The following is a 144,179-nucleotide window of genomic DNA, read 5'->3' on the forward strand; positions in this document are numbered from 1 at the left end:
ATTGAAACAACATTTGCGACTATACATCAATGGAGCTCCGTCAAGAACGATGAAAAGACATCTAAAATTATCTTGGAGCAGTTCAGAAGCAATGTCATTAGTTAGGGGTATTTAATTTTTGTATTGAGAATTTAGATCTCTTAAGGGATGATTGTAAGTGCCAATGACTATTATTATTTAATGAAATCACCCCTCCCTATTCCATTCAAAAAAAAGTTAGAATTCATACGATACGCAATTTATGTAAAATCTATTTTTAAAATTAATACATTTAAAAATTGAATAAATATAAATAAAAATTATTCACCATGTACAAAAATATCTAAAGCTTTTAAATTTTAGATTTTCATTATCAAAATTATGATACATTACCTATACAATATCGCCTAATACATATTTAATGTAGAAGTACATTTATTAGTGTGCTATTTACCACTATTTATTTTTTAAGGATAAATTGATATGCCATAAACATATTGAGTTATGGGTTGTAAACGACTCGGTCATAATGGCTTAGGGTCATAAACAATATGGTCTCAACGGGTTACGGGTCGTAAACGGTTCGGTTAAACGTGTTATGGGTTGGAAATGGTTCGGTCGCAACGGGTCACGGGTTATAAATGGTTCAGCCACAATGGGTTTCGGACTGGAACGAATTAGGTTTATCGGATATTTGTCAGGTTTAAAAGTTTTAGGTTTAAAATGGGTCAAGTTACTATCGAGTCCAAACATAATCGGTTTAGATTGTTTTCAGTTTTAGGTTGTAACAGTTTGGCTTGACGAGTTGGGTTAGTAACGGTTAGCACGAATTTGGTTTAGTTCAGTTTCGGGTTGGAAAAAATTAGGTCAAATCGATTTTCGATTTCCTAAAAACGAATTTTAACGGTTCAGTTCCTTTTCGAAACAGTCGGATGTACTGTGCAGTGCACCCAAGTGTACAAAAGGCTCTCCTTACGCTAGCCTTTAAGCTGACGTTGCAATGTAAAAGCTTCTAAAATTCAAATTTCAAACTTGTAAATATAATAGCTCCAAAAAAAATGACATCTTTGTATTTAGAGGGAAAAAATTTTATTATAAGAATTACATGTAAACAATAATGACATCAGCAACATTTAGTATACTTAATAGATTTTAGTCTCCGTCCATGTTCTCCTCGTCTTTGGTATTGTGTGTACGTGATGGTTGAAGTTTAAGGTTTAATACACATGTCTCAAGTTTTAAGTCATAGATGGAGTCTCGAGTTCAAGCCATTGCAAAGCTTAGCCACTTCCTGTGGCGAATGAGCAAGGGGTGTGTGGCTATCTACTAGGAGCTTTTCTGTAGGCATACAGCAAGGGATGATTAATGCGAGGCATATATGATTCAGTTGAATCTATCACTCATGATTTCTTATTGTTATGTTGCAAAAGATGTTTGGAATAGTAGTCACTTTCACTCTATTTTGAGCAATTCGTAACTAACGAGAGGAATACTTGATTAACACTCACTTCGTTAAGATTTTACTAAAATACCTCAGTTTAATCCAGTATATCATTTGAATGTAGCATCACTGAGAGGTTCCCCCTGTTAGACAGGGACTCAGATCCACTACACCTCACTTAATTGGATTTGATCTTTATTGGCTAAAAGTTTTAAAAGATCAAAACATTTCACACAAAATAATAATTTCATTTGAACTCAGATTATTATACAGCTTTTTCTGTCAAGAGTATTCTGAAGCAGAACTGGCATTAAGCTGATTACTTTAATTCAGGGGTAGCCTCCAGTAGTAATCAGAAATAACATTTAAATCCAAATTATACGTCAAAAACCTCAATTACGAGAATACGAATCATTTGCTCATTCAAACAAATGAGTAACAATAGTTTTTGCTCATACTCAGGTATACGTTAAACCCGGACAAAAAGTGCGCATCTAAACAATTAACAATTCAATTTACAATTTAGTTTTAACTTAGATTAAAATGAGTACCGTATATAATTTCAATTCAAGGGTAGTCTACAATAATCTATTTCTCCAATTTAAAATCATTACGGTTCAATGAAAGCCAGTAGCATTCAAAAATAACATTTAAATCTAACGTCAAAAACCTCAATTAAGGGTCTGTTCTCTTAAGTTGAAATTCAGTTCAGTTCAGCTCAATTTAGTTCTTAATTTCCTTTGCTTATAAAATATTCAGTTCAGCTCGGTTAAATTCAATTTGAATTCAGTTCAAATTAGTTCAGTCGATGAGAAGTTGAGAACAAGCCCTAAATCCGATAATTTCAACTCCGTTACAGCTCAATTTAATTGAAAATTTTTATCACATAATTTAAGTATGTGAGAATTGTTTATTAGATTAGGATGCGGTTGTATTTTTTGATAAAATGTAGTGCTGTTATTTAACTCCAGTCCCGTAATATCCGAAGGAAGAAGCTGATGACAACACTCGATTTCTGAGTTTTTCCAGGCTCTTTACCCACTTTTATAGGTAATAAAGAGTATAGTTAAAACTCACTAATTTAGTTATCAAATTAATTATTTAATTTACTCTTTTAATTAAAACTAACCTCAGTTAAATCCAGTAATATCATATGAATGTAGTTTCACCGAGAGGTTCCCCCTGTTAAACAGGGACTCAGATCCACTACACCTCATTTAATTGGATTTTATCATCATTGGCTTAATTTTTACATTACATCAACATTATTTCACAAAATTATTTTTACAAAAATTAATTTGTTCCAACATTATTTTCACGAAAATATTTTTTATAAAATTAATTTGGAAAAAGGTTTCAGATATTCGATTGATGATATCATTTTTAGGTGTAGCGCTTCAAAGTGGGATTCGAAGTCGAAACTACATCTTCAACCAAGTGAAATTACCCATCATAAACCCTAATTTAACTAAAGTTAGAAAAATACAACCGATTTAAATAATTGAAATGAATTTCATTTAAGCTCAGATTATTATACAGCTTTTTCGATCAAGAATTTTCTGAAGCAGAACTGGCATTAAGCTGATTATTTCAATCATCACAGCATACAAAAATCATTAAAAATTAAAAAAAAATGAATGGAAAAATCGGCTCATATCAAGAAATTCAACCATTTTAATCCATATACTTCACCGAGTTATCTCAGAAGCGCGGATAATTTTGAAATCATAGCCAATAATTTCTCAGATTTCAATTTTGATAAAAAAAAATAATAAAAATAATAATTCAAAAAATATAGCGGATAATTTTAGAGGCATAACAAAGGTATTAACCTCCACGTTAACATCGCCGAATCTGTGTATGCCTCCATGACTAGACTTTAATTGAATCGAATTTAACAAGCAAGCCTAAAGGTGTTTTGAGGCAAAAATTAAAAGAAAAAAAAAAGTTTAAAAATGAAAAATAGAGGAGAGAGAAAATGAGATGTAGCCGTTACTTAGACACAGGAAAGCCGTGAAGAAGCGGCAGAACTGCAACACGAACGGCGGAAACTGTAGCACCGGCTTTGGGGCTTTAACATCTTCAGATTGAAAGTTTTTCAGAGAAGCCCGGGGTAAGCTAGTGCGTATGATTTTCATTGATTTTGCGAAATCGCCATTGATTTGGAGAAGATGAAGATTGAGGTTTTAGAGTGAGAAAGAGGGAGAGGTAAGAGAGGAGAGGTGATTGAGAAATGTTTTAGGGTTGAGAATTTATATAGGAGAGAGATAGAATGGGGGTTGAACGGCTGGTTAAACCCTAATTTGAGATGACATCAGACTATCAGAGTGAATAAAAGGCTGGCCCAGATTGAGAAGGGTCTACCTCTTTCTTGGATTTGAATGTGTTGCAAATTTACTCTTCGTTTTTTTCTTTTTTTTGTCACTTTTTCAATATTTTTTTTTTTAGTTTGTGTATCTGGATCGAACCTGGGTTGCACACCATAGCTTATGGTGGGTGACAGTGTGAGTCTCCCAACAAGACAAAATTAGCATGGATAATATAACTGACTTTGGCATTGTGTGCAATATCACCTTTAACTAGTTGTCAAAACAATACCTACTTTTGCAATAGGTGCAATGGGTGTCATAAATGATATTGATGACCTTATACATAGGCATAGAGCAATTCTCATCCTCAACTGTTGAGGCATGAGTGACTCAACTAAGGGCAAATGTGGAATTCCACATTTTGCCTTAGAAAAGCTTCTGGAAAGTGTGTGGTCCCCCACTCCTAGCACACGTTATGTTTATTAAATTAAAAAAAAATTCCAAAAATTTTGAAAATAAAACCTGTAACAGAGGAGAGAGAAAACCAGTTCTAAAAATTAAAAAACCCATTGAAGGATTGAGAGTGGGAGGCGAAAAAAACCGCTAAGTTGGAAGGGTTGAAGTTCTGAATTTGTTCCGAATTAAGCGTCGATTTGGGTTTCAATTGAAGAAAAAATAGGAGCATTCATCTGTGGGTTTGTGTAGCAGTTTGATTTTGTCTCTTTCTAATGTAAGTATGAACCCTAGTTTAATAATTTTCGAATGATATGTTGTTTTTGTTTGATATTTGTATGAAATGTTGTTTTTTGTTTGATATTTGGACTAATGTAGTAGTAATATGTGCTTAAATTTTTGGGATGATTTTGTAAAAAGTTAGGGTTTGAATTTGTGTCCAATTTTTCAAATTTTATGGTTTTACTTGAAATGATGGCCCTTATTTGTATAAAATTGTGGTGGTTGTTTGAAATTGTTGCGGTGTTGTTTGAAATTGTTGAATTGTATGTGAAATTTACATTTCGAAAATTGTTTTGGGTTGTTTGAAATTGTTGTGGTTGTTGAATTGTATGTGAAATTTACATGTTTGAAATTTACATGTTGTGAAATTTGTGAAATCTATGTACTATGGCATTTATATTGTTGTGTTTGATGGGTAAAGGTTTTTGCTATTTTGGGTTGGGGAAGTTACATGCAGTTCAATTGATTTACGCATAAGTATGTTGGTTGATATCATAAGTATGCATTTCAACTGATTTACTCAGGATAAGTATGTGTATGTTTGCTTGAAGTTTAAGAATTTGTTGAATTCCTCTTATAATGTATTAGAAATTGGTTGAAATTGGTTGAAGATGAAGTATTTGTAGTAGTACCAAAAGTTTAAATGTTTGATACCATTATGAATAGACTTGAGATACCATGTTGTTCCTTGTTGGTAGTACTTATTTGGACGCATGTACGATTTTGAAGCATATTGATACTATTGAACTTCTAGGTTTTGGTATTCATGATGAATTAGTTTGGTATGTAGCTACAGACAGAAAAAGACTTTTTTTCCTCCAAAGTAGTACATTGATTCAGGTTTTTTTGTTTGCATGTGGTGTAATGTAGTTAGTGATGTCGGAGCAGTTGAATGAGACTTCTGTAGGATGCAGAAGTAATTGGGGGGTATGTAGTTAGCCTGTGGTTAATTTCAATTTAAGTAGTATATATGTAGAAGAAAAAAATGTATATAACTGGCTGTGTGTTGTATGAATTTTGCAGTGTACTCTGAAGCAAATTATGAGGACTAGAAGTGGTATGCCTGCTGCTTCATCTAGTAACACAAGCAGAAGAACAAGTGGAAAGCAAGAAAAGGAAGCTTAAAGCGCCTGTTGTCGAAGATGTCGATGATGAAGGAAATGACTACGACGAAGTATTCAGTGGTGGGGATGATGATTCGGAGGATGCAGACTATGAGATGGATGCTGAGGAACAACAGTACGCTGAGGATGACCTGTTTGGTGGTGACTATGAGGTGGAGTCACAGTACTTTGTTACCGAGCACACTGATAAGAAGCGAAAAATCGTTTCACAGAGACCCTCTCAGAGAACCCCTCAGAGACCCCCACAGAGACCATAGAGACCCCTACCACCGCCTTAGCCTAGAGTTGTGAGAAGAGTGCAGAGGCCTTTAGTGATTGAAGAACAAGATGCTACGATGGATGAGGTACTAGAAGAGTTATCATGTAAATGCATTGTCCTGTTACTGTTACTTGGGTTGTCAAGTTGGTTACTTTGTTTATTTTTTTGTTTGTGTTTATTTGTAGTTTGTTGTTGGAGGACAAACGGGGCAGACGTTAGGTGAGACTGCCCAGAAAAGAGGGCTGTTAGTTGCAACACAGCTGAGGAATTGCAGCTAGAAGGTAAAGTTTATGAACCATATAATCTGTTATTTATTTTTATATGCAAGAATTGTGGTTGTTGACTTACAAATCTGCATCTCATTCATGTTTTGATACCAGTCACTAACTTCTCACAAAACCAAACTTCAATTTTGATACTAGTCTCCATTACATCGAAGAGAGACTGGTTTCTATTAATTTGCCTGTATTACATGCAAGAGAATAGAAAGGAATAATGTCTGTCCTTGTTTGATATGACATAATGGCATCCTAATGATTATTGAAATTAAAAGTAGATAAGTAAATGAGATATGAAATATGTGGTTACTGTTTCACGAATATCATTGCAATGGATTAAATTGGGATATATCATTGTGGCAGAATGACATGCTCACTTACCTAGCATTTTGCCTCCTGGTTACTTAATGTGTATCTATTTTTTTTGCCTAGTCTTCAATGGGTTGGATGTGGTGGGGGTTGGATTTTGAAAGTGGTATATGTGCTCTTTCAGAAAACTTAGGTTTGTAAGGTGTTTCCTTTGCTAGAATGTGGATTGCATGAATTATGTGTGCAAATTTATTATACCTTTAAAATACAGGAAATGAAGCTTTACTTTTTGTTTGAATAATTGATTTTGCCTCTCCAAACCTTTGCAAATGTCTAGTTTTACTTTGTTAGAATGATAGTACAGTTCTGATTCCTGACATTTTACTAGTACTGATTTACTAAATGCAATCAATGCATGGTTTTGATTCTTTGTCAATGTTATATGCATTTAGGGGGCTGCATTTAAGTGCTGCTATATTTGTTGAACTTTGTATGTTGCTGCCGTGTTGTGTATCCTTAGCCTTTTGAAAGTGTACTTTTTAAAATTGTTGCAGCCAGCAAACTTCAATTGTCGAGTGAGTGCCTTTGTTGATCTTATCAAGTCACTGAAAATAGATGAGAAGAAAATAGATTTGTTGGAGGATTGTGGGTTTGGGACCTTGGTGAAGCTGCCTTCAACCAAGATTGATCGGAGGTTCTGTTACTGGCTTATGGGAAGGATTGATCCCGAGAAGAAGGTTCTCACTGCGGGAGATGGAAGGGAGCTACCGTTGTGCCCTGAACAATGGAGGTGCATTTTTGGGCTTCCTCGCGGAACAAACCAAGTTCCTGTTAAAGTAACAAATGCTGTCATGCAATCGAGGGTTGACGCGATAGTTCAGCACTATGGTGAGGTGAAGACAGATGGTTCATGTCACATTAAGATCCAACAGGCAGTTGATGAGCTGCCTTTAATGTCGATTAACACTGAGCATGAGAAGGATGAGTTCATGAAGGCGTTCTTGGTAGCGATGTTGGGACTACTGATATGTCAGACAACCAATGGTCAGAGCCTAGCTACATCATTACTGCCCGCTGTTTCAATAGGTGATGGTGCGCAGTATTTTGATTGGTGTGCATGTGCACACAGTTGGTTGATGACTTGTGTAAGAGATTTTAGGAGGAGGCTTAACAAGAGAGGATTTTCTGCTGGTGGTGGTGGATGTGTGTTATTCCTCCAGGTATTATGGTATATAAGTTAATTGTAAAACCTCCCTTGTTGTTATATTGTTGTTTAATGTGCATATTTTTGTTGTGGATTTTTTACTTAGACCGCCTTGCGTTGCCTCCTTTGAGTTGGGGGCATTTTCCTAGATCGGAGGTGTGGACTGAGAAGAAGTTTTCACCAACCAATGAGGAAAGGCTTCCAAATGCAATCGAGTCTTAGCGCAAAATATGGAACCTTCAATGTACCCTTTAATATTATTGGTCTAAAATAAGATTTCCTTTAATCATTTACAAATATTAAGAGTCAATGTTAGATGTACCACATGGTACCGTTATGTGTTCCACATGGTACCGTTGTATGTTCAACAAGGTACCATCTAGGCCGTTGATTGTAACCCTTTGAATACTATGTTGATGTAAGATGGTATTGTATTATGTGTATGTTTGAGCATCTCCTTACATTGTATGTGTAATTGTTATAATCTGTAACTAATTTCAACTATTAATTATCACTACTACCCCATTAAATAAAATACAAAACCTAGTGAATACTCTAAGACTTCATTAATTGTAAGTATTCCTCACTTCTTTAATGCAATAGTCCGTGATGGGAATAACATCATTACACATCTAGTCTTTCTTTCACCTACATTTAATGGAAGGAAAAAACTAAGTAATCCTATTAAATGAAGGCTGAAACTTAATAAGTATATGTCAACAACATATGCCGTGTGTTTCGAGATTTCTTTACGAATATTAACTCCACTGTCAACGATGGTATAATGTAGTGTTTAGTTGGTCTCATGCCAATCCCACCCTAACTGTTGTTGGTACAGGAATTGTTAGTGCTGACTTGATATCCGTACCTTTGTATTAATTGGATTTTACTGAACAAAAGTTTACATACATTAATGCCCTCTACCTAAGAACCGTACTTTACATAAACAGCAAGGGTTTTTATGAGAATTGCCTTTGGGATTTATTCTAAATAAAGAACAAAGCTTCTACTCTACATATTTTGATTTTATTAACCTACGTATTCCAACAACATGGAAAACCAAAACAAAAACCCAAATAACAAACAAGGTTCATCATCCTCTTCAAACTCAACACCAATGACCGTCGGTATACTTATGCTGAGAAGGGAAAGGCGAAAATGGAAGACTTTGATATATGCAAGGAACTTGAAGAACCGGGAGAAAGGGATGTGAAGAATACCATCGGCTCAATTGTTCTCGAGAATCGGTCAAACATTCTAATCCGGCCATTTCAACTTGCCGTTTATAGTGGTAAAGGATCGGGTGCTATATATGGTATAAGATTTCATCCCGATTACCCTTACTTAACACCACTACAACTAGGGCCACCTAGAGAGTTCAAAAAAAATGCATATTGTTTCTTGTTTTACTTACTTGATGTGTACAATATTGCTTTTATTTTTGATGTGGTGAAATTGAAAAAAATCCTACCAAAATGCATGCAAGACAAACGTGCATATAAATGGCTAGTTAAGTTCTTTGGCTTGTTTAAGCCAATAGAAGGTTGGTTGGAAGACGTTGTTGAACATATGGAGAAAAATGTGCCACAGTCCGGTAAGTGGGGTATGATTATCTTGAAGCCGACCTTGAAGCCGACGAAGAGAACTTCCTCACGTTCAAAAACATGATGATGGAGGCCAATGGGATAGATGTCATGGAAAACATGGATATTCTACTAACTAATCCTTACATCACCGATCTACATCCTCAAGATTACAAGAACCAAATGGATTTGGCTGTGAAGAAGCTTGCGGATCGGCTTTTTTGGGATATGGATTTGAGTTCGGATTCGGACTACACAACCACAGACAGTGACACGGACGGGAGTGAAGAGATATGAAGACGTAATTCGCTGGTGTTACGTTTACCCCCCAAATGTAGGCAGTCCACACCATCAGCTAATAAGATGGTATAGACTACAATGCAAACGTACTACCATGCGATGCAATAGTATCAATACTTTTGTATAAGTTCTTTAGGTTTTAAGGTTTTATGCCTAACTTTTTAGTATTTCCTTGTAGTTCTCTTTAAGTTGAAGTAGAAGATCATTCTCTTAAAAGAAAAAACAAAGAAGTGATCATATCTACTAAACCGTTCTGGTATTATGTTTAAGCATTAGTGGTACTAATATCTATTTGGAAATTCATGTTTCGTTTTAAATTGTGTATGTATCACGTCTCCTATCAAATGAACAATCATGTTTCGTTTTAAATTGTGTATGTATCACGTCTCCTATTTTGTTTCATAAAATTAATTAATGTGTAACAATCATACCCCCATTATCTATTAATGTTATTGTAACATTAATTAATATTGTATACTTCATACCATCCTGATGAAAAATGGAGTGGATCAATTCAATGATCCTACCATCTGAGCCTGTAATAGTATAATAACCGCTTATCAAACCACGTGTCAGTCACAAACATATTAACTAATGACCTACACCTACATTTGTACTTGCCATAACATTCACTTACTGACTCATTTATATAAATGTGTACTTGCAACACCCATTCATTTACTATCTCACTTAAAACACTTAAAGCACTGCAAACATGGAAAATAAGAAGGGAAAGGCAAAGATGAACGACTTTGACAAGGAAAAAAACAAGGGAAATTCTCAGTGGTAACATCCTATTTTTTTTATTTCTCTTTGGTAAAGGGCTGAAAAAGATTTTATCATCGGTAATCAACAATTAATTAAACTAAGCTAATGGTGACATTGATTAATATATTAACCATGGTTTAGCTATTTTAATCAAAACAGAAAAGGAAATGACAGAAATAACCTTATTAATTTCCCTCCCAACCAAATGTGTCTAATCAGACTTTAAGAGTCAAACCCTTTTCATCTTCCATCACCATTATTCACGAACTCAGTTATTTCATCCGAGATCAAAAAATTGCGAAGGAAATCAAGAACACAAAATTATCACTTTGATTGTGAGTGAGTTCTCGAGTGAATTAGATTAGTATTTGGGTGAATTTACGGGAATTATCTGTTGCGTGTTGGAGGTTTTTTTGGGGGTTTTTGCGTGAAGAAGTGTTGCAGAATTTCGTTGATTTTGCTCATTAATTGTGACATTGGGCATTAAAGATCAAGTCTTTCATCCATTTCTGGAGTGTAGGAAGCTATTTAGTTCGAAGCGAGCAAGGTATGTGATGTGTTTGGTACTGATGCGTTTTATGCTCTGTTTTTTTCGCATTTTAGTGTATTATTCTTCCCTGGCTGTGTTGTTGTGTTTGTTGGGTTGTTATGTGATTTTTGGTTTGTTTGTGTAATTTTCTTGCAGAATGGATGATAAAATTGTGTTGCAATTACAGTATAATGGTAAAGATGTTACAATTGTAGTTGATGATACTGATAAGGCTAATATGATTGACATAATTGTTGAATATTGGGAAAAGGCAAAGGAATTGAATTTAGAAACTCCCCAAAACCCCACCTTTAGCTATGTTTTTAAGATGAAACATGTTGAACTAAAGAGTGATGCAGATTTAATGAAAATGTTTGCTAATTTACCTGACAAGAAGGAGATATATATATGGATTGGTGATGGGTTGAAGGATATTGGGGTAGTGGCAGCTGCTAGGTCATTGATGTTAGGTAAACAACAACCAAGTGTACCTGTCCCTGAGAGTGATGTCCCTGAGAGTAGTAAGAGAAAGAAACTTACACCTAGGAAGAACAAGAACAAAGAACCATTAGTTGAAGCTGAGGTTATTACTGAGGAAGAATTTGAGAGACATGTTCAAGCTATTGGTAGGAGGAATGAAACCCCCAATAATGACCCTGTAATTGAGTTCTTTTTACCTCCACACACAGACATAGATGCAACATGGACAGATGTTATTGCTGAGCAAGAGTTGAGTGGGAGAGGGAGAGGGACAGGAAGGGGAAGAGGAAGAGGGAGAGGGAGAGGTGTGATTGAGGGAGAGGTTGGTGAGAAAGCAAATAATGAAGTGATTCCAAGAGGGAGAGGGAGAGGGAGAGGTAGAGGAGCTGGGAGAGGGAGGGGAACTGGAAGAGGTAGAGGGAGAGGGAATGCTTTAGAAAACTGGTTTAATATTTCCCCAACCCCATGGCAGCCTGAACAACCTATTTCTGCACAAATTCCTACCTCTGATATTGAATCTGATTACCAACCCCAACCTCAACCCTAAACCCAACCTCAACCCTCAACCCAGTCTGTTATACCTCCTATGGTGAATGTTGGGGAGCACGGAGTTGGACAGACTTCAAATTCCTCAAAATCTGACATGGGGTCAGTCTTCTTTAGGAGAAGAGTGCCTAGGACTACATCAAAAAGGAAAGGGATGGTAGTAAGCTTGAGTACAAGTGAGAGTGACCAACATAATGAATCTGGGGTAGGAAGTAGGGCCTTAAGTGTGTCAGTGGGATTAAATGGGAGTGAGAGTTTGTCTGTACATGATGAGCAAGATGATGATGAAGCTGGTGAGCAAGAATGTGAGGTCTATGAGCCATATGACAGTGATGAGGATACAATTGAGAGTGTGGATACAGAAGATCCATTAACTGATGATGAATATGGTCCAAAGATCGAAGATTCATGGGATCCTTTTGAGGAACAGGTGTTTGAGTGTGAGAGAGATGAAGACAACTACTTAGCAAAGCTGTACAACAATGGATCTGTCTTCAAAGATGAAGGTTTTGGGAGAATTGTTCTGAAAGAGTGGCAACTATTCACTGACAAACAACATCTAAAAGATGTTGTCAGAGACTACTGCATTCAATGTGGTTTTGCAGTAATTGTGGATTATGCCAGCAACACTAGATACTCTGTGAGATGCTCAGATGCTCATTATGAATGGAGATTGCATGGTTCTGTCCTGCCTGATGGTATTACTTGGGCAATCAAGCTAATTCAGAACTCTGAGCACGGACTAGGTTCTAGGAACAGCATGGTGAATGTGAAGTGGGCCAAAAGGGTGTTGCTTGATGATATTAGAGCAAACAATGACATTCCTTCTAAGTCATTGAATCAATTGTTATGGCAAAGATATGGAATGGAAATGGCACTGTCTACATTGTATAGGGTTAGAACTAAGGCTTTGATTGAAATTCATGGGGGTCATGATGAGTCATACAGCCTGTTGCCTAGGTATTGTGATGTACTTAAAAGCTTGAACCCTAACTTAGTTGCTCATCCTGTTTGGAATCCCCCAAATCACCCAGAGAGCTCTTTATCATTTAGTAGCATATTTATTTGCTTCAAAGCTGCTCTAGATGGGTTAGTTGATGGTTGCAGAAGCCTAATAGGTGTTGATGGAGCCCACCTAAAAGGGAATTATGGGGGTTGCTTACTGTCAGCTGTGGCATTAGATGCCAATAATGAAATTTTTCCAGTTGCATGGGCTATTGTAAGGGGGGAGAACAGTGAGACCTGGAAATTCTTCATATGGCACTTGAAGAATGCATTAAAAGACAGTGGCAGAGGTGATGAGTGGTGTATTTTGTCTGACAGACAAAAGGTAACCTTTTACAGCTTAGTGTCTGGTATTTTTTAACTATGTATCATCAATTTCACAAACTAATATGTCCTGCTAATTGTTTTGTGAAGGGTATTGATGTGGAAATCACTGAGTTATGGCCTAAAGTGGGAAGGAGATATTGCTGCAAGCATCTTGTGAAGAATTTTAAACCTCAGTTCCCAGGCTTGCTTATGTTCTAACTGTCTGGAAGGCAGCTGGAGCTTATAACCCTTTCATATTCAGAAAGGCAATGGAAACTCTGCAAAAAGCTAATCCTTTAGCTTTGGAATGGCTGTCAAAATTAGGTCCACAATCAGTTTGGTCCAAGCATGCCTTCAACCCTGCTATCAAGTCTGATGTGAACAAGTCTAATTTTGTAGAAAGTTTCAATGCCACATTGGGCATTGATAGATGCAGACCTGTTCTTACTTTGCTTGAAGGTAATGTACCTAAATTAATATGCTTTATGATCATGTACACACATGAGTACATTGTTAACTTGTATGGTTCTTTTATGATACAAGTGTTAGAAGACTTACAGTGGTAAGAATGGCAACAAGAAAGGAACAATGTGAGAGCTGGAGAGATGATCTATGTCCAAATATCATCAAGAGACTTCAGGTCATTAACAAAGAGTCTAGATCTTGCAAATGCTTACTGTCTGGAGATGGTGAGTTTGAGGTGTTGGATTGGAAGTCTGTTCTTCCAGTGAACTTAAGGGAGAAGACTTGTGCTTTTAATGCATGGAAGATATCTGGTTTGCCATGTAAACATGCAATGAGGGCCATTTATCACTCTAATGATGATCCTCACAAGTATGTGAGTGAATGGTACTCAGTTAGGAGATACAAGCTCACTTACAAGAATAGTATTAAGGCCATTCCTGATGTTGAACAGTGGGCAGATAACACCTACCCAGAAATTCAGCCCCCACCTATGCAAAGAGGAATTGGGAGGCCAGCAAGAAATAGGAGAAGGGAGGAAGGTGAGCAAGCAAAAGGGAAGAGATCTAAGACTATTAGATGCAGCAAGTATGGCAACTTTGGTCATAACAAGGTGACATGTCAAGGAGGATTAACTGGTAAAGAGAAAGCAAGCATGGCAGCAGGACAACAGAAGACTAAGCAACCTCCTAAGCCTAAGAAAGGTGTTTCTCTGTCTCAACCTGACCCAACTACAGTTGCTTCTACATCACAGCCAACAAGAACTTCAAAGAGGGCTAGAAAGGGTATATCTGCCTCCCAACCAACTTGATGTATCATCAGAACATCAGTCTTTTTGAACTTATTCAGTGCTACTAGCTTTTTGGAGTAGAAATTGAACAATGATGTGATTTTAGTGTATTCAGGACAAGTTTTTTGGAACTAATTTAGTGGTATTTGAACAGTATTATATTGTGACATGATGTGAATTTGCTTAGACAAAATTTCAGTCCTGATTTATGTAAGTCATGATGGTTTTGAAGGCCAAATTTGCTGTAAAATAGTACTGTAATGTATTGCAGCCACAATTGAAAGCTTTTCATAAAAATTTGGTAATTTTATTCATCTTCAAAGATCATTGTTTACATTCTTAAGGCGTAATGCCAAATACAAACATCACTTACTAATTCTTACTAACAACAAACAACAACACAAAATACAGAATGAGTGCCATTTTGACAACAACTTTGATAAAATTGGCTAGTTCGACTACTTTTTCCCTCACATCTCCATTTGGACCTTGTTCAACTTCCAATTCTTCGCCAACCCTGACAATATCTTCTTCCCTGAGCCAAGCAAAATAATTGCAAGCCCTGCATTTAAAGAACAATCTTCTTGGATTTTTCGTGGTTTTAGAAATCTTCACAGCAGTGACCTTAGGAGGTGTACAATTGCAGGAAACGTGCTTTACCCAAGCGATCTTGTCTTCCATTGTGACAGGCCGCATTGATACAGACGAAGACCCAGACCTAGCCATGAAAACAGAGAAAGAGAGAGAGGTGCGAAATTCAGAGGTTGAAGATGAAAACAGGGAAGAAATTAGGGTTTAAAAAAGGGGGAAATCGAAATGAGGGAAAATTGGGAGGAATTTGGGAAATCAATCCCTTAAGTAAGGGTATTAGTGTAAAACATGACCATTTAACCAAGGTTAACCATAGTTAGTCTTTTAAATGAATTAAATTATCAATTAAGTCACCGTTAGCTTAGTTTAATTAATTGTTGATTATCGATGATAAAATCTTTTTAAGCCCTTTACCAAAGAGAAATAAAAAAAATAGGATGATGTTACCACTGAGAATTTCCCAAAAAACAAAATCAACAAAGAAGGGAAATCTCCACAAAGAATGCAAACAAGGTCCATGTCTCGACGCTACACATACGCTGAAAAGGGAAAGGCAAAGATGAACGACTTTGACATTTGTGAAGAAATGGGTGAATCCGGTGAAAGGGATGTGAAGGACACCATAGGCTCCCTAGCTCTTGAAATGAGATCAAAGAGTTTAATTATCTCATTTCAGCAAGTCGTTAAGAGTGGAAAGGGGTCGGAAGCCATTCATGGGATACGTTGGCATCCGACGTACCCTTACCTGACACTACTTGAACTTGGCCCACCAAACCAGTTCAAAAGGGAGGCATACTGCTTAATGTTTTACCTCTTGGACGTGTACAAGATGGCTTTCATCTTTGACATGGTAAAGTTGAAGGAAACCCTAATTAAATGCAAGATATACAAGCGTCGGTACAAATGGCTTAAACAATTCTTCTGCATGTTTAAGCCATTAGAGGCATGGTGGGAGGATGTTGTTGGACATCTTGAGGGGAATGTAGCCCAGTCTGGCCAATGGGGTATGATTATTTTAGGCCGGAAGTTTTCCGGTGAAAGTGGTATAGGAGTTCATGTAGCCGACAAGATAAGCATCACATATGACTGGGTGAATTTCTCTAAAACCAATCTTAGACTTGATTTTCAGTGGCAGGTGGAAGATAACAAATTCCTCAAATTCACGAACATGATGATGGAGGCTAACGGTGTGGATGTTATGAGCAACATGGAAATCCTACTTACAAACCCGTACTTAATAACTTTACACCCCGAAGAGTACAAGATTCATATGGATTGTGCTGTGGCTAAATTGCTTGAGCGTGATTTCTGTGACACAGATTCGAGCTCAGACACAAGCTTCTGCACCACCGACTCAGATGGGAGTAAATAATTATACCATTACTTAACTAGATGGTATGGCTTCACTCTTCATGGTGTGTATTCACTCTAGATGGTATGTCTAACGTATATCATGTTTTTATTACATCTGTATGATGATCAGTAAGTACTAGTACTCCAACCATCATTTAATGTACTCCCTCTGTCCCAGTTTACTTGCAACATTTTGACTGGACACGCTTGTCGATGCTTATGTTTGACCGTCGATATCTTTTATTATATATTTATAAAAGCTATAAAAAGTTTATATTAAGAAACTATTTATTATAATAGAGCCAACAATATCTTACATGATTACATTGGCTTTTATATAATAGCTAAAAAAAGATGGTCAAAGTGAGATGTGTGAATAGTGCAAAAAGTCAAAACGTTGCGAGTAATTTGGGACGGAGGGAGTATGTTAATTGATCAATTTATTGAGTGTTTTTATGTTTTAATGATTCTTATAAATAAATAAAACAATAATGTACTTCACATTACTATAAACGTTGTTGTGGTACACACTAATACCATTTACACCACCAAAATACCATCATCTACTACTATCCTGATACCATCTAATACCATCCTAATACAATCGTATACCCCTCTAATAGCATCATCTACTACTATCCTATTACCATCTAATACCATCTTACACCACACTAATACCATCCTAATCACAGTCAAGACCCTTTAAAAACTACACTATGAACACTATCATTCAAGAGGCCAAGCCCTCACTTGTAATACTGAAAGGACATCGCCGGCCTTGCAATGAGTTATTTGTGCTCTTTAAGACCATCCATTCTCGGTACCAAGCTTTGTTTTTGCTGTCGTATTGGTTGGAGATAAACATCTTGTTTGTAATCATACTTTCCCACGAAGTGCCAAGCGAGGCCTTTATCTGTCGGCCAGAACTGTATGTGCTTACGGTGGCTGCTACGCAACCAGGGTGGTTGTCGAATACATCAATAACCTCGTTCACCACGATAAACGAGAGATTATAATTGCTTGCTATTTCTTTCATTTTCCTTGCTACTGCCTGTAACGTGCGTTTACGCTCCATAAAGCCTTCATATGTGTTGTCGTGCTCATGCCTGAACAAATATGCAATCGAATCAAGAACAACAACCCTAGTATGCTTGCATCCTTCATGGGATTTAAGAACCATCAACTCAACTTGGTTCAGAACTAGAAATATTTGTTCAGCGTTATCAATTTTTTTGACATGCACCAAGCTAAGTGGATTTTCATCAATTGACTGGGGAGGACACAAATGCACACTAAGATTGTGTAGTCGTTGAGCCGGGAAAACTGGACATGCTTGTATATATATGGATGATCCATAGAGACCGCCATCCCCCGGATACAAAAGACACGTCAATAGCATTTGGAGACATAAGCATCAAATCTATTCTTTGACATTTGGTTCGACATTTTTGTTTCATTTTTGCATAACCTTGTGGTCTTGTGGAATGAGGTATACAATATTTATAAGATGAATGTGAGGTGGATATGTAAAAAGAATCTATTGGATTACATTATCCACACAGTACAACTTTTTTGGATTGCAATATATCAGGAGAAATGCTATCAGTCCGTGACATTAAAGACATAAAGGCACCTTATATGTTATATACATAAAGTACAAAATCATTGAAACCATTTAACAGTTAGTGGGATTTTAAAGAAACACAGATGGTACCATTTTAACAATTAGTGGGATTTTAAAGAAACACAGATGGTACCTTTACACTACCAACACCTGAGTGTAATGGTCTTAATTTAGGATACCCTCCCAATTACAAATGGTATCTGTCATAGCACAGTTATCCAAATATGTAAAATTCAAACAATTGTATTAAATTAATTATTATACAAATCAATTAATTATTGAATGATTAGAATCCTGTTGCAAATGATGAATGGACATATTGGTGGGAAACCCATTGTTGTTGTACACAAAGGCTTGAGGGGGAGGGAAATGTTGTTGGCCATGGTACGCGTTGTTGGTGAAGTGCCTAACTGCATCACTGTGCTCGTTCATGTGAATTCCACCTGCTAAAATCCTTCCACCACCAAACGCTGACGGCCCACTACAATTACTTCCAACTCCATATTTCCCCTAGTGGAAGCAAAAACAACAAACACTGTAACGAGGACTACTTGCTGGCACAAATAGGAACATATGGATCGCCAAGTATGTGAAAAAAAACGTTACCTACTGCTGCTGGAACACTTGTTGTTGAAGATATGGACCTCCAAACATAGTAGGAAAAGGAACCTACACATGATCGCCCCAATAAGCAAGCATACTTTACATAATCATTACAAACTTAAACCAAACACACAACACTTACCTCGTTCTGCAAGCTGAAGGTCTGTTGAGACCCATTATCCACACCAGTCTCTTGTCCTGTCATCTGTTTCTTCTTACCGCCACCTGTCTTCGCCTGCTTATACGAAGCCCCTTTCTCTGCAGCTGATACAAATCGAGAAGTTCTTGGTCTGCCCTTTTTTTTAATCCGAGGTTCAGGATCTTTGACATTGGAATTTGGTGAATCTTCTGGTTGTACATTGCTCCCTTTGTTGACTGAGCTAGGAGTTTTTGGAGTTGGAGCAATGGCCTGTTGCACCATTTCTATTTCACCAGGCCTGTCATCGCCACCGAAGCCTTGACCTGACCCCTGTGCCTTCACCTGAAGTTCATCAACCTTTATGCTCATACACTGAATCATATCCATCAACACTTCAACAGCTTCTTCAGAAGATGAAGCTCGCATAACAACAGGTTCAAGAGCTAACATCAACTTATCATATCTCATCATATCTTCCGTTTTGGACGCATCATGGTAAGCAACTTTAATCAGGGTATATTTCCTAGTAATATCCTTTCTCCACCTATCTAGGATATACATAGGAGGGACCTCAGTCACACCATTGATGTCTAATACCTTGATTATGTGTCTGCACACAATTCCATGACATTCAAAGTGCCGACAATCACAATACGCCTCTTTCTTCTCTGTGTTATACAATACAGTGTACTCCTTCATCCTATTTTGACCCTTATTTTGCAAGGGCACTTCTCTCCTCCTTTTCTTGCAATATATCCAAATACGATCTGAAAAAACATGCTCTTCTTTGGTTGGTGACACCATCTTCTTTGGCCCAAGGGGTCATATATGCCACTCGGTTGCACTGATTTTGTACCTCAACAAACTTTGCATCCGTATACACTTTTTGAAATTTGCGTTCCAATCTGAATTCCGATAGCAAAGGCCTTACATAACGGGCTGAGTTTGCATCTGCCTCCTGCTCATCAGTTGCACGGCTTTCCATGGCCTTGTAATAATTTGGGGCAAATTCAGAAAGCCGAGTGTGCCTGTGAATATAGCCATCAAAAAAACTATTGATCACTACTAGAAAATAGCTGAATTCCGACGGACTGCTTCCGACGGACCCAATATTCCGTCGGAAAAGGGAAATTTACGACGGATTTTTTATTCGTCGAAATTTCCGATGAATTCATCAATTCCGTCGAAAATCCGTCGGAAATTTCCGACGAAATAAAATCCGTCGGAATTTTTGTATTTTCCGACGGAATTTTCCGTCGGAAATCACCTTTTCCGACGAAATATTCCGTCGGAACATAATTTCTTTTTTAAAAAAAACATTTTTGCTACAAAACCCTAGATAAACTTGAGAAGCCAACCCGCCTCTTTTCTCTTCTCCTCTACACTCCTCTCGTTCTCCTCTCTCTTCTCCCTCTATATTCTTTTCTCTCTCTCCCCTCTGCTTCTATCTCCTCTCGTTCTCCTCTTTCTTCTCCCTCTATCTTTTTCTCTTGATCTCCACTCCTCCTCTCTCTGTCTTTCCTCTTCTCTTTGTTCTCTCTCCTCTCGTTCCCTGTACTTCCCCTCTTTCGACCACCACACCACGGCATCAACAACAACACCACCGTCATCAACAACACACCAACGACATCAACAGCAACTAACCACCGACATCAACAACAACAAAGGTTAACTAATTGAAAGGTTTTTTAGGCCAAATTCGGCCATGAAAAGCCTAGATCTAGACTTTTCATGGACGAATTTGGCCTTGTTAAACCGTTTCCGTGGTGAAATTCGAAGCATATTTCAATTTAAGGTATGTTTTATGTTTTAATTTTTGATTTTTTTTTCGATTATTTTTTTTACATATGGATTTCGGTGGTGGTGGTGGTTTGTAGTGGCTGTGAGATCTGGGCTTAGGTGGGGTCGGGTTCGGTCGGATCTGGGTTAGGGTTTGGGTGTTTAGGTGGGTGGATCTGTGTATGGGTGAGGATGGGGTTTTGATTAGTGTTCGGTCAGGGTGAGGGTAAGGTAGTGGTGGTGCTGTGGATAGGTTAGGGTGGTTGTGGTGGTGGTGATGTGGATCTAGGTATGGGTGGGGATGGTGCTGTGGATAGGTTAGGGTTCGGAAGTGATTGTGGTTGGGGTTGACAGGGGTGTTTTGGGTGGTTGGAGGTGGTGATACGCCGTGCCGGTGGTGGCGCGGTGTATTTTATTTTAATTTCTTGAAATTGTTTTACGACGGAATTTCCGTGGGAAATTTCCGACCGAATTCTAAATTCTGTCGGAAATTTCCGACGGACTTTGCCTGTGCCAGAACCTGTCTCACGACGGAAAATTCCGTCGGAATAGTATTTTCGACGGAAATTTCGTCGGAAAAGGTCATTTTTCCTACGAACGCTTTTCCGACAACCATTTACGACGGAATTCCGTCGGAAACACCTTTTCCGACGGATTTCAAGGTGTTTTCGACGGAATTTTTCCGTCGGAAATGGGCCTATTTCTAATAGTGGATGCTCTCAACCCTTTGAGTTATCTGCATTCCCACCCAAAACACATCCTTCACATAGCATGGAATCCACATCTCTCTTTCCTCAAACAGGCCTACAAACAGAACAACACACAGGTCGAATTTTAGTTAAACAACACTGACACTTATATTATGTCTCATGTGATGGTATTAACTTAGGAACCATCCAAACCCCTTATGGTTTTATCTTAGGTACGGACCATAGCTCTGATGGTATCATGAAGTATTATCAGTATTAGCTTGGGTACCAACTATAGACCTGATGGTATCATGACCTACCATCAGGGCTATGACTCCACATGAGGCAGAAACATGCAGGACAGAACACAGAAACAGGAAACAAAATGAAAATAACATTAGTACTCATTAGTTATAGGACTCACCTTCCAGCCATTCATAGCAATCATACTGTTCGAGCTCGTACTTTTTGATCACTTCCCACCAGGACTCAACAAACTCGTCCGGGATAATGCTATTGTAGATCACATTTTGCAAATCCTCTTTCACATCTTTATAGTTAGCCAAATTGCCAAGTTTCAACCCAAACTTCTTCATGATATGCCACATACACCAACAATGGCGTGTATGAGGCATGGGAAAGACTTCAACAATCGCCTTCCTCATCGCCGCACACTGATCTGTCATGATCGCTGCCGGGGCCTTGCCTCTCATGCATGACATCCAAGTCTTGAATAACCATTCAAAGGTCTCAGTAGTTTCATGAGAAACCAAGGCACAACCAAGAAGGATAGTCTGCCCATGGTGATTCACACCAACAAAATTCGAAAATGTAAGTGCATACCGATTTGTTAGGTATGTCGAATCAAAGCATACCACATCCCCAAAATAATTATAGGCCTCCCTACTCCGAGCATCAACCCACAATATGTCTTTCAACCTTCCCCTATCATCAACACGGTGCATATGAAAAAAATTGGGTTATCCGCAGCCATCCGATCAAAATAATCCAACATAGCAGAGGCATCTCCATTTTTCAACTTCAACCTCCTCTTTCTGTTCACCAAGTTGTGCATATCTTTTTTAGTGAATCCCATATTCCCAACTCCATGTCTTTGAGTTGCCATATTGTTGAAAATCTTACCAATTGGAGCGCCAGAACCATGATCATTTTCAATCCTATACTCCAAGTGTTTTGTAATATTCTCCTTCCTATATATAGCTATGTGTTTGGATATATCAGGACTCACTACATGATTGTGCTCATTCACAACCTTCTTCACAATCCACCCACCTTCATCATTACCTTGCCCATACAACATAACGGGACAATCACATTTTTTTGTCTTCTTCACAACTGGTTCTTCCTTAACCAAAACCCTCTTACCATTCACCTTCCTCCTGTATGTTACCTTCCCATAGCACCCACACTTCCATACATAAGTGCGATATGAAGTTGACTTCCCCGCATTTTTCGAGGAAGGCTTCCCATCACCTATACATACAACACCAAACCCTTCTTGCCTCCCATAACCACGATAAAACTTATTCATCTCATCCCAGGTGCTGAACACCATTCCCACTTCTGGTTAAGGTAATACACTACCTGTACAGCTATCTAACTCCCTCTCTACACCATCATTACAGTCTTCATTTAAATCAATAAAGTCACTGTCCCTATTCATAAATAAAGAATGAACACCCTCAGATGGAGGCTCCTTATTCAGGTCAATGATGGGAAGGAGAACGGAAGGTCGTTGGGCTACCACCCCACCCAATCAAACAAAATTTGTAACTTAACACACCCTTATTTAGTGTAGTGGTAAGTCAAGGTCGTACCCAAAGGAATGGAGGTCGAATGCACAATGCCTAAGTCAAGCTATTTCGAAGTCATGTAAAAGGGGTTTATAAAGGAAACTAGAGCTAGAGCTAAATGATGCAAGAACTTATATGAAATCAATCTAAAGACACTAGGGCAATGGATCCACATGTGATTGTAATGGAAAATGGTAATTTGGGAGGTCAAACCGACTAAGTCAAGTGATATGAAGGAAGATCATCATGTATCCAAAAGAGCATACCAAGATGGTTCACCTAGAGGTCTAACTAGCGTCAACTACGCTAAACACTACCTAGGGAACGTCACAAAGCACCTCAATCGTGAAATTGCAAGTTACTAATCAATGGTCCGTATCATAGCAAGCTCACAATGAAATCTAGTGCAATAATCAAAGATGGCCAAACCTCAATTAATCACACACATGCACATGAATTATCAACCAAATTTAATCATATCATCAACTCCATAAATTATCCCCAAATTACTCTAATCCATTATTCAAACATGCTTCACCATTTCCCTAGCTAGAGAACTACTCACTAGCCATAGGAATCAAGATCAAAACTACAACAATCATCAATTTCATCATCAACATAATTGAAATCAAAGATTAAACCAACAATCAATCAAAATCAATCAAAATTCAATTAAACTACAATCAATCATCAATAACATGGAAAACAAATGAAATCAACTAGAATCAAACTTGTATTGAAATCAAGAAGAAGATCCTTACAAAACTTTGATCTAAAGATCAAATACAATGAGGAATTCTTGAGCAATCATCAAAAATCATGAGTTTCTCTCTCTAAAGTTCTTGAGTTTCTCTCTCTAAAATTCTCCCAAAAACTAACTATCCAAAATCAATCTAAAAAACTTCTTACTAAAAATAGGTAGAAATAACTATATATACAAAGATGAGGTCGGTATTGACGCCCAAAAATAGACCCTCGTAGGTGCGGGCGCTCGGAGGAGGGAGAATGGTGCGCACGGGGCACACCCAGATTGGTGCGCCCGCACGCACCAGGTGTGTGGCCGCACACCACCTTGGTGCGCCCGCACATATCTGGGTCTTTCCGCCTTCTTCTCTTCGTCCTAGCTCAAGCGGTGCACACGTCCTAGATGATGATGATGGAGGACAAAGTAGGCAGAAACTTTCTTGAATCTCTTGAAAAGTATAAGCCATGAAGAAGGCATATACAAAGCCTTGAAGCTTGCCTCTTGGATCCACCCTTGACTTGAAGCTTCTTGCACCATCTCTAGGCATGAAAACAATGAAAGCTCATAGAGAGGAAGCTCGGGAATTCTTGGACAATCAATTACCACCTACAAATAAATGATAAAAAGCAAGTAAAAGAGAAAAATAACAAGTAAACTAGAAAAAACATGAAATAGAGAAACTAACTACAAAAAGCATAAAATGAAGAAAACAAGAATAAAACTAAGGAAAACTAAAGAAAAGAGAGATAAAATGAAATAGAAATCATCCAAAAAGGAACCAAATGAGTGCCATAAATGTCACTCATCAGTCAAAAGCCTCCCACCCATCATCGTTCACAACATTATTAGGATTTTCATCACTGTCTGAGCTATCTGAACTACTATCTGAGCTATCACAGTTATTCTGCTTAATAACATAACAACATCAATTAGGGAGGGGAATGACAAGAACAACACATGAAGAGAACCTAACAAATACAATTTCACCACAATTTAAAACACAAAATTTCAACAATACAAATTTCCAAACAACAATTTACAACACACAATTTCACCAATATAGATTCCCAAACTACAATTCACATACTACACAATTTCATTTATTGACAAGTTAACCTAACTACTACAAATCTTATTCAATAATTTCAATTTTAGAATTATAATCAATAAACACTATCATATAAATTAGCTAAACAACTTTAAAAAACCTGAATTCATACACTAAACTATCTAAATTACTGAAAAACTTACCTCAATTATTTCAATTTCTCTATTCACACAATCACCATCATAATCCATTTCCTCGAAAACCTAATAAGCTCGCGGCTCGCCACCCACCTCGTTTCTATCAGCTCAGCAATCAGGTTCACTTCACTCCCGCAATCAGCTCCAAAACTTTAATTAACACTCATCGGCAATTATTAAATTTGGGAAAAAATTGGATTTTGTCTTAATTCTTTGGACAAATTTGGGAAAATTGCAATCAGTGTAAATAAATGGTGTTATGAATGAAGAAAATTATTCTGGAGTAAATGGGGAAAGAATAAGGAATTACATTATTAATTTTCAGTGTAAAAAATTGGGAGGGAAAATTATTGTTCACATTTTGGGGGAAAAAATTTGGGGAAAAATATTTGGAGAAAACTCCCCGCCATTAATTTGGGTGTGGTGGAGTCTTGGTTTCTTCAGAAAATTACAAAAAGATTCCTTCTTTTGCTGACTATCTTTACTAGTGGGAGCCACTTGTACTCACCTCTTTATTGATTTCAGAAAAAAAAAATTTCTTTTTTTTTGAGAAATTCTCAATGGTAGCAATGTAAAATTCCACATTCTCAATGTTAACAATTTTTTTTACAAATTCTCACAAATAACATAACTTTTGTTAAGTTTCTCTAACATGACAATACTTTTTGTAAATAACAACTAATTAACTTAATTAAACAAAAAATAACATAATAATTAACAAATTTTTTTTTTAAAAAAAAAAAATACTAGCCACCCAACCCAAATACCCAAGCTAAGCCACCCTGAAAATGTCAGCCTTAACACTCCAAAATCATGGGCTTCTCTAATGGGAAATTATTCCCTATTTCGCACTATCATCAACCATTCATCATCACCATCCCTATTTCGCATCATCTGGTATTAAATTGGAGCATTAATTGAAGTCCTTTCTGCGATTGGTGGCCGAAATTGTTGTAATTGATGGTCGGATTGTGGTTGTCAATGGCGAATTGGAGCAATCGAAGTTGGTAGCCAAGTGAGGGAGAATTAAATTTTGTTGGGTTGCGGCTTGATTGATTTCGTTGTGGTGCTATGTTGTTGGTGCGATGATGGAGTGTGGAATGGTGGTTGTAGCGTGTGTGGGTGCGTGGCTGGTGCTATGTTGTTGGTGCGATATTGGAGTGTGGGGCTGTTGATAAATGTGCAAAGTGTAGGGGTTGATGGTGGCTGTTGGCAGCGCTGCCGGTCGGTGTTTTCAGATGTGTGGTGCTGAGTAATGTTTTCAGGTGTCAAGTTTAGGGGTAATACGCGCCGGCAGGGGTGGCCGAGGTGGGGAGCAGGGTGGCGGGGGTGGGGGCAGGGTGGCTGGGGTCTTGGGTGGGGTGGCTGGTTTGCTTTGTTAATTTTATTATCTTAATTTTTGTTTAATTAAGCTAATTAGTTGTTAATTACAAAAATGTTGTCATGTTAGAGAAACTTAACAAAAGTAATGCTATTTGTTTCGGGGTTTTTTGTGATCTCCTCGGATACTGGTCACGCTCTGCTGACAATGAGACTCGGACACCTGCAAAACAACGAATATTCCGGTGATCGGAATATTCGCCTCCGACGATCAAGTTAGTGATCGGAAACCGGAAAAGCTAGAGAGAGAAAGTAGAGAGAAGTTGGAGCTTTTTGTTCTCTATATTTATGTTATGTCCCAATCCACCCCTCCCATCATAAATGATTGGGGTATTTATAGGGGTGAGAACATGTGCCCCTCTAGGGTTTATACCCTAGAATTTCGTGACGTGATTAGCTGCGCAATCAGAGGTCGCCACATGTCATAGGGGGCGCCGTTTTACGGCTTTCAAGTGTTTCTCGGGATTTGGGCCTGATGTAATCAGGGCCTTTTTCTCTTTCTGATGTTGTATTTGGGTATCTAAAGATAGCTGACATATGTCATCCTGTCAAGTGAACACGTGTCACATTCTCATAGGGCCACGTGTCGCCTTCTTATTGGGCCACGTGTCACTATGAGATTGGGCCACATACCTGGGGTATTTTTACCCTAAACATTTGCCCCTCAGAGGGGGTGGCTCGTACACTTACTGGCCGCCTCCTCTGATCTTGCATTCTGGACGTCCTGGTACTCTGGGTTGGGTTTACCCCCCATCTGCCCTGGACGTCCATATACTTTGGATTCAAGGCTCTTTTTGCTGCCTGGACGTCCATATATTTTGCTCTGGACGTCCTCTTAGTCTGGAATGAGCTTGTCTTCTTCCTCACTTGGACGTCCATACTTTGTACTGGACGTTCTCGTACTTTGAGAGAGGCTTAACCCCTGGCTCATTTGGACGTCCACATACTTTGGACTGGACGTCCTCATACTCTGGGAGGAGCTTATCTCCTAGCTCACCGGGACGTCCACATATTTTGGACTGGACGTCCTCATACTCTGGGAGGAGCTTATCTCCTAACTACCCAGAGCGGCCACATCATTGAAAAATGAACATCCTTGCTTTTTAGTCTGGACGCTCTCGTACTCTGGGAGGAGCTTATCTCCTTGCTACCCAGAGCGGCCACGACAGTGGGTCTGGACGTTCTGATACTCTAGGAGGAGCTTATCTCCTAACTACCCAGAGCGTCCACATATTTTTGAGATGGATTGGGCTTCCATGATTTCAGGCGTACTCTCTGGTTCTTTCATCATGCTGCGTACGTCTGAACTTTTCCCTTTAGACTAAACGTCTGAGAACTGGGCGGACGCATTTTCCCCTTAGATATTTTCAAGTTTTGGAGACTAAGTGTTGAAGGTGTAAAACTCTTGAATTTGTGACTTAACTCATTTCAACTCACTTTGACGTGCCGTCAATTGTCCGTCTGATTTTTTCACAAGTTTAACAGAACCCTAACGTCATTCTGTCCCTTTCTTCGAGTAATTTCTCAAAAAATTACCGTTTGAATGTTTAGGCGGGAAAGATGATTTTACCATTTTGCCCCCATAAGTTCATTCTATAAATATGGGAAGTGAATTCTCATTTTCACACTTTACCCAATTGTGAATTCTAGAGAGAAGTCAGAGCGTTCTAGTGAGAGAAAGTAATTTTTTCCTTAATCTTCAAGAGCGCCGCCGTGAGTTTGAGTTTTCCGGGCATTTTTTGAGTTTTCCGGTCAATCTTCAAGGACTTCACCACCACCTTCAAAGTTTTCAGAACGTACAAAGTGACGTGGGAAAATTAGGTCGTTGGACTAATCCTCCTAAGCCAAACAAAATTTATAAACACTCAACAAACCTAAATACAAGTATAGAGGTAAGTCAAGGGTCGAACCCAAAGGAACGGTAATGTCTAAGTGCTTCCAATTATGTGCCTAAGCTAGGTCGAAGACAAAGGGTAAAAGAGGACACTAACAACTACTAAGACAAAGAAACCAAACAAGTAAAATGCTAGGGATTAGGATTCACTTATAATAGCAATGAACAATGCAAATTGGTTTAGGAAGTTGACTAAGTCAAGCAATGTGAGGGAAGATCAATTATGCAACCAAAAGAGCAAATCAAGCTATTCTCCTAGAGGTCTAACTAGCGTCAACTACGATAAACTCTAGCTAGGAAACATCACAAGACACCTCAATCGTGTAAATGCAAGCCACAAATCAATGGTCCGTATCAATGTGAACTTACAATGCAATCTAGTGTGAATAACTAGGGTGATCAAGCCTAAATCAAACACACACATGCACATAATCAATTAACCAATTTAATCACATCATCAACTCCATCAAAATCCCCAATCTACATCAATCCATTACATAATACAAGCTTCACCAAATCCCTAACCAAACAACTAATCTAGCAACATCATCAATTCAACAAACAACTAAAGTAATCAACAATCAACAATCAAAGAATCTACAATTAAAGAAGAACAATTACTCTAATCAAACATCAATCATCAAATCATCAAAATCTAATCAAAATCAAACAATCTAAACATGAATACTAAACAAAACAATAAATGAGATAGAGTTTAGAAATGCTCATTAATAATAGAGTAGATCTCCAATACAATTGTCACCATTGGATCTTCAATCTCTCAATCACCATTGAAATTCTTCACTTTCTCTCTCTAAAATCTACTCTTAAAACTAACCCCTAAATCTAGAGAGAGAAGCTCTCAACTAAGCTAAGAATATGATCTAATTCTATTATCAAACTTCTTACAAAAATTGGGTTCAAATAGGTATAAGAAGAGAGAGAAAATCGTCGAAATCCGATCGGAAAAGACCCACGTCGGTGCGGCCGCACAACAGAGGATGTGCGCCCGCACCACCATGATGTGCGCCCGCACCACCATGGTGTGCGGCCGCACATCCTTCGTGTGCGCCCGCACCTTCTGCGCGTGCGGCCGCACTCAACTGGTTTTCTTCGAATCTTCAACTCTTCAAGCTCAAGGGGTGCACACATGATTTATGATGGTGATGGGCACTAGGAGTGGCAGTAGCTAAGGCTTAATATTGAGGGCACACACTTCCTTTGAAAGGAGCACAAGAGAAGAGCCAAGACTTGGAACTTCCACTTCTTTGCATCTTGAGCTTCCCAAATTCCATGAACTTGATCCAAAAGCTTCTTCCACCATAGTGGATAACCAAAATCAAGACCCGAACCTCGTCCAATACCTACAACCACGAAAATAGAGCAAATAAAGAAGAAATGGCTAGAAAACCAACGAAATGCACAAAAGCTACAAAATAAGAGAAGAAACGTAAAACTAAGCAACAAAGCATAAAACTAAGCACTTATTAAGCATGAAAGCTATGAAAAGAGAATAGAAAGGACCTAAATGCTCGTCAAATGTGTGCCATTTATGACACACATCACAAAGGTAGGCCGTCTACATCTTTCTCTTTTACTTTTACTTGTGTTTTCTTTTTCTTTACTTCAATTCTGGATCCATACTCGGCTTCGTCCGACTCTCCTCATGAGGCCGGCCGTTCGCCTGGGACTGAGGAGTCTAGAGTGGACGGAGAAGAGTTGTCTCCTCCTTGGAGTGAGTCTATGTCTGATGCATACATACTCACCCCCACTTATTCTTCTCTGTCCCCACAGGCAATGGCAAGAACAATGCGTACGCGGGAGCGTCATGCGGCCAGGAACCCAGACGGCAGTCTGGTTCACCCTAGGGTCCCCTATGACCCTAGTAACCCAAGTACAATGGAGGTGGAGACTACCTCCACCACCCAAACAACGACCGCCTCCACTGGCTCTCATCACTTGCCCGTGGAGGTCACTTCTTCCTTCGAGGAACGCCTACAAGCTGAAGGCGCCTCGTCCACTCTTGCTCCGGAACTTAGGTTCCCTCAATTCGCCAGTTCAGTCATGGATGGGGCCGAACTGGTAGCCTGCAAAGACCATCCTACCGATCTTGGGGCGGACGCTGCTTGTTCGTCCGTCCCCTCTTCCTCTCAACCTCTGCTTCAACTGGGCGGGGCAGACAGACCTTTGACGGGAATCTCAATCAGGGAACCGTCCGACCTGCCTATTCGCAACGCCCCTCCTTCGGGAAATCAGGCGGACGCTACCAAGGACAAAGGCAAGCGTCCATTAGTTGAGGAGGGCGTTCCTTCTTCCATGGGCGTACATAGCTCAAGAGGCCGAAGCTCGGCCGAGGCAGCAAACCTGGACAGGGTGCTGTCTTCAGAGTTTGGGAGTGCCCCTTCTCACCAAATGGAAGAAGAAGAAGTTGAGAAAGAGGTTGTGGGTGAGACGGCCGAAGGTGAGGCGGCGACCGAAGAAAACGTCGCCAACATTGACAACTTCAGGGACCCGTACGCCTGTACGGTTGGAGAGACGACCCTGAAGTTCTTGAAAAAGGATTTTGAGAAGTACAAGGAGTCCCTCCATTTGGGGGAGGGATTCGAAATACAAGTCCCCAGGAAAGCCATTGTTGTGGCTACCTGGGATGAGGAAAAGCCGCGCAAACGGGCGTTTTGCGTTTACAGGGCCGCCTTGGATGTAGGCCTTCGCTTCCCTCTTCATCCATTCGTCCGGACAGTTCTGGACGAATACAACATTGGCCTTTTCCAACTGACGCCAAACAGTTGGTTAAATATTTTTGGGTATTTGGTGACGTGCATCTGCAAGGGTTTCACGCCAGACTTTGCGGTCTTCTGTGAGATGCACTCACTTACTCGGCTGGAGAAGGATACGCATGGTTGGCTCGTCTTGAGCGCGACCAGGGATTACATGGTTGTGGTCGACCGTGTCAGCAAATGGAAGGACTGGAAGCACCGATTCTACCGCATCAAAACCCAAGATGCGGAGTTCAACCTCCGCATGAACAGGTGCCGTCCGGAACCCATTCAGCTCGGACGCGGGGACCATAAACCTGACAAGCCGCCCATCCATCCAAGCCACGAGCACCAACTGGAATATTTCATGGTCAACCGGGTCAAGCGGGGTAACAAAACCGAACGTGTCCCTCGCCATTGGGTTCCTCTTGCCAATTGGCTTAGGGACACTACCTTCATGTCTGCATACGGCCTGTACCAGAACATGCCCCAAGGTGGACACTTAGATACACTTTTTGTACACACGTAGTGTTTTTAGAAAAATATTCTAACACTTTTCTTTTTTCTCTTTGCAGCGGAGGCGTACGCTATGCTTGACCAGGCTCAGAAGGGAGAGGTGGAGATGTCCGAGGTGGACTTGGCTCGTTACAAGGCTCGTTTCAAGATGTACGAGCAGCTCAAGGAGGTAAACAGTTAGTTTATTTTTCAAGTTTTTCTTTCCTCATTGTCCGTTCTGCTATATTGGGAGGAGCCTGCTTCCCGAGTTTGCACAGACGCATTTCGTCCGTTCAGGCATGCTGGAAGGGAGCTCCTTCCCCAATTCATACGGACGCTAACACATTCTTTGTCTTGTAAAATTTTTCTAACTTTGATTGTGTTTTTGCAGTCCTCCTCTACTCCGAAGGCGAGGAGGAAGCAGCCGGCCACGTCCACTCCTGATGCGAACGCATCTAAAAGGAGGAAGACGGTTGCAACCAAGACGCCTTCAAAATCCGCGGCCAAGGCGAAGTCGCAGACTGCTACGACGCAGTCTCAAGGAGAACAGCCCTGGCTGACACAAAGCGGGGTCTCCAAGCCCGTGGAACCTGTTGTTGATCAGGTCCACGATGCGTCCGTCCCTTTGGACGGTGGGGATAAGTCAACCCCAGAGAAAATGACCGGCTCCCTCTCGATTCCGGGAATCGAGATAGTCAAAAAATCTGACTGGCTAAATGCCAGTCAGTCGGCCAGTGATGCTGATGCTGGTCGTACAAAAAACGAAGGGGAGGCCTCTGTGCCACTCCCTCCCATCAATCTCTCTCCTCCAAGCTTTTTCACTGGTTAGCCTTTCTTCCTTATTCTTGTACATTTAGATTTGTACTTGTAAATTTAAGCTAATTCTTTTTGAACGGCCGTCCGCAGATATCTCAGAGGAGATGCAACTGAGGATGCCCGGCCAGTCACTGACTGGTGCGGACAGGAAGGCCATGCGCGAGATCATGGTTCGCGCGGTCCCCCAAGCGCAGCGTGACAAGCTGCGGGGGATCAATGAGGGCTTCCTCGGCCCCATGCTCAATTGTAGTGCTGAGGTACGTTTTATTTGCCTTATGCTTTTTCTTTCCAACACTTAGCAAATTTTTTCTATATTTGACTAAGTTTCCTCTTTTGTCCGCAGCTCTTCCTCCGCCTGAACGCCTTCCTTGACTGGAAGGACAAAGAGAACGAGCGGTTGAAGCAGGCTTGGCTCGAAATCCGGAAGGCCGAGGATGCTGTAACTGGGACGGCCGCCGTCCAAAGGGTGCACTTCGAGACCCAAATAACTGCGCTGTCCGACAAGGCGGCGCGGCAAACAGAGGACCTTGTCAAACTGGGCAAGGGTCTTGAACAAGAGTCCGTGGCTAGGGAGGCCATGAGGGTAGAAAGGGACGAGGCCGTCCTGGAGAAGGAGAAGTGGAGGTTGGGCTTCGAGGCGTCTGAGGCCTTGAAGAGTGAGCTGAAGTTGGCCCAAGCCAACCTTAAGTCTGCTTTGGACGAAGCGGACGCGCTGAAGGTCGAGGTTGAGACCTTGAAGAAGTCCATTGCGGACTATGAGGAGCAACTTAAAACTCCTCGGCCACCCAGCGCGGAAGAAATCGTCCGCATAGAGCAAAACGCTGAAGACAGACTTAAGGCATACTTCTTCGATGCCTTCGACCTGATGGTGGATGAGGGTGAAGCCGCCTATTATGAGGAACGCTTCAAGAAGCGGCTGAACTACGTCTACCTTAGAGAAGAGGCAAAGAAGGCCGGCCAGCCTCCTCCCGACCTGGTAGTTACTTCTCCCGAGTCCGGAGAGGACGAGGAAGAAGAAGGTGAGGATGAGGAGGCGGACAACAAGGCTGCCCCGGTCGCGGACGCCAAAAGTGCGGAGGAGCCTGCCAAAGATAATATGGCTAAGTAGAGCTCAGGTCCTCCAGCAGCCGTCTGCTCAGCTTTCAAGCTTTCCTTCTTTTTTTCAACTTTACTTAGCTTTTGTTGTAACTTTTCTTTTTTGTTTTTAATTTGAAGCCGCCTGTTAGAGCGGTATTGTAAACATTTCGGCCGCCTTTGCGCGGTCTAATCAATGCAAAATTTGTCCGCCTTTTGAGCGGTTCTTCACCTCAGTTTTATACTTAGCAATTTTATTTTTGCAATTTTTGAATGTTTTTCGTACGTCTCAATAATATGCCTTTTCGTACGTTCCTAGGGGTATGCCCCTTCATTCGGTGTTCGCCTAGTCCATTCTGTAAGTGGTTTGATTAACTTGGTAGTTTTTATGCCTCAAAGGGTATGACGACTAGCAAGTTAATCAAATCATAGTAATGATTGCCCTTGGACTAGGTGAAGCACCGAATCAATTTAATCGGCCGTTCGGCTATCTTTGTACGAGTAGTCCGTTGAATCTATCGCTCGGACGTACCCTAGAAATCCCAAGTATTATCTCAACTTAGAGATTCCTGGCTCGGCCGGGCTAAACGCCTAGGTATGCCCTTGCCCTAATTGTAAAGGACACTTGCTTTCTACACAAGTTCGGAGTACCTTGCCTCAATCGCTCGCCTTGAATGGGGCGGACGCATTGTTCTCTGAATTAAATCAGTTTTTTTTTTTTTTTTTTTTTTTTTTTTTTTTGTGTGTGTGTGTGTGTGTGTGTGTGTGTGTGTGGCCGAATTGCTATATTGGGAGCAAACTTGCTTCCTTTTCACTTCGGCCATTCAGTAAGACTGATAAGCCGTGTTGCTATATTGGAAGCAACTTAGTAAATCATTTCATTCGGCCTTTAATCACAAATCATGACATGCAAATAAATACAAATAAAACAGTAAATAGTTCAACAATGCCTGACTTTTCATTAATTTTGTCAAAAGTACATTGTTGTGGCCGTATGGCTTTAATTACAAGGCTCGGTCAGTAGACCTAGCTGTATACACAGCTTTTTGGCTAAGTACTTAAAGAAGTAAAAACTTAAACATGATATTTCTTCAGATTGTCAGTGTTCCATGTCCGTGGGATCTGACGGCCATCAATTGCCTCAAGGCGATATGTGCCGTCTCGGACTTCTTCCCTGATTCGGTACGGCCCCTCCCAGTTTGGGGTCAACTTGCCGTCCTCATTGGCACGGCCAACAGCTTCCATTTTTCTCAACACTAGATCCCCCATTTTGAGCGGCCGCTTAGATACTCGGCGGTTATATGCCCTTGTCATCCTTAAGCGATAAATTTCATGCCTAAGCGCCGCATTGCCCCTAGCTTTTCGAAGAAAGTCTAGAGCGGTCTTCATGGCCTCCCAATTGGCCGATTCATCATAAAGCATTACCCGCAAAGTGGGCTCGTACATTTCAATTGGGAGTACAGCCTCAGCTCCATAGACCAAAAAGAATGGAGTCTCCCCTGTAGAACTCTTTGTTGTTGTCCGTATGGACCATAGCACATTAACCAACTCGTCTGCCCATAGGCCGCCTGCCTTTTCAAGCTTGCGCTTGATCCCATTTGAAATCAACTTGTTATAGGCCTTAACTTGACCATTGGCTTGTGGTCGGCCGACTGAGGCAAAACAATGAGTTATGCCTTGGTCTCCCAACCATTCCTTGAGTTGGCGCGTCTCAAACTGAGGTCCATTGTCGAACACCATTGACTGAGGTACCCCATACCGAGTGATTATGCTCTTCCAAATGAAGGCTGACACATCCGTCCATTTGATGCCCCGGACGGCCTCAGCTTCAACCCATTTAGTGAAGTAGTCTACTGCCACTAGTACATATCGTCTCTGGCCGGATGCAGGAGTATACGGCCCCAAAATGTCCATGCCCCATTTAGCAAAAGGAAGCGAACTACTGATGGCTGATAGACTATTTGCTGGACGATGAATAAGGGTTGAAAACCTCTGGCACTTGTCACATTTTTTCACCATTTGCATGGCGTCCGAATTCAAGCTCGGCCAGTAATAACCCAAATGTGTCGCTTTTTTAGCTAAGGCTCGTCCTCCAATATGTGAGCCACAATGTCCCTGATGAAGGTCGTCCAACACATCATGCCCTCTTTCAGGAGTTATACACTTAAGGTAAGGCTTCACAAAGGCTTTTTTGAATAACTCCCCATCCTTCATCTCGAACCAGGCCGCTCTCCTCTTCATTAGCCAACTCTCTTTTGGATCGTCCGAAAGTATTCCATCCCTTAAGTAGGAAATAATTCTGTCCATCCAGGTTGAACTTCTATCTATTATCTGAACGGGCTCGGCATCAATGCTCCTTTTCTCCTTTACTTCCCAAAACACTGATCTTGGAGTATCACATGATGCCGAGGAAGCCAATTTGGAGAGCGCTTCCGCTTGATGATTTTCTGAACGAGGAACTTGTTTGAGAGAGAAATGTTCTAGGCCCTCGGCCTCATCCTTTACTAGCTGCATGTACTTCATCATGGCCGGCTCCCTGGCTTCGAAGCCACCATTGACTTGGTGAACTATTAGCCGGGAGTCCGAGCATACTTCAACTATGGTTGCCCCGGCCGCTTTACACATCCTTAGGCCGGCCAACAATGCTTCGTACTCAGCTTCATTGTTTGACGCTTGGAACTGAAATCTCAATGCGTACTCATACTTGTCTCCCTCAAGAGATTCACATATAATACCAGCGCCACACCCGGTTGTTGTTGCACTACCATCCACAAACACTTTCCAGACTTGGCCCCCGGCCGGCTGAAGATCAGGCCGTGTCATTTCAGCCAAAAAATCCGCAAAAGCTTGCTCCTTGATTGCCTTCCTTGGTTCAAACACAAGGTCAAAACCTCTAAGTTCCAAGGCCCACTTGAGCATGCGGCCACTTGCCTCCAATGTTGAGAACGGCTTCTTCAAGGGTTGGTCTGTGTAGACCACAATTGAATGTGCCAAAAAGTATGGCCGCAGCTTCTTTGATGCCATGTACAAGGCCATGCCAAATTTCTCAATTGGGGGGTACTTAAGCTCAGCGTTGTGAAGTACATGGCTGATAAAACACTGGGACCTGATGGCCGTCCCTCTCAGCAAGAAGGACGGCACTTAGAGAATGTTCAGAGATGGCAAGATAGATATATAGCTTCTCATTCCTGAGCGGACTGACGAGGCGAGGCAATGTATGCAAGTGACTTTTCAACTGTACGAATGCTTCCTCGGCCTTCTCTGTCCACTCGAACATGGCTTTCTTCTTGATAGTTTGAAAAAAGTAACGGCACTTATCCCCTGACCTTGACAAAAATCTTCCAAGGGCTGCTAAACAGCCGGTCAGTTTTTGAACCTCCTTAATTGTTCTAGGAGACTTCATGTCAAGGACGGCTTGAATTTTTTCAGGGTTGGCCTCAATTCCACGTTGATCAATAAAAAATCCGAGAAACTTGCCGGACTCAACACCAAATACACACTTCTTTGGATTTAACATCATCTTATGCCGCATGAGTTCGGTGAACGTTTCTCGTAGATCCTTGAGATGGTCGGCCGGCTCTTTCGACTTAACAATCATGTCATCAATGTACGCCTCCATGTTCCAGCCGAGCTGGTCTCTAAAGACTGTGTTAACAAGCCTTTGAAATGTAGCAGGGGCATTCTTGAGGCCGAATGGCATAACTTTGTAACAGTACAACCCCTGCTCGGTCACAAACGCTGTCTTTTCTTGATCTTCTTCCCACAAAGGGATTTGATGGAATCCGGAGTATGCGTCCATAAAACTCATTAGGGCGTGTCCGGCCGTAGAGTCAACCAAACGGTCAATCTTAGGCAAGGGGAAGCTATCCTTAGGACACGCCTTGTTCAAGTCCGTGTAATCCACGCACATCCTCCAAGTCCCATTCGGCTTTTTCACAAGAACTACATTGGCCACCCAATCTGGGCAGAAACATTGCCGAATGAAACCGGCGTCCAGCAGCTTTTTCACCTCTGCTGCGGCCGCCTGATTCCTCTCTTCTCCGTGATTCCTCTTCTTCTGACGGACAGGCTTTATCAAAGGGTTCACGGCCAACTTGTGCACGGCCAGGTTAGGGCTTATTCCTGGCATTTCACCAACTTCAAATGCAAACACATCTTTGAATTCTCTTAACAGCTAAACTAACTCATCCCCAAGCAATCCCAAGGCTATAGTGCCAACACTAACTGTCCGTTCTGGGTGGTTGGAGTCAAGCACTACATCCTGGTGGCTGCCGGCCGGCTGGGGCCTCAACTCATCTGGCCGGCCGACAGTCAATAATTGCTAGGCTTCTTATGCCCTGGCCGCCTTACGCTTCTGGCCGACCTGGTATGGTGGGAGTGAGGTTCCTTCTTCCTTAGGCTCGAACAATTTTGGGCCGCGCGCTGTTGGCTTCACGGCCAGCTGATTACATTCCTTAGCCATTTTCTGACTTCCTTAAATTGTTCCAATTTTTCCGTCCGACCTTTCAAACTTCAACAACATTAAATGGGGAACTATGACCGCCTTGGCTGCATTCAGAGTGGGGCGGCCAAGGATGACATTGTACCCGGTCAATTCTTTGACAACAAGGAAGCGGACGACCATGTCTCTTCCCTCTCCCTTTTGCCCGAAACAGATTGGAAGATCGATCCGTCCAACCGGATGAATGATATTCCCCCCAAATCGTACCAAGGGGTGAGTGATATCCTGGAGAGCATCTTCTGGGAAACTTAAATTCCTTAAGGCAGACAGGCTGATGATATCGGCCGAACTTCCCGTATCAATCAATATCCGTCCCACCTTCAAATTTGCTATCTTCATGACAAAAACCATGGGATCATTGTGCAAAGCCCTGACCTCTCCACGGTCAGCCTCACTTATGATCACTTTAGAAAATGGCTCGGCCTTAACGGCGTCCGTTTGCATCACATTTGACAGATTTCGAGCGTCCTGCTTGATTCCTTTCATGGTAGGGCCGCCTGAAGCAAAGCCTCCTGATATCACGGCCACAAAACCTGAATCAGTGCTATTCCCATCATCTTCCTTGTCATTTTTCTTATCACTTTGTTGCTTTTTCTCGGACGTGTTGTCTGTCCGTTTGAAGGTGAATTTGGACTTGGTCACATAGGGTTTCAGCAGACCCTTGTCGGCCAACTTATCCAATAGCCTCTTCAGATTGATACACTCGTTCGTGTCATGACCTACATCCTTGTGGTAATGACAATACTTGTTCTTGTTTCTGTACTGGGCCGAGCCTCTCAAGGGCTGAGGCTTCTCAAACTCAAACTTATCTTTTATCTCCATAAAAATGGAGTAGCCATCCTTGTTGAACTCATACTGAGGCTCGTACGTCTTGCTTTTCTTTGACTTGGGTTGCTTGTCATCAGCCACCCAGATTTCTTTTCTTTTGTTTCCTTCTCTCTTTCGGCCGGCCGAGTCTTGCTGAGAAGATTGCTTCTTCTCAGCCCCCTTGGCCAGCTGTTCTGATTTGGTGAGCGAACAAAAGTCCGCGGCCTCAATATAGGCTTCGGCTTCCCGCAATACGCCTGCGTATGACCGAATCTTTTTCCTTACCAGATCGAACTTAAAACCATTATGCCTTATTCCCCGGAGAAATTCTTAGTATGCCATTTCATCCGGAAGATTATGAATTTGGGCTTTGTCTTGGTTAAATCTTTGGACGTACGAGCGTAGTCCTTCATTCTTTCCTTGGACAATTGTCGCCAAGTTGAGACTTGTCTTTCTTGGTGGGATGTTGTATGAGAAGTTTCCCACAAACAACAAACTGAGGGTAGTAAAACAATTTATGCATCCGGCTGGAAGGCTGTTAAACCAATCCTAGGCCACCCCTTTGAGAGTGGCCGGGAAGCATCTGCACCATCTAGCATCATCTACACTTTGCAAGTACATCAAGTTCCTGTACGAGGTAATATGCTCCTCTGGGTTGCCCGTACCATCATAGGCACCCACTAGTACACTCTTCACCTTTTCTGGTTGAGGGGATGCCAGTATGTCTTGCGAAAACGGAGGCGGCTTGTCTCCCAAATTCAACAAACGCATTTGCCAATCAATGGGCTAAGGCTGAGCGGACGTTCCAGCCAGGTAGGGAGCCTGGCCGAACATCTGGCCATACGGTCCATATTGCCCAAAGACTTGGGGAGTTGGCTGTATCAACCCATTGAGTACTTGAGGGGGCTGATATTGTGATGGCTGAACTGAAACGGGGGTAATAGTATGAGCAGCTTGACTTCTGCTGGAAACGGCCGTGTTGGTGTATTGAGAGAAAGATTGGTTGGAGACTTCATCCGGCATGGTTGGGGTAGAGGCCGTGTTAGAGTATGCGGCCCTCTCCCTATGCTTGTGCCGAATGTAATCCCTTGCGTCCTTGAAACGCTGTGACGGCTTAGTCTCAACTCTTTTCGGGTGTCTGCCCCTCCCCCCAGCCGACTGTGTTTTCGTCAACAGACTAGAAGTTGGTCAGTGGGACTCGGGGAGACCTTCCGTGCGGACGACGGAATGGGGTGTTACCAGCATCAGTAGCATTTTGTTGTTGGCTTTCTTGGAAGTACCTCCTCCCCCCTTTTGCTGGGTAGCGGCCAACTCTTTGCGGAGCTTAGTCAGCTCGGCCATTAGGGTAGCTGGGGTAACAGGAGGTTGTTCGGCCTCTTCAAATGAGGCAGTCAAAGGATTGCTTGAATGTATGGTAGTACGTATGTCTTCGACATATCCGTCCTCACCTGGACGAGGACCAGTATTAGGTGTCTGACCATCTATTGCCATAACGGACGAGTATCCCCACAGACGGCGCCAAATGTTTCGGGGTTTTTTGTGATCTCCTCGGATACTGGTCACGCGCTGCTGACAATGAGAATCAGACACCTGCAAAACAACGAATATTCCGGTGATCGGAATATTCGCCTCCGACGATCAAGTTAGTGATCGGAAACCGGAAAAGCTAGAGAGAGAAAGTAGAGAGAAGTTGGAGCTTTTTGTGCTCTATATTTATGTTATGTCCCAATCCACCCCTCCCATCATAAATGATTGGGGTATTTATAGGGGTGGGAACATGTGCCCCTCTAGGGTTTATACCCTAGAATTTCGTGACGTGATTGGCTGCGCAATCAGAGGTCGCCACGTGTCATGGGGGGCGCCGTTTTAACGCTTTCAAGGGTTTCTCGGGATTTGGGTCTGATGTAATCAGGGCCTTTTTCTCTTTCTGATGTTGTATTTGGGTATCTAAAGATAGCTGACATATGTCATCCTGTCAAGTGGACACGTGTCACATTCTCATAGGGCCACGTGTCGCCTTCTTATTGGGCCACGTGTCACTATGAGATTGGGACACATACCTGGGGTATTTTTACCCTAAACACTATTTGTGAGAATTTATAAAAAAAAAAATGTTACCATTGAGAATGTGCAATTATATATTGCTACCATTGAGAATTTCCCTTTTTTTTCATTTAGTTGAGTCACTCATGCCTCAACTTAGTTGAGGATGAGCATTTCTCATAGGCATAGGTGTCTAATTGGTGTCATTTTTTCTACTAGTCATTTGTGCACCCATTTTAAAAGTTGATGCTATTATAGCTACCAGTCAAAGGTGGTGTTATTCACTACACTCACACTATAGTAATATAGTTGGTGTTGTTGAGAACAATTTTTTGCCAAAATATAATGTAACCAATATTTTTTTAATAAACAAACTTAGTAGATAATTAAATCGTTTCTCTTTAAGGTTTCTTCCTTGGAACAGTTTTATAACCTCTATCGCTAGTGGTTTTTTTTTTTAAGTGAAAGTTTTATTCAATCTTCTCTCCTTCATTCATCTCTTTTCTTCTTGGTCTCAAGTGTGAATCTTTTTAAGGGGTTTAATAGTGTTTTTACTAGTGGTAAATCCCAAATACTTTTTATTGTTTTCGATCATTAGATCCCATCTTTGGAGATGGTGTTTTTTCAATTGTGTTTAGGGTCTGTTCACATTTACAGAACTGAGCTGAACTGAACAGAACTTATTAGAGCTGAATTGAAATTGAACTAAACTGATTGGAGTTGAATTGAACTAAATTGAATAGAGCTGACATGAATATTTTATGAGAGAAGGAAATTAAATTAGGAGTTGAACTGAACTGAACTGATTGGAGCTGAGCTGAACTGAACTGATTGGAGCTAAATTGAACTGAACTGAAATTAAGCTGAACTGAACATGCCCTTAATTTCTTTGTTTGTTTGTTTGTCCGACAACGATCTAAACTAGAGATTTTATAATCATTGTAAGAATTAAAACGGCCGCATAAGTATATTCACCTAAATAACTATGCTTCACTAGATTTCAAGCTGAATCATTGCAAACTCACGTATTGTATTGCTTTAGATGATTTTTTTTTTATTAAGATGAATGTTTGTCAAATCTTCGATGTAGTTAATTCTAAGGTGTTATGTGCTCCCTCTGTGTTATAGTTTGATCAAACACGCATGCCGAGACACGACTTTGACCATTAGCTTATCTAAATATATGTTAATAAAATTATAGAAAAATTGATATTATAAAAGTGTACATTATAATGAATCCAACAATGTAACATACAATAACATTTGTTTTTTTTTATTTATTAGTAAATTAATCAAGTCAAAACCATTATGTGAATAGTGAAAAAAGTCAAAATGTAACACTTATTAAAACACAGAGGGAGTACTTGTGTTGGTTTTTTTTAAAAAAAAATATTAGGAATTGTTTATAAATGTCATTTGACTATCTTTCACATGAAATCATTTTCTTATTGTCTTCCCTACCTTTTAAAAAGCATGAGAAAACATTTATGAAAAGTGTGAAGACAATTTTATCTTTAAAAATGTTTGATTACCTATATGCCCCTATTAATATGATGTTAATTGCCTCTAAGCTTTTTTCTGGTGTGATTTAATGATTTAACTCTTATTAATAGTGTTTGGTCAATTATACCCTCTAAAATATTTATTTACCATAAACGTTTATTGTCTTTTTAAAAACTTTAAAGAATAGTGTATGGACCTTTAATTTACGCCCTTCAAAATATTTGTTTATACATTTTTCCTCATTATGTTACCAAGAACTTAAACACTTCCGAAATAGCGAATTATGACGCGTGCGTTAACCAACCTAGTAAAAATAAAAATAAAAAATAAACATGATAAAGGTGATAATAGTACTACCCTTTGGATTGGCTGGATAGTTCTTAGGTTTTTGCATTTTGAATTGGAGATTTGCGTTCTAGAAGAGATTTGAAGTGTTGTATACCAGTGAAAAATGAAATGGATCATATGAAGTACATTGTATACTACGAGTATGTATCTATAGTATGACATCTACTTCCTCCGTTTCTATTTAGTTGACGCGTTTGATTTACGCACAGATATTAAGGAGAGGAGAGAGAGTGAGAGAGAATGAAAAAGTAAGTGGAGTAGCTTGTAAATGCAAGGTAAAAGTTTTACCCCAAAAGGAAACGTGTCAACTTCCTAAAAAGAAATGCGTGTCAACTAAAAAGAAACGGAGGTAGTATCTCTTTAAATTAGAATAACAAACACATACTGTACCAATAGATCATAAAGTATTATGTTAAGGTTCCATGGGTCCATGCTCTTTCAATGAAGAAATTTTATAACCATGATTATTTTCTTCTTCCAAATTGTTGGGCTATCATTTTTAATTCTGTCTGGAGGGAACTCATATCATACAAGCCCATCTAACAAACTACAGTATTTTCGTAAAAAGTTGCTACAAAATTGCCAAGTACAAGCTACAATGTAAACATTTACATCCGTAATATAGCCCAAAGGAATGATCAAGGCTGTATTACGAAAATGACAACCAATATTCGGACAGCTCAATGAAGCACATAAAGTTGCAGAGCCAAGATCACAAAATTTTCTTCTAGTAAGCTCAAGAGCTTGAAATTTTCTCCACGTTAACTACAGAACCATCTGCTGTCAAAAAAAAAACTACACAATCATCCATGTCAAATGGCGATAGCCAGCCCACTTAGCAGCAACACGAATTCCAATGGCTAATGCGACACCCAACAAAGGAAATGGAACTTTTCCCCTGGAGGAAGTAACTTCAGCTACTTCATTTCCTTCTGCAAGGTTTTTAGAATGGTGATGAATAGCCAATGCTGTAAAGGATATTATCGCTAAAACTCTAACCCATGGCTCACCAACAGAGGCCAATACAGTTGCTACAGGTAATGCAGAAGAAACATTATCCCTGTTTTTAAATAATCGGGAGAAGCTGAAGAGACCAGCAAGCATCAACCAGAAGACTGGTTCAATGATGAAACCTCTCACTGCTCCATAACCAATAATCCCAGCTGCAGTAAGAAGGTAGGGTTGGCACTTTACTGAGTTTGGAGAAGCTACTTCTCCAATTGCAAGTACAATAGAAGCAAGCATAATGATAGAGGTTAATTCTGGTATTGGAGCAGATGTCACTATGCTGGAGTAAAAGGAACGTACTGCATGAACTGCAGTCTCAAATAAGAGAATTGTGTAGGAGATTGGGTCACCTATGAAATGGAATATGAGAGCCAAGACAAGTTTTGATAGGTATCCAATTAAATGGAAAATATTCGCTACGAGCTTTTTCCAATTGGAAAGTTCCCACAAGACTGATCTCCAAGCATAGATGAGAAATGCTAGCGCTGCATGTATCATAAGCAAAGTCAGAAAAAGCAAGGTCAATTAGTTGCACTAACATGGAAAGATCCCTCAGTAGTTTAGTAAATAGAATGTATTTCCTCATAATAAAACTCAATAAGGCCAGTACAGAAGAGGCAGGCTTCAAGGGCAAGAAACAGTTCGTTCTAATAGTATGCATACTTGCAAGTTACTGCGTACAACATATCATCAACCAGTTAAATGCTGGGCATGGACACAAGTTGAGCAGCACCATAGAGTTCAATACAGCAAAACTGATTCAGGTATGGGACAATAAAGGTCTTTCTATTATCTTTTATGCCCATAGTAGCAGCCATGATACCCTCACTCACGTCTTTCAATCTTAATCCCCTGGAAAACTGGCTATACAATTAATCCAAAAAAAGGATTTTTTCACATTTGCTACCACCTAAAACGCCCAGCTTGAGATTTGCTACCGTTTTAAAAAATTTTTTTACTTTGCCACCACCTAAATTAGAGTTTGTTAGATATCACTACCACTTAACGGAATCCGTTAGGATTTCCGTTAAGTTTCTTAAAAAAAAAAAAAAAAGAAAAGAAAAAAAACCCAGCCACCCCACTGCCACCGACCCCCATCCCCTTAACTGCCAGTCTGCCACCCTCCCCCCTGCCGGCGGGCCGGCGCCAAAATACTCGGCCGGCGGCGACCTCACCCCCTCCCTTTACCCCACCCACTAAGCCAACCCCCCTCCCTATCCCTCACCCACGCCACCACCCACGAAGCCAACCCCATCACCCACGAAGCCGTCCCCCACCGAAATCCGCCCCCTCCCCTTTACCCCACCGGAATCGAACCCTAAACCCGAAGCCACCCCTAACCCTAAACCTTAAGCCACCCAAATGAATTGAGGGTTTTGTGAATTAAGGGTTTGTGAATTTGGTGGTTTAGGGTTTGTGAATTGGGGGTTTGCGAATTTGGTGGCTGTGGTTGTGTTGCAAAATGGTGCGAATTGAGGAGGCCAGGACTGCGAAATTGGTGGCGGAGCTGGTGTTGGGGTGGGTGCGAATTGGTGGTTGCTGGAGGTAACGGGGAGAGGGCTGAATTTGGTGGTGGTTGGCTTCGGAGGGTGGGGGAAAGGGAGTGGGGGTGGGCTTCGTGGTGGGGGAAAGGGAGGGGGGGTTAGCTTCGTGGGTGGGGGAAAGGGAGGGGGTGGGGTCGCCGGCGTCGACCGTTGTTTTGGGCAGCGGCTGCAGGCGGAGGGGGAGGGGGAGGGGTGGCAGTTGAAGGGAGGGGGTGGTAGTTGGGTGGCTGGACGGGGCTGACGGAAATGGTGACGGTGTAAGGCATGGGGTAGTGATATCTAACAAATTCTAATTTAGGTGGTAGCAAAGTAAAAAAAAATTTTAAAACGGTAGCAAATCTGAAGCTAGGCATTTTAGGTGGTAGCAAATGTGAAAAAATCCCCAAAAAAATTATCTACAAAATCAAGACGGCAACATCAGACGCATATAGGTGACCAGAAAATGCAGCACCTACAAAATTAGAGCCTTAGAGGTTCAAATAAAGTACAAATAGTTATTCCTCTTCATCAGAATGAAGTACTCATTCTAGAAGATCTCATGCTTCTAAATTTATCATGTACAATCCAAATACTTTGAGGCTCACAGTACTCTTCAATATCAATATTCCTTAGTGCATTACAAATCAAACACCCACAATCTACTTTAGGCATCTTTGTATGTCCCATGTAACACACACACACACACTCAGCTCTAAGAAAATCTGATTTGAATAACCTAGCTAGTGTTTGTAAACAGCACCAAAAAGTTAAGAATTTAAAGTCATTGCAAGACTGTAACTTAACTCTCTTGTATAGAATCTGTTAGTAAGGGTTGAAAGGTACATAAAAGTGATTTGTCCTTGAACAAAGGAAAAGCAATCAGTAGAAAGTTAAAATCAACAGGAGAGATGATAGAAAAATTACTTATTCAGGGTCCTCACCACCCCCCCTCCCCCCCAAAAATAATAGAAAAAAATGAGGGGTCATGATATCGTGATGAAAAACAACCCCAACATTCCCTCCAACCTCTATTATTTTCATTTTCTTGGCCTACTATAATTTGTTTAGAAGAGGCAGGCAAGGAGGTGAGGAGCACATAAAGAAAGGCTAAACAGGGACGACTCCTTAACTTTGAAGCTTACAAGCAAACTTCTCTTAAACACCTCCAACCATTTTTTTATTTTATTTAGGAGGAGACAGGAGGGAAGAGGGTTGTTTTGGAAGGCAGTTTGGTTACAAACTTAAATCAAGTCCCAAATATCCTAATTCTATTTCAATACACAAGAGAATTGAAAGAAGACTTCAAAACAACAGAGAGGGAAAGAGGTCAGGAGGGGGGGGGGGTGTTCTTCCTTCCTCCACACTCCTTATCGTCTTTTCATTTTTAATGCTGCAATCACCCTAAAGAAGGACTAGCAAGCAACATTCATAGAATGTTATTTTTACAGTATTTCTTTTCATTACCCTTCCCTAAAACACTCCCTAGAGTTAGTAACGACAAACGAACACTAATGAAGCTTTAAGTAGAAACACACACACTTACAACCGGAGAAACAATACCATGAACACCATCAACTGTCATGAAACTCCCCTTGCAAAATTCATATAAACTCATTGCCATTACCATCAATCAAAACCACTTACCAAACTTGTCGTAAGAGTATGCATACAGAAATCCGATATCAAACAGCTATCGATTAACCATTTCATACAATCTCATTGCCATAACCACCAATCAAAATGTCTACCAAACAAGCCATAAGGGTATGCTATGCATACATAAATTGGATATTAGCGAGCTATCTATCTAAAACCAGCACTAACCCATTTTACTGAATTTCTTCATGTTCCATTTTTAACAGCCCTGTTACTAACTAACACATCTTCCACTTAACTTCTATCAATCAATTTCAATTTCAATTTCCCCAAATTTGTAAGCAAACTCAAAATCAAAATATCAACAAACAAGAAATGGAAAGAAAAAAAAAAAAACTCAATTATATTAACCCATTTTACTGAATTTCCTCTTGACCCATTTTTAAATTTAACAGCCCTGTTTCTAACACATTTTCCACTTTAATTTTTATCACTCAATTTCAATTTGAATTTCTCCAAACTCAAAATCAAAATATCAACAAACAAGAAATGAAGATAAATTCCCAATAACATTCATTCTTAAAAGGGAAGACAAAATTTACAAAAACAGATAAAAAAACATGAAATCAAAAGAAAAGGAGGAAAAAAGATACCTACAAACCAAGGCCAACGAAGAGGAGGAGAAGGAACTTCCTTAGTCAAGTACCTAAATCTATCAGGCATAGTGCTTTTTCCCCTCAATTCTTCCAATTCTTCATCCTCAATTTCTTGCTCACTTCTCTTTCTCTCTCCTCCACCATTCTCAGCTCGAACGCAAAATCCCAATTTAGCCCCAGAAATGTGAAGCCCAAATCGTTGGGTGAACGAAGAATCTGGTGTAGAGGAGTTGAATTGAAGGGTTTGATTAGTGTTGCTGCTGCTCCCATGGCGGAAAAATGTGGCACGGGCCGTGAGTTTGGGAGTTGGGTGACGGTAGTTTCGCCAAGAAAGCGGTGAGCAGGTGCTAGAAATTGATATTGACATGGTTGAGAGGCTGATGCTCAAAAATGGTTCACCATATTTGAGTTGTTTTTAGAATGCATAGGTTTATCACCCAGATGAAAACATGACATTTTTATAAATAAAAAAATTATTGATTTTATTTAAAATAATATCATGTGATAAAATAAATTGTTTTGTTATAAAATATGTTAATTATGGATGGTCATTATAACTTATAAGTAGTTGTAACTATCTCTTTTATAACTATCTTAAATATGGTTGTAATAGCATCCTTGTAATCTTCTTTTGTCATTAGTTCACATTAACCCTTTCATGGACTCTTATTTGTCCATATAGGTTACAATGTTCTATCATGTATCTATATAGGTGACTCATGAAATGGATGAACGAAACTATTACATTGATCACTCTGTAAGTATACTAGCCAAGAAAAAAGTCATAGTTATTCATTTTATAACATTAATTAACACGTATCAAATATTGATGCTAGGAATTATATTGTCCGTATGTATGCTAGCAAATGTTTTATATTAACACCCATAGGAATTGTTTTCTGACATGTATCATATGATGCTAGGAATTGGAGTTAAGTGCACACTAGGGTACTCAACTTTAGTAAAAGTTGCAGTTAGAGTACCCTAGTTACAAAAGTTACAAAGAGGGTACTAAAAAGTAACACCGTTAAAGTTCCGTCACTTTTCTTCATTTGGCCCAATATATACAACTCCCAAGTTAAGTCATGAAGGTCGTCAAAAAAAAAAAAAAAAAAAGTTAAGTCATGAAGGATACAGTGATATACTTTGTTGCCGCCTTTTCATTTTTCCTTTCAACGAACTCCCTAATTAATCTTTTTCCTTCAGTCACTTTTCTTCAATCACACATTTACACCATTTTCACCGTTTATTTTTTATTTTTCACTCCATTATCATGATTGAAGAGAATAATCCATGGCTTGGACCACACTTGTCTCCGCCAAATATATGCATAATGTAATTTTCACTTTTTTACTTCTTTTTTGTAATTCGTGTAATTTCATTTGTTTAATACTTGTTGTTGATAAAATATAGTTATAATTATGTTTAATTAGGGTTGTGATTATGTGGCTAGTAATTTTTTATTTTGGGGTTTAGGGTTTTAATCTGTTTTAATTTTCTTCGCATTTCAATTTTTTTGGTACGAGTTTTTGTTTAAAGTATGAATTAACAATTCTAATTGAACAATATAATTCAACAGTATATGTGCTTGAATATTGATAAAATTTCAATTTTTTTAAATTTGAAGTTGATGTTATGAATAAATTTTAATAAATGAAATGATTTTTTTTTTTTCTAATTATCACTCTTATTTGTTTTTTTGTATGTTGTTACAGATTTTTCAATTTAATCCTTGTTTGATAGTGCACCATGGTGGATTTTGGTCAGTTTACACTTGACAGTGGACTAGTGTATAATGGTGGGAAAGTTGATGTATTTGAGGACATCCCTAATGGTGTTTTTGTTTAAAGTATGAAGACCTTTTGATTTAATTTTTTTTTTTTTAAACTTTGGACAAAACTGTTTTTTTTTTCTTCATTTTTGTGTGAAGAATGCTACCTAGAGATGTTGGTGTTGATAAGGATTAATTTTTTTGACGGTTGGGAAGTGATGAAAAGTTGGTTTTGCAACTATGGCAGCTAATTTGATTTTTTTTTTTTTTAGATTTAGTTAACAACATACTTAACAGAATGTGTTTAGAGTATCCTAACTGCAACTTTTGCAACTAGGGTACCTAAACTGCAACAATCATGAAAGTTTAGTACTCATATATGACTGCACTTAACTCCTAGGAATTGTTTTATATCATGATGTCATTGTCTTTGATAAAGTTTATGATTATTAGCTCTATACTTCTTATATGTCAGTAGTATATAGTGTTTACTCTTGTTATACCGCATAGAAATTGACAACTATTTTCATGACTTTGGGTGTTTTAAGCATTTAATTTTCGTATCATGATTACTTTTCTAATAATTCGGATCATATTATTTTAGTTTGATAACTATTTTGCTTAGACTACTAAAATGTCTCGTAAATATGTTAAGAATTGTATAACTCATGATAGCCCCTTCATATGTGATTAAATCATTAACAGTATTATTATTGTTTTTATATAGTATATTTTTATTGTATGCTATTTAATCTTGTCTTGTTATTTTGTATAGTGAAAATGTCGAACTTGCCAAGCTTGAATTTGTGGCCCTTGATATTACCGGAAAGAATTATTTATCATGGGTGTTAGATGCTGAAATACACCTAGACGCTAAAGGGCTTGGTGAAACAATTAAGGAGGGTAATAAAACAACACCCCAAGATAAGGCAAAGGCCATGATATTCCTTCGCCATCACCTCCATGAAGGACTTAAAAAATGAATATTTAACTGTGAAAGACCCACAAATCCTTTGGAGTAGAGCTCGTTATGAATGGTTGAATTTGTGATTGCAAGATTTTAAATCTGTTAGTGAATATAACTCAGCTATGTTTAAAATAACTTCTCAATTGAAATTATGTGGAGAAAATATTACTGATGCAGAAATGCTTGAAAAGACATACTCCACTTTCCATGCTAATAATATTGTCTTGCAGACACAATATAGAGAAAAAGGTTTATTTATTTTATCATCATTATTTTTATGCTTAATATTGTGACATGTATTTTATTTCGTGAAGAATATGGATATTACTCAAGTTCAGTTTGCTATGAATGGTGAAGAATTATGTCTTGGTGATAGTGCAACTGCTCATACAATACTTAGAAATAAAAAATATTTCTCTAAATTGATGATGAAAAGGATTAATGTGAGTACCATATTGGGTAGTACAAATATCATTGAGGGATCCTGAAGAGCCACTATAAAATTACCTTGGGGAACTGAAATTTAAATAATTGATGCTTTATACTCCCCATTGTCTCAAAGAAATTTATTAAGTTTTAAGGATATTCGCAACAATGGGTATCATATTGAGACAATCATTGAAGAAAATAACGAATTCCTTCAAATCACAAATATAACTCAAGGCCATGTTTTGGAGAAACTCCCTACATTCTCCAGTGGTTTGTACTGTACAAAAAATCAATACTATTGAAACTCATGCTATAGTAACCCAGAAGTTTACTGATAATTTTGTTGTTTGGCATGACCGGTTAGGCCATTTCGGTTCAATAATGATGCAAAAAATAATTACAAATTCATGTGGACATTCTTTGAAGAGCCAACAGATTCTTCATAATGATGTTTGGAAATTTTGCGAAGAACTACCATTTAAATGATGAATTTTGGAAACAACTACCATTTAAATTTTTTTTTTGAAACAACTACCACAAAAACAAAAAAAAGTTGGAGTAGCACTACCTTGAAAACTATTCCGACTAGAATCTCTGGCATTGGGCCCCACGAATTACACTTTCCCTCCTAAAATCCCACCTGAATTGACACATGTACTCTAGATTGGATAATAAAAGATTAATTGCCCCCAAAACCCTCAATTTTAGAAATCCCCAATTTCAATTTATTCTCCAAGAACCCTAATTTGAAGATTCAATTGAGAAATTATGTCAATTAAAATGGGTAATGAGACATACATTACCTTGACTTGAGTTCGCCTACCAATTTACCTTCATCTCTTGCTTGGAATTGAAAGCAATCAAGATATTAGGGTTTTAAATTTTTTAAACAAAGGCAAAAGGGGGCAAACGAAGTTTATCAGTTCAATATAGAGGAGGTAGAAAGAATTTTAGGAGGAAAAGTGTAATTCGTGGGGCCCACTGCTGGAGATTCTCGCCGGAATAATTGTCAAGTTAGTGCTACTCAAACTTTTTTATATTTTTGTGGTAGTTGTTTCAAATTTTTTTTTAAATGGTAGTTGTTTCCAAAAACCGTCATTCAAATGGTAGTTCTTTGCAAAATTACCATAATTTTTCATGTGATGCTTGCTCAGAAGGCAAGTTAATAATTTGCCCATCACGAGCTAAAATTAATTTTGAATCAATTAGTTTTCTGGAACGTATACAAGGAGATATTTATGGGCCCATACATCCCCCATGTGGACCATTTAGATATTTTATGGTTTTAATTGATGCATCAACTAGATGGTCACATGTGTCTTTGTTATCAACTCGTAACCTGGTGTTTGCGAGATTACTAGCCCAATTGATTAAGTTACGGGCACATTTTCCGGATACTCCCATTAAGACTATTCGGCTTGATAATGCTGGTGACTCTACATCTCAAGCTTTCAATGATTATTGCATGTCCATTGGGATAAATGTTGAACATCCTGTAGCTCATGTTCATACCCAAAACGGTCTGGCAGAGTCATTAATTAAACGTATTTAGTTAATTGCTAGACCATTGCTTATGAAATCCAATCTCCCAATTTCTACTTGGGGACATGCTATATAACATGCACCAGCACTAATTCGCATTAGGCTAACTAGTTATCACAAGTTCTCCCCATTACAATTGGTTTATGGTCAGGAACCAAATATTTCCCATCTAAGAATTTTTGGATGTGCGGTTTATGTCCCAATAGCTCCACCACAACGCTCTAAGATGGGTCCTCAAAGGAGGTTGGGAATATATGTTGGGTTTGAATCCCCGTCAATAATTAAATATCTTGAGCCTACGCAACGGGGGATTTATTTACGGCTCGTTTTGCATATTGTCATTTTAACGAGTCATTTTTCCCAACATTAGGGGGAGAAAAGAGAGAGCTGGAAAAGGAAATTAAATGGATTGAATTATCATTATCCTATCTTGATCCTCGAACTAAACAATGTGAACTGGAAGTTCAAAAGATAATTCATTTACGAAGTTTAGCAAATAATCAATTGCCAGACTCATTTGCTGACCTAAAAAGAGTGACCAAGTCACATATTCTAGCTGTAAATGCTCCATTTAAAATAAATGTCCCGGAAGGACAGACTAAATTTGCTAATGAGTCTAAACCACGTCAAAAACGTGGAAGACCAATGGTTCCAAAGATAAGAATCCTTGGAAAAGAAAAGGAGCATTGATTGATGATGGTCAAATTGAAGAAACAATTTCCGAAGGATCTCCAGAAGAGAATTTAGACATGATACAAGAAGAAATTCAGGTACCTGATAATGAAGAAATTTCAACAAATTATATCATGTCTGTAATTACATGGAACCGAAATCTAATTGACGTCGATGATGTTTTTGCATGCAATGTAGCACTAAATGTTATGGATAATAATGAGGATCATGAACCAAAATCCATTGAAGAATGTAGACAAAGAAATGATTTGCCAAAATGAAAAAAAGCAATTGAAGCATAATTAAAATCTCTTGGAAAAAGAGAAGTATTCGAACCTGTAGTTCGTACACTTGAAGGTGCAAAGCCAGTGGGATATAAATGGGTCTTTGTGTGAAAGAGAAATGAAAAGGGTGAAGTTGTAAGATATAAGGCACGATTTGTTGCACAGGGATTCTCACAAAGACCTGGTATTGATTATGAGGAGACATATTCTCCTGTGGTGGATGCAACTACTTTTAGATTTTTAATTAGTCTGGCAATAAGAGAAGGACTTGACTTACGTTTGATGGATGTAGTCACAACTTATTTATATGGCCCACTGGATAATGACATTTACACGAAGCTCCCAGAAGCAGCAGAATCTAGTTCTCGAGAACATTTCTGTATTAAATTGAACAAATCTCTTTATGGATTGAAACAATCTGGGCGTATGTGGTATAACCGTCTAAGTGAGTATTTGTTAAAAGAAGGTTATAAGAATGATCCTATCAGCCCATGTATTTTTATAAAGAAATTTGGATCGAGATTTGTTATAATTGCAGTGTATGTTGATGATTTTAATATCAGTGGAACTCTTGAAGAGATTTCAGTGACTGTCAATTATTTAAAGAAAGAGTTCAAAATGAAAGATCTTGGAAAGACAAAATTCTGCTTGGGGTTACAAATAGAGCACCTAGAGAATGGAATCCTTGTACATCAATCAACATACATAGAAAAAGGTTCTTAAAAGATTTTCTATGGATACAACACATCCATTGAGAAGCCCTATGGTTGTAAGATCACTTGACGTAGAGAAAGATCCATTCCGACCTCGGGAAAATGATGAAAAATTCTTGGTCCTGAAGTACCATATCTTAGTGCAATTGGAGCACTAATGTACCTTGCAAGTCATACACGACCCGACATATCATTTTCAGTTAATTTATTAGCAAGGTTTAGTTCATATCCAACCTAAAGGCATTGGAATGGGATTAACATTTACTTCGTTACCTTCAAGGTACGAAGGATATAGGTTTATTTTTCCCAAAGTTGTCCAAAGAAAATTTGATTTGTTTTGCAGATTCAGGTTATTTATCTTATATAATCCTCATAATGGTCAATCGCAAACTAGATATGTATTCACACATGGTGGTACTGCCATTTCTTGGCGTTCCATGAAACAAACCATTGCAGCTACTTCTTCCAATCATTCTGAGATTTTAGCAATTCACGAGGCTAGCCGTGAATGTGTATGGTTAAGGTCGGTAATTCAACATATAAAATTAGTTTGTGGTTTATCATCTGGGAAAGAGGCACCGACAACTCTATATGAGGATAATGCAGCTTGTATTGCTCAGCTTAAGGAAGGATACATCAAAGGCGACTGAACAAAGCACATCTTACCCAAATTTTTCTTCACTCATGATCTTCAGAAGAATGGAGATATAAAATATGTTAATTATGGATGGTCATTATAGCTTGTAACTATCTCTTTTATGACTATCTTAAGTAGGGTTGTAATAACATCCTTGTAATCCTCCTTTGTCATTAGTTCACATTAACCCTCTCATGAATGGACTCTTCATTGTCCATATAGGCTACAATGTTCTATCATGTATCTATATAGGTGACTCATGTAATGGATGAAGATAGACAACACAATTGCATATCTATATCTCTCTCTTTCTCTCTCTCTCTCTTGTATTCTGCCTTTCCCCTTATTTTATAATGTGTTTTGTATTTTCTAACAATTTTTGGGCTTCAATATAGATTTTTGAAGTGTGGGTAGTTAGGATTTTTTTTTTTTATAATATCTATAATTAAACAATGAAAGGCAAGTGGTTTAATTTGGGTTGGGTAATTTATTACATGTTCATATCGTTCAGTTCATCTTAGGTTAGGTCTTTTTCGGATATATTGGTCGATAATCTTATTTAAATAAATATAATTACTATTGGAAACATTAATTGTCAAATCGGATTCGGTTAGGTTGGATATGAGAACGATGATTTTTAATAGAGTTTATGTCTTGAGTTGGGTGATCAGTTATTGATCAAATTTGTCAAGTCTAGTGAAAGAATGGGGTTGTGCTTAGGGATGGCAATGGGTCGGGTCTGGGTCGGGTCCACTGAGACCCAGACCCAGATCCGGATTTTCAAAGGTGGACCCAGATTTGACCCAGACCCACAGGGTCTAAAAAAATCAGATCCAAACCTAGATCCATTGGGTCTAGCGGGTCTCGGGTCTAACTATAATTTTTATTATTTTTTATAATTTTGTATATATATTATAAATTCATATTTTTTTTTTGACAACCAATTTATAATTATACTACTAGTTCAAAATAATAAAAAAACGCATTAAAAAAATGTGTTCATATTTTTGACACACAAATAATCTATACTATATATTAAAAGGCGTTCTTAAGAACGTCCATGTGCCACGCAATCCCTTTTTGTTGCGCCACGTCATCTTCCCAACATCTCATGACGCCACATCATATCATCACTCAAACAATGCCACATCACCCAAGCAACCAACATTACTCCACATAAAAATGTAAGGATAAGGAGAATCGAACCCTCAACCTTTTATAACAAGAGTAATTATTTCACCATCTAAGCTAATTATCAAGTGTGTTATTAATATGTAAGAAAAAATCATATAAGTGCAAACTACAAGTTTCTATTAAAAAAATATAATTAAAAAAACTCAATTTTAGTTTGACAATGATAATTACAATTTTAAAAAGTCTTTTAAAAAATTTATCAATTGCACGTCTACAACAGTAGCAACTCGGGGCAACGCCCGGGCTACTCATTAGTTTATTTCATTAAAAAGTAAAGACAATGCAAGAAAAAAATACCGTACTGCGCAAAAACTTAATTTCTTGGTTGTTTGTGGTTTTATTTGCTCACTTTCATTAAAGTCTATCTTCTCAACCTTTAATTATGTAGTATGTTAAGTGATTTTTTAAAAATTTATTACTAATATATATTTTTTATTTATAAAAAATAAAAAAAATTAAATATGGGTCTATGGGTCGGATCTGGGTCTACAATTTTTGGACCTAGATCCAGACCCGACCTATTAATCTTAGACCCAGATCCGACCCAGACCCATCGGGTCTAAAATTTAAGGACCCAGACCCTAAAATATGGGTCGGGTCCAACCGGGTCCGGGTCGGATCCAGGACCCATTGCCATAAATACTTCTAAAAGAAACCAACAAAAAGAAAAATAAAAAGTAGATTAAGCAAAATATTAAGCTTCCACTGTTGGAATAGTTCTTGCACATTGGATTGCCTCGATCATGTCAAACTTAGGAAAACGAATTCCAAACCAATACCATATTTAGCTAAACAGACAACTATTCGATCGATAACCTCTCTATAACAATGGAAAATCGTAATCTCTTGATGTTGATGGATCAAACTCTTACACTTCTTGCCTCCCTCTTATCTCTTTTCTCTCTTCTCACTTTAAGGTTTTTAATTTATTGGCCGAAAATTGTTTAATTTCCAACCCTTTTTCTTTGGTTTAATTCACTTATTTGTTTTGCTTTGTTTTGTTCTCTCGTTTGTGAGTGTCTGTCCCAATTTTTTGGGTTTTTCTCAATTTTCTGGGATTTTAATTCTCATCTATGGATGAGAATCTTATTAGGGTTATAATAATAATTGAGAAGGGGATTTGGATTCATATGGGTTTAGGGTTTGTCATTAACTCAACGATTGAAACATTAGTGCAGATTGCAAAGGTCTCTACTTGGAAAGATGCGAAGACATCGAATATACTGCTCGCGTCAATTTTGAAGAGATGGAAGTGAGCTATGTCCGATATGCAAAATAGTTATGATCTTGATTGTAAAAGTTATGTATTTTCTCTAAATCCGTGGTATACAAATTTTTATTCTTATTGTAGATGCCATATGACTATTTATTAATGATAATACTCTTCTTTTTGTCCAAATTAAAAAAAAAAAAAAAAACTCTTGCACTTCTTAATAATGTCATTTTAAAGAGAATGATGAGTTGATATCCTCCAAAAACAATCGGATTAATTACTAAATCTGAATTTACGTACCATGAGTAAGCTCCATGCCAAAGCAAAACCCTCGAGTCTGTCTTGGTACAAACTAAGATAAAATATCACAATTCAATATTTCATGAACTTCTCCTATATGACCTCGTATAAAAATATCGCTATAGCACTGTCTTTTGAAATCACGTATGTGTTGAGTCACATAATTCTCTTGAATAACTCACATAGCCTCTACATCACACTTTTCTCCCATAAAGTCAAGTATTTGATTGCGATATCCACCACTCTTAATTTCAAGCAAAGTTGTTTCACCATTTCTATACTGCCAAAAAGTTGTCATAAAGACAATTGGCCAATCCATGCATTGATATTATGGTCGTCTATGTTTAAAAGACTTTCCGAGTCATAAATCTTCATATATGCATAGGATATCTCTTTAAGCTAGCTAGGGTAGCCATAGGGCAATGACAAAAGAATATGGTGCCCATCTTCCTCCATTGCACCACATAGTAAGCAATGACGAGGTTTCTAGTGAGATGTCTTGTGAATTAGACATTAGCTAGCCTAATCTACAAAACAAGCTAAAGGAAAATTTTACTATGTTTTTAAACCAGGCTAACAATTTTCAAACTTAATCACATATTTCAATCATTTTCATTCTTACTCTCCTCAAATAATTTATCGGACCATTTTTTTTTATTATTTTTTTTTTATAAATTCCCATAATAGAGACTTACTTCAAAAGTATTTTATCAACCTCATCTTCATCATCTTACAACTCAAATGAATCAATGTGCTGTAAAGGATTTCCCAACAACAAATTATCAGCATTTATATGTTCTACCCATCGTTGGGATTCCACATATCATGTACCATACAGTACTACTCATGGTGCAAGATGAAATTTTTTTACTATTTCCAATTGCCATATCCCCACACTTTGACGACGGACATTTGAGGCTTTATTCTTATGTTTGAACACATACATCTAGGTAATAATGACTATTGCAATATTTACTTTAAAGGACACAAGATTGACCAAAGAGTTTATGGTTCAGCAAGCAATTACCACTAGAAGCTTTATTAGAAAAGATGCATTGGTTGTCTCAATCCATCATCACTTTAAGCATAATAATTTCCAAGACAAAAGATGTAGCTAGGTATTATTGCGACTCTTCGTTCCCACCCCATAAGAATCTTTTAGAGGTTTTAATCTGTATCATCACATGTCGATTGAGGCAACTTCATTGTTTGCATAACATATCACAACATTAATAAATTTAAGGAAGATTTTACTCAGATTACCCTACTAGTTCACTTTCGACTTCCAACTTAGCTACTAGTTTATCATTAATTTGCCCACCGCATGTATATATCGGTATTCTTCCTTTGAGGTTCCACAACTTCAACCATTAATTGTTGGTACACCCAAATATGTCCTTAGATCATCCATTTATTCCTTTTGAAGTTAACACAAATACTACCACAAAATACAACCTCATTTAAATTCCTAGAAAAAACACTACTCTTGACTTTGACAGGCATACTATACTACAGATGTCTTGCAATTGGTCTTAACATGCGTGAAGTAATTATTGTCAAGACAATTTGTTAAAAATGTATTTTTATAATCACTTTTTGTGAGAAAATGACCTTAAAAAGTGGCACAAAAGTACCTTACAATCCACTTTTTTTGTAAAGAGAGAGGGACCTTGTGGCCAGAAGGTATTGACCACCATTCTCTTCAAACATGCAATGGAAGAAATCTTCGCGAATCAAGCGAAAAGAACCCTGGCCTCTCAAATAGAACCCTCACGTTGATCGACATGTGATGTTCCCATTATTGAAATTCTCAATTTTCGAGTAAAAAAAATTCGCTTAAGGTTTTTCGGGTCATTTTGATTTTAAGGGGTCCAATAGAAAGTCTAAAATTACTAGAATTCTTCTTGTTTTGCTTGCCAAGAGATACACAAGTTAGCATGCTATTATTTTCAAGCTGAATTTTAATTTGATGCGATTAGAAAAAAATAAATTAAATCAACCGTATCAAACGAACTGAACATAAGCTTAGATAAGATTTGGCTTTAGGCTAGCTATAGACTTATTCGAATTTGTATTAGCTGATCATGTTTCAGGTCACAAATAACCAGATAAAGTCAAATTATATATTGATATCGAATCAAGTTGAGTCAGTTTAATATTACCATTTTCTCATTTTAAAATTGACTAGTTCAAGATCGGTTTAACTTTTAACCCGATCACCCAACTAGGTCTTTTTTTTTTTTTTTTTAACGAGAAATTATTGATGTAGTTATGTCTTAACTTCTTTTTATTAATTTTATTACTACGCATTTAATAATTCTATATTTTGATGGCTGTTAAAAAGTCAGTTTTAGAAAAATTGAAAATGGGGGCGAATGAATGCAAAGACATGACTACCGACGGCTAAGCTAAGTTATCATGCATGTGAGCGCAAAGAGAGAGCTCTGCCAATCACTATAATGTGATCAGCTGCAATATTTCACAACATTAATATTCAAAAGATCTACCCTTTTCTTCTTCAATTCTATTACAAACCCTCTTTCAATTCCAAAATTCAATCTGTTCTTCAATTCAATTATTAAATTGCCTTTTCATTTCTGAGATCTTTGACTTCTTTATGCTTTAATCTTACTACCCTTTTACATCACATTCCTAAATTTTCTGCTTGCCCCATCAAATTAGTAATTCAGTGAAACATTTTTTCACTAGATTTTCTCAAAATTCCCAACTTTTTATTTAGTGTAATTAGATAATGAGGCGGAGAAACACCAGCTTTGGGCGGCAGAATAGGCGGCGGTACTCAAATCTCATATGGTTGGTGTTGTGTGGATTGGTTGTTTTGTTGTTTTTCATTGTTCTTCTCAGCAAAGATAATCAACCCATGTCAAAACCTGCTTTGGCAAAGGTAAATTTTCTTAATTAATTGGGTTTTTTTTTTGTTAATTTTTCTTGGTGGGTTTGATTTTGCTGATAATTTGGAGTTCTTAGAATTCTGGGTTTTGTATTGTTTCAATTGTTGATCTAATTAATCTCTATTATTGTATAGTATACCTGGGTATTCTATGAAATGATTTGAATTGTGGAGTTTTTATATGGGTGTAATGATTTGTTGGTTTTGTTGGACTGTAGAATGTACCTTTCTTGGTGGGTGTACAGAGAACAAATGACAGTGATGTAGATGGATTTCGATCCCGGATTTTGGGTAATAACTGTCAAGACTTTACCAACTAAGTTAGGGGCATTTGTTATTAATGGTGATGATTGGAAGAATGTTTGTTAGGTTAAACAAAGTTGAGTGTGTGACAGGATTAGTTGGTTTTGGAAGTACTGTATTAGTGTATATCATTTTGGGATGCTGGGAATGGGTTCAGCCGTTCAGGGCTTTGTGAGGAAGTTGAGGAAGTAGTGTATGACAGGATTACTTACTTGAATGTATTAATCGGAACACTAAAAATTTTGCTCTGAAGTTGGTTTAGATCTGCTTATTTTGTGCTGGACATTAATATGTTTGCTCAGAAGTGGGAGTGGATCTTCATCATCTATAAAGTAGATCTATCTTCTTTTGTTTCTATGAACTGATCTGAGCTCAGTAGTGGGCATTTAATGGTAGTAGTAGGAAATGGTTAAAGGACAGTTGTTAAAGTCGGGTGTACTTGTATAACATATGGTCCCTTTTACGTGATACATTTGATTCCGGGGTTATTTTGTATGGGTAGCAAATGTAGAGGTATCTATTGTAGTCTTTCATTCATTGATTTTCTTGGAGTGCTGCAACCTTATGATTTATTTATGGACGATTAAAACAAACAAGTTTATTGCACCTTTGGATTTCCATAATGGATACTGTCATCTTGCTTGTTATGGTTGGACATTGTGGTTTGAGTCTTTGAGGCTTTGTGGATGTATGCAACTAATGCATGAAAAGTAATATTGTTACTTTGTTCTTTTATCATCTGGCATTGGAGGTTAAGTATTTTATCTTACCACAAGTCCGCAAGTGCTTAAATTGGTTTATTATTAGCAGACTTGTTTAGTACCAAATAATTGCAAACTAAGATTTCAAGTTGAGACCAATCTCACTAGGGTTTATAAATCAATCAATCAATCAAAGCCTTAATCCCAAAAGTGGGGTCGGCTAACATGAATCAGATATGATTATTCCGTGTAGTCATCAACATAAATCTTTCTCCTCCATCCCTTACGATCTAAAACATCATCTGCATGTAAATCCATGCACTTCATATCCTTCCTAACTCCTTCCAACCAAGTCATTTTTGGTCTCCCTCTCCCTTGTTTAATACGTCCATGGTCCCACTCTTCCACTCTTCGCACCGGTGCACCCTCGGGTCTCCGTCTTACATGTCCAAACCAACGCAGACGATTTTCCCTTAGTTTGTCTGCAATGCTTGCCACACCTACTTTCTTGCGAGTAACCAATCTCACTAGGGTTTATAAACAAAGTAAATAATTGAAACCTAAAAAAATAAGCAAATGTGGCTATTGGAATTCATAGATCTGAATGACAAAAAAATTTAAAAATATATAAATGGAAGTACAAGTAATTAAAGCAATCACCAAGTGAATAACCATGCCATTGAATCAAAACCTTGGATTCAAGCAATGGCCACATTGTTTAATTATTGATAAATACTTAACCAAATCTAGTTTTTGTTGTAACTTTGGAGGATCTGATCCAATTTTAACCTCTAGGCCTCTTTCAGAGTCTTAAAAGTGTATTTAGCTCAATTGCATGTAAGTTTGAATTGGCCAATAAGATCTTTGCATAGTGCAATTGAATCCTGTGAACTTTTTTCCTAGTTTTATTACCAAAGTTCCTTATATCTTATTTCGTAACTTCATCTCTTGACTTTCTTACCTTCATCAAGCAATCCAAGTTCATACTTAAACTGCATCAAATTTATAATCAAAACACATATCTGCATCAAATAAATAATCAAAACACATATCTGTAAGCATGCATCAAATTAATAATCATAACAAGGGTACCAACATAAATAAAACTATTAAGCATACTTAAACTGCATCAAATTAATTTTTTAAACACATATTTGTAATTTTATTCAAGTATACCCTATAGTTACTCTTGTAGAGGTCTAGCAATTGAATTTGATCATGACCTACATCATTTTCATCTTAATCCTCTGAAAGAAAATCAATAACGAAGTTGAATAAAGAATCAATTGAACCTTTCCTGAGTAGTTGAAATCTATTTTACTTGACTATTTAATTACACTTTAATTACTCATGTCTAATTCTCTACACTTCGACACTGAACACTTGGACAATTCATTTGGGTCAAAAACATTGATTAATGTTTCCACAAAACAGCCAAGTTGAAGACTTGGACATGCACCCGAGTCGGGGCACGGGTACCTAAGTCAGAGCAACATAGGTTGAATTCTCCTAACTTTAGTGCCAAAATCCTTAAAAATAATCTCAGTAGTTTTCCTCTCTTTGTCTTTCTTAAACCTACTTTGTTTGACTAAAATCTTCATTGTTGTTTTGTGAGTTGCTTGGTTTGTAATCACTGACATAACCAACTCAAAAACTTAAAAACAATTACAGAGGTACAACCATGCAAAAGTGCACTTGTAGGTCATAGTTTGAAGCTTTGAACATTGAAATTTTGAATATGGTTGTGATAACAGTCGTGAAATGACTTTCACCTGCAAATCTGCAATTTAGATAGTTTGTGGCTATCCCAGTCTAATATCATGGTGTATAAAGTAAAAGAAACTCTACAATTCGATGGTGATGTGGCCAAGATATAATACCATGATGTATGCTGTACACTTTAATGCGAATATAGGGCTAAATAAGGAGTTTGAGAAGGCTGGTAGGGCACATATGTAAGTTAAATTTTAAATGATCTTAGCCCTATCCATACTAATCATAAAAAACGAGAACAATTGTTAGAGAGCTAAAATTTATGTCTCATAGTAGAATCTTCTTCTATTGATATGTAGTTTTTGATCTGTAACTCACTTCATCTTGTCTCCTTTTCTCCGCTATTTATTTTATTATTTTTTCTCCATGAAAGTTGCTATAAAAAAAAAAAAAAAAAGAAGAAAAAAAAAAACTGGAAAATAGTGATACCTGGTCTATAAAACAAGCTAAATATCCATAAAAAGTTCCAAAATGATTCTCAATCAGTGTCTAAGACTCAAAATAGTGGCTAAAGTTATGGAAATAACGTTGGTGAGAGAGCAAACCAGAAAAATGAGGTGAAAATCATATATATCCATGTATATGGAATTCTAGAAAATTGGGGATTGCAATTTCTTTTAGGCTTCTTATGATGAGCTATTTCACTCAAACACGGGTCGCATAGGAGCAAGGATATTGTTCCAAAATTGGATAGTAGTGGCTGCATATATGTAAATTTTTTTTGCTTTTATTTTATTTTTTCAAATATAATATAAATAGACTTTTGTACAAATTTCAAAGTGACTTGTTATCAAGGCGGCAAGGCCTAGCTAGGATTCTAATTTCAAGCCCATCTATAGCATATATCATATATAAGTCATTAAGTCTCTCTTCCATTTCCTTTTAAATTTATATATTTCGCAACAACAAATTGAAGAATTGTGTAGAGATTTCATATATGTGCGACTCATGAAGAAAAGATGGATCATAGATTTGTAAATTGAATATCATGTTTGTTGAGGCTAGCTCAACACTATGGCTATAATGCTCACTTTTTTTGGCAGAATGTTTTCCTGATTAAGAGTCCAGATCCATCTCCTCTTTAGTTCTTGACTTCTTGTCCTGCCTTTTTTTTCGATATTGTACCTGAATCCTATGGTTTTAGTATCAGCCAAAAAGACTTGCGCAACATTCCCATTATTTTGTTTGAATAGATAGTCATGCAAATTATGAGATGATTAATTGTCTTTTTGAAATTATGTTGTATATCGTCAAACCAGATTTTTCATATATGAATTTGCTGAAGTGCTCATCTGGTGGTGGCGCTAGTTTTGGGGAAAAAGTTTATACTGCTTGAGAGTTATAAAAGTGGATGTTTTTTTTTTTGTTCCTTCTTTCCTCCCCTTTAATTTCTGTTCAAGTGTGGAGTAAAAGCTGCTGCTAAAATCTTTAATCATTACTTAGTTTAGAAATTAGAACATTTAGAATGTTGGTTAGGGTCAGATAAAGAGGCTACTCTAGCTACCTGTCAGGACTCAGGAATCCTATACCATACTGTGGTTTTTTCTCTAAATTTTATACGTGGCTAATCATAGTAAGTTTATCTTTGCTCTTATTGTTTTTCACATACTGGACACTCTTCGTCTATGGAATTTCAAATGTTTTATTAAATTTGCATCTGCTGTTAAGTCATCTATGTTCCATCAGTGACTTGACCATTGTTTGTGAATTGTGATTCTGGCATCCAACTGAAGGTATATCAAGTTATTCAGGGTAATTTGTGTTAACTTGGTCACTGTTCTTATATATGTCTGTAGTTGGTTTGTAACTCGAGTCCTATCATCGGGATTGGTATATGTGGAAAGAGAATGATGCAGAAAAAAAAAAAATTCAGAATATTCTCAAATTATACTCTATTGTTAAAACACACTGAGTAATTTACTGAGTTTTACCCAAGTTCTGCTGTCCCAAGTCAGCAGTGGCATTCCTTATAACATATGGTTTTAGTTCCTCTCTATTTTTTACCACTTTCTAACTTATATTGGTGGAAATACTTGACTCATCAGAAGGGCCCGACATAGATTTGTCAGGTATTCTTATATTCTGCTGTTTGTTTGAGGTTCACACACAAGATTTTTGTCCATTGATTGTTCTGATGTTGAATAAATGTTATTTATTAGAAATATTCCAAGGGTCATGAGATACCATGAGTGATAGGGTTTGTTTTGATGTTGAATAAATGTTATTGTTTGTACTGGGAATCTGTGGCACAATATAGCTTATAGTAATGTCATGAGATACCATGGGTATTTTATAGTCCTGAGCTTGGTTAGTTTATTTAATAAGGATATTATACAAAAACCCAGATTTCCCCATCTCCATTTTAAGGTCTTTCTTTTGGAGTTCTCTCTATCTCTAAGAGGATGGGGATTGTTGCCCAAGTAATTAAGTATTCCTAGGTATCTCCTGCTCCAAGACAATAAAATTTCTTGTTTTTGGATAATGTTAAGCTGTCTTGCCTTTATCAAGGGGAATATATAACTCATGGTCTATGTCTGTGCTTGAACTTGTGCCTGCACATTGAAATTGAAAAAAAAAGGACTGTAAAGGTTTATACAAATATGCTGAGGAAGCTTTTATAATCTTTGTAGTTTTATTCTCTTACAATTGAGGTGTTCAACACTTGCTTTTTAGTGTTCGCTAGTTATATAACCTGTGATTGGAATCAATGCACTCAGCCTTGCTTTGTGAATATATCAAAGCTGCAATGAGCACTTTTGGATGCAGGTTGATTAGCCAACTGTTCTTGATTGATGCAGTAGTTAGCTTATTTGAGTTGTCAATATGTCCTGTATTGTCCTAAAATTTGTTATATACACCCGGGTGCACCGTACACCCAACTAACCCAAGGTTAGTTTTTTGTTCTTCATTTGATGATTAAATGAAAAACAATCATCAAAATGAGAACAAAATATTCTTGGGTGTAAAGTGGGTGTATATAACAATTTCTCGTTTTGTCCTCCCTCTATTGTATGCTTTGTTTGTACCTTCTATAATGCAATAAATTGATGTAAGATATTTGTACAAATAAAGAAGGTTTGAGAGAGGAACATCATCACTAATCTGTCCAACAACATCATCAGATAAACGCAAGCATTCGAGAGGCTTGCATTCTCTCAAATACGAAATAAAAAGAGAAGAAAGTTCTTATCAATATTCCTCATAAATTTCCTTTCCCTAATTTTTTCTATTAGTAAAAATTTTTCACTAACCCTAACTTATTCCTCAAGCTACCCTTAATTAACTTACAAAGGTACTGCTTAAAGTGCCCCTTCCCCTTACATCAATTCATTGCATGTTTCTCATATTCTGCGGATGTCTTGTGAAAATCAACTATTTAATGGTTTATGGACTACTTGGCCAGTTGGCCTATTGCCCTATTGGTTTGTGTTTTATGTCCATTTTTATTATCCTTCTATTGCTGGCTTTGCTTGTACCTTCTGCTTCTTCTATTCCTCTCTGTAGCTGTCTCATTTGAAATTCAAGCTACTTTAATGTTTTTCTGATTTTTTTTTTTCTGTGTTGTGCAGAGGTCTTTCAGGCAAGATAGAATTCTAGAAGGCCTTAACGTTACGGAGGAGATGTTGAGTCCAACTTCATTGACAAGACAGCTTAGTGATCAAATTGCTTTAGCTAAATCTCTTGTTGTGATAGCTAAGGAAAGCAACAACCTTCAATTCGCCTGGGAGCTGAGTGCTCAGATTCGCAACTCACAGATCCTACTTTCTAATGCTGCCACAAGACGAAGCCCGTTGACAATAAGGGAGTCAGAAACTGCAATTAAGGACATGGCACTTCTGCTTTATCAAGCTCAGCAACTTCATTATGACAGTGCTACCATGATTATGAGATTAAAGGCCAAAATCCAGTCTCTTGAAGAACAAATGAGTACTGTCAGTGATAAAAGTTCGAAATATGGGCAAATAGCTGCTGAGGAAGTCCCAAAAAGCCTTTATTGTCTTGGTGTTAGGCTTGCAAGTGAATGGTTTAGAAATCAGAATGCATTGAGAAGGCTTGCTGAAAAAAAATTAAGTGCCTTGAAACTTGAAGATACCAGCCTTTATCATTTCTGTATCTTCTCTGACAACATCCTTGCAACATCAGTTGTTATAAACTCCACTGCTTTGAACTCAGAACATCCGGAAAAGGTTGTTTTCCACCTTGTAACTGATGAGGTTAACTATGCACCTATGAACGCTTGGTTTACGATGAACGAATTCCGTGGAGTAACCGTTGAGGTTCAAAAGATTGAGGATTTCAGTTGGCTTAATGCTTCCTATGTGCCAGTCCTTAAGCAGCTCCAGGATTCAGACACTAAAAACTACTACTTTTCAGGCAACAATGATGACAACAAAACGCCAATAAAGTTCCGGAACCCTAAGTATCTTTCAATGCTGAATCATCTTAGATTTTATATCCCAGAAGTTTATCCAGCATTGAAGAAGGTCGTTTTCCTTGATGATGATGTTGTTGTCCAAAAGGATCTCTCTCCTCTATTCTCCATTGATCTGAATGGTAATGTGAATGGGGCAGTCGAAACATGTATGGAAACATTTCATCGGTATCACAAGTACTTGAATTATTCTCATCCTCTGATACGATCACATTTTGACCCTGATGCATGTGGGTGGGCATTTGGCATGAACATCTTTGACTTGGTAGAATGGAGGAATAGAAATGTCACAGGAATCTATCACTATTGGCAGGAAAAGAACATAGACCGCACTCTGTGGAAACTGGGCACTCTTCCACCTGGGTTGCTGACTTTCTATGGGTTGACGGAGCCATTAGATCCCTCATGGCATGTTTTGGGATTGGGATACACGACTGTGGACCCAAAGTTGATTTCAAAGGGGGCTGTACTGCACTACAACGGGAACTCAAAGCCGTGGTTGAAGATTGGAATTGAAAAGTACAAACCGCTTTGGGAAAAATATGTTAATTACGATCATCCTATACTCCAACATTGTAATGTTCACTGATCTGGAAATAAGGTGGTGGTTTTCTTGATCTCCCTTCATACTCCAGCCTCAGATGTACACGAGCCTCGAGATTTTGTAAACAGGAGGTGCTTGCTAGGTTCCATTCTCATTAGCGGGCTGAGTTGTTCTAGTAGCGACGACCATCTAGTCCATTGTTCTTGTAGCATCTAGCATTGGCTATTCATGTATACACATTTTTTGGACAGTATAACTCTTAGACATTGTTTTTTAAGCCTCAGGCTAAATTATGTAACTACTTCGTCTTCTTGTATTTGTACTTCAGTCTAGATTTCGTGCATTATTTCTCGCTTGTTTTAATTTTTTTTTTTTTGCTGATGTTGTTCACCTTGTGGGCAATTGTGTGTGTTTTCATACCTCATTTGTAGCTATTTTCTTCAAAATTATTAGATTACTCACATTCTCTTGAAATACATAGTACGTAAAATATGAAAATAAATATGACCATTGAAAAAAAGGATTAAAAGTAATCTATGAAAATAAATATGACCATAAACAATAAAAAGAAAAATAAAAAAGGATTAAATAATGTTCAAGTCTAAATGAATTTTTTTAGATATACTTGGGTGCAGAATCTAAAGGCTTTTTGAAAAAAAAAAAAAAAAAAAATTGAAAAGTATGTTTTTGTACGTAGTAATATTGTTCGTTTAAATTTTTTTTTTTTTTTTTTAAGTAAGTAAACAAAATGTGAACCGAGTTAAAATCTAATCTAATATATATAACTAAAGTAGGCATTTTTGGAGAGCATTCGGCGCGCCACATAAGAAAAGGTATTATTTTGACCAATGAAATTTTAGATTAATAATTTGTTTTAGAATTAAAAAATTCACTCGCCACCTAAGAAAAAGTGACGAATAAGATTTAAGAATTTTGCCACCTAGGTAAAAATAACGAATAGTGAACAATTAAAATTTAAATTATTTAAAAAACTAATAATTATCTTTTTTACATATATGGATGTAAATCATTGATCATAAATATCTTTAATCTCCCTAGCAAATATTTTAAAAATTAGATATTAATAATGTACTCATCGAAACGAATAAAACTAAATCTCATATCACTATGTTTTTCCTTAGAGAAATTTAGAAGATTCCCCCAAATTTTTTTAATAGTTAAAAGATTCTAGATGAGACTAATATTTTTGAAACAGAACAAGTATATAAAAAAGCGCATTTGCAAATGACTTATTTTAACCAATAAATAAAATGATTTGCCATATATTTTTTTTAAAAAAATTAGATTGTCACTGCAAAATTAAAGAATGAGGTTTGAGATTTTAAATTCAAGCGCCACGTAAAATAAATAAACCTACGAAAGATAACTTTAGTGTTAAAATTAAAAAAAAAAAGAATTATCTTATGATATTAGTAATTTTATCCAAATATCCAATGAATGATCTTCATATAAAAAAAATCTTAAATTAATAAAAAGATTTACTAGAATCGTGCATCGCACGGGCTTATATCTAGTAAAAATTTAAAATGCAACATGAACGGAGAGTTGAACAAAAAGGGGTATTACGGTGTACATGCACAGATGCACTTGGGATTTAGGAAATTGCAGTTTTATTTTTTAAATTTTCAAGTTTAAATAACCAAATACTATAAACTAATTAAACAGCAGAGTCGTTGTAGTATAGTGGTAAGTATTCCCGCCTGTCACGCGGGTGACCCGGGTTCGATCCCCGGCAACGGCGATTTTTTTAATGTAAGTTATTTTTCACTCCCCCCAATAAAAGTGGATGGCGGCTGCTAATTTTTAACATAAGATTACGTTCTCATTTTCGTGTTAATTTTTTTTTTTTTTTTTTTTGAGGGATTCGTGTTATGAATGTGTTTTGGGATTCGTGTTGTATTTTTTTTTTCTTTTTTTTTTTCAGGGATTCTTGTTATGAAATTTCAACTAAAGATAATTACAAATTAAGGTCAAATTTATACCTTAACAAATATAAAAGTCAAAATTATGACGATAACAAAGGAAGTATATGATACAATATCAAATCACACTTCTCAAAATGTAGTTCATGGGAGATTAGCAATTTAGGTAGCACTAAAGTAACAACAATATCACAAAACCACACATCAAATTTCATGTCTAATCTTAATTAACTAGATCTAGACTCATTATGGAGGTAAGACATAAACTAGGTCCATTTGACTTTTTGTAGATAACAATTTGATACATATACAAAGACGAGTGATTGCATCCATGATTTGTCATGTGAATTATTTTTATTACAATTGATAGGAGACTTGGAATCATGTCGCATTTTTGGTAGAGCATAACCCCAAAATATTATATTTAGACTCACCATTGTTATCAAAGAGTGCTTCCCATGTCTCCCTTAGATTTATCAGCTAATATTTTCTTAGTTGATATCACATTGTCAATTTGGTAGGTGACATTTGAAGATCATGAATTCCAAATCAAATTGAACACTGTGATCTCAAAGCAAAAATATAAACTGAAAAATAAACTGAAAAATTAATAGTGGCGGCAATTAGATTGTTTGGGATAATGTGACAATCTGAGTCAGCTGTTCAGGTAAAACTTGTTCAGGTTGTCTTAGGGTTTGAATCGAAATATGCTTATTTAAATAAAATAATGACTATTATAAACATTGATTATCAAGTCGAGTTGGCTCGGATTAAATCGGTCAATTGATTTTAGGTTTTGAGTTTGGTATTTTAAACCGGATAATCAGTTACGAAGTATGACTTATGAGATAGTTTTGCCGACTCCACAAATTAGTATAATTTTCAAACTTTATAAGTAAAGCTCAAAAATTAATTGAAAAAAAAAAAAACAAATGTCAACATTCTTACCATGATTGAAATCTCATATAAAATTTTCAAATTTTTTTTTTAAAAAAATACTAATGATAAACAAATTAAGGGAGTCAATAATGCGCATAATTTATGATCGAAATATACAATGACGGAGTCAAATGAATTAATATGTTAGTATTTTTAGAGAATATGTTTCCATGATTATTTGATTCTACAAAGTAGTAGAAAAGATGACTCCCCATTAACTTTTTTAGTGCTTAAATGGTACATACAAGTGCTGGAGTTAACGTTTGTTTTGTTGTCATACCAAAAATTAAGTAATTGAAGAAGAAATCAGAAGATTATAGTGAATAACATAGATAAGCTAAGATGAATGACTTGTTTTCGAATTCATTTAAGAGGTACGCGAATCTGAAGGATCAAGCACAGCGCGATGATTTGGAAATGGGGAATCAGACATCAGCCAACCTCGACAAGTTTTTTGAGGATGTGGATGGTGTCAAGGGGGACATGGGAAACGTGGACAAGCTCTACAAGAGGCTACAAGAGGCGAATGAGGAGTGCAAGATCGCGACTAATGCAAAGGCGGTCAAGGACTTAAGGGCTCGAATGGATGCTGATGTAGAGAATGTTTTGAAGAGAGTCAAGGTTATCAAGGGAAAGTTGGAAGCACTTGATAGATCTAATGTAGCCCACAGGAACCTGCCAGGGTGTGGGCCGGGTTCCTCAACTGACCGGACACGCACCTCTGTGGTTAGCGGCCTAGGAAAGAAGCTCAAGGACATGATGGACAACTTCCAAACACTGAGAGCAAAAATGTCAGCTGAGTATAAAGAGACAGTAGAAAGGCGGTACTTTACAATAACAGGGGAAAAGGCAGAGGAAGAGACTATAGAGCAGTTGATCGATAGTGGAGAGAGTGAGTCGTTCCTTCAAAAGGCTATTCAGGAACAGGGAAGAGGACAGATAATGGATACAGTGAAGGAAATACAAGAGAGGCATGACGCGATCAAAGAGATAGAAAAGAATCTGCTCGAGTTACATCAAGTTTTCTTGGACATGGCTGCTCTAGTAGAAGCTCAAGGCCAGCAGCTTAATGATATTGCTAGCAATGTGAATCGCGCTAGCTCGTTTGTAAGCCATGGGGCAACTGAGCTGGTTGTTGCTAAGGAACATCAAAAGAATAGTCGGAAATGGACTTGCATTGCTATTATTCTTGGCATTATCCTTGTTTTAGTTATCTTGTTTCCAATCTTGTATACTACTCTTCTTGTGCCTCGTTTTAGTTAGTTATATTTGTGTTTAACTACTTGGAGTAGGAGATCCTCTACACAATTCCTTCATTTTTTTTTTATTGTTTTATTTCTTTTTTTAAATTATACCAAATGATTTATGTGTATTATCTGTTGATTCTAGATAAGTTTGATGTAATTCTTTTGCATTGCAATTTCATGATGAATTTTGCAATGTCCATGAAATCTAGTTTATGCAAGGTCAATTAGGTTGGAAAGTACACTTTTGTACCTTCGTGACTATATATTATACGTACTAAGCTTTTTAATGAGTTTGAGATCCGACTTTTAAAAAAAAAAAAGAGTAAAAACTATAGTTGTTCTACAATGGTCGTTAAAAATTCATTTAGAAGAAGAAATACATTCTTGAAGAAGTTGAATCAGTTCTTATTTGTCTTGAAGAAGTTAAAGTAGGAAAAATTCTTATCCTTCGAAGGAAAAGAACACTTGCTTAAAATCTTTATAACATGTGGGACAAGTTATATGCAACAAATGTGTCCAAGAGCTCTACATAGAGGAAGGAAACACTAAAGACCCAATATATGTATATATAGTGAAGGTGGCCTACAAGAAATGATGATCTCTTTAAAAATGATGATGGAAGACTAAACCTGACAAATAGCAAATTGGGCATCTTTCACTACTGTAGCCATGCATTAAATTTTTATTGTTTGCTTTGTAAAAGTATCTTTGATAAAAGGAATGACTGAGAGCATGGGCAATAACATCTTCATCCTCATCCTCTAATATACTCTATCTTTTATTCTTGTTTTGACACCTCATTTTCTCTTTCATATACCCTACTTTCCAGTTTCCACTAACTTCATCCTTTTAACTATTTTTCATCCTCTATTTCCCCCACATCAATTAAGGATCCTTGATTTGCCAAGTGTCCAATAATATTTGGTGCATGTTTATGGTTTTTTTTAAAAAAAAACTAATTCTCTTATCTCTCCTCACGTGGCACCCACCCACACAATTCCATCCAAAAGTAGGCTCTTGAGCCAATGCTTCTTTATTCTCCATCTATAGAGGATTTACCTTCATCCTCTTTAATTGAGGATCCTTATAAAAGCTTCCACAACAATCCTCATCCTCTAACTTCACAAAAAAACATAATAAGGATGAGGATTGTAGTTCCCATTGTGGGTGCTCTTATATCCGTTTGTTTAGTCATGCTTTGCTGAGTCATAAACCAGGCCATAATAGAGTGTCGGGAAGGTGTGTGAGTCCTTTTCTATATAAAGGATTGTAGGCAACAAGGGAAAGGTAGAGTTGAAGAGAGTTTGCTAAGGTTTTCATATAATCTTAGATAGTCCTCTAGAAAAGAAACTTGCAATGACTGATTTTTATCTCTCTTGATGTATAATAAAACTCTAGTTCAGTTCATGTCTGATCTATTTAATCATTGTACTTGTAATACTTAATTAATTATGTTATGTTAAACTTAAATAAGATCGATATTGTTATTGTGCTTCTAATAAGTACTGTATTAATAAGGGAACAATGCATTATTTTCAAAAATAGAAATCCTTGTTAATATAATATTTAATTTTGATAATATTGATAGTATTAAAGGGAAAAAAACAATTGCAATTGATGCCCACAACAACAATGAACAAGCAAGAAATCAATCAAGAACAACCATTGAAGATATTAAGCAAGTAAAGGGAGACAAAGTTACCATGGGAAAACCCGAAAATTGAGAGAAAAACCCACCTTGCACTATGAAGTAGTATTGATGATAGATGAAAAATGAGATTACAAGCTTGAATTGTATGGAATTCAAAAGCTCCTCACAAACTCTCTAAACCCTCTTTCAAGTTTTTACAATTTGTGAATAATGAGTAAAGATGACGACTCCACAGGGCCGTCCCAACTATTATGGAGGCCCTGTGTGGTTGAGATAAAATTAGGCCTTTTTTTTAATGAAATGTATAAAACTCCCGTATTTTTTAATAAGTGCTATGATCCACTTGATTTTCACGAAGGCTTAGAACAAAGAAATAAATGTATTAAATTGATATTCGATAGAAACATGTTGAAAATAAATTTTATGAAAGTATTAACAGTTAGTTATTGTAGAGAAGTGAGAGAGAATGAATAATATTTTTTTTAAATGAAAATGATTCCGACATCGAGGTAAAAAAGTATTAAATTATTATTACAATCTTCCAAAAAATAGGCATGCTTATTCAAAAAATGGCCAAAAAAATAGAGTACATATTTAAAGATAGAGGGAGTATCTAAATGAAAAGTAGAGCACTTTTTTTTTTATTTTATATTTTTTGAATGGAGCACATTTTAAAATAGAAGGAGTATCTACACCTTGAAAAGAAAAAAAATATCAATAGGAATCAAACCACGTACCTATGTGGTCAAAGTCATCCAAAATAGTCAATACCATTGAGCCACAATTACATTTACTCCACAACAATATGTATATATTGAATAATTTGGGCCCTAAAAAATATTGGGCCCTGAGCGGTTGCGCAGGCCGCAGGCCCGGCCGCACACCCTAAGGGCGGGCCTGCGGCTACATCATAAATACCCCGAGCATTAAACAACAGCCAAAAGAAGAAAGCGTGGCAACATCTTGGCGAAGGACCACCTTGCACGGACGCGCTATAGTTACTGGTTGAAAAATAATCGGAACAACAAACACAAACAATGGATCGATCTAGGCGTGTACGAAGAACACTTTCCTAAAAACATTATTCGCCCCACTGTATTAACGAGATTATAATAATGAACACGTTTTTGGGATATAAAGATTTATACACTCAAGAGCGTTTAGCACTAACGATCATGGGTTCAAAGAGTTTTTGGGGAAAACAGAGAAAATGGATAAATACTAAATGTACATTCATTCAACCAAAATTGAGTTTTTATAGATCAATAATGACGATTATTATGAAAGGATAAGAACGCACAATTACTAACGATAACTGTTGAACAATATTTAATTAAATTATCGTATTAGGCTTTTATTTTTCGCGTCCATGTTAAGTGGCCGATGTTAAGTGCTAATGGCCTGTTCTCTTATGTTGAAATTCAGTTCAGCTCAGTTCAGTTTAGTTAAGTTCAGCTCCTAATTTCATTCTCTTATAAAAATATATAAGCCACTTAGCCCACTTGTGCAAAACACAACAAAGGCCCATTTCATAATTCATATCCAATTGCTTAGAATATAAACAATACATTACCTTCTTATTTTTTCCATGTGGAATAACCTCCCACACTTAACATTATTATAGGAAATACTCCGACAATAGTAAAGATGTGCGGACGCGCAAAGTCTTCTGCCTCCCCTTCATTTTTGCATTTCTAGAACCCTTTTGCGCGGACGCGCTTCCTCAGCTTGTACAGAAGTGGAACATGGCATATTGACATATTTTCTTAAAACAGTCATAAGTTCATTGTTTCTTATGCAAAACAAGCTCATGACCAGTCGTTGGATATCTATTGAGACAAGATATTACCTCCAATTTGAATCATCTCAACAGAATCTCTAGATTTTGAGATATACTGTACTTATTTGAAGTCAACCCTTTGCCTTACTTGATTGATCTAACTCCACATCAATCCTAACAAGAATGACAAGTAATATGATAATTGCTTAGTGACTAACATGTTAAAATTTAAACTTAAGATTGTAGGTTCAAATCTTAGAGCACCATATGACTCTTGAACTTGTTTAGGAACGAGATATTCTGATATGGTCCATTTCTACCGTATCCGTTTTGTATCCGTACCCAAGCCATTTTTTACCCGAACTCGAGCTAGTTGAGCTAATGAGCTCCCACTTTGACGCTAGAACCAGAACTACCGTAAATCTCACTTCCCTTCTAGGCTTCTACCACCACTCTCATTTCTCTCTCTTCTCTTTCTCTCTCTTCAACAATGGCATCTCGTATTGTGGCGGCTGCCCGTCAAGCTTCATCAATCACCCGGATCTCCTCATCTCAACAACCCCTTCCTCGCCTTGTTCAACGCCGTGGCCTCGCTGGTGCCGCCGGTAATTTTTCGATTTATGAATCGTGATTTTCCTTTCAATTTGTTTGTATTCGATCTTTCTTAAAACTACGCATTATATGGTTCGGAATTTGTATTTTGAATGATTTCTGTAATCTTGGAATAAAAAAGTCAATCCCTCTTTATATATCTGATATTGATGAGAATTTGAGTTCAATATGAATGTGTGTTCGTGATTCAATTTGATTTTTTTCAGGGCGTTTGACTAAGTATTTGAAATCAAAGTGATAATTGGAATACAAATGGTAACTGATTAATTGCATATTTAATGTAGTTTACATTTTGTATGATTTTCAATTGCGTTAGGTATTTTTAGGGTTTAGAGAGAGTCCTTGCAAAGGGGAGATCTACTCATGATTCAATCCCAAGTTGGGTACGAACTCGGTGTAACGAATTAAATTGGAATCCACATTGTATTTAGATGTTGATTATATTAGGCTACGATGCATGTAAAAATGTAAAATCAAGCTTGCTGATGAAATGAATTCATTTATTAGGGTTTTTTGTATTATTAGCTGTTGCCTCTTAATGGGCTAGTATTTTGATTTTTCAACTTCAGAAATAGCAGACTCGCTAAATAATTTAAAAGATTTAGTGGCAAAGTAAAATTCATTATATGTAATTATAACTCTTCGATTTAAACGGCCCTTTAGTTTATAAGCTGATATTCCTGTCATTGTAAGTGTCATATTTTAAGTTGTAGAACGGTTATTGCCACAAATGACTGCCTATCTTCATATGTTCCATGTCAAGGAAATTAGAAAATACGTTGTGGTGTGGACTGTTGAATTTTGCTACAATGTGTGCTTAGCGCTGTACATTTTCTTGAAATTTTTTATTTCCATTTTGAATCGCAAACTTCTTGGCATATATTTTTATCGCATCTGTTGTGGTTGAGATGCAATGAGAATCTGATTTCCTTGCCAAACTTCGATGTGGATTGTCTTTGGCTTTGTAGCTCTAGATAAGTGAGAACTCCGCTGGGTTAGACCCAAAGCTCAAGTGCCACTAATAAATTGTTGTCAGCTTCTAAGAGTTTAGCTAAATGTTTCATGATGTGTTCTATTATTCATTGCAGATCACCATGGGCCAGCAAAGGTAAACTGCTGGCAAGAACCAAGGAATCCTGCTAACTGGAAGGAAGAGCATGTGAGTATCTAATGTGGTGTATTATATAGCTTTATTGTGTTTGTGTATTACCAAGCCTGCAGTGATTTTTTGAGTGTTGATGAAATATTTGCTATGCTGCGGTGCTGGTTGGATTATATAATTTTACATGTTTATTAGTTTTTTTTTATTTTTTTATTTTTTTTTTTGGTTTGAACATGTTAATTAGTTAGTGATAGGTTGATAGCTAATTTTTGAAAATGACTTAACATAGAATGTATCAGAGAAGCTTAACAAGGAATCGTAGGATTGTAAATTCTTATTTGTACTGCCACACCTATCCCTTGATAGCCCTCTAGTCTGCTTCTATATTGTGAACTTGATATCTCTAAACATTTTCTTGAGTATATTCTCACTTAGGATTAATGTGGCCCCTTGGGTTTATGAGATTTATTCTAGGCTTGTTGACTAGGGTTTTCTCAATTTTGTCTTGCATGAAAATATTATCCATTTGGACACTCAAAGGGTCCTAACTCCTAAGTGGCATCAATACTTTGTTCTTTTTTGATATTGTTTTCACGGAAAAACTAGGTAAGTTTCTAGAATAGATGGGTGGGTAGAGTGTGGAAGGGGTGTTTAAAGTGGAGAGTTATGTATAGGACAATCAGTTGAGTAGCATGTTTATGCTTGAGAGACTTTGTAGAGCTTGTCTGCAACATATTAGTATCCCCTTTCCCTTGGAGCAAGTATTTAACACAAATGTCTGCCCATCAGTCATCAACTTTTATGCTGTTTCCGAGATGTATGTCAAATGTCATTTGTGCATCACTTTGATTAGGATGAGCAACCCCAATCAAGGAAAGTTGTATGAATTAAATAGTTGGTTTTTACTGTGCTAGTTTTTGTTATATATCCGTCTTACAAAATATTTGTTATACTTCCTTTGTTTCCCAAATATTGCACCATGGAAATTTAATGCATCCCAATGTACATTTTCAATTTTATTATTAATTATACATGCACGAAAATTATAAGAAATTGATCTTATGAAAGTGTATATCGAGACAGATGTAACATGACCCCACATATCTATCTTTTTCTGATGTCTGAATCACTACGTTGGTTGGAGTGTGTGAATAGTGTTAAAGTGCAAATGGTCGAGCCAGACTAGTGATAATAGCTATCAACAAACTTTTGTTAATATCACTAATTTTTCTCTCTCCTCCCCTCACATGACCAATTTTTGTCTCTCTCCTCCATTCCCATGCCACTACTTCCTTCTCTCTCCTCCATTCCCATGCCCAAGGTCGACAACATACGCGGATCTACAGCGGCCGGCCGGCCAAAAAAACGATACCCTAGTAGCAATTTATGAAAATTAGGGCCATACAAACCCTTTAGGGAAAGGGATCTGCTCGTGCTAGTGGTGATGCGGCGGTCGAATGTTGGTGCAGCGGCCTGTGGTGGTCGGCTGGGGTCAATTCGTAATGACTAGTGAAGCTAAAGGTGGTGTTGTGGGTGGTAGCTAGTGGTGTTGTGGCGGTCGAATGTTGGTGCGGCGGCCGTGTGGTGGTCGGCTGGGGTCAATTGGTGGTCGGCTGGGGTCGATTCGTGAAGGTAAAGGTGGAACTATGGGTGGTAGTAGAGGTTGCAAGGTGGTGATAGAGGAGAGAGAAAGGGGGTGTGGTTGCTAAAATTACAATATTACCCTCGGTGTGGTAGCTAAATTTACAAAATTAGCCTTGATGTTAACAAAACAAGTTTTGTTGATATCTGATATCAACTTGTATTTACTCCAAATGGTGTAGTTTTTAGGGAATGAAGTATAATGTTTGGCATATGATTTTACGAAGAATATTAATATGTTATAACTAAGGTGTATTTACGGATTCATATGCTGTAGAAAGTTTTAATTAAGGCTGGTTGAGCAGTATTGGAGATAGGTGCAGGTTGTATACACTATTGGTTTCACGTCCATATTCACCAACGGTTGGTGAAAAGTAGTTGCATGCTTGTGGGAATACCACTTGTGCCTTGCCAGCTGACCACATTCAGAATAGTGAACAATATAACAATTGGTGTTTCTGTATGAAGTTTTCAAAGTAGCTACTAGCTCAGCTCAACTGGGCTGGGCCTACTTTTTTTTTCTCATCAAGGAGAAGTCTTTCCATCTGTATTTGATCAATTTTTTTCAACTACAAGGATTTGGCTGGGGAACCCCTTTCTGTGGTTTACATGGAAGTATATATAGTAAATACCTGTTTTATGCCAGATCCTTTCAGTTGTGGCAATTATATTTTGACACGTGCAAGAGAGGAAGAGTGACAAAAGGGTCCATGCTTTGTTTTATTTCTTTGATTTTGTATGGGTCAAAATATAATTTTTGTTTGTCTTCTGTTTTATTGGTTTTGACTGTATCTGTTGGTCGTTTGGTTTTCTTCACACTCACATTCTTTCTCACTCATGGAGCTTCAATTTTTGTGTCTAGAAGAACTACTAACTTGAGTTTTTGTTGTATTGTGCAGTTTGTCATTGCATCTCTCACTGGATGGGGTTTGCTTATCTTTGGAAGCTACAAGTTCTTTACTAAGGGCAAAGGCAAGACAGAGGAGGTATATTTCTTTACCTTTGTGATCTTAATGTTTCCAGTGCTTACTATAGGATCTGCATGGGAGTCAGCTTGATTTGTGTATTTGATAGTATCTGACCAAAGAGTTATGTTGAGACAGAATAAACTTATATGTGAAACAATGTTTAGCTTTTGAAACAGTGGTTTATCAATTTATTATGTAGTACTCCTCATGTCTATAAATAATAAGCCAGATCTTTATATTTAGTTGTCCCAGTTTAAAAGTGTCCATGATACTTTACACTACGATTGGAAAGCTACTGTGGAATAATGTGGAGGAGAAAAGGTAGGAAGTAGAGTGAAAAGAAAAGGAGGTGAAAGGAGGAGGAGGGGGGGTGGGGGGGTGGGGTTGAGCTTTAATTTCTAAATCTTTCCAAAATTAGAAGGTTTTTGTTTATTTATAGGGAAGGATAATAGATCTTCCCTTCCATTCTGGGTTTCCCTCTCTCCAAATCATATCCAAACAGAATCCTCCCTTTCCCTTTCCCTTTCCCTTTCCCTTTCCTTCCTTTGCCTCTAAATTACCTTATCCAAACACACCATGACAGTGTGTTTGGATAGAGTAAGGGGAAGGAAAATAAGGGGAGGGAGGGGGGGGGGGGAATGTTGAGTTTTCCTTCCAAATCTCTCCATTGTTGGAGAGATCAATTTCTCTAATTTAATGTTAATTGCCTCCAAAACCCCCCCTCCCTCTCCTCGAATTCTCTTATTCCCTCACTTGCTATTCAAATAAAAGATAATTCATCCCTCCATTTCCTTCAAATCCAAACATAGTGTTAATGATGCCATTAATAAAGTTTTTTATTGAAGGTTGAGTTTTGAAAATGTAGATGTTGAAAGTTCTTGTAAAATCAAATAATCAATTCTGTATAAATGACCCCTAATTAAGTGTGGCTTTTTGTTCAAAGATGGAGTGAATATTTTTGTTCTTTGTGCAAGTGTGGTCCTGATACATATACCTCTTTACCGGTAAGATTGATTGCCTTATGATTTACTGATTGTTTCAATTATTCTGTTTTCACTATCTCCTATTGAAGGTGGCGGCGGCTTCACAGTAGAACAATCATGAACCTCAAGATGCTTTAGCAATAAAGTCGGTGCTCAAAACTGTTCAACCAGGTGGATATTTTCTGATATTCCAGTTGTTGCCGGTTAGATAGCTTTGGAGCAAACAAATGTGATAAATGGATTTTTGACAATTTGAAATGTTGATGATAAACATATAATTGTCTAAATTAGTGTTCTCTGAATTTACTATAAATACCAATGTACTTTCTCATTTTCTTTATTTTGGTCTGCTGCTTCTGTTCATGGATTTAGGATAGCATACGACCAGTTTGTTTTATGTTATGGTTCAAGGAGTTGAGTGGATGATATCACCAATTTTATTTGTTTGCAAATGCCATTTTTTCCCAGAATGATGTATTGAGGCTGAAGTAGCCTTCTAAAGTTCTAATGCTGCACTTTGGACAAGTTCTTTGTACAAGTTATGGCTGGTGTTTAGGAATTTAAGCTACTCGGTGCAATTCATACTGTTTGAAAAGCAACCCTTGTAATTACATGGGTTTTGAATCCTACTTTTTCCCTATGACTTAGATGTTTGAATAGAGGCTTCAGATTTAGGGTTATAGATTTTAGTAAAAAAGTAACAAGAAAATGTAGATCAAGTTGGCATTTTGTTTTTCTGTTTTCAAACATCTCTTCTTATGACTTAGATTAATTTTAAATGATTAAATAGAGGCTTTAGACCTAGGGATCGGATAATAGAGATTTTAGTAAAACATGACGGAAATATGTTCAAGTTGGCATTTTTTTTCTTCAGACATCTCCTTGGTAATCCCTATTAGGAAGTCTATATATGTAATCTTGGAGAACGATTAAGAGAAAGGCATTTTTTTTTTTTCGTGTACTGACATTTGATTAATGGTCACAGCATCACAATTAGTTTAGCAGTTGGGATATCTGTAATAGACTTTGGCCTACTGTGCTGCTTTTAGGGAAGTTCTAAAGTTTTTTCACATCTTGCTGATCATTTTAATTTGGCACCCTAAAATTCTGTCCCTTCTGCTTCTTCATCGGGATCTGATTCTGAAAATCTTCTGATGTCATCTCTATCAATTTCTGGTTCATTAGTTTCAGCATCCTCTGAATCTTCAGCATCACTTTCTTCGATTACAATTTCATTTCCTGGTTCATTATCAATCTCTTGCTTCTTCACTGTGATGCCACCAATCTTTTCCTGTTCCCGGTTTTCTTCTTGGTCATGTAATTGATTGGTGATCTCATCAGAACCTTGCTTACTGGCAGTAACTTGGACATCTTCTATTTTGCTACCCTCATCATCAGTTATCAATTTGGTTTGGACATTCTTATTATGCTCCATGCTTACCAATCTCCCCTGTTCAGTTTCCTCTGTTCTATTAGATTGCATCTCCTTTAATTTCATTCCTCGTTCTTCACTCTTCTTGGCTTCTTCCTCTCTGGATTGGCCATCATTTCTGGTGTCTGGTATGTGATTTAGTGGCAGCTGATGATTTTCACCAAGGTATATTTTAACCTCAGTCTCATTATTTCCAGGTACGTTAGATTTCTGCTGTTCTTCATTTCTATTAAGAACTGGAGCGCTCCCGGTCTTGCTCGCAGAGTACAAGTCATCACCCAATCTCCTGTTTCTTAGAACCTCTCTCCTCTTGCCCTTGGAATGTCTCCTTCTTGCTCTAGAGCCATACCCATTTACAGATCCATCTGGCTTTTCCAACATCAGGCCGCCTCTGAGAACTCTCAAGTCATCCGTTGCTTTATGCTCTTGCAAAATCCGTGTCTTCTCCTCATGGCTAGCGTAGGTTTCTTTTGCTTTATCCTCTGTGACCTTGGTGCCTTGGTCAGCATGATAATCTGCTGTTTCTTTATCGTCAGTTTTAGTATTCTCATTCTTTACTTCTACTCCATCTTTCACATCATTCAACTTCTTGAGTTCAATGTTTGTACTGTGATCATTCACTCTCTGAATATCATTGCCATTGTGGCTTCTACTTTCACCCATTGTCGAATCTGTAAATGAATCGCTACTTAATTGTAAGTCCCCCTCATTTTCACTCTCATCTCTTGTGCCAACACTAACGGAACCTGTTACAAGTCTAGCTGTTTCTGAATGCAAATCTTCTCGTTTTTCAAGCTGTAACTTCAGATCTTCGATTTCTGCATCTTTCATCTTTAACATGTCTTTTAAAACAGTAACTTGGGGGGGATCTTCGCTACTTGAGTTCTCTGTCAGAATTTGAATCTTGTTCTTTTTCTCCTCAAGCGTCAACTCTATCACCTTCCTTTCATCCCTTAGAGATGAAATTGTGGATTCCATATCTGCCAGCCTCCTTTCGAGCTCTAACTTCTGTGTTCTCAGGGAGTAAACTTTGCTGTTCATCTCTTCGATTTTCTTCCGAGCTTCTTGATTGAACTCTTTCTCTCTCTGCAAGCTCCTCATAATAGAAGTATTATAACTTATAATTTATAAGATACCAATCTAAAGGCTTTCCATTAACTCTCAGCATTACAATAGTCAATTATACAGTTACGTGAATTGTACTAGTTTTAACAGTGCTAAAATGTAAGGGAATTTTGATGTCTAAAAAAGTGTATTTATTTAATAATTGATTAATATCATGTTCAAGCTTTATAAAAAGTGGCTTGGAATATTACTACCTCTTTTTAAAATTAATTACAACCATTAGACATTTTCTACTCATACTTTTTTTTTAACACACATTTTCTACTTATACTTTATGTCAGTTGCTAATAATTTATAACGGAGGTAGTATAACGGACTAATTAATAGACATTTGATTTAGTTAATACTATGCGTCAATTTAAAAAATCTTAAACAATGATCAATAAAAAATGTACTCATTAAAATATTTGATTTAGCAACATATTACATAAGTATATATACTTACAATTTTATGCATAAATTTCCTTTACTTAATTTTGTTAAAGAAAGGTTTCAGAACGGGTTAAAAAGTACATTGCATGTCACTTGCCTGAAGATTAATTGATTCTCCAAAATGAATTAAATAGTCACACAATAGCGTAATTTGAACGAGTAATGTGACAACTAATTTGCAAGACGGCAGATAAAGAAAGAATAAAACGAACCTGGAAGAGAAGGTGAAGTGTAAGAAGTTCATGATCTTTCTCCTTAACAAGGAGGGTAAAAATACGTTTCTCTCTGATCTTGTGAAGCACCATTACTCCAAGAATAGCCGCGCCGAACGCTAGCAACAGCATCAACGCGTACGGCTTACTATTACTACTACTACTACTCCCTCTTTGATTGTTGCTATTCTTAAATGAACTCCCCATTTTTTTGTCTTTCTAATTTCTTACTATTTCTATCTCTAGAATAAGCAGCTTAGTTATTATGTTATGTCATTGTTTGGTTGTTGGCACTTCATTTAAAAATGCGCCTTAAACTGTTCACTTCTCTTTCTCTCTCTCTCTTAGTGTGTTAGTGATGATCAGTAATGTTTGGCATGCATGAGGAGGAGCTGAGGTAGAAAAGGAATCAAATTTTTTTTTTTTTTTTTTTTTTTTTGTCAAATGGAATTGAGCATGGAATTTGTGCCTTCACCTTGAAAATGTGATACTTTCATTAATTTTGCCTTGAGTTCATTTTGTCGCTTTCCACTATTTCTAAATACTTGCACAAGTTGCAACACTCACTTTATTCGATTGTTTCTAAATATTTACTCCCTCCGTCCCTAAATTACATTCTTCTTTGGAAATTTACACGGGAATTAAGGAGAGAAGAATAAGACAAATAACAATAATTAGATAATTCAATGGGAAGTACAAAAATAGAATAATTATTACTCATGACATGTCATCAATCCTTTGCAAAACAAAAGGACCAATCACATGCTCCTAATTGAAAATTTTTAACCAATCATATTCATTGTAATTTGGCACAAGGATTATGAATGAGATTAGGTAAGGATGAGTGAGAAAACATTAAATATAAAACAAAAAACGAGAGTTGATTTACTAAAAAAAACTTACCAAAAATAGAAAGGATGAATGTAATTTTGGAATACCAAAAATAGAAATGAGGAATGTAATTTAGGGACGGAGGGAGTACAACACTTTTTAATTTGACATAAATCATATCATGATTTTTTACGATTCCACTTTCACATTAACTTCAACTGCACAATTTTTTATCTCATATCTGTACATACTTTGTTTTTATCTCTCTCACATAAATTATTCATCAAATCGTTTTTAAGTAAAATGCTACCTCTGGTTCGTATTATACGGAATACAACTTTGAAGTATTATTTATAAGATATAAAATATTCCAAAGTTGCATATAATACGAACTAGAGGTAGTACTATAAGTGACATATAATTTTCGGATTTTTGAGTTACATTTATCATACATATTGTACATCATACACTTATAAAAAAAAACCTTTTGAGTTATCAAGATCTACAATTTTACATTCTTGTTGGAAGCGTGAGTTGTGCACCCAATGCATGTCACTCCACTTGGATAAAAGGGACACCAAGCTACCCTCTCTTGCTTACCACCAGTCTACGAGTGGTCGTTAGTTTCAGCCTCGGTTTTACAACTGCCCTTTGTTTTACTTATACTCCCTCTGTCCCCAAATGATAGTCCCTTATGGGCAAAAATCACGGGAATTAAGAAACTTAAATAAAAATAGTAAAATTACATTGAAAAGATAAATTTACATTGAGTATGTAAAATAGTAGAGAGAGAAAGTAATAAAAGCACATTGAAAAACAAAATTTACATGGGAAACTTAAATTTGCACAAATATTGTTGTAATTGGAGGAAATTTTGATAAAAAAATGATATTAATGGTATTTGAAAAAAGCAAATGGGACTATCAATTTGGGACTAAAAATAGGCCATAAGGGACTATCATTTAAGGACGGAGGGAGTATTATTTTTCATTTTCGATGTGTCTAGCTGCCAATCCTTAGCATTAATTTAGGACTAAAATTATCATCCTAATTTTTAAAAAAATTTCTACATTTATGATATAAATAATGAATTTCTTAATAAAATGTTATGTTAAACATATTGCGTGCACAAAACGCTAGTTTAATGGAAGATAAGGCAATATCAAGGTTGGAGCTGAACCAATAGGATCAAGAAAAGAGTTACTATAGAACTTTTGCATCGAACGAGGAAACAACCTCGGTCATTTTAAGGAAACAACCTCGGCCGTGAAACACGACCTCACCGGCTTAGAATTGGACATTTAACTTAAAAAACAAACAATAATGATCATTAGTTCATTATAAAACATAAAACTTAAAGTGGTTTTCTCTTTGAAAAAACCGTTGGCAAAAAACTGCTAAAAAGTAAGTAAAAAACTGACAAAGCTATACCAAGAAAAAAGATGATCTTGTATACCTTTGTTGCTCACTCAACCAGAATTCTTCTGGAATGTGTATGATACAAATTACAAAAACTTTACAGAGAATGCCTTCATTACTTTGAAGAACATTGCTTACTCTGAAATTCATCAGACGTTAACGTGTTCATAAGCTCCTGAAGCCTTGCAGCACCAGGGCCTGGCTTAAAATCAGAATAGTTACCCCGCAATGAGCAGGGGTCAGCCCCGCCAGAAGAGTTTCCAACACACCATGCACCAGGGGGAAATCTGTTTGCACGACCTAAAAGCTCTTTATCAATCTTGTCTAAAACAGGGTCATTTCTCGCAAATTTGCGGGCAAATAGTGCACCGCTTTTTACCATCTTATCAAAGTCCTTCATGGACAAAATTCGAGGGTGTTGTTTTGGTGGATTGTCCCATGCAATATAATGTAGATCATGACCTATTGCCGTACTACGGAAATCCTCATTGTTACAAATTACAGTATGAAAATAACTTTCAGGAGAAGACATAAAATTAGTGAAATACATTAAAACTGTTCTAGGGAAATTGTCCCATCCCCATATACAATATTCCACAAAAGATCGAGTCACAACTACCCATGCTGAACCTGCAACGGGTCAGAAAGAGAAAACAGTCAAATGCTATTTTTTTTTTCCTACTTTGTTCCCATGTAATAGCTATCTAAGAAACTTTGCTCAAAAGATCAAACAGGCAATTCTATTGAGTCAATTACGACTACAGCTCATACCAGTAGATAGCTTAAAATAAAATGATATACTATAATATACCAAAGGGTCTAAGGGAAACCAAAGACATCTGTCCAATTATGTGTATCGGATTGCAGTTTATTTCAGTTAAACACTATTTTATTTTTCACTTATTTTGACCTTAAACAATGAGCAATTGATTCAATAAACCATTAAGGAGCATATGATTTAGTTCAGTTTGGTTCAGGTATTTTAGTCTGGTTCAATTTCAGACTTTTGGGTTTTGCAGAACCCTAAAGCTGGAACAATATGATAAACCAAATACATGAGATATGACAACCCAATCCTGTTTTCTAAATATCCTCCAAGGGCTCACAAGTCTCCCATACTCTCAGAATAGGACATGAAGCATTTGAGTCATCGAAATAACTCAAGAGTTGCATTAAAAATGGCACATAAAATAAAAGAATACAAGCTAAGGAAATGGTGACTGTCTAATATGAATCACATCAGATTTAAACACAGGTTTCTGATTGATTTCTCATAGTCACAACTCATGAAAACTGATTCAGACTTCCAAAAAAAAATTAATAATGCTCCAGCCTTTCACTGTCCAATTATTCCAGATAAAGCTTTCTTTCATAAACATGTTTCCACACTTGTACATTATTCCTTAACTCTAACCTCCAAAATAAAACCTCATGAAGCCAAGGAGAGGTAAGAAGATACGAAAGAGTACATTGGGAAAATTCTTGAGCCTTGACTAGCTGTACTAGTCACGTACAAGGTAAGAGCACACTGGGAAAGTTTGGAGTTTAACAAGGAAGAGCAGGCCAAATTAGATATAAGAGTAGATAAGATATACATGTTCTTAACAGTGGGTACAGTCACCTGATGACTAAATGTCTTAAGAGATATGAATGTATTATGAGATGACCCTAAAATATATTTGAGAGATCAAAGCTAGATGGAAAGATCCCCTGGGATGAAAGGAAGAGAAATTGATATAGGCAGAAGTCAGTTATTGATGATGAACTATTCCTTTTCACCTCCAATAAGTGATGAGGAACCACTTTTTCTATGTAAAAATTTTGAGCTATATTGCTAATTCTTCACAGATATACAAAGCTTCTAGAGTTGACCAAGCAATGTAGTCAATTTATTAAGCTTGAATCGCCTACTCTTTTTCAAGGTTCACATTAGGAATATCCATGACGCTATTCCACAGCTTAATAAAGATTGGTGTCAAATGACAGCCTTCTTTTTCTAATGATTTTTCCTCAAACAGATTGGCTCTGCCCCTTCCAATCATAAGTTTAATGATAGTGGTCTTTTGGTCAAAGGAATGAGTTTACAGATGGTTGTACATTATGATGCCTAGGTTTAGGATGCTTGGAGGACTTTTCGTGTATCATTTTAATTGGCAGTTTTCTTGTGGTAGTTTTTATTGCTTCTTAGGCTTTGATCTAAGCGGTTGTAGTGCCATATTGCTTTCAGTAATTAATATCACTCCTATTAACCGAGGAAGTAACACTCCAAAAAGAGTGTGGAAGTTCAATGCAAATCCATGATAAAATTTGAAGCTCCAATGACAAATTGGGAATTTGGGGTCGAGTTTTAGTGTTTTACTAAGGAATGTCACCCATGATCTTGAATAGGCTTACGAATCTCCATTTATATAAATAAGCCCTTTTGTCACATAGTTTTAAACACACAATTTTGATGTTGACCAAGGAAACTTGGTGTCATAGCCTCATAGGTATCACCCTATACAAAAATCATCGTGTTGAGTAACTATTCCTAATTTTGATGGTAAAATTGGATAAGATTATGCCACCTATTTTATTTGTGACCAGAGTTCCTTATTGATTATTATGAGGTCTGATTGGGTAAGACTGTTTTGTGATCAAATCTTAGATTCTTTTAGACATTACCCTCTTTTTTTATGATTAAAATGTATCATTTCTAAAATTCTCCAAAACGTGAATAAAAGGCACCAAATAGTTATCTTCATTTGAAGATTTTAATTTTTAGAATAAACCATGAATTTCTTGAAAGATTCCTCACATGCATCACATCCCTCTTTTAAAGAGAAATGTTACATTGCATATCAAATATAAAAATGGTCAAATGGAGTACAATTATTAGCAAATTGTACATGATAGCCAATAGCCATCTATCCTCTCCATATGATGTGAGAGAATGCATGACTCAATTTGAATTTAGCTTAGCTTTTGGCTAACATGTTTTTACATGTACTTGTTTGGATTTTCATGCTCTTCCCTATTTTAAGTAAGTTTCCTTTATTAATTTGTAGTATGGATCCTAATTGAGTTACAATTTGTTTTTCACTTTTCTAGTAGATTTAGGATTTGTTTCGCATTTAAAGTTTGTTTTACACTCCTTGGGCAAAAAGTATCTTAGAATTGTTACTAATGCAAAAGTTGTACTGGCTTGATGAGAAATTACTAAGTGCGTAGTTAGCGGAAAAAGCAGCAAATTAAATACGTAATATATACAGTTAGACCAGGTTAGTGTGCGGGCTTAATTCGGTCAAATATTTTTAAGCCTCCTATGCTTGGGGAGTTATTGGATTTGGTTCACATGTTGTTTTTTATTTGCATCAAAATATGTAATAAATTCAAACATGGGTAGGAATCACATCTAGCTATGTCTTGATCACCAGTTCCATTTGGATTGCTATGGGTTTCTGGTAAAGATTTGCTTCACATGATAGACTGAAAAAACAAGCGTGGTCTCAGGGTATTTCGTATGGGTGATCCAGTCCAGATCAGCTTTACTTTAACTAAGTTCTAACTATAAACATTTTAATCCGTATCATTCTTTGAGATATGCGCATGTAGTCATAACATTATCTAGCAATCTAGATGCAATTTCAGAACAGTCATTAAACCATGATTCTGATCTCAAAAGGTCCTTCTAAGTTATAATGCTGAAAAACATTTTACAAAGTGTACACATGAAGTGAAGTATAAAGAAAATGCAGAAATCTGATTAGACATACCAGTAAATAACTTAAAAGCAGTAGGAAGTGATCGGCGCTGGGTAGTCATAAGAAGATCAGACTTTTTGGACAAGTAGAGGCCAGGATCTACAACAATAGGCCTCGCCCTCTGGCTCCTGTAGATGAAAAATGAATTAGCATACAAGTAAAGAGTAGTTTATAGTTTAGGTCTGCAGCAGAAGCATACTCACAGTTTCCACCCATTTACCATCTGCACATGCTCAATAAAGTTCAGATTCCGTGACAAGTTGGAGAAAACATGAAGCATATCTGTGTGATGAAAAATAAGAAGACATTATACGCTTTGTGTTGAAAGCTGTAAATTTAGCAGCTAAGGTTAGTATGAAAAACAAATACTCCAAATTATCAAGCATTTTAGGCATCCATATTATACAAGCACACATTTGCTAATAAATGCAAGGATAGTAGAGCCAGGGTCACCACCATACCATTAACTCTCGAAACAAAAGAGGAAAATGGATTAAGGAATTAATTGAATGATTGACGTTTAGACAAGATAAAAATTAGGGTAAAGACCCAATACTAACTGACAAGTACAAAAGCTGAAATCAATATCCTAAACCTCGCAACACATTACTTCCTGAAACCTGTCAACATTTATTAGGATTATTCATTAAGCCAGACAACATATGAGCTAGAGCATAACTGAAAGAAAAAGTACTATACTAGACATCTGTAAAAACGATCAGGATTTGTGGAATGGAAGGCAGAGTTACATCCATGCTATGTTGTTTCTGTCAAAGTTTACTTTTACTTATAATCTTGCAGGACAAAAGCAACAGTTGAAAAAGAGCCTGGGTAAGCAAGGTCCTGAAGAAATACACCATGACAAATGTCACTTTTATGGAGCATTAGGTAAGATGTGATCAAATTATACAAGCATATTGTATATATTTTCCACTTCTATCTGATACTGATAACCAGTAAAAACTCTATTGTTGTCACTACTGGAAGGTCCCCTAACACACAGCCTATCCCTGACCAAAGATCATCCACTACACTGTGTGACTGTAATCCCATATAAAATTGTGCATTAGTTAAATTATACATATATTGTTATGTAAATAATCAAGCTGGGATTGATAGTAGATAACATTCAAAATAGCTAACTTATCTTCTAACATCTAGATTGATCAATCCATGTAAAGAGAATTCATCAAATTAAAATCCTACCGATGGCTACAAAACTATAGAATAGGATAACTTAAAGTTTTTTAGGAACCAAAAGGCCGTAGCAGTGATGGTATGTTTAGGTTTTCCTTTCTTCAGTTTCTCACAAGAATCCCATGAGATTTATGCGATAGTACGACACCAAACATTTTTGTTAGGACTTTTTATGCAGTAAGCTTTAAGAATTGACAATAATAGAATGAAGGTGATGGCATCATAGGCCTTGCAGATCATTGCTATCTCTACACAGGACGAATTAGAGGAAAAGCCTGCTCATTTATACTGGACATCCTCAAATACCTATCAATAATGCACCCTCCATCCCGTGAAAAAGTTCTACTTTCTATTGTGTTATTTGTTTCATAAACTATCCTAATTTATTTAACCAATTAAATATCTCTACAATGATTTGCCAATATATTATAGGTTAATCCTACACAATTGTCAGTAATCAAACTCAAAATGCTAGAGGAGCTAAGTTATACTAATAACTAATTGAGGCAATGAAGGTGCAAGTATACTTCATTTGGCTATTAGGCACAATTTATAAAAGATCGTTGTATTTACGAAACTGACTCATTGCTACAATTTGGTATCGATAAACAACTTATATACAGCCCATTCACAAAGCCAGAAACATGAAAGATCAACAAGATATAGAACCATCAACTTTTCTTATGGTTTTATCTCCCAATTCACTTGAAAAAAGTAAACTACATCAGATCAACCAATATGAGGCTCTACAATAAGCCAATCCACCTTCTTCCTTCAGATTAATCACATTAATGAGCTTTTACATCTAACAAAGCTAAAATTCAAACCGTATAAAGCATGATATAGGTTGAGAAGAGAAATAAAACATGGGTCACAAAACAAGAAATGAGAAAACAGCATAAAGCCTTCTTAAACGACATTGCAGAGTAAAGACCATAAGAAAACTGTAACGGCAAAGTTTATGGAACTAACCATCTTGCGTCATTAGAGGATAATCTGAGGCGCTGAGGTTAATAAACCAATCCCAGTTCAAACTTTCCCTTAGCAAAATGGCTATAGCTTGCAGAGTGCAAGCAATCATTGTTGGTCCCTTATAAGTCACCAAATTTGATTTATCCATCACTCGAACATTCTCCACTTGATGGAATGTAGGATCATTCTTAACAGACATTGTCAAATCTAATCTTTCCCTAGGTGGAGCTTCAAAATCCATATGCAAAATATACTGATTTCGCGGATGGTAAACAGCTTGCAATACTCTCATGATTCTCTGACTATCACCTTTAGTACCCGATATAAGATAAGCAAATCGAGGTGGTTCATTCTTCGAATTCCCACTCAATGCTAAGGATCTCCTGATATTGTCTTCAACAAAATAATCAGTCCACTCCTCAGACTTCTTACCAACTTCCATACCATCAAATTGTGATACATCCTCATCAATATTCGGCGAATAAATTCCAAAAATAGTTGCTAATAAAAGTGTAATCGATACGAGTAAACTCGCAAAGAACGGTATAATCCATTTCCTATCACTAAAAAACCTGCTTGAATGAGGATTCACATTCTTCCTCATAGCCATTAAACTAGGTAACCATAAATTCAACAAACACTAAATATTGACAAAATTTCTTCCAATTCCTCAAATTTACAGTGGCGTATCAAATGGGATTTCAGTGGATTCAACTAAAATCCCCAAATCTAAAAAACTAATTTGAGTTTTCAATCTAAAATTAAACTAAAAATCATTAGACAATTTGAAAGAAATACAACAATGAAAGAATTGAAGACAAGGATTATTTACCTAGTTAGTGATTGAATTGAATTTCTGGGAAAGTTTGAATATGGCCCAAATCCTTTTCTCTCACTTTGATCTTCATTTTAAGGGTCAAATAGTAGGGAAGGAAGAAGGATGTCCTTTGCTTCTTTCTTCTTTTTCAGGAAAAGTTTCTCCAAGCTGGGAAATCAGTAAAATAATGATTCACTTTAATTCGAAATTATTACGAAAGGAAAAATTATTCTAATAATCACAGTTTTGGTTGGTTCGCTATTAATAATCCCATCTTAAATTATTACTTCCTCTATTCTTTTTTACTAGATTTGTTTGTCAATGCAAAACTTTAACGAATTATAACTTTAATTCAAGTAACAATTATAAAAGTTATATATTGTAATAGTACTTAATAAGACGAATTTAAAAAGATCCTACATGAATATGTTTTCCCTTACATATTACAAAAACTTTTGCATGCACCCGGTTTACAATAATTTTATTGTACATCGAATATTTTTGCAAAAAGTGACCCCTTTTTCTTACAAAAGTGACCCTTTTATTTAACAAAAGTGACCCCTTTTTTTCATAAAAGTGACTCTTTTTTTTCACAAAAGTGACTATTTTCACAAAAGTGACTCTTTTTCACAAAAGTAACCCTTTTTTTTTCCGAAAACTCTACATTCACACTCGGTGTGTAAGAGCATTTTACACACTACCAATAAATTTTTGACAACTCAGCTGGTCCTACACAAAAGAAGAGGGAAGGCAAAATAATGGGAGGGAAAATTGAGCGGCAGTTTGTCTGTGCTATTGGCAGTATTTTGTAGTTCTTAGGCGGGAATATTGTGAGAGAGCGCCAAAGTGATTATGGGTCCCACGTAATTTCGTCATCGTTGTCCTTCAATCTATTTTATTGCTGCCATTGACATAGCTAGCAAGTTAGCATGCAAATAATTTTCTACAGAGTATTCAACATCTATACTAATGTAAGTATAATATCAATTCTTCCCCACTTCTGCAATCTAATTTCGTTGTATATAATTGAAGAATCCGATATTTTCCCCATTAATTTTTGACTTCCCCTTTATTGTGAAGGATTATATTTCCATTATCATTGTAATTTTAGACTTTTATAACGACTTGATGTTTTAATGTCCAATTAAGTAATTTGCATTCGAGCTCGTGATTCTTGTGGGATTTTGGTAGAATGGTTGCCTTTCAATTCCAACTTGTGATGGCTGTTTCAGGAGTTCGTTTAAAGTAATAGAATTACTTAAAATTTCACATCCCCTGTTATAATATATTACATAACATTTTTAAATTTACAATATAACTTTTTTGATGTATGTGTCATTTGTAATTTTCTAGTATCAAATTGTTTATTATGTAATTGTATTGCGGTACTGTTTCAGTAAATGGAAAGCGAAGCCCAATCATCTGGTGAAGCTGTAAACATTGAACACAATGTGTTGGATGAGATGAACCAAGGCGTTGAGAATGACGACAATATAATTCCTGATCTTAATGAAGAGGCAGAGGAAAATGTTAGTTCGTCATCTAAAGGTGATGATGTTCCTGTTAACCAAACTAATAGCAGTGTAGACGATGACAATAACCTTGTTGCTGCCATTGTCCCAGCTGTTGGGATGTTATTTCAATCCGGTGAAGAATTTGCCCAATGCTGCCATAAGTACGCTTATGAGAAAGGATTTGAATTTTATGTCAGAACAGATACGTTGATGAAGGAGTACAAAGTAGCAAATGTTAATCGTAGAGGTGTTGGGGAAAAGGAGCCGAAGTACCATATGATGCCCCATATTAGAATGGATTGTAAGCTTAGTGTCAAAGATAGGAGCAAAAATGTAGAGCATAAACGCAAAAAAAAAAAAAAAAAGAAACCTTGTACAGAATGTAAGGTATATGTTGATGGAAGAATGTCAGGGGGATGGTTTGTAATCACACAATGTGTGTTGGATCACAATCATCCTCTTTTGCCGGATTGTACAAGGCGTATGGTGAACTATAGAGGTATAGAAGATGATAGTTATGAGAGAATGGCACTAAACGATGCTGCTGGGATCTCTTTGGGTAAGAGCTTTAATTCGTTCGTTATTGTGAAAGGAGGACATTTGAAATTGTCGTTCACCAAGCAAGATATCTTATTTCAAGGGGATGCACTTGCCGTAGAACAACATTTTACAAAGATGACAGAAGAAGATCCTAATTTTTATAGTGCTATTCAACAAGATCAAGAAGGAAAACTTCTAAATGTTTTTTGGGCTGATGTTAGGGGTCGTGCAATGTACCGAGATTTTGGTGATATTGTCTTGTTTGATACAACCTTCCTATGTAACAAGTATAATGACGTTGCATAAACACATTTTATTTTATTTACAGAATAATTTATTTTTAACCTGAATCATTTATCTATTCATGTATTAATTTTAAAGAATCATATATTTGAAGCATGAATCAATTATTATTTTAAGATGAATCATTTATTTTCTAAATTAAGGTTGTAGGTACAAAATGCCATTTGCTCCATTTATAGGCTGCAATCATCATGGGTCTAATATACATTTTGCTGTTGCCTTAATCATTCATGAGGATTCCGAGTCGTTCGAATGGGTATTTAGACACTTTGTTGAATTGAATGTATGGGCCAACCCCCTAAAGGAATATTGACTGACCAGTGTAAGGCTATAGGGAAGGCAGTGGAAACTATGTTTCAAGATGTGCCGCATAGGCTGTGTTTATTTCACATAAGCAAAACGCTGCAAGGAACTTGGGGAAGTTACCGAGATGGAAGGAGATAGAGGTAGATTTGGATCATGTTGTTCACGATAATTTTAGCATTGGAGTTTGAGGATGCATGGAAGGCTATGTTTATAAAGTACAAGTTACAAAAGAACACTTTTTTGGTTAAGTGACGCATATGCTAATAGGCATCAGTGGGCGCCTGGCTATTGGCGTGGGCTCTTTTGGGATGGCATGTTATCAACGCAACGTAGTGAAAGCACGAACCGTGGTGTAAAAGTGTACGTTAATTTGAATACTGGGCTGATGCAATTCATGAATCAATTTAATGCGTATTGTGGTGGCTTAGTGGAAACAGAAAAGGACCTAAATTACCAAACAAAGCGTAATCCATTTTTCTATGACAACACTGTAGTAGCCGAGGTGGTGTTTAGCAAGGCTTACACTAATGAGAAGTTTTTGGAGGTGAGGGAAGAGGTGATAGGGCTAAAGCACACCAATATAGTTAAAACAGGTAACATAGGGTTAATGAATTTGTATGATGCAGACGAGAAGATCCCCAAGCCAGTATGGAAAGCAACGATGCGGACGTTTAAGGTTTCCGTTGATAAGGAAAAAGGCGAATTTAGTTTCAGCTGCAAGCTGTTTGAGTTTAGGGGTATCTTGTGCCGGCACATTATCAAGGTGATTCATACTGAAGATATCGAGTGCATCCCAGAGAAGTACATTTTGAATTGATGGAGGAAGGATCTCGTTAGGGATTACGAGGGCATAAAGGTGTCTTATTACGACCCTAAGGACTTAGCTAACGTTGCTCAGAAAGATGGAATTCAAAGGAGGCACAAATACCTTTCAACGTTAGCAATGCACAATGATGAGACACTCTCAATGTATTATGAAGCAACTAACAAAGTTCGTACTTCTCTTGAAGATGTTATTGGTATTCGTAGGACTAATGAAGTGGATGGTTTTGATTGGAGTCACCCATCCATGAATAGAGTATTTGGCCGTCGTAGGATAAGGCCTAAGGAGAATAATCAAAGGCATCTTGAAAGTGTGGCAAAGCCTGTGGGTGAAGGTCAAATTAAGAATCCGGTTGACAAACGAGGCAATGGAAGGGCTCATACGAAGAGAAATAAGCATCTAGCCGAAAAACGTAGTCGTAAAAAGAAGAAGAAAAGCGTATGTCTCATGTTGTGTTAACTTATTTGTTTTTAATATAAAAAAAAAATAACTATCATTTCCAGTGTGTATGTTGTAACAATATCTTTGAGTAATTTTCTTTAACCCAACTTTTTGAAATTGTGTATTGTTATAGGTTTATGATGACGATGAAGAAATTGGATCGGAAGAGGTTGATGGTGGCAATGTCAATGGGAATGGCAATTATGTTGATACATCAGTGTATTATGGTTTTCAACCACAATTTTATAATGGAAACTATTTCCCTAATTTTGGTCCCGGTGCTAGTGGTGCCTTTCACCCTGGTGGATATACATCTAGTCAGACTGGACCGGTTAATTATGGCCAAGTGGGTGCATCCATGAACGTGAAAGGTAGTGCAAGGGGTGAGGCAAGTTCAGATTTCAACCCCATGCACCACCAATCACAGCCTAGTAGCTCAAACCGTACTAATAGTAATCACGGATTCAATCCTTTGTTGTATAGATGAATATATTAAGTATTGTTATCAACTCGATAGGATCAAGTGGATGTATCGTACATTGTTGTCTATTAAGCAACTAACTTGTGTTTTTTTTAAATTTATTATGTTCACATAAATAATTGATGACAAGAAACATATTAATCGAAGATGTTAGCCAGTGCTACGTTTGGATTGTTGACTTATGCCAGTCCATATTAGATTAGTGTATATCCAACGCAAAAATATGTTGTTATTATTTTTTGTGTTTCAATAATTCAAGGTTGTTGTATTTTAATTTATGTTTTTTTTTAAAAAAACTCAGCGAAACTGGTTATAGAGGAATCGAAACCTGGACCCAGAAGTACAAGTTTCTCAATCAACACTTACTCGCCAACTGGGACATGTGTATCAGCACGCCATAACATTTGCATTAAATATAATTATTCAAATATATGGAACCAGTTGTAGTATTCAAATATATGGGCCTACATGATAGAGCGAATACGCTGTTGCCTATTATGAGCCAATTGAAAATTATCCAATATAAAGGATTGGGCTTTATGAAGTATGTTAGAGTTAAGTGATTTTTTTTTTTTTAAATTTTTTTAAATCAATAGATTATTCTCAACTTTAAATCTTTGTCAATATTTTAATTTTATGAACAAAGAAGTTTGTTAATTTGAAATTGTTGTAGTCTTTTTAAATTTTTAAAGTAGAGTGTACTTGTGCATGCCCCTAATATGTGTTTTACGTATTGATATTAATACTCGCACTAACAATGGAGTATATTAGTATTACTGTAAAAAAAATGTTGTTTCATATACAAGAAGTTAAATTATTTATGGTAAGTAACTCTGATAGGTGTTTGGTGACACCGTGTGGCTAGGTATTATCGGATTAAATGTATTAGTTTTATAGGGGTTATCCATTCAGTGTTATATAGGTAACCTCGTTAGTATTATTTGTGTTAGTCATTATTTAATTGATCATTATTTAAAAAACTAAGTGAATGAGCTTAGCTAATGCACAGATTATATTATACGCGATAAAAAAAAACACAAAGTGAAATGCTAGTCGGGTTACTGTATAAAATATAATGAAATTATTTGGTAGGGTAGAGGACATGATGCATTTTAATTATTTCACAAAATTCCATATTCGGCGTGCCACACTGTGTTGCTGAGTTATTTGTTCAGTTGTTGCTTAGTTTGTCAAGGGTTACTTGGTTAAATAAAGGCGTACTCGGTCCGGAAAAAAAAGAGAACGAAAATGAGAGTGTATAAGAATTGAGGATTGTGTTTTGGAGGCACCTCATTAATTTACTTTGTAATTATGTATTATACGTTGGATTAATTGTATTGTTGTTTTTTTTTCCAGTGTGAGAATATTGTTTTGTCCTCTACGTTCCACTAGTTAGGGCCTGTTCACTTACGTTGAAATTCAGTCCAGTTAAGTTCAGATTCTAATTTCCTTCTCTTATAAAATATTCATTTCAGTTCAGTTCAGTTTAGTTCAGTTCAGTTCAGTTCAGCTGAGTTCAGTTCAGTTCAGTTCAGTTCAGCTGAGTTCAGTCAATGAGAACAGACCCTTAATAAAACCACAAAAGGGATTGTTGCTTAATTAATAATATATTTAAACTTTCAATGACCTTACCCTCCAATGTGAAGTGTGTAGGGTCTTCTATCGGATTTCACCGGTTTTAAGCCTCAATCTTTAAATTTTTTTCATTTATTAATTTATGTCTTAGGTTACAGTGAAGTCACCCTTGAAAGATAGGGTTTATTTCCTTCGAATGACAACTTTTCTTTGATGTCCAACGAAATGCGATATTTTCCTGACTCCTTCGGAAGGGAAAGTTTTACTTTGGTTAAATTTGGTTTGCGGTTGTGTGGGGCTACTACTGATCATGGCACAGAATCGGGTTATGGAAGTAACACAAGATTTTTTTTTGTCAAAAAATGCGAAGTAGCGACTGATCTAGTGAAAAAGTTGTATGAGACAATGAACCAAGAAAGTACCGACTTGTTATATTTATGTATTTGATTTCTTATCCATTCACTAATTAATTCTTGTTCGATTTTTTTAAAATCGTCTTCATCGGTAATTGTCAATTGTAGATGTCGTATGGATATTATTAATGATATTTAATGTAATTAGGTGTTTTTAAAAAAAAACATGAATTATTTTATAGACAAAAGGTAAAAATATATTTTACTTCCATTCTAAAACTATTGTTGGTTGTTTGATTAAAAAAAAAAATAATTAAAATGTTATTTCTAACAAATTGAAAAAATAAAAATTAACAAATAAAATAAATTAAAATTAAAAATTTAAATTTCTATTATTTTTCCATTAGTTTTTTTAAAACTAATGGTTCTTTGGTTTTCACTATTCCCAACAAAACTAGGGTAGATGACTACAACAGAAGCTAAAAGTCTATTTAAAGAACCCAAATTATTCAACTAAACGTTCAACCATTAACCTCCAATTTTCCATACACCCCTTCACCTTCTATTGCAAGTTCAAAACACTAACCTACCTTATCACTGAAAATGAATAACAAAGATGGAGCTTTATCATCAAAATCTCCTTATGAGTTGAAATTGATCAGTTTGCAACACTATCTGTCATATCTTCAAGGGCGTTATGTTGAGGCTTGCCATCAAAGGAAGGAGGCAGAAAAAAGGCAAGTTGAATTGCAAATCCTAATAGAACAATTAAAAACAGATATTACAAGGAAAGCTTCTGAAAATCATCAGGAAAACACTGGCGCTGCAGCAACAACATCGAGGACCAAACCAAATTGAGGCTATGGAGGATGAAGACTTGATTGTGGGTGACTAGGGTTTCATTGGATTGTGTTTATGAAGGCATGCAATCTTCTTATCGTTTTATTAAATCTGGACCTTTTATGGTTTACCAGTGTATGTGTTTTATCCGTTTTGGCCTTTTGTATCCTTTTTTAAAAAAAAAAAATTGTGTTAATGATGTTGAAGATGTTATCCTTAACAATTTTATTGGTGTTGTTCTAATGATACGTCTTCTATTAGTTCTATATGAATTAAATTTATTTATTCCGTTTTGCTGTTTTTTAAATGATTTTTTGATACTGTAAATAAATTATGAGCGGGTTGCGTTTTATTTGACCAGACATTGCAGGGTTAAATTTTTACATATCAATTTTAATTCGGTAAATTGAATAATTACATGTGAAAATGTAATTGTTTAAGCAGTGGTTATAACAACAATCATACAGTAAAAAGAAGTATGTAGGAATGTCCCTTCAATTACAATTTTATTATAATTCAAAACGTTACAAGGACTCTAAACAACATAAATAAATAGAACTAAATTCATGTAAATTACTACAAATGGATGCCAAACCAATATCCAAGCCCTACGCTTATGCCTCCATGAGTTTGTATTAAATAGCGTTTCCCACGTTCATAGCAGCGTCTTCTCCAACTGACTTGATGTTGACATGTAGCGCACCTGCTCATTTCCTCAAATGTGTTGTGTTGACATGAGTCTTTTGTAACTGGCTTACAGCAATATTTTTAAACTGGCTCCAGTTGATGTTTTTGTTCTCGTTGATCCGTTTTCCAGTAGTTTCCTTCCATTCTTTGTTTAACGACTGAAATTTCAAGAGATATTCAATCTCGTTGATTTTTGGATATATATGCCCCCTAAAAATCACCTCCCATTGACTGAACTGGTCGTGGTTTGGATACTATTCTCCCATGGATTGTAGCTTATAAGTAATTGTAAATGCTACGTGAATAAAACGAATTGGGATATCTTATTCTAGTTTATAGTCTTTATTTTTTATACATAACAAAGGTAAATGGTTCCCCAATGGTTTATTACATTCTGAAGTTCTTTTGGAGGGAAAATACAGTAAGCTAGACCTTTCACATTTCCCTCCTAATTTTTCCTCTACATATATTCCTGTGATACCTAATATGACTACAACATTTTAAGTACAACCAACTGAGTTCAAACATTTTCAATGGACCATTCACATAAAAGGGTTTTAGCTCCATAAGTAGAATTATATGACTTTGGCAAATGGGACGAAATATTTGAGGATCACATCTTGCCAAAGATACCAGAAATTGGATACCTTTTAAAATTCTAGTCTGTAAACAAGAGGATGCTACGTGTTATAGGGCTAAGGATAAACAAGAAAGAAGATATTGATTGGAGTCAGCTTGAAACGCTCATCAGCAGGACTCATCTCGGGTGTATGGTTAAGCATAAGATTTTTTTTGGAATTCGAGAGTTGTCGCCATTGTTCGTGGAGAACTGAATGTCGCAAATGTACTTTCCGAAATGCTGTTAAGTTTTTAAGTGAGACTCACGGTGGTCACATTCGAGAAAACGATGAGTCTTGGGAGTGGAGGGATGCGTTGATCCTGGAAGGTAGGTTTAGGAATCACCCGTATACTGCTGAGTTACCAGAAGATATTGACCCAGCGGATTATCCATTCATGTAGGAATTCGATTATGTAAAGTTGCAAAGTATTACCATTATAGGTGTACCACTATAAGTGCACTACCATTTATGCTAATGTAGCAATCTACTAGCACTATAAGTGCACTACTATCCATTCATGTATTAGGTCGTTTATGTACTGTACTTTGTTTTGAAATCAAAATTAAACTAATGTGCTTTTTATGCTGTCATATAATCACAGCAGTTGAAGTTAAGTTTGTTGTATTATATCTCTAGAACAAAACCCCACGTATAGTTTGATTACCTTAAAGTTATTATGATTCTGTAAATTCATTGATGATCTTTATAAATATTTACACACAAATTGACAAATCCCTAGTTGTGTAAATTAACATTTCTAGCAATTTATTTAAAACTCATACGAAATACTTAGATTCATAATTAAAAACATAGCCATAGTCGGGGTAGTAATGCTCGGTTTCAGTTTGATCATTGTTGTTCATGATGATAAGATAATGGGGATTATTAGGAAGGAAAGGGATAAGTAAGTAATGGGGTTAAGTTTGTATGTGACTGTGTAATACATATAGTACCATACCATTGCATATGACCTCTAAAAAATTAACTGAAATTAGGAACAAAATAAAACAAGAAAAGCAATTATTATACATGAAAACCAACACGCAAACTATATTATATCTTAGGGGAAGACAATTAAAAAAAATTGGCTAAGCAAATCACAGTAATATAAGGACCATGTGTCACGAATATCTGTTGGTGATTTGTAAATCTATTTGAAATTTGTATTTGTGATTTTGTTTTTATTTTGTTTTTAATTTATTTTGTTTTTTGTTTTTGTTTTGCTATGGCAGAAATGGAGAGTATAATTAGTTGATAAGATCATGAAATTAAAAAATGTTAATTAATGTGGATAGGGTGGACGAATTTCTGGCCACAAAAAAAAAAAAGAATCAGACAAAAGATTTTCTACATATCAGACCTTATGTTCCCTAGGAAATTAAAATAATGAGTGCTTTTATAAAAAAATATTAAAGGATTTATTAATAACAAAAGATTTTCTACATATCAGACCTTATGTTCCCTAGGAAATTAAAATAATGAGTGCTTTTATAAAAAAATATTAAAGGATTTATTAATAATATATATATAATAGAAAGAGGAAAATAAACACTAAACTTTCAAGCATGCGTAATTACCCTTACTTGTTTTATTTACAGAAGAAAATGTACATTACTGTGGATATTTTGTACTCGTTCATTAGTCATTTAGTTGTTTCTTTCTTATTGTAAATATTTTTTTGATGGTTCTTATATAAGATTTATATATGGGCTTTAATACTCGATTTTATGTGATATGTTTCGGTGGTCTTTTTTATATAAAAAAAAATCTATCATGAAAAATAAATAATTACGCTAAACGATTTATATGACCATGTACACTTCATAAAAGGGTATACAATATTACAAGAACTGTTTAATAAAATTATAACAAACGATACACAGTTTTAGTTGTGTTTAATTCCTAATGATGGATTATAACATAAAACCTATACAATATTATAACTAGAGACCCGTTGTTATGTAATCTTGAGCTCTTTGTTCAATGCAGCTACTCCACTTTTGGGTAGCTCAATGTTTCTAATATCGAGTTGAAAATTAATTAAATTACAAAAAAGATTATCTTACCTCCTAATTAAAATATCTAAAACCCTTGTTACATACCCTTGTTTTTTTCAACAAAATATACTAGTAACTCTTTTACATAATTCATACGTCTACAAAATGTTGGTATGGTGAAATTAAATTGCAAGTAAAAAATGGTATTGTGAAGGATATTAAAAAAAAAAAAATTAAATCCAAGGACAACAGATTTAAAATCTTATTGTAGTATTAATCTAGAAATTCTAAGTTGGATATTGAGTTAAAAGTATTTCTTCTTTTTTTTTCCCCTATACTTATGTTAAATAATGAGGTGAGTAGTCTTTAGTATAGGGGCAAATAAACCTAACCTACTGACCTTATTCCAAAAAAATTTGCTGATTCCAATGCATGCAATTAAAAAAAGGTTTCCCACTCAGTTATTTTAACTTTGAAGGTTAAATAACAAAAAAAATTAAGGGAGAAGGTCTTTGGAATTGAACTGTTAGTCAACGTTACCACTGTTCATATTATGTAATCAAAATCCTTTATTTAGGTGATTTTTCCCATTTCAGATATGATACCATTTACTTTTTCATTGCATGCAAAAAAATTAAAGAAAAAAAAAGAAAATAAACCTTTCCCTTTCCTTCTCTAATTATTAAAAAATCTGAGAATTGTTTAATAAAAAATGGATACTCCGGAATCTTCAAAAAAACAAAAAATGGAAACTCAAGAGGAAGAGAAACCCTATTACCCAGATCATGATAAATTTGGGGCTTGGGAATGATGAGTGACATTTATGGCACTCATTTGGTTCCTTTTTGGATGATTTCTATTTCATTTTATCTCTCTTTTCTTCAGTTTTCCTTAGTTTTATTCTTGTTTTCTTCATTTTATGCTTTTTGTAGTTAGTTTCTCTATTTCATGCTTTTTCTAGTTTACTTGTTATTTTTCTCTTTTACTTGCTTTATATCATTTGTTTGTAGGTGGTAATTGATTGTCCAAGAATTCCCGAGCTTCCTCTCTATGAGCTTTCATTGTTTTCATGCCTAGAGATGGTGCAAGAAGCTTCAAGTCAAAGGTGGATCCAAGGGGCAAGCTTCAAGGCTTTGTATATGCCTTCCTCATGGCTTATACTTTTCAAGAAATTCAATAAAGTTTCTGCCTACTTTGTCCTCCATCATCATCACCTAGGATGTGTGCACTGCTTGAGCTAGGACGAAGAGAAGAAGGGGGAAAGACCCAGGGTTGTGCGGGCGCACTAGAGGAGTGTGCGGCCGCACATCTGTCGTGTGCGGCCGCACATCAGGTGCGTGCGGGCGCACCTGTCTGGGTGTGCTCCCGTGCGCACCATTCTCTCTCCTTCGAGCGCCCGCACCGACGTGGGTCTATTTTTGGACGTCTTTCCCAACTTCCTCTTGGGATTGTTAGTTATTTCTTTCCATATATAGAGAGAAGATTAGATCTTCATTAGCAAGAATTAGATTAGATTAGATTTTAGAGAGAGAAAACATTAGTTCTTAGCATTTTTAGAGAGAGAAAGTGTGGGTTTGATGATTGATGATTGAAGATTGCTTCATTTGATTTGATTTCTATCAAGTTTGTAAGGATTCTTTACTCTTTAATGCACTTCAATGTTTGATTTCATTAGTATTGTTGTTTGATTTGGTTAATTGATAGTTTGATTGATTTGATTGAATTTGTTGGTTTCAATTTGATTTCAATTAATGAATTTGGGAATGATGATTAGTTTAGCTTTGATTTTGTTGTTCTTTATGGATTGTGAGTAGTTTATTTGCTAGGGTAGTGGTGAAGCATGTATTGATGATGAATTGAGATTAATTTGGGGGAAATTGATTGAGTTGATAATGTGATTAAATTGGTTGATTGATTTTGTGCATGTGTGTGCTTGATTAGGCTTGATCACCCTTGTTATTCACACTAGATTGCATTGTGAGTTCACATTGATACGGACCATTGATTTGTGGCTTACATTTACTCGATTGAGATATCTTGTGATGTTTCCTAGCTAGTGTTTGATGTAGTTGACGCTAATTAGACCTCTAGGAGAATAGCTTGATGTACTCTCTTGGTTGCAATATCGGTTTTCCCTCACATTGCTTGACTTGATTGGTTAATTCCCCAAGTTGATTGAACTTCATCGTTGATGCATGTGGATCCATTCCCCTAGTGCCTTAGCATTCATTTAGTACAAGCCTTTTGCATCGCCTAGTTTAGCCTTAGTTTCTACCTTAAACCCCTACTAGACTTCGGAATAGCTTAACTTAGGCATCGTGCATTCAACCTCCATTCCTTTGGGTTCGACCTTGACTTACCACTACACTAAATAGGGGTTTGTTAAGTTACAAATTTTGTTTGATTGGGTGGGGTGGTAGCCCAACGACCTACCGTTCTCCTTCCCACCAGGGAAACAATCTTTGCTGAGCATATTTTCCCAAAGATTGATAGGATATTTCACTTACTGAATTTGCTACCTCTTAACTCAGATTGGAACAACACAGTGAGTGAAAGGATTTATGCCAACGAGGATGTGGATTGGTCACAACTCGAGAGGCTTTGTTGTAAGAATATATATGATACTCCTTGCGGAGGCCATGTCAACCTCGACAACATGTTCCAGTGTGAGCACTGCAGCTGGACCATACCATGGAGTTTAGAAGATTTTGAGAAGGGTTTTTCCTACCTTGTTCAAACTTACGGTGGCATGAGGAAGAGAAGAATTTATGATACATGGGAGTACAAGCAATGGTTTGGACATAAGAAGTGATGTACTGGGTGAAGAAGAAATCTTCTCGGATTAAATATTTAAATAACTGTCTTATCTGTAATGAATCTAGTATTTGTTGTTGTTTTTTGATGGAATCCATTATGTGATGTTGATGAAAGACTTTATGTAAAGTATAAGGCATTTTAATTAGTGATATTTCAGTCTACTAATTACTTATTTTTATCATTTTCTAATTTCTAAGATCATTTTCGTTTTTATGGAATCAATATAATCGACGAATTGGTTGCTTATTGTATATCCTAAAAAGAGTGCAAAACAGGATACAACGCTCTGATACATAAATTGGAGTACAATAACGGATAAAATCCTAATTTTAAAATTATACAAACACCCCACAAATTACTCTTCGGTAGACAGATCAATAAAATCGATTCTCTTGATGCGCTTGGGGGACGTCTCTTCATCAAGATCTACTGGTTCAACCTTCACAATTCAGTCATCAACATCAGCAAGTGTGATTAGCCGTATCCCTTTGTTGTTAATTGGTATAGCCCCAACAACGCCTTTGTGAATCATGTAGTTAAAGCGCTCCTCTTGAAACATTTGCTCAATAAATGGGTCATGCCCACCAACACTTACTAACTTCCCCGTATCCAAAGGTCCTATGTGGTACAAGACATTTCGCATGAATAGTCGAAAGCTGTGTTGATCTTTCACTCTTTGAATCTGACTTTGCTCTAGCTCTGTGGGTGCTGGCAAAAATCAATACGTTCATGAAAACATCAATATAAATAGAACAACAATGTTAATTAAACTAAAGAAACATTTTCGACTACAATAAATCGATTAGTTACCTATGCGCTTAGACATTTTTATGTAATCGTGAAATACAATGTAAAAATTAATTTGGAGTAACAAGTTGTAGTGTGTTGTATTAGAGGTTTTGTGATCTTTCGATATAGATATTAGGTACACTAATGTTGCATTTATAGAGATTTTAATTCCCGCCACAAGTGAGTAATAGAAATTCTAATTTGGCGGGGTTGTTTATATTAGAAAGTCTTTTTCACTTGAATTTTGGTACCAAAACATACTTAATATTGAGTAAGTGTCGTAAATGATTATATAGTATCAAATATGATCTCATGGAATCATGAACTTTATTTTTTTTTGGGAAAAAAAAAACACATTTGAGAGTACTCGTGGCCACTTGTGATTGGACAATCCAACGGTGCAGAACAGTGGTATTTTGTCCCCATTCAATTTTGAATTATTAGTTAATAAAAATGTATAAGTGGGTATTTGCAAATAACAATTGTATATGGACCCCGTATACAGTCAACTTTTATTTATTTGGGAAAAATAGAAAGGTAATGCAAAGGCGTTACGATTTATTTTAAAATTTAAAAGGCGTATTTACTTAATTAATTTATAATGTGTGTGTTATCGTATGTTCAGCTGTAGTAAAACGTGTATAAATATACTTAAAAATTTGATATGTCCAGAATTAAAATAGGGAGAACATATGATACGGTGTATTCACGTACAATGAAAATGAGTGTAAATGAACTAGACTGGCTATAACTTGACTGTTTAAAAATGAAATGAATTGAACATAGCTCATTGTAGCTGAAATGAGTTGTTTAGATAAAAGCGGTAAGGGTTCCCGTCTTTTGGATATGAATAGAAATCCTATCCATTCCAAACTAAGTTCTCTATTCGGAGCAGTTTCCAACATTCAATGGGGTCGGTTTGGATATTCGGATTATCGACGTTTATTTTTGTGGAATCGTAATGAGATGCTCTAAACAGTTGAATCATCGGCTACCTATGAGTTCGATCATATTTCAATCATAATTTTAAAGTTAGCATTGAACTTAACTTAATTTAATTAGGCTCCATAATAATGGTGAACGTTTAAAGTCATGACATGTCTACCTAATTCTAGACGTGCATCCATTATTTAAATCAATTATTATGAACGACGTTCTATCCACACATGAACGACTATTTTGTATGAATCATTATCACATTATGGGTCATAAATTTTATGTAAGTTGATTTTTTGGAATTGCGGAGAAAAAAACAAAAGTCAACTAATTCACGTTACAACGGTTTATGTGTTACTGTGTAATAATAAGTATTGTTGTGACTAGAATGCCTATTATAGGTGTTTATTATTTCGGTTATATACGAAATCCAAACCAATCCAAACTGAATTATGTATTCGGGTCGGATCCAAACTTTAAATCAATTACTCAGTACTCCATAACTTACGTCTGGGAGACTTTGTAATAAATATGCATTTCTTTGTTCCTTAAACTCTAGCTAACTTCAGATCCTACTAACAACAGTTTAATTAGGATACGATCGGGTTTGATTGTGAGAGAAATTTTGATCGCTTCTGATTGGAAATTGAAAACCGAATCATCTATCGGAATGGATGGGATTTAGACCAAATACATATCGACGATTGTACACCCCTAACACCTATTCATAGGTCCATCTAGTTTTGAGAGATCTAGGGTTTAGGGTTTATGGTTTAGGGATTAGGCTTTAGGGTTAAGGGTTTAGGGTTTAGGGTGTAGGGTTTAGTTAAATTATAAGAGAATCATAAACTTTTTACAGAATCTATTTTTCGCAAATACTTTTTCATAGTAGTTAATGCGGATGTTAGAATCAATTCCACCTCTACCCTATAGTCACTAAATAACTTATAAACGTTCAATCTATTTGCTCTAATGGGTGGTTCCTGCAGGCGGATGCACAATCCGCATGGTGCATCCGCTGCGGAATGTACATTATGTTGTATCATAATGTACATGGTTGTAGAAAGAACATATTGTTCAATTCTAATGTACATGGTTGTAGAAAGAACATACTGTTCAATTCTAATGTACACGTGTTATATTGAGCTTCTTTTTTGTAAAAATGCAAAAGATAAATAGTAATTATTTTTTACCATGTAGTAATTTCAAATCATTTTAAACTATACTCTCTCTCTCTAGAATTTTTCTCTCTCTACAAGATTTCTCTCCCAAAAAAGAAAAATTGAAAACCAGTTCAAGTTCATCAAACCTTAATAAAGAAATCGTTAATTTCAAACTTCTTGGTGCAAAAGTATTCAAGATGGCCGACGAAAACAAAAGGTAAGTACAATTTCGACATGCATAGTTATTCAATGAGAAACTATATGAAGTTCTTGAAGAAAACCAACCAATTATTACATTTTAAAAAAGAAAGCAAATAAATTAGCAAATTCAGTACAAGTTGTAGATCTAAGTAATACAATGTACATTAAAATACAGTAAAATATTCTTTTTATATTTTATAAAGCGGATGAACATATTATAGAAACATAATGAATATATCTATATAGTTACAATGAAAAGAACATACTATTAAAATACAATGAACATATACCTTAAGTGAAAAGAACCTAAGATACTATTAAAATATAATGAACATATACCTAGAGTGAAAAGAACATGCGTGCTATTTAAAAATGTTCTTTATCTTCATGTTAATTGATTGTCAGTATAATTAATTGTTTGTGACATAAAATTAATTGTTTATTTTAAAATGTTCTTTAAATTTTATTTTTAGATTATGGTGGTTGAATACAAATAATATTCATTACATTATATTATCATGTTCTTTATTAATATTACAAATGTTCTTTAGATATATATAAAGTACCAAAAGCTATATGTTCCTTACAAAATAACTATATGTTCATTACAAAACAATTATATGTGATGTTCTTTATAAGTTAAATATATGTTCTTTACAAAACAACTAAATGTTCTTTACTGGACAACTATATGTTCATTCCGCCTTTTTTTAAAACAAAACTGGATGCACGAAGCATCGTGCATCCGCTTGTAGGGAGAAAATTTCAGTTGAATATTAGTCTGATATGTAATTGTAATTATTGAGACAATATATATTACATGCATTTTGTTAATGAGCTATAAATAATACGTCATAATAAAGTGGAAAGGAAGTCTTCCCTCAAAAAAAAAAAAAATTAAAAAAAAAACCAAAAAAAGGCAAAAAATTAAAATATAATAAATAGTACAAAAGAAAGTCTGACAATGCAACAAAGCTTAGTAAGTTAAGTTATAATCGAGGTAACAATATCCATACATTGGTTCCCCAATGGTTATGCATCTACTTTACAATTAAATAATTTTACTTTTTAGATATATTTGAATTACTAAATTTAGGTTAAAGTGTAATGCCAAATAAAAAAAGAGATATACTTATGTGACTAAAGTTAAATAATTAACATTATAATAAAGGTCTATAATACAACTGTTTAGATGAAGTTTAATGTACAAATAAAATGGTTAGTTTCGCAATTTTTCAAGAATAACATAATGTATTGTGAATTGTTGTTTGGAGAATATGATTAATATTGACCTTTAAAAAATTATGTGGTGTGATTTAACTGATATAATATTTTTTTAGTTTTTCTTAAAAAACCATTCATGAGGATTAATATCGACCTTATAAGATAGTTTACGGTCTAATTATTTAATAGTGCCTTTTATCACAAACTTAGTTTGATAAACATTACATGATGATATATAATTTCAAATTATGGTACCCTTTAAGATTTGCCATCTTGCATTAGAAAAATTTCTCCCAAATGAATATGAATTACTTCGCATAATAGAGTGGGCTGCAAGTTTTTTTCATCTTGAGATAAAGGTCATTATTGTGTGCGACTTTTGATGGGAGTGTAGGCTGACATTGGTTGACCAATTGTTTTCATTTGCTTGTAAGAAATATTAATTTTTTGTAATTTTTTTGTTTACATAATTTTGTATTTTAAACTTGATTGCATTACATTAATTGTGCATAAGGACTAATTTTGTGATTGATACACGAACCAGAGCTACAAGTTTAATCAATCAGAAAAAGAACATAGTTAAACAAGTTTCAAATTATCAATTCTTATGCATAAAATTAAAATTTCCCATAAAAATCTCAATAAAAATTTCTGTAATTGTCACATAACATAATTAACATTTAAATATCATCTACTTTAGTTAGAGGGTCTACAGTCGTGTTCTTGTTATGCTTAGTGTTTAGCATCTTCATCCATGGCCTAGCATTATCCTCATCGTGACAAAACAACACACCATGGTGTTTAGTGTAACAATACTTTGCCTTCTTAAACATGTTTTTCCTCCATATTCCAAACCAAGCACAATCTTTATAATCCATTAAGTCCTCAACGTTGTTGTGGACTACAGTGCATGAATTGTCGCTCTTACAATAAATCTTCTCCAATTCACTCCAATTTACATTATGATCTTCTTTGATTTGCAAGCCAACTTGTTGTTTCCAATATTTGCTGATCATCTGAATTCTCATTAAATCAGATATGTTGGTCATATGGGGGAAAATATGAGCCTCAAAAATCGTCTCCCAAGCCCCAAATTTTTTAGATGAATTTGAATCTTCTTTGGCCAACTCTATACTCTCCATTTGTATGTAAGAATACGTAAATATGTTTCATACGTAATAAACTCTAGGGTGTTATAGTAACAGGGTTATAAATATATATGCAAATCCCTTCAGAAAAGTGAAATTTAAACTATTTTTTAAATTTATCCTCATTGGGAACTGAATAAGTTTAGGTTATTCTAATATTTGATATCATATGATGTATGAGGTTTGCTAGTACTTGAACAAATTTATACAAATTTTAAACACTTCTAATTTAATAGTTAATATAAATTTATATTACATGTACCACAAAATAACGAAAACATAATCAAAAACGCATATTAACGATAAGGTAAATAGATAAAACACTACAAACAAACTAATAGTCTAATACCGTATTTTGGACACTAATAAGTTGTATTAGTGCACGAAAATCATCTAGAACTATTATAAAAACCGATTTGTCCGAAGTACTCTTTGTCGATATTGACGTATGGATGCCTAATCCCACGTTGAGGTCCTCGTTCATAGCTGAAGTTAGGTTCATGCATGTGCTTCCATTCCCAATTACCCCTGTAGGGTGTGTCGTGCACAAAGAATGGAATAAGTCTACCCCATTCCCTACAAGTCAACATGACTTTGGATAGGGTTCTCTCAGACATAAATCCCCAAATTTTTTCTATTAAGTCTTGATTCTTCCATAAGCAAACGTCTGCCGGATCAAGAGGTTGAATAACATGAGAATTGCACAATTGAAAGTATAAACCTCTAGGCAAATGTCTCCTCCACTTAGGGTCAATGGCCAGCTCCAAAACCCACTTCACACAAGAGCATTGTGTAGTTTCAGAATGAGGGTATGAACTTTCCATCAATTCCTTTTTAAATTCTTCCTTTTCGAATTCCATCATGTACCAAGTCTGGAAATTTGGAATTAATCAAATGCTCTATAATGGAAAGACACAGTACACACATTTAACTTAATTACGGGGATATGAACAAAATTACAACATTTTAGTGTAACAAATAATTTCTAGTATCCAGACCTATTTTAAAGTTTTAATAGAAGTACAAATTTAAGTCATTAAGTAAAGTCAATATTGGGAAAAGATAAAGAAATCAATATTTATACTGATTTCCTCCATTCGAGAAGAGCTTGGGTCCCGTTTTGCTCCTCATTGATGTCGTCATTCTGAAAGTTTATTAAAATTTAAAAAATGAATACAATAATTTAATAGATTTAGGGGATAAATTGATTAAATCATATATCTTTGTGAGTAAAGTGAATACTGATTAAAATTATCATTCAACCTTTTATTTTTTTTAAAATTCACCCAATTCCAATAAATAAATACAAGTTAAGTGGAAAAAAAAGGACATAAACAGTAAATTACAATCATATAAGTATAACGAAATTATTTGTCACAGGTTGTTTCTATTTTCGCACTATATAAACTTAAGACAAAGAATCACCTTTTGACGCTTTGATAAAGATGATGATGATCCATCGTCTTCATCGCTCTCTAAGGGACGTTTCCCTTTACGATCAACATCCTACCACACCAAGGATGAGTGAAATGATGAACAATAAACGGTCACATCAACTTAATTACCAAAAAAATTAATAAGAGAAATTCGGAATTTTGTTTAAAATATTTGTTCATAATAATACTCTATTTACTAAAAAACAGCCACATTACAAAGAATTTCACTAAACCTCTTCGATTACATTATCGTCGCCATTGTTCTTTGGTTCTTGTTGATTAAGTGCCTAAATTCATTTTTAGGACACCAAAAATAAGTTAACAATATATGGCACCACCATATCTACACATGATGAACAGAATTAAGGGAAGACATTAACAGTAACATAAACTTACCCTCTCAGCGATGGAGATGTCATCTACATCTGAAAGTTCTGTGATTTTAACCATGTTGAAGGAAATAAATGTTTGAGTTTTTGTTGGAGTGGATTACGGTTTGATAGTTTATTTTTATTTCTATTTTTTTTGGTAAATGGAATTCAGAAATAGAAAATGATGGTTTATAACTTCCTTTGTAAAGACGTATGGGTGAAATTAGTGGGTAGTTTTTTAAGTTAGTGATGAAATAACTTCCGAGTTTGGAGTAGTGGGTTAATTTTTTTTTTTCGACTGATTAACTTTTTGTAAATTATGTAAAAATTTTTAAAAATAATTGCCCTTTTTTTTTAAAAAAAAAAGTTTGTCTTGAAAATCTTATGACAATTTGTATGTAACATTAAAATTTTGGATTGAAAAAAAAAGAAACTATAAAGTTTTTAAATACAATTGATTCTAGAGATGGAGTCACATGTGTTGTTAATTGGGTAGTTAATCATGGATGGACAAGATTGATAAAAAGTTGAATTTCATTTATCGCATTAACATGAGATGATTTGAGTCTATTATGATTGAATACGAAGATTATACAATCTCAATACCGTTTGAGGGTATTAGGTTTTAAGTCGTGTTAATAATACCTTTAATTAGAGAACGTTAGTATACGATCTTTCCACCATATGATCGTGACATGATTTAAGCCCTGTCGATTGAACGAAAGATTACAAATTGCGAGTATACAATCTCAATGCCATATGAGCGTGTATTGAATCAAGCCGTGTCGATTCTACGATTAATTTGTAGTTTGCGATTATACATTTTCAATACCACATCATTGTTTGAAGGTTTTAACCGTCTCGGGAATTCAGATGCTTACAAAATGCGAGTTCTTACAAAATTAGGCGTATAGAGTCTCAACACCGTTTTTGTCTATCTCGATTCTAGCTTTGTCAATAATTATAACAATACATGGTTGACGGGTAGGAAATGATGATGCGTTATACCGCGTCAGTGTAATTGAATACGATTACGGTCATTTTACCCGTTTTGGTAGAATATATATCCTAATAAATTTATAAATAATTAGGAAAGTCATTTCCATGTGTTATTAGTGTCTACCGGGATCTAAAGATTATAGTAGCATATGTAGATGAAATGATAAGTCTACCGTATAGCCAAAACCAAGCCTTAAACACTGCACCATTAACCTTAAACAATTAGGGTTGGAGATAAGCCGAGCTTAGATGAGTACTATCATTACAACCTTACACAATTAGGGTTGGAGCTAAACCGAGCCTATATGAGTACTACCCACTAATTAGATTAGTACTAACTTGTCCATGTTCAAGTTTACACTACCACAAAATAGGGAATAAGTAACACACAATACACAACTGTCAAGTTACATAGGCGATCTCTAGAATTATACAAATCGCCTATGTAAGATAAGCGTTATGTATGTTGAAACCTATAGAGCGCATATCTATGGTAACCGCTCTATTTAACATATCCGAATTTTACACTATATAATATAGAGCGCCTGTCAATGATAACAGTTCTATAAGTATTTAAAATAAAATAAAAAATAAATAAAAACCGAACCTACTGTGACTGTGACTGTTATTTATACCCACAACCTACCTTAACCCTAAAGCATATAACTATACAAGTAACAAAACAGCCGCCCCTTTCCCTATCCTCTTCTCTTTCTCACTCCTTTTCTCTTTGTTTTTAGATCTAAAATCATCGTCCTCCACCTCTCTTTCTCTTTCCTCGAATCCCCCCGCACCGTCGTCCAGCTTCTCACGCCCACTATTCCACCACCTCGCAATAAGTTTTTCACCCCCTCCGTTGAGCCACTGCACTAGCGTCCACGGTCCACTATAACACCGAGCCACGAGACACCGTTTAGCCACTAGCGTAAGCTGTTTCTCTTTGTAATCATCGAATATGAGTTGCAAGTTTTTTCAATTTAAATGTCGTAAATGATATTATTTCGATTGATTTAACTCTATTTATGACTTTATGTTGCTTTGAGTTAGATTTAAGTTTCTGGGTACTGCATTTTTGATGATTTTTTTTTTGATTTAAATTTTTTTTTATCCAATTCTAATTTCTCCACATTTTAGATTTTCGTTTTAATATTCAATTATTTTAGCTCTATAGTTTGAGTAATTTCTGATTTTCATTTTTTTTATTTGTTTTTAATATTCAATTATATTAGATCTAAAATTTCTAATTTTCATTTTAGAATAACAGATCTTAAGTTTCTGTTTGGTGCGATTAGTTCTGGTTTTTTGCGCTAAAAGTCTAGTTGTGGGTGTTTGTTGCGGTTGTTCTTAGTTTGTTTAATTAGATTGCTTGAGCTGTTGAGCATTAGCGCTAGCTACGTTTTACTCGTATATGAGAGTATTGTATTTTTTTTGATAGAAATTTTTAGTATTTTTGGGGGGTGTTTTGATGATTTAGGTGATTTTGAGGGCTTACAAGTTGATCTAATTCTTTGTTGTTGCATGTTTTTACAGATATTAGAGTGGAAATGTACTTGACAACCGCAGGCTTGACACTTCTTTAATCCGCTTAATTAATTGTATTAGAGAACTTGTAATGTAAATCCTTTTCTATAGGAATTCAGTTACTGTAAATTTTTTTTCTAAGGGAATTTAGTTATTGTAATTGAAATACTTGTATTTAAAATTTTTTTTGGTAAATAAAATTTTATTGTTACAGTATATTATTTATTATATGTCTGAATTATTAGTATTATTTAAAAATATAAATAATAATAATAATTATCATTTTTTTAATAAAAAAATAAGAAAAAGAGAGCGCCTATCTATGATAGGCGTTCTCTTTTAACAGAGCTATAGAGCGCCTATCTCACATAACCGCTCTATTTTCCTTGGTTTTTATTTACTTTATACATGGAATAAGAAGCGCCTATCTTAGATAGGCGATCTGTATCATAGTACATATAGAACGCCTCTTAGAGGCGCTCTGTAGACTTTATAAAGCACCCCACCAGAAGAGCGCCTTAGAGGCGATCTATATTGCTTGTTTTAGGCGATGTGTATTCCCCTTTTTGTGGTAGTGTTAGTCAACTTATTAGGTGAGTCCGAACGCGATCCCGGGCTTTGAAGGAAGCCTAAGCATCTGTACAAGGTTACCTATTTTAATTTCTTATATGTTTGCGAGTAGTTTATGAACGACTCGATTATTAACTGAGCGTTTCATGAATTAGCTTAAGGTATATATGTGTAATGAACATAGATATAGATATACCAGCTGTTCATGAAATAATCTGAACAATTAGGTTTAGTATCTAAGAGATGCACATGATGTGTGCCTGTACAATATAAGTATTATCTCAAGCTACCGAATTTTTGTATCATTCACCAAGTTAATCATATTTTAAAGGGTTTTTCTACATTATAACCCTCTAACTTTTCGTTTTCTACGATGTGCCCCCCTTTTTGAGAAATCTACACTGTAACCTCAAAAAACATTTAGCTTCTATACAGTAACCTTGCCGTTAACAAATTCTGTTAGTGGAGCACACTCACCACTTAATAATATTTGTTATCGATTTGCGTGTTGGAAATGGTTCCGTTAAAGGTTTTGGGGGCTACTTTGGGCCTAAGGGATCCAAATTGAGCTCAGATTTGACAAAAAAATGACACAAATGTCTTATTTTGCGTATTAAATACGTAAACACGCAAATCGAGACATTTCTTAATATGCAAAATGAGCCATTTTTGTTATTTTTTTGTCAAATCTAAGCCCTTTAGGAACAAAATAGCCCCCAAAACCATTAACGAAACCATTTCCAACACGCAAATCGATTAAAAAATATTATTAAGTGGTGAGTGGGCCCCACTAACGGAATTAGTTAACGACAAGATAAAGGCAAGGTTACCATATAGAAGCTAAATGTATTTTGAGGTTACAGTGTAGATTTCTCAAAAAAGGGGGCACATCGTAGAAAACGGAAAGTTAGAGGGTTATAATGTAGAAAAACCCTATTTCAAATTAATAAAAAAACAATTAGTGGGCTACTAGTTTTATTTTTTATTTTTTTAAAAAATAATATTATGATGGTAGTTTTTCTTAATACAAGGTTGGGAGTTCTTTTTTTTTTTTTTTAAGTTTTTGTTGGGAGGGGAAACATGGCACTTTTTTTTTAATTGAATAAAAAGAAAGTAATTTTGACTTCAAAAATTGAAATTGTGAATTTGAAAATGGAGAAGGACCATATCGGAAAAATTAATTCTTTCAACATTCAACCGACCTTTACCCATAGTGGTTTATTACATTAACGAACATGAACAAACTTAAACCGATATTGAACTAGAGTTGTTTATTTGTCGGCTCGGTTCATATACAGCTCCGTCGATAAACGTTATAGCTTCAAAGTTTTTAACCAATAATTTTGTATGAATTTTATTGTTACTAGTACAAATGTTAATTTACCTCCATCATTAACTTTAATTAAAAATTTACGAGTCTTAAAAATATGGTGTCAAATAATTAGTACAAATACGTAATAAAATGAATGTATCATAACATGTAAATAGTAATCAGGAACGTCTATGCTTAATTTAAAAATTAAAAGATTTAAAAAATTGCAACAATTGGACCTCTCAGAAATCACAAACCGACAACCATATACACCGATTGCCTATACTTTTGATTTGACAAGTCAGAGTTTTTCATGCAAAATATATTGTGCTTTGCTTTTTTTTTTTTTTTTTAAAAAAAAAAAATATAATTATGCTTACACGTTGTTTTAGGCGTCTTACAATAAATACCTTTAAAATCTCTAGATTTTCTGGTGTCATTAGCTTAATTGTATATTATTTAATCATTAATTTTTAGTCAATTCTATTTTTTTATGATTATTTTTTCTTTGCGAAGTGAAATTATGTTTTTACTTACTTAGCACTTTATTTTATTAAATCAACTTTTAATATAGATATACGAAGGAGGTATTTTATTTTTTTTCTAAACAATAGTTTTCTTTCAAAGCAAAATATACTTTAATTAATACAACACGTTACTCAATAAAAAAAAACTAACCAATTATAATATAAAGAAAACACTATTTCCTAATTATATTAAATAATGTATAATAATGCCTAATCAAAATAAATGATGGATTATTTTTAATGATTTAATATTAATTAACTGTCCTAAAAATAAAATGGATATTAATTACCATGTAAAGCGGTTAGAGACATAATTCAAGAAGAAAGATATTCTGCCCGCCTACGTTTCAGTTTCTCCATTTTCACTTCAAATTCAAACGTTTCTTCAAATTTGCTTCTCAATTCTCCTCTTTAATCACTTCAAACTATTAGTTTAATACTAAAACTTCAAACTAACTGACTACTTCAACGTTTCAACACACCATGGATGCGTCTGGAGAATCGTAAGTGTCTTAATCGTTTTGTACACATAATTTCATGCAATTAAAGTGTTTCCCGATTGTAGTAGAACTTTGATTCTGGAAATTGCAAGCTTTGTGTTGAATTGAAATTATGATTCAATTTGCAAACTAAAAAGGTTTTCTAAGAATGCAGTTAATTTTACACTGGTTTATTGATTAGCGATTTACATAATTCAATTTGTGCAATTGGCGTTCCTATTTCATGTTGTTTCGACTGCTGTTGTTCGTGTGGAAAAAGCTTAGAATTGTGAATTACATAAACTGCCTTAATACCCTAACAGGATTGTCCACTGTGAATGCTTCACGCTTCGCTAATTATATTGGTATTTTGTGTTAATTAACAGTGAAAATTAATAAAAAAAACAACTACCCTTTCAGTAGATTAAATAACAGATGTTTTCATGTTACTTTCATGTAAGGTCTGAAGCAATCCAAAGGACGTTCTAAACGACGATCCTGCGTTGAATAATTGGGTAGACGTAACTACTACAGCAACAGTAACAGCGTCTGAGTTTGAGGTAACAAATTATAATTTGCTTCATATGTTAATGTCCTTAGAAGCGATGTTCTAATTGGAATAATTTGAGTAATTTGTCTACTTTACAGCATCAGAATGAAGCGCCAAATATTGCTGGTCCTGAACACAGCCGAGTTACAGAAGATGCACATAGCGCTGACCCTAATCCTGAAAGTGATGTAAGTCCAGTGTTCCACCAAAGTACTGCGTGTTTATAGTTACAATTTACTGCAAATTTTTGCAAAATTGATTAGTTCCTTTTGGATAAGAGGAAATTGTAATCAGTTAAATGACACTAATAAACCAGATTTGATACATTTTATGTAACACTCTAGCAACAATAATAAGTGTTATCTCCCATATTGAAGACCTAGTGAAGTGACTAATTGTATTTTGTCACATTTTGTGCAGACAATTGGTTCAGGGGAGGCAGGGTCACAGAAGGGAACTATCATGGATCATAGTATTGAGACCCACGACAAGGCAACAACAAGTTTGGTGCTCAACCAAGTACCGACTGGGCTAGAGAGATCATCTAATAATGAATCAGGGGTTCCTACAGTTATTCTACAAACAACGAATTAAACAGAAACACAAGGGACTACGGAGGAAATAATTGTGAGTGCTATTATGTGTATTTTGGTATGACAACTATAACACAAAATATATGAAACTTAGAATCAATTCACTTCTATACAGGAATTAAGTGCAGGACTAGGTGTGCAAACGGGTGATCGTATTGAGGATCATAATACTACTGTTACTAAACCAGATGCATTGGTTGCTAAAATCCGTCAAATTAATCCAATAGAACAAAATGTAGTGCACACTGTTAATTGGTTTGTTACCCAGTCAGACACACAAACTAGAGCAACAGCTAACTTGACATCAGATCAAGAAGTGAGATGTTTAATCTTTTAAAGTGTTTATATGGTCCCTTTTTAAGTTTGTCTCTATAGTCATTGTTACAATCACTAATTATTTTGTTGTTTTGGATGTGAAAAGCCTCCAACGGAAGGGAATGGTGGAGACAATGCGTCTAAGGTAGCTATTCCGTGTCAAGATGCTGTTGTGAGACAGGAATCAAATGCATATTCAGTATGTTCACCATTACTCTATTCATACAAAAATAATACATATTTAAATAATTATGTTATGTGAATTTTGGGATATTTTGTTATTATGTGTATAAATAGCCTCCAGTTGAAGGGAATGGTGGAGAGGGTGAGACAAATGCCACTGATGAGGATGAAGATGCAGTTTTGGGAAAGGAATCAAGTGCAGCTACAGTAAGTTTACCATGACTCTCTTAGTACAAAAATGATTCAAGCAATTTAAGTTATTGTATTGTACAAGATTGGGAATGAATCTGACAATTCTGTTTTATGTAAATAGGCTTCACCAGTAGGGGATGTAGGACAGGAAGCTGGAGCACAAGGTGAGGATAAGTCTCATGCTCAAAGTGGACAGGGAGTTGGGGATGAGAACCCAGAGCATGGTGGAAATGAGTTCGGGGATAAGAACATACAGGAAGAGGTAAGTTGTTACCTAATTTCTCTTTGATTATTTGATAATAGATCCAATTATCAAAATGTAGATCTTGTAAGATTTAATATAATTGAGTGAGTTGCTTTGTGAGTTACTAGGCACCGCAAGTAGCAGAAAGCAGCAGAAGAAAAAGAAAGCGGCGTCCTGGAAAAGAAAAAGTAGTTGACAATTGTAGGCGTCGTTCGAAGTGCGCCTACGTTAAACCATGTTGTGAATATTCTTGGCACTCATAGGAAGTGGGAATTGACATATACGATTAGGGACACGATTAAGGACAAGGAAAGTAGGAAGAAAACAAGTTTTTAAGGAACTTGTAAACCGTTCACGGATCATTTAAGGCAACCACAATTAAGGGACAACGATAGGCAACAACGATTGACCCGTGAAGGTTACACCCCTTTCATAATCCATGAGATTACTAACTCCATATGGTCCGGAACCACGAAAGGAGGATCGGGGATGATGGTACGAAGTGAGTCATGGAGTCACATTCGCCCGTATTGGCCTCTACTCGATTCTTATTGTGAAAAGTAATTCCTACGATCTCAAAGGCATGCAAACAAAATATTCAATTCGATCCAAACTATTATTATGCTAAATTGGTTGAATATTAATGCAACACATAATTCTAAAATATTAGTGATCACTTGATTAAATAACAAGATTAAAGGAACCTAAACCGGTTGTCCAAATCACCTTATTAAACGTTATATTCAATTACATATTCCCTTTAAACATGCAATATGGTGATCATAAATAATAATAATAAACATTAATATTAGAAGCAATCTAACAATAATAGTGTTAGTCAAATCAAATAATAATCCTCATCATGATATTAGCAATAAGAAATAATAATAAGAGTAATTAAGTGATTAATTACTCACTTTCCGCAATTCCTTGAAATTGCTACATCATGATTAAATTGTTAGTAACTTCAATAAAAATAAATCAAATGGAAATTAAATTAAATAAGGGAAAAAGTAGAGTTGATTTGGTCCAAACCCTCAGTTAATTCTACCTTTCACGCCTTGGTTTAAGGACGGAACCTCGGGTATTGTATGGACTCCTTAGAGTGCTTAAGGGAAGAATAGTGTTTATGAATATAGGTTTAAGGTTTAGAGTATGAGAGAGAGAGAGAAGAATATTTTTGGTGTAGGGAGAGAGGAAGAGAGAATGATTTGCTGATCAAGCTTGTTGATGATTGAAAAAGGGGAGATATGACCTCTATTTATAGGGAAAAAGAGGGTCGAATCAAGAAAAGATAAGAATTCGAATCGGATAAAATTCTGGCGATAGACAGCAGTTTTTGCGGTTTTTGTTTTTTATCATATCTTTTGATCCAAAAATCGGAATAAGTTGAATAAGATATAGTTGGAAATCTCTTGAAGTCTAATTTCTAACCCAATTAGAATCAGAATAAAATATTTTGTAGAATAAAAGATATGGCCGAAATAGTGGGACGGTGTCAGTTTTGGATAGAGTTTCGTATTTCTTTTATATCTTTTTCGTTATAGCTCGGAATTAATATTATAATATATCATTGGAAAGATAATTTCAAGAGCTATCCAACCATATAAGAATCAGATAAAAATAGTGAGGAACGAAAATAATTTCTGACTATCTTTGAACGTCTTTCAATTCGAATCGAATTAGGACTTTCAAAAAGAAAAGTTTTATTCTATTTCAAACTCTTTAATCTTATCTTTTCAAAAAGGATAATTAAGATCTTTTAGAAGCTTATAGAAGATTCCAATTAATACTAATTGGGTTAGGAGTGGGATTAAATCCTTTGGACCCTCCACATGATCATTGGGTCGTAGGTAAGGTGGACTTAGGTTCGGTTTGGACTCAGTTTAGTATTTTAGTCATAACTTATTCATTATTACTCGGATTTGGGCTTATAATATATCGTTGGAAAGCTCTTTTCAAGGCCCATCCAACCATATAACAATTGGACCCAGATTATGGACCAAAATAAACTGGTATAAATGTTTTTATAAAAAGGACACGAAATGAATGATTTTAATGGATACGAAATGAATTATTTTGGGTTTAAAGGCACGAAAAGAGGAAATAAGTTATGGTTTGGGAAAATGGGTTAGGAATTGGGTTGTTTTATGAAATTTATTGAATGGAACATGGATTTAAGCACTCTAAAGATTCCATACTCAACCCGACCAATAATGGCGGTGAAAGGTTGTTCATCATCGGGTTTGGTTTTGGGAAGACATTTTTAGGTGTCTACAGAAGCCCCCACTTTGACTGAGTTAGTAGAAACGTCAGTTTCGAAAACGATAGTCAAAGTAGTCGATTGGGACGGAGAATGATATAAGACGTTCTACGATCCTAAATCACTCTACATACGCCGATACCTGCAGAAGAATGTTAGTTCCACAGATAAAAGAGTAAAGGGATAGAATGCATATCTGACACCAGTGTATCGGTGACAAATGAGTTTGGTAGCTTCCTATGCTTGAAGGAATCCACCGGATGATACTTTCCATGCTTGAGGAAAGTTCACTGATGAATTTGGTAGCTTCCTATGCTTGAAGAAACCCACCGGATGATATACTTTCCATGCTTGAGGAAAGTCGAGAGATGAAAATTTTCCATGCTTGAGGAAAAACTTGTCTGATGAAGAAATTGCAAGTCTCGGGGTATCGAGAACCATGCGCCGTGAATCGTCTTCTCTTGGGAGATGATCACTAAAATGATGATGGTTCGATTGTCCCCGAACGTGGGCTGTAGTTGGTTCGCTTGTCCCCGAACGTGGGATGTAATTGGTTCGCTTGTCCCCAAACGTGGGCTGCAGTTGGTCCGCTTGTCCTCGGACGTGGGCTGTAAAAGGTTCGCTTATCCCTGAACGTGGGATGTAGATGGTCCGCTTCACCGCGAACGTGGGCTGTTAATGGTCCGCTTGTCCCCGGACATGAGCTGTAGTTGGTCCGCTTATCCCCGGACGTGAGCTGTAGATGGTCCGCTTGTCCCTTGACGTGGGCCTTAATTGAGACCTGCAAAATAAAATTTGCCAAGGGACTCGCATAGACCATGATTGACTCGACCAACTGACTTGACCAAGTTTGACTTGACACGACTTGACATGACATGTGTATGACTTGTGATTGTGTGTGTGTGTATATGTATGATTTGAGCAAACACAAGAAAACAAAGATGCAAAAGCAAAAATTTTCCGTCATTTTTGTCAAGAGAGGAGGGTACCGACTTTCTCCCGAAAAAGAAAGACATGAAAAAAAAGTTTTATTTTCGAACTTCCCTTGATGAGAAAATTTTGAAAAAGTTTTTGAACTTCCCCAAAAGAAAAATACGAAAAAGGAAAAGAAGTTTAAAACTTCCTCGTTGAGCAAAGAGAAATGAATCTCATGGATTTTCTTCTTGTCAGATTGAACTGCTCGTCTTGAAGATAATGTATGCATGATACATGTTCTTAGGCCAGAAGGCTAAGGACAATTACATCATGTGACACGATAGATGAATTAACTTAGGTCATGGAGCTAAGCATCATATATGGTGTAAAGAAATGATCTCGAACGTCGCTAAGCACGTATATAGATGAAGTGATTGTTGCATAATGAACGTTGCTTGGGTCAAGGAGCTAAGCACGATATGCTTTGTATGATTAAAAATCATTGACATATAAATGTTGCTCAACGCATTATGCGATGTGTGAAACAATGAACATTGCTCAGGTCAGGAAGCTAGGCAAGTAAACAATGTTTCTTCTAAAGAATGTTGTCTTGAAAGATGATGACATGAACAGTGTTGAAACAAGATTTCATGATAAAGGGTTCTTAAAGGGAAGGATGATATGGCTATGTATGTGTGAGTGAAGTGTGTGAAAGTGATACTAAGGCGAGGCTGCAAAGGTTATGGTGATGGAAATATATGTGTGAAGAGTCAAAGATGATGACTCTTTAGGCTGGGTAAGCTAATGATGTGGGATCAAGCCCCTAAGTCTAGCTCTAAATGGGTAGGGATAAGCATTGGATATTCTTGACTCGATCATGCATAGATATGAATATGAATGTGGCCGCACCTCAATGTGAGGTTGCCTACGTATCCGTTAGGAATCAGGCCGAACGTAGCTCTAACCGAACTTTGCACAAGTGTGTGTACACCTCAAAGAGGTCTTTCAAGGGTTGTAATGTGGTTAAGCTAATGGTTTAAGGAAGAAAGGGGTAAAAGGCTCAAGACCCGAGAGAAACCCCCGAGATGTGTAATTGTGTATTTGAAAACTTTGCAAGTTTTATTTTTCACATATTTTTTTTTGCTTTGAACTTCTTCTTCTTCTTCTTCTTCTTTTTTTTTTTTTTTTTTTTTTTTTTTTCCTTTTTTTGGTCATTTGAATCAATGTAGGCAATCCCGGATCATGCGGTTCATCACTCACTTAGCATTCATATTTCTCAGGCACGGTACCAAGCATTCGATGAGAGACGCAATTCGAGACGTGTTCATATCAAAGACATTGGAACACTTGCCTTTAGACATTGTTTTTTTATTACTTATTCTTTTTTTTTTTTTTTATTTGAACTTTCTTACTTACTGTTACACAAATTGCACATCTTTTGCATCCCTGGGTTAAGTGAATGTGGGTTGAAGAAATAAAGGCCAAACGTTAGACGAGGCTCAAAGTGGTTGATGAAGAAATGGATATGTGATTGAAATGGTTTAAGGGGAATGACAGGGTTGCAAAGGTGCCTCAAATCATTGGTGTACCTTGTGTTTAGTTCGGCAATTTTTTTTTTTTTTTTTTTTTTTTTTTTTTTTTTTGTTGAATGATATGATCAAGCAAAGGAAAGAAATGCTCATTGATGGAAAAGGTAAGAAACATGACACATAGATAGTACACATGGATAAGAGGAACCTATGCCAGACTCATTAGGGGAAAGGGTTGAAACAAAAGAAGAAAAAAAATGAAATCTTGTATGGGAAACTTGTCTTGTGCTTCGTCTTCATGGATGCTTATGAATTACTTGTTACTGCCAAGAGGGACAAGAAATTTGTTATTGCTGATGCTTTGATTAGAAGAAAAGAAGGAAGGAATGACGTTCCCCTTATTCTTCCAACTCATGACTAGTGATTCTTGAACTCGAGTACTATATATGGAACAAAATGAGCTCACTAAATGCATTGACTCAATACTCGGATTGGAAAGGAAGAGCGTATGAAAGAATTTTCAAAACCAATGTGAAATACTCCACTCATTCCTATTACAACGGAAATGACCCATGCATGGTCCTAGTATACGATCATAAACAATATAGTGCATTACTCGAAGATAAAGTGTGTGCAACGACTCAACATGTATGATTAGATGAGTTTATTAAGACTCATGGTATGATCGCATTGCTAGATATGAGGACGTTGTGAAAAACAAAGGACCCAGGGACCAAATAGCATGGAAGACTAAAAGACCAACTAACTTGATTAATTTTGTCCAATTTTAATGTTTACGCTATTTACTAGGTGAAAACGGTCCATTGGCAATCGTTAGTCATAAATAAAGATCAACCACATCAAGACAAAGAACACATGTTAAGATTAGCACAAAAAATCACAAGAAACTAGGAATTCGAGTGGAATTCTAGAAGAGTTAGGACTCATGGGTATAAATAAATAAAAATCTATAATCCTATGTTATACAAGTTGACATGGATTAAAGGACTTGGCTAAGACTAGCTTGACACGAAAAGAGAAACAAAACAAATTAAAAAAAGAAAGTTGGGTGCTAAAGAGACACCTAAACTGGACAGGTTGTAGTATATCGGTTATAACTTTATATCTGTGATTCTGATTGGAACGAAACCAACGCGAAATGAAAGAAAAAACTCGGGGCTACAGATGCATAGGTGGCACGACACGTAACTCTTTCTAGAACTCCGGCTATGACCAAAACAAGTTGACTCTTATGCAGGATACGGGAATAAAAATCCTGGTTGACTCAAAATAAAAAAAAATAAATACTATGACTCGACTCTAATAGTAAAAATAAAAAGTTTTGATAAGAGAAGAAAAAAAAAGAGAGAAAAAATAATAAAATAAAAATATGCACACATAAGCACATTGTCACGAATGATGCAATGAAGTTCGCAACCCTAAGTCAAGATCTATGTTCCACTATGGTCAAGCTTATTTGGGTGTCTAAGGGTACCATGGTTAAGAGGTTAGACGCGTTAGCAAGGCAGCCTCCCTTGAGGGTGTATGCCGACGGGCGGCTCCGCGAGTTCGTGATGAAATCGAACTCGACTCCATGGTTTGGGTGGATTTAAAAACTCGGATGAACCCTTATTGCCATACGGGTTTTTGGGTTGGTAGAGTTTAAATCCCCCGGGCTAGCCACGTACGTAGAACACGTACTATTGTGGAAAAATAGGTAACCTAATATGCATAGCCATATGTGACAATGCCAATTAAATCGCAGGAATACAATTCAAGAATCTTTCAAGTCTCATCCACTCATCTCAATTAAATACCGATCACTCAAATCGATAAATAACCAAGAATCCTTCCCAGTGGAGTCGCCAAATTGTAGGCGTCGTTCGAAGTTCGCCTACGTTAAAACATGTTGTGAATATGCTTGGCACTCATAGGAAGTGGGAATTGACATATACGATTAGGGACACGATTAGGGACAAGGAAAGTAGGGAGCCGCCAACAAGTTTTTAAGGAACTTAAAAACCGTTCACGGATCATTTAAGGCAACCACGATTAAGGGACAACGATAGGCAACAACGATTGACCCGTGAAGGTTACACCCCTTTCATAATCCATGAGATTACTAACTCCATATGGTTTGAAACCACGAAAGGAGGATCGAGGATGATGGTACGAAGTGAGTCATGGAGTCACATTCGCCCGTATTGGCCTCTACTCGATTCTTATTGTGAAAAATAATTCCTGCGATCTCAAAGGCATGCAAACAAAATATTCAATTTGATCCAAACTATTATTATGCTAAATTGGTTGAATATTAATGCAACACATAATTCTAAAATATTAGTGATCACTTGATTAAATAATAAGATTAAAGGAACCTAAACCGGTTGTCCAAATCATCTTATTAAACGTTATATTCAATTACATATTCCCTTTAAACATGCAATATGGTGATCATAAATAATAATAATAAACATTAATATTAGAAGCAATCTAACAATAATAGCGTTAGTCAAATCAAATAATAATCCTCATCATGATATTAGCAATAATAAATAATAATAAGAGTAATTAAGTGATTAATTACTCACTTTCCGCGATTCCTTGAAATTGCTACATCATGAATAAATTGTTAGTAACTTCAATAAAAATAAATCAAATGGAAATTAAATTAAATGAAAAGTAGATTTGATTTGGTCCAAACCCTCAGTTAATTCTACCTTTCACGCCTTGGTTTAAGGACGGAACCTCGGGTATTGTATGGACTCCTTAGAGTGCTTAAGGGAAGAATAGTGTTTATGAATATAGGTTTAAGGTTTAGAGTGTGAGAGAGAGAGAAGAATATTTTTGGTGTAGGGAGAGAGGAAAAGAGAATGATTTGGTGATCAAGTTTATTGATGATTGAAAAAGGGGAGATATGACCTCTATTTATAGGGAAAAAAGAGGGGTCGAATCAAGAAAAGATAAGAATTCGAATCGGATAAAATTCTGGCGATAGACAGCAGTTTTTGCGGTCTTTGTTTTTTATCATATCTTTTGATCCAAAAATCGGAATAAGTTGAATAAGATACAGTTGGAAATCTCTTGAAGTCTACTTTCTAACCCAATTAGAATCAGAATAAAATATTTTGTAGAATAAAAGATATGGCCGAAATAGTGGGACGGTGTCAGTTTTGGATAGAGTTTCGTATTTCTTTTATATCTTTTTCGTTATAGCTCGGAATTAATATTATAATATATCATTGGAAAGATAATTTCAAGATATATCCAACCATATAAGAATCAGATAAAAATAGTGAGCAACAAAAACAATTTCTGACTATCTTTGAACGTCTTTCAATTCGAATCGAATTAGGACTTTCAAAAAGAAAAGTTTTATTCTATTTCAAACTCTTTAATCTTATCTTTTCAAAAAGGATAATTAAGATCTTTTAGAAGCTTATAGAAGCTTCCAATTAATCCTAATTGGGTTAGGAGTGGGATTAAATCCTTTGGACCCTCCACATGATCATTGGGTCGTAGGTAAGGTGGACTTAGGTTCGGTTTGGACTTAGTTTAGTATTTTAGTCATAACTTATTCATTATTACTCGGATTTGGGCTTATAATATATCGTTGGAAAGCTTTTTTCAAGGCCCATCCAACCATATAACAATTGGACCCAGATTATGGACCAAAATAAACTGGTATAAACGTTTTTATAAAAAGGACACGAAATGAATGATTTTAATGGATACGAAATGAATTATTTTGGGTTTAAAGGCACGAAAAGAGGAAATAAGTTATTGTTTGGGAAAATGGGTTAGGAATTGGGTTTTTTTATGAAATGTATTTAATGGAACATGGATTTAAGCACTCTAAAGATTACATACTCAACCCGACCAATAATGGCGGTGAAAGGTTGTTCATCATCGGGTTTGGTTTTGGGGAGACATTTTTAGGTGTCTACAACAATGTCGTTCCAATTGTCATTACGGAAGGTGAAGAGGAAGAAACTGAACCAACAAACAAGAAAAAGCGTGGAAGGCCATGCCTCCCCGATCACAAAAAAAGCAAGCCTGTACGTGTTATATCTTACATTACATATAAATTTGACAATGGTGGTGGTATAAATTACTATACCTGATTACAATGTACTCGTTAAAATGACAATATATTATATGATGCAGTATCCTGTTATGAGGATTTACCCAGGGAAAGTTGTTGACGCGGTACCAAAAGGCACTATGCAAAAGGAATAGATTAGGGAGGCTGGGTTTTCCACATTTCTGGATGTGAAGTTTGAAGAAGTTGACCGGTTTTTTCTGTCGTGGTTAATGGGTTGGTGGGATCCTGAAACCCAGATACTACGCATTAGGGATGATTATGAGATCAAGATCACTGATGAAGTGGTGGGGTGGATATATGGGCTGCCGTTCAGTGATTATACATTCACTATTGAAGAAAGAGTTAAAGGTAATAGGATAATATTTTATAGCTTTTGAAACAAATTAAGATAATCAATACACTTTATAAAACCTCCCATTGTATAGATCGTACAAGGTGAAATTTGAACAGATTTGTCTCTAATGGTGTGTACAAAATGCAGAGGTGATGTGTGTCATAAATGGCACACATTTGATGAGCATTTAGGTCCTTTCTATCCTCTTTTGGTTGCTTTCATGCTTAATAAATGCTTAGTTTTATGCTTTGTTGCTTAGTTTTACCTTTCCTCTCTTATTTGGTAGTTTTCGTGCATTTCGTTGGTTTTCTAGCCTTTTCTCCTTTATTTGCTCCATTTTCGTGGTTGTAGGTATTGAACAAGGTTCGGGTCTTGATTTTGGTGATCCACTATGGTGGAGGAAGCTTTTTGATCAAGTTCATGGCATTCGGGAAGCTCAAGATGCAAAGAAATGGAAGTTCCAAGTCTTGGCTCTTCTCTTGTGCTCGCTTGCGGTGCTCCCTTCAAAGGGAGTGTGTGCCCACCAATATTAAGCCTTAGCTACTGCCACTCCTAGTGCTCATCACCATCATAAATCATGTGTGCACCCCTTGTGCTTGAAGAGTTGAAGAATCGAAGAAACCCAGCTGGGTGCGGCCGCACCAGCGTGGGTCTTTTCCGATCGGATTTTGACGATTTTCTCTCTCTTTATATACCTTTTGGAACCCAATTTTTGTAAGCAAGTTTCATAATACAATTAGATCATATTCTTAGCTTAGTTAAGAGCTTCTCTCTCTAGATTTAGGGGTTAGTTTTAGGGGTAGATTTTAGAGAGAGAAAGTGAAGAATTTCAATGGTGATTGAGAGATTGAAGATTCAATGGTGACTATTGTATTGGAGATCTACTCTATTATCAACGAGCATTTCTAAACTTTATCTAATTTATTGTTTTGTTTAGTATTAATGTTTGGATTGTTTGATTTTTGATTGGATTTTGATGTATTGATGATTGATGTTTAATTAGAGTTTTTGTTCTTCTTTGATTGTTGATTCTTTGATTGTGATTGTTGATCTCTTTAGTTTTTTGTTGATTTGATGATGATGTTAGAGTAAATGTTTGGTTAGGGATTTGGTGAAGCTTATAATGTAATGGATTGATGTAATTTGGGGATAATTGATGGAGTTGATGATGGATTAAACTTGGTTGATTGATCATGTGCATGTGTGTGATTAATTAGAGAGTAGCTAACTTTTTTTATTGCATAGATTGCATTGTAAGTTCACATTGATACGGACCATTGATTTGTGGCTTGCATTTACACGATTGAGGTGTCTTGTGATGTTTCCTAGCTAGAGTTTATCGTAGTTGACGCTAGTTAGACCTCTAGGAGAATAGCTTGATATGCTCTTTTGGTTGCATGTTTGATCTTCCCTCACATTGCTTGACTTAGTCGACTTTCCATTCCAATTTGCTATGTTCATTGCTATTATTTGCGGACCCTAATCCCTAGCTCTTTATATTTGTTTGGTTTCTTCGTTTTAGTAGTTGTTAGACTCACCTTTTACCCTTAGACTTCGACCTAGCTTAGGCACATAATAGGAAGCACTTAGACATTACCGTTCCTTTGGGTTCGACCCTTAACTTACCTCTATACTTGTATTTACGTTTGTTGAGTGTTTATAAATTTTGTTTGGCTTAGGATGATTAGTCCAATGACCTAATTTTCCCACGTCAAGAAGATAAAGAGTACAAGAAGCTGAAGACTTCCTATTCCAACAGAGGGGGTACAGGTTATGGCATTCTTCATGCTGATATGACTGCGAATCTGAACAACAGGGAGAGGTTCTTGCAGTCTTATGTTTTGTATGTATTTGGCAACTTAATATGTACAACTCTGATTAATTGGATTAGTCCACATTTATGCTGGATTTTGAAGTTGCGGTACTTGGAAGATGCACGTAATTGGAATTATTCAAAGTATGTGCTTGACTGGATGATCAAGCAGCACAAAGAACTGGATGCAGAGAAGGGTGGCGTCAAGGGATCCCCCATCGTGCTAATGGTAAGTCATCTTTTACTTTACTAGCCTAGTCATATTTGATTGTCATGTACTAATGTTGTCCTGTACAGATTGCATACCTTGACAAATTGAAATTAGGCGATCGATAAAGGGCATCGGTGGCATACCGATAGACCAAGGCTTGGAATGTGGCAGCAGGCTGATATTGATCAAGCGATTTGTACAGACACTGCTGCTGATGGGTCGTATGGTACAACAGAGGTAATTATTGTTTTTTTGTATACAAATACAAGTTGAGCGTTTCCTACAAAAGGTTAGGGACATGCTTTTGATCTGTTTAAAATTTTGTTCAGGTTGTTAGGGATGTCGTGTGTGGGAAAGAATACCTTATGGGTCCGCGGAAGGCCCTTCCTGTGTGGATGACGAGACCGCCTCCTGTGAATCCTAAAGTTACCGTCGTGGAAAGGAAAAGAAAGAGACGAAAATGCAGAGCAGAGGTCAGGGACTTGAAAGACTACAAAGATATTCAACACCTTAGTTCTTCCGGAGAAGAAGAGGTAGTTTTAAACCGAGTGTGACTAAGTTCATAGACTAAATTACTTACCAGATTACTAATTAGTCTAACTTCTCTTAAAGACAAGCAAAGGACCTGAGGAAGAGGCCACTTCGGGACATACTCAGAGGAGTAACAGAAAAAAGACACGAATCAGGTAAAAGTTGTGGTCTTAACTTTGGTTGCTCTGTTTGTTAATTAATGCTGACTGATTCCTATATATTGTAAATATCTTTCAGGAACTTCGTGTAGTTCCACCTGCTTTAACCCCTGGATGGGTTACAAGATCAAGAAGCAGGTTGCTACAAAGGAACACACCTGTTGAAAGGGATAAAAATGTAAATTACTTGCATATAAAGTTTATGAAATTGTGTTTGAAAAAGTGTAGCAATTCTTGCCTATAAGTATATAATTATTCGGATCATTTTACATATTACAATATCTTATTATTCATAAAAGCATGATATTGGTTTCACAGGTACAAATGAAAACAGGGGAAACAAGCACCATTGGGAAAGGTGGCAGAACAAAAGAAAAGGATGTTATCTCAAAAAAGAAAAGGACAAAAGGTAAGAAGGAATCAAGTGAGGATGATTTAAGCAGTGAGAGCAGCAGTGAGGATGACGAAGCTGATGACAATGAAGAAACTTCCAGTGATGATGGGAGTAAAGGACACCCAGGAAATAATGGTGAAGATGATGATGAGCCTGATATAGAGGACATAAACCCCAAATCTGGGAAAGGAGATGTGGGTGGGCCTGATACTGGAAAGACTGGTAATGGGGGAAATGATGGTGAGGGAGATAAAATGGTGGAAGATGATGGTGGGGAAGGCGGGGGTGATGATGACCAAAATGAAAAGAATGTAGATGTTGGTGGGGAAGGCGGGGGTGATGATGAGCCAGATGTGGAAGGGGACAGCGATTACCTGAGCGACGTTGATGACAATGAGGGCTTGCCCCAGATTTTTTATCTCTAGCGACACAGCATCACGGCGATCTGTGACAGAAAGTCAAACTACACTAGGTCAGTAACAACTTTTGCCATAATTCTTATCAGTGTACCTTCATGTGTTGTAGTAGATTATGATAAGTGTTTTAATCAAACAGGTTTAAGGATCAGATTTTGTTCAAGTGGTATGATGTAACAGTCAATCGTCAACAGGTACACAAAGCATGTAAGAAGAAGTCTCCTATTCCAATAGAGGTATAGATTAAATTATAAAACGATCACCTCTCTTTCAAACAGTATGTGTGGGGAATATTTAAAGTAAATAACATAATTAATATTGTGTTATACAAAAAATAGGTTATGGATGCATTTACAGTTTATACAAACAACGAAGACTCCAGTAATGCAGATTATGGATTCTATGTGTTTAGGCCATCATTTTTGGTACGCAATTTGTGCTGTATATAACCAAATTCAAATATTAAGCTACTGTTTTATAGTTGGCTTATTTAACTTTTACATCATTGACTTATGTTTCCAGTGCAACCTACTGGAAGAGGATTCAAAACCTAAGCCTATTGTAGAACAACTCTTGATCAATGAATCTGAATTGATCGACAACTATTTCTTGACTGGAGGGAGAAAATTCAAGGACAAGCGGAAGGTGTGTCTTCACTCCTAACTCTATGTTAACATTAGAAAAGACAAACTGTGTTATTCATTGATCTTTCCAAACCCAAATTCAATAGATTGGTTGTGTATGCTAATTTAATCAGAACTTGTGGATTTGTGTTTCATATGGGACACAGGTGATTATGCCCATATTTGTCGATGGAAGATGGTGTGTTTACGTTGTCAATGTGGAAAGAAAAAAAGTATTTATACTTGATTTCCAAAACACGGCTGAAGAGGATAAGGATGAAGAAGACAAAAGGCATGAGGATAGGATATTGGTGTTGGTAAGCAGGCTAATTATGTGGTGAACCAATTTCATGTAAATGTTTCTGGATAATCTCCTGAGACCCAATATTGATTGCTAATTTGTTTTTTTTTTAATTCTTTAAAAAAATTGAATAGGGAAAATACTTTAAGCAGCTTAACTGACAATCGATGCACTATTGGAGGTCCGTCACCAGACGTTGAAACCTATAAGTTTGTCAAGTGTGAGGACATACCAACAGCAAAATCAGTCCATGAGACGGGCATGCTTTGTATCCTGTTCCTGTTCAGTTAAACCCAGTATGTTTTCTCATAGCTTCGTGTGAGTATTTTTTTCATTAAAATGTTTAGGTTTCTTATTTTTGCCAACAAAATATTAACATCGAAATGTCAAAATGTTCCTCTTATTTGCAGATGTATGAAAACAATGATCTTCTGTTTCGAAAATTCATGATGTGGAGGATGCTAATGGCGACGTGCAGTGAAGTCAGGAACAACCTAGATGGTCTACTTTTGTAGATTTGGGGTCATTTGAAGTATGAACAATTTATTTTCTATGTTTCAAGTCAAATCAAACTAGGTAATTTCTTTAAGCAGAAACTGCAGACACCCATTTGTGTCTCCCAAAAACCAAACCCAGTGATGAATGCCTTTCACGTCAAACCATAATCGAATGATGAGGTGAAAGTGTGGATAAGTCAAGTGTTGTGGTTTAGTTTTATTCTCTTCTATCTGTTTTCGAAAATAACTCTATTTATTAAAAATAGCAGTTTAGTTTAGTCCATAATTAAGGTCCAATAATAGTGTAGTTGGATGGGACTCAAAGAGACCTTTCCAATGATATATTATAAGCTCAATTCCAATGAATATTGAGGAAGTTATGGCCAAAATACTAAACTGGTCCCGGTTAGTTATTTACATACGGCCCTATGATCTAGAGGAGGGCTCAATGTTAATTATTATTCCTAAAATTATTAGGATTAATTATAACTTTCTAGAAGTTTCAAGAAGGTTCCTTTTAATTATAATATTATTAGATTTAATAATTAATTATTTTAAGATGGATTTTTATTTGGAATAAAACATTATTATTATTTTATTATTATTATTATTATATTTGAAAACACGTTTTTATCTTTTGTACGGATTCCGTGGATCAAGTTGATTAAAGATCGGATTCCGCGTGGAAAAGCGCGTCCAAGACAGACTGTCGCCTCGCGACAGAGTGAATTTCTGGCGACAGCGTGTAGTTTTATTCCTTATCAAATTCCATACTTTTCCGGATTATTTTCCTTATAAATAGGGTCCCAAACTCCGTTTTCATTCAGAATCACCCAATTCTCTCTATTCTCTCTTGAGCATTATATGCTTTATTTCTCTCTCTCTTTCTAAACTAGCTTTTACAAACAATATTCCGCATTCACAAGATTTAGAATCATCTAGCCAAGTTCGAAGTTGCCTTTGCCCTAGACGTGCAAGGTTTAATATATTCTGAGGGTTTGGTCCAAATCTAATCAAAACTTTATTTAATTTGATTTCGATTTAGTTATTTAATTATTCTTTATTATTTTCATTGAAGTTTACTAACTTGTGTATTTTGTTATTAGAAAGAGGTACGAGGCTTCAAAGTAAGTAGATTAGCTTACTCTCTATTTCTTTCACAATGTAGATAGCATGTTTATTATTGTTTTATGCTTCCTAGTATCATGTTAGGATGTTTTTAATGCTTTCTAGTATCATGTTTAGGATGCTATTTATTATTTCTAATATTATGTTAGCATGTTAGTACCATGTTAGGTTTAAAGCTTTGATCTTTAATGCTTAGTGACATGCTAAGGTTTGTTATTAATCTTGTTAGTATCATGCCTAGGATCTTGCTATTATTATTAAGCTTTATTATGCCTTATCATGATTATGATTATATTGTTATTGCTTGATCACACCTTTTATGCTTGTTAAAGGGAATTTGTACTTGAAATCACGCTTAATAAGATAATTAATAATTTGGTTTAGCTAATGTGATTTTAATTCAAGTGATCGCCAATAATAGTTTTATTTGTGCATTAATATTCAACCAACATAGAATAAACAGGTTAGGATGAATCTAATGTTTGCATGTTAGTCAGAAAGCGCACATGAATACGAGTAGAGCAAAGTAGAGGCCTATTTTATAGGGTGGGTCTTTTCTTTTGTACATTGGATTCGTACCCTCATCCCCGAACCCTATTTGGTTCAAGACCTTATGGAGTTGACGGTCCCTTGATCGTTTTTGGGTTTACAAGTTCCTAAAACTTGTTTGCGACTCTTTTGCTCTCTTTTTCTTCCCTTTAGAACGCCACCATACTTTAGTGTATGATCACAGTGGGGTTCAAGCTTGGGATCATAGTGCTTGAAATACTCCCTACAGTTTTTTTTGAACTTTTTATTGGTTGTCGTTTTTTTTAACAAGGGAGCAGTCTAAACTATTTAACATTTCCTCCTCTATCCTTTATTAAACAGCATCACTATGAATTTCAACAAATCATAGTATTATATTTGGAGTCATATTTTCATTTGTAGAATCATATCATAAATCAGCATAATGTCACTTGGTTGCATAAGCAATACACAATGAAATGCATAAAATTACAATTACACATAGCCACCTATCAACAGTTGTTTTATCCATCATCTTGATTTGCAGGTCCATGTTTGCCTTTTCAATATTGAACAATTTGAGAACCAATGACTCGGAATCACTCTTCATCTCTAATATTTTCTCCCGCAACATGTTATTTTCTACCTTATACTTGTTTACCTCGCACTTCAACAACATGCATTGTTCCTTTAGTTGTGTCAATCCACTCCTTAAATTATTAGATTCAACCTCGTTTGCTTCATCTTCCCAACAAAAATAGCCACAGTCATCATCCTATGCATGGAAATCAATTCAATTTTAGGCGTATACAAAATAACTGAATTATTTAAGAAAAAAAAAATTCAGGAAATAACCTAACCTTCCAATATGAACAGCGGTAAAATTTCCATCCGGCGTTAGATGTTTTTTTGCACACTAGTTTCTTGGCTGGTAGATTGTGCTTGCATGAATGTAAGCCTGAGTCATCGAGGTGGTAAGAAGAAGTGAATGATTCGTTATTGGAGGAAGTTTCTTCAACTAAAGTCATCTTAACATTCAATTTTTATATGTATGTGATTGAAGCTTTGTCTCAAAGCCCTGATTATGTGAATGTCATTCAATTTTAGCAGAAGAGTAATTTATAGACAAGGCTGTTGACCGTTGGTTATTCAAATATAACAAGTGACCGTTGGAAAAAAAATAATATTTTATTCCCATGATACATCAAATCAGATTCGTGTTTAAAGTATCATTCTATCATTTACAGTATACATACAACTAATACAATACATTAGTGTACACAGTTTTGATATAACGTACACAACAACAGAGCCTACAACTTTGAGGGTACACTTTTGTGAGAACAACATATACATACACATAACTAATGAAATTTGCCATAATCAACATTGCGGAGTGTAATTCCCATATTTCGTTGGGTATGGCTTTCCATAAACAACACCTTCAACGCCCTGTGAAACCAATGGTGTATGGTTCATAATTTGTTAGCTGTCAAAACGAAACTAATTAACAACTTTATTTGGTAATATAACTAGGTTGCAATAATCTTGTAAATTCCTTTGATTTTCCATAACGACTGATGAGTGACATTTATGGCACTCATTTGATCTCTTTTTGGATGAATTTCATTTCATTTTATTACTCTTTTCTTTAGTTTTCCTTAGTTTTATTCTTAATTTCTTCATTTTATGCTTTTCATGGTTAGTTTCTCTATTTTGTGCATTTTCTAGTTTACTTGTTATTTTTCCCTTTTATTTGCTTTTTCTCCTTTGTTTGTAGGTTGTGATTGATTGTCCAAGAAATCCCGAGCTTCCTCTCCATGGTCTTTCATTGTTTTTCATGCCTAATGCTTGTGCAAAGAGTTTCAAGTCAAAGGGGGATCCAAGGAGCATGCTTCAAGGCCTTGTTTATGCTCTTTTCATGGCTTATATTCTTCAAGAATTCCAAGAAAGTTGCTGCCTACCTTGTCCTCCATCACCATCATCTAGGATGTGTGCACCACATGAGCTAGGACGAAGAAGAAGAAAGGAGGCTGCTAGTTTTGTGCGGGCGCACAAGGGGAATGTGCGGCCGCACATATGTCGTGTGCGGCCGCACATGAGGTGTGTGCGGGCGCACCTTTCTGGGTGTGTCCTTTGTGCACTTCTCTCTCTCCTCCGAGCGCCAGCACCTGCGTGGGTCTATTCTTGGGCGTCAAAACCAACCTTCTCCTTTGTATATATAGTTATTTCCTTCTATTTTTGTAGCAAGAAGTTTTCATAATAGAATTAGATCATATTCTTACCTTAGTTGAGAGCTTCTCTCTACAGATCTAGGGGTTAGTTTTAGGAGTAGATTTTAGAGAGAGAAAGTGAAGAATTTCAATGGTGATTGAGAGATTGAAGATTCGATGGTGACAATTGTATTGGAGATCTACTCTATTATCAATGAGCATTTCTAAACTCTATCTCATTTATTGTTTTGTTTAGTATTCATGTTTAGATTGTTTGATTTTGATTAGATTTTGATGATTTGATGATTGAAGTTTGATTAGAGTAATTGTTCTTCTTTGATTGTTGATTTCTTTAGTTGTTGGTTGAATTGATGATGTTGCTAGAGTAGTTGTTTGGTTAGGGATTTGGTGAAGCTTGTATTATGTAGTGGATTGATGTAGATTGGGGATTTTGATGGAGTTGATGATGTGATTAAATTGGTTAACTGATTATGTGCATGTGTGTGTTTGATTTAGGCTTGATCACCCTAGTTATTCACACTAGATTACATTGTAAATTCACATTGATACGGACCATTGATTTGTGGCTTGCATTTACACGGTTGAGGTGTCTTGTGATGTTTCCTAGTTAGAGTTTATCGTAGTTGACGCTAGTTAGACCTCTAGGAGAATAGCTTGATATGCTCTTTTGGTTGCATAATTGATCTTCCCTCACATTGCTTGACTTAGTCAACTTCCTAACCAATTTGCATTGTTCATTGCTAATATAAGTGAATCCTAATCCCTAGCATTTTATTTGTTTGATTTCTTTGTCTTAGTAGTTGTTATTGTCCTTTTTTACCCTTCGTCTTCGACCTAGCTTAGGCACATAATTGAAAGCACTTAGACATTACCGTTCCTTTGGGTTCGACCCTTGACTTACCTCTATACTTGTATTTAGGTTTGTTGAATGTTTATAAATTTTGTTTGGCTTAGGAGGATTAGTTCAACGACCTAATTTTCCTACGTCAACGACCTTGGTGAATGTGGTCTGATTTTATTGCCTTATCAACACTGTCTTGTGTCCATTCACAAATCCTGCATCCATTAGCTTTCCAGTCTAAGATACTTGCATGCCTTATCCAGTTTAGGTAAATAATCTGCATCAAATAACAATAGGAAATCATTGGTTGTTTCTTGATTGAAGGATTGATTGCATAACATATCTTTCTTTGTTAAGGAAACTTACCACGAGTAAAAGTGCTCCACAACCTAGCACCTCCCAATTATCACTATACTTGGTAAGCCACTCCAATATGTACTTACCCCAATTATATTCATACACATTACTAGCGTTATTCAGATATTATACATGGGAAGAAATTATCCAAGTTTTATTATCCATTGGACAAAGCAAGACGCCCAGTGTGTACAGCAGAAAGTGTTGCTTGAACATTGAGTTGTTATGTTTCTCAGAGCGTATCTTCTGATACACCTTAGAACGTTTTACGGCACCGCGCAACGAATTCTCCTTGTAAATTTTTTTCAGTAGTTTGAATTCTTCGTAGTAAGCCTTCTCTGGATAAAACAAGATGTCCCCACCAGGGACTCCTAAAACCCATCCCACCATTTCACTATCAACAACAGTTGACAAGTCCTCCCTTATTTTAAGTGAATGGGTTACAGGATCAAACCTTGAAACAATCCATCTAATAAAGGATTGATCAATCTTTGTAACGGACAGATTAATCAAGTTGCCAAAACCCATTTCCACGACCCAATTTCATTGATCCTCATTCAACTTCCCAATTAGTTTAACAAAAGAACTAAGGCTCTTGTGGACACCACCAGGCTGTCACAATAAGCATGTTTAATTATATTAACGAACTAAAACTGTTGGTGAAATCAAAACATAATTTATATTCTCAGATGTCTAGGATCAAAAATTATTGTTGGAATCAGATCAATAATAGCAATATGATATTAAATTACACAGCAACAAAAATAATCTGTTAAAAAACCCCCTACGACATACATCAACATAAAAACTAAACTTTACAAATTACGGTCATGGCAATTACAAAAAATGTGTACCTTTGGTAATGCTGTGGCATCAATTTCTGATTGTTCTAGTATTTAATTAACTACCACATGTTTTACCCTTTTACGACAGGCCACATGCTTCTTCCTTCTACGAACCTCCGCCTTCAAAGGTTGTTTATGTATGATATATACATTAATTGTTCGACTGGTGAATGCCACCTCTTTCAATTTGTTAAATCCGTCTCCATCCACCAGATCCAGCAATTCGACATTCAAACATTTCGGAGGACCATATTTTATTCCATAAACATCATACCCAAACCCATCAATTAACGCCATCAATCTCTCGGCTGCGAACTCATTTTCAATAAATTCAACGGTGAAGGATTCACCATGTTTGTAACAAAGTTCAGGATAAAAAAATAAGCTTACCACCATGGAAGACGTTAAACACTGCACTAGTAACTTCACCCATCTAAACTTGACGGCGTATTTGTTTCAATTCAATTCAAAAATTGGAGACTTAATTGAATATATAGTACTAAATAACCTAACCACCATTGTAATTGAAATTATAAACAACTCAAAAAATGAAATAATTAAGTGGAAAACAGTGATGCAATGCATCCATGAAATTTGTCAGGGGAAGAACAAAAAAATATTGTACAATATGAAATTCTCCATGAAATTTTCAATAATATAAACCAGTTGTTTGGGCCATCTAAGAAATACATGGTTTGAGCCCATTTATATTGATTTTGATTAAAAATAAATTTAAACAGCTGTCCCAGCACTAGGAATCGAACCCTGGTCGCGTAGTAAGTCAATAACATACATAACCATTTAAGCTACGGGTATCAGCACGGTAATTGCACGTTCAAAATATGTTTTCATGGCTATGAACACTACAATGGTATAAATATTTGAAAAATGTCCTTGGGATGTAGGGATCGAACCTAGCACTACGGAAATGGAGAACGCTATCACTATCAATTTCGTAAAGGGTATCAGCACAAACATTTTCATAAAAGAAATCTATTTCACAACAAATAAAGTGTGGGTCGACTTTTAACATACCATAATAACAAAAATGATATTTTAAACTAAATTATAAAACTGAGTTATTTTTCGCTGTGACGGTGCCTGTAAAATATACAAGGTACTCAACTAAATCAGAATTCATGGTTATAATGAACTCAAAATCAATAATCACCTTGATATCCCCATCGCCGGCAACAGGATAATTACAAAACATGCACAAATTGATGACAGTGAACAAGCGACTATGGTTGTAAGTATTCCGGCCAACATCACTAACTTTTCCGGCGACTACTACGGTGGGGATTTGTTTGATGAAAAAAAACAATTAATTGGTTGGTAGGAAGTTCAAGTTTAGTTTGAAATTTGAATTAAAACCCTTTCAAAATTTTCAGAAAATTTCACTTTAATTTGAGTTGAAAAAATTTGGGCCCACAAAAAAGATGCCATTTCACCCAATGAAAATGGAGTGTGCAAGATCCATTTACACACAGGGTGTGAATGTACTGGCTCCCTTTTTTTTTCACAAAATGACCATTTTTTTTCACAAAAGTAACCCATATTTTACAAAAACACACTAATGTTCGCCGACGTCCCCGCCATATCCATTGGTGGCGGGTTGCATCCCTGTCATAACATTTACACTAGCAACACAGTAAAAACTAGCTCCAATTATTTGATCACATTTACCAAACATAGATCAATAAGAACACATAACCACAGTTTGTTTAAATAGAAGAATTGTACCGTATGGAAAAAAAATCAACTGCTTTGTAAAAAAGAGGAGCATACCATCATTCCTAAAATAAAGCATAGTAGTATAGGAGTAATATTCAACAATTTACTCAAGATTAGAGTTATAAATTTGCGATTAATTTGGTGAAATTAAAAATCTCCATCTTCCCCAAATCTCACCAAATCAACCAGTTAAGTGAACATTATATCTAATAATTGTAGTATCTCTTCTCACATTCAATATAGAATGAAAGAGAAAGAAGATTGAGGGTATAAAATTAATGTAGTATATCAAAATTAGGGAGGAGAGAGAAAGTGGGAGGAATTATGAAGTTTTAATTATCATCGCAACATTAATTTTGGAGGAAAAGATAATTGAAGAGTTGGATTAATCTTTAAGATTTAGAGCAAAAGTAGTGTTGGAGTGGAGAAAGATGGCGATATCGTCAAGTATCAGTTCCTTTAGATGCCATGAACCTTAAAAGAGGAAGGAGAAGAAGTCGCCAACAACCGCCATTCAATAAATAATGTAAACCGGATTTTTTGTAAAGTTTGTGTACATATTATTCAATAAAGGCGGTCAAAGGAGAGTTGATGAATAGTGTAAAAGTCAAAGCAGATCAAGTAAAAAAGAACGGAGGAAGTATTAAATAATCATACCTTTAAATTATTAATTAATAATCCCATCTTTAAATTATTATTTAATAATCCAACCTTTATAAGTATCTTCTTTTATTGGTCCCTTATTACCGGTAACATATACATTGGGTAAATTTTTATTTTTTTTTAATTTGAGTGACACGTGTCACTAAATAATTGGTTAAAAAAATTAAAACAACGGTTTTTTTTACCAAATACCCTTGACCTTTGAAAAATTCACCAAATACCATCAAGTTTTTCAAAATTCACCAAATACCACAAACCTTTGTTATTATTCATGCCGTGACCTCTAAATACCCCTGACGTTCCGCTAGCAATAAAATTTAATTCATCAAATGCTCTAACTTTGTTAAATAATTACACAAAATACCTCTATTTTTTAGGTACAACGACTAGTTTGAAATTTAGGAAACTAGGCATTAGTTTTGATTCTCACCTTTTTTGCATAAATACTCAACACATGGTAGTCCTCTTATTTGCTTTACCACGATTTTTAACATCATGAGTTATATGTCTAAATCATCTTCCTTTTTTTTCCATAATGATTATGGAAAAAAAGAAGTACTCATACATTATGGAAAAAAAAGGAGGATGATTTAGACACATAACTCATGATGTTAAAATCGTGGTTAAGCAAATAAGAGGACTGTTATGTGTTGAGTATTTATGCAAAAAAAGGGTGAGAATCAAAACTAACGGTTAGTTTCCTAAATTTCAAAATAGTCGTTGTACCTAACAAATTAGAGGTATTTTGTATAATTATTTAATAAAGTTAGGGCATTTGGTGAATTAAATTTTATTTCTAACGGACCTTTAACTTCATGGGTATTTTGTGGTCAAAGTATGAATAATAACAAACGTCACTGGTATTTGGTGAATTTTAAAAAACTTGAGGGTAATTGGCGAATTTTGCAA

At 36.1% G+C, this 144,179-nt stretch overlaps 6 protein-coding genes, 1 long non-coding RNA gene, 8 other non-coding genes and 1 pseudogene across 15 annotated transcripts; 6 read left to right on the forward strand and 10 right to left on the reverse strand.

The window, feature by feature from the left end:
* Nucleotides 1–1,509: 1,509 nt before the first annotated feature.
* LOC145621777 (small nucleolar RNA Z278) lies at nucleotides 1,510–1,623 on the reverse strand. The gene has a single exon (XR_014108574.1). It is a non-coding gene; the product is annotated as a small nucleolar RNA Z278 (small nucleolar RNA).
* A 50-nt stretch (nucleotides 1,624–1,673) lies between these two features.
* Nucleotides 1,674–1,751, reverse strand: LOC145621773 (small nucleolar RNA Z223). Its single transcript, XR_014108571.1, has one exon. It is a non-coding gene; the product is annotated as a small nucleolar RNA Z223 (small nucleolar RNA).
* Nucleotides 1,752–2,364: 613 nt separating this feature from the next.
* Nucleotides 2,365–2,470, reverse strand: LOC145621779 (small nucleolar RNA snoR97). The gene has a single exon (XR_014108576.1). It is a non-coding gene; the product is annotated as a small nucleolar RNA snoR97 (small nucleolar RNA).
* Nucleotides 2,471–2,547: 77 nt separating this feature from the next.
* Nucleotides 2,548–2,662, reverse strand: LOC145621776 (small nucleolar RNA Z278). Its single transcript, XR_014108573.1, has one exon. It is a non-coding gene; the product is annotated as a small nucleolar RNA Z278 (small nucleolar RNA).
* A 274-nt stretch (nucleotides 2,663–2,936) lies between these two features.
* LOC145621772 (small nucleolar RNA Z223) lies at nucleotides 2,937–3,029 on the reverse strand. The gene has a single exon (XR_014108570.1). It is a non-coding gene; the product is annotated as a small nucleolar RNA Z223 (small nucleolar RNA).
* Nucleotides 3,030–3,067: 38 nt separating this feature from the next.
* On the reverse strand, nucleotides 3,068–3,154 carry LOC145621787 (small nucleolar RNA U36a). Its single transcript, XR_014108584.1, has one exon. It is a non-coding gene; the product is annotated as a small nucleolar RNA U36a (small nucleolar RNA).
* A 247-nt stretch (nucleotides 3,155–3,401) lies between these two features.
* LOC145621789 (small nucleolar RNA snoR134) lies at nucleotides 3,402–3,547 on the reverse strand. Its single transcript, XR_014108586.1, has one exon. It is a non-coding gene; the product is annotated as a small nucleolar RNA snoR134 (small nucleolar RNA).
* Nucleotides 3,548–19,429: 15,882 nt separating this feature from the next.
* Nucleotides 19,430–22,761, reverse strand: LOC145619652 (protein FAR-RED IMPAIRED RESPONSE 1-like). The gene is made up of 4 exons (XM_081674356.1): nucleotides 22,199–22,761; nucleotides 21,610–22,130; nucleotides 21,486–21,513; nucleotides 19,430–19,745 (listed from the first exon to the last, which is right to left on the reverse strand). Exons 1-4 carry the CDS (start codon nucleotides 22,759–22,761, stop codon nucleotides 19,430–19,432), a joined length of 1,428 nt encoding a protein of 475 aa, XP_081530482.1.
* A 20,467-nt stretch (nucleotides 22,762–43,228) lies between these two features.
* Nucleotides 43,229–47,803, reverse strand: LOC145620743 (uncharacterized). The gene is made up of 2 exons (XM_081675451.1): nucleotides 47,387–47,803; nucleotides 43,229–44,099 (listed from the first exon to the last, which is right to left on the reverse strand). The coding sequence occupies exons 1-2, from the start codon at nucleotides 47,754–47,756 to the stop codon at nucleotides 43,402–43,404; spliced, it is 1,068 nt and encodes a 355-aa protein (XP_081531577.1). The 5' UTR covers nucleotides 47,757–47,803; the 3' UTR covers nucleotides 43,229–43,401.
* Nucleotides 47,804–59,466: 11,663 nt separating this feature from the next.
* LOC145619475 (putative galacturonosyltransferase 10) lies at nucleotides 59,467–68,125 on the forward strand. Its single transcript, XM_081674173.1, has 2 exons — nucleotides 59,467–60,016; nucleotides 66,369–68,125. The coding sequence occupies exons 1-2, from the start codon at nucleotides 59,864–59,866 to the stop codon at nucleotides 67,818–67,820; spliced, it is 1,605 nt and encodes a 534-aa protein (XP_081530299.1). The 5' UTR covers nucleotides 59,467–59,863; the 3' UTR covers nucleotides 67,821–68,125.
* A 1,340-nt stretch (nucleotides 68,126–69,465) lies between these two features.
* On the forward strand, nucleotides 69,466–69,537 carry TRNAD-GUC (transfer RNA aspartic acid (anticodon GUC)). The gene has a single exon. It is a non-coding gene; the product is annotated as a tRNA-Asp (tRNA).
* Nucleotides 69,538–70,999: 1,462 nt separating this feature from the next.
* On the forward strand, nucleotides 71,000–71,998 carry LOC145621267 (syntaxin-124 pseudogene; annotated as a pseudogene).
* Nucleotides 71,999–75,721: 3,723 nt separating this feature from the next.
* Nucleotides 75,722–80,981, forward strand: LOC145621111 (uncharacterized). Its single transcript, XR_014108355.1, has 4 exons — nucleotides 75,722–75,940; nucleotides 77,036–77,106; nucleotides 79,590–79,676; nucleotides 80,731–80,981. It is a non-coding gene; the product is annotated as an uncharacterized LOC145621111 (long non-coding RNA).
* A 5,122-nt stretch (nucleotides 80,982–86,103) lies between these two features.
* Nucleotides 86,104–92,981, reverse strand: LOC145619352 (beta-glucuronosyltransferase GlcAT14A-like). Its single transcript, XM_081674028.1, has 4 exons — nucleotides 92,005–92,981; nucleotides 90,039–90,117; nucleotides 89,848–89,963; nucleotides 86,104–86,722 (listed from the first exon to the last, which is right to left on the reverse strand). The coding sequence occupies exons 1-4, from the start codon at nucleotides 92,612–92,614 to the stop codon at nucleotides 86,208–86,210; spliced, it is 1,320 nt and encodes a 439-aa protein (XP_081530154.1). The 5' UTR covers nucleotides 92,615–92,981; the 3' UTR covers nucleotides 86,104–86,207.
* A 1,240-nt stretch (nucleotides 92,982–94,221) lies between these two features.
* Nucleotides 94,222–95,181, forward strand: LOC145619653 (protein FAR1-RELATED SEQUENCE 3-like). The gene has a single exon (XM_081674357.1). It carries the CDS (start codon nucleotides 94,222–94,224, stop codon nucleotides 95,179–95,181), a length of 960 nt encoding a protein of 319 aa, XP_081530483.1.
* A 616-nt stretch (nucleotides 95,182–95,797) lies between these two features.
* Nucleotides 95,798–96,301, forward strand: LOC145619654 (protein FAR1-RELATED SEQUENCE 5-like). The gene has a single exon (XM_081674359.1). The coding sequence runs from the start codon at nucleotides 95,798–95,800 to the stop codon at nucleotides 96,299–96,301; it is 504 nt and encodes a 167-aa protein (XP_081530485.1).
* Nucleotides 96,302–144,179: the final 47,878 nt, after the last annotated feature.

This window comes from Chenopodium album, chromosome 27 (assembly GCF_948465745.1).
Source record: "Chenopodium album chromosome 27, dcCheAlbu1.1, whole genome shotgun sequence".
NCBI classification, from domain to species: domain Eukaryota; kingdom Viridiplantae; phylum Streptophyta; class Magnoliopsida; order Caryophyllales; family Amaranthaceae; genus Chenopodium; species Chenopodium album.

Bases quoted from the DNA above. Each gene is read 5' to 3' on its own strand.
- LOC145619652 (XM_081674356.1), bottom strand. From the start codon at position 22,761: ATGGTGTTCAGCACCTGGGATGAGATGAATAAGTTTTATCGTGGTTAT. The intron at 22,131-22,198 runs GTTGGATTATTT...TGTTGATGATAG, and splicing joins AATGGAGATGCCTCTGCTAT to GGGAAGGTTGAAAGACATAT. The intron at 19,746-21,485 runs GTCTATAGTTGG...CTATATTCACAG, and splicing joins GTAGGTCATGATACCATCAG to GCACACTCGGCTTTCTGAAT.
- LOC145620743 (XM_081675451.1), bottom strand. From the start codon at position 47,756: ATGTCAATATCAATTTCTAGCACCTGCTCACCGCTTTCTTGGCGAAAC. The intron at 44,100-47,386 runs GTATCTTTTTTC...TGATACATGCAG, and splicing joins TCGTTGGCCTTGGTTTGTAG to CGCTAGCATTTCTCATCTAT.
- LOC145619475 (XM_081674173.1), top strand. From the start codon at position 59,864: ATGAGGCGGAGAAACACCAGCTTTGGGCGGCAGAATAGGCGGCGGTAC. The intron at 60,017-66,368 runs GTAAATTTTCTT...TGTGTTGTGCAG, and splicing joins CAAAACCTGCTTTGGCAAAG to AGGTCTTTCAGGCAAGATAG.
- LOC145619352 (XM_081674028.1), bottom strand. From the start codon at position 92,614: ATGGCTATGAGGAAGAATGTGAATCCTCATTCAAGCAGGTTTTTTAGT. The intron at 90,118-92,004 runs GTTAGTTCCATA...TTCATCACACAG, and splicing joins TCCTCTAATGACGCAAGATG to ATATGCTTCATGTTTTCTCC. The intron at 86,723-89,847 runs GTATGTCTAATC...GACCCGTTGCAG, and splicing joins TGCTTTTAAGTTATTTACTG to GTTCAGCATGGGTAGTTGTG.
- LOC145619653 (XM_081674357.1), top strand. From the start codon at position 94,222: ATGGAAAGCGAAGCCCAATCATCTGGTGAAGCTGTAAACATTGAACAC.
- LOC145619654 (XM_081674359.1), top strand. From the start codon at position 95,798: ATGTTATCAACGCAACGTAGTGAAAGCACGAACCGTGGTGTAAAAGTG.